At 44.5% G+C, this 138,428-nt stretch overlaps 1 protein-coding gene across 1 annotated transcript; it reads left to right on the forward strand.

Moving 5' to 3' along the window:
• The first annotated feature begins 29,032 nt into the window (after positions 1 to 29,032).
• ENPP3 (ectonucleotide pyrophosphatase/phosphodiesterase 3) lies at positions 29,033 to 112,418 on the forward strand. The gene is made up of 25 exons (XM_060239457.1): positions 29,033 to 29,102; positions 32,980 to 33,058; positions 36,941 to 37,060; positions 41,428 to 41,553; positions 43,009 to 43,069; positions 48,668 to 48,765; positions 50,533 to 50,612; positions 52,729 to 52,848; positions 58,660 to 58,769; positions 67,498 to 67,563; positions 69,728 to 69,800; positions 70,638 to 70,746; positions 70,877 to 71,005; positions 76,920 to 76,951; positions 78,223 to 78,350; positions 84,629 to 84,695; positions 85,113 to 85,200; positions 86,107 to 86,276; positions 86,368 to 86,419; positions 89,016 to 89,170; positions 105,253 to 105,391; positions 106,135 to 106,212; positions 107,089 to 107,221; positions 110,107 to 110,263; positions 112,202 to 112,418. Exons 1-25 carry the CDS (start codon positions 29,064 to 29,066, stop codon positions 112,376 to 112,378), a joined length of 2,586 nt encoding a protein of 861 aa, XP_060095440.1. The 5' UTR covers positions 29,033 to 29,063; the 3' UTR covers positions 112,379 to 112,418.
• Positions 112,419 to 138,428: the final 26,010 nt, after the last annotated feature.

The raw sequence follows: 138,428 nt of genomic DNA on the forward strand, positions 1-138,428 counted from the left end.
GGAGTAAGCCTCCAGTATGAATACCACCACCCTGCCCCCCCGCCCGCTAATCCGCGACTGGTGAAAGACTGAGTAACCTGGGGGAGTCATCTGGGAGAGTGCTGTCGTCTCCCCCTCTTGAACCCAGGTCTCGGTCACGCAAGCCAGGTCAGCGTCCTGCCGAAGCAGGAAGTCCCTAATGGTCTCGATCTTATTATTTATAGACCTGGCGTTGCATAACACCAGTGTCGGACGCGGGCAATTTCTCTTGGTCCCACTACTTGTCACCGTTGGGATGGGAAATAGACTGGAAGGGGGCCGAGCACTGTTTTGTCTCCGCCTCCTTCTCTCATATCTCCGTCCATTCCCACCGTCATATCTTCCCCTCCCCAGGAACACTGGAATCCCCTGGCCGGACATCTAAAACCTATTCTCCGATGGTTATATTAGAATGGTCGTATTCAACTGACTAATTTGTATACATACACAACATAGGTCCCCAGCTCACCCTCGTCCTCGGTTCCCAATTATCTAGTTCACCATAATCTTTCCAAATTGATTAGTAAATAATTCCTACTTAGCACTATAATAAAATCTAATTCCTAACTAATTTAATGTGCTAACGTGAATAAATAATCTATTTAGTTAATTCTATATGCATTTAAATACATAAATACATAATAATAAAATCCAATTTCTAATCAATTTAAAATCTAATTCAATATTAATAATAATTCTAGTTGGTGATCAATAGTCAATTAGGAAACGAGGATAAAATTAGGGAGGTGAGGTAGGGTTTAGTTCTTAAAGTGCTGTTGGTTGGTATGAAAGTTTAAAATCGAATGTCCAAGTTTCAGGCGTCTTCGGTGCTTCGTGGCGGCCTTAAAGTGCAGGTGCTGTTTTCTAATGTGGAGACAGTTTTTAGGTGCAGTTCTTAATATAGTTCTTAGAAGCATGGGTGAGAGAGCTTCTCGGCTGATAGCCCTGCCACGGGTGGGGGGGGTGGGGGGGAGGGGAGGATATGGGAGCGGGGGGGGAGGGTGAGAGGGGAGCAAGGAGGAAGAACCAGAAGAAAAAAGGGGGGGGTGAAAACAGAGACTGGGGTGTCCGCCGGGACTTACGTCCCGGGGGCAATCCACTCCTCTGCTCACTCACACCCCCTCAGCTCCGTCTCCCTCCGCAGCTACCCCACTCACTCAACTCACCCCTCTCCCTCTTCGTTGTATCAGTCCACGCCCCAGTCCTTTCGCAAAGAGCTGCTCCAGCCACTTGCCTATGGCCGCACCCGATCCTTCCCAGTCTCGGCGTCGGCCTGGCGGTGGCGATGTTTCTCGGCAGCTCCAGGCAGTGGCAACGGTCCGTGGTGGCAACGCTCCTCCACGGCACTCAGCAGACGCCCCGCCGCGACTCTAGTCGGCTCCATGCTCCACTCTCTCCGCGTCCCCGCGCTCTCCTCCCCGACACCGGCTCGATCCCTCCCGGCCTCCGCCAGACGCCAGCCCGCAGCTGCGTCCCGGCCCTGTCTCGGCAGCTCGATGGACCCCTGCAGCCCGCCGCTCACGCCTCTGTCACCCCATTGATTGCCAGGGTTGATTCGGCTGATCTGGCTGGCTAGGCAGGTGTCCCCTTCCTCCCTCACCGCTCCATGTGCATCTCTCCCGAAGCTGCACGCTCAGTGGAACAGGATGACCATCCCAGATAGGAGTGTACTGTTCTTCAGTCAAGGGTATATGATAGCTGCGCTCTCCTGTTAGAACCCCCAATAGTTTAAAAAAGGGAAATCATTAATACTGAAACGGCAAGAAGCATAATTTTACTGAATTATCACCTCTGTTTCTGTCTTTAGCTAATTAAAATGTACTTTGACCCTTCTGTTAAAAATTGAATTGAATTTCAAAAGGAGGGTATCCTGAGGGATTCCCACAATTACAGTTATTCCCGACTTACCGGAGTGCTGTCCAGTTTATTGAAAAGGGCTGTGGCTCAGTGGTAGAGCATCTGTTTGTCATACAGAAGGCCCTTGTTCAGTTCCCAGCATCTCCAGTTGAACCAGGCAGGAGGTGATGTGAAAAATCTCTTCCTGAGACTGTAGAGAGCTGCTGCCAGTTTAAATGGACCATATTGACTTTGATGGACCAGTGGCCTAATTCAGTATAAGGCAGCTTCATGTGCTGATTCCACAGAAAGCTTAAAAATGTTTGTGAGGGTTGTGAGACAAGTGTTAGTCAGATTCATGGATGATAGGTCTATCAGTGGCTATTATCCATAGGGACTAAAGGGAACCTCCATGTACAGAGACAGTAAACCTCTGAATCCCAGTACCTGGAGACAACATCAGTGAAGGATTCAGCTTCTGGACCCTGTTGTTGGGCCTCCAGAGAAACTGGTGAGCCACTGTGTGAGGCAGGATAATGGGCTAACTAGATGGATCACTGGTCTAATCCTGCAGGGCTCTTCTTATGGTCTTATGATACACTAACCCAAAAGTAGCATATCAACCATGTATTGTATCCATCTGATAATTCCCCTGAATTTATAGTTTCAGAAGGAGATTGCTATAACTTCAGATGGACTGCTATATATTAATAATGGATTGCATTTGGCTTGATGAATCACACTGGCTTTCTTTTAGATTTTTTTTTGGGGGGGGAGTTGTATTTTTATGTTCATGTGTGTGTGAGAATATGTGTGCACCTGGAAGTCATGGCAACTTCTGATGACTGACTGGGGGCATGGAGAGGTGGCAAATCTGCCCGTCTTGTTGTTCTGGTATTCCAAGGAGGTCTCTCATCCCAGTACTTGCCAGAGTCGGCCTTACTTTGCTTCCAAGATCTGACAAGATTGGACTTGTTTGGGCTATCCAAGTCAGGACTCACATTGGCCTTCTTGACTGGATGAGAGTTACTAAATTATTATGCATAGCTGAATTGGCCATTGTTATTACAGAGGCCAGTTCTAAACATTGGTCGGTGCTATAACAACACGGCGTATGCAAAGGGGTTCTTACCGGAGGAAGTAAAGATGTTCCCTTAATTGACGTTATATTGCTCATATAAGGAGACAACTTGTGAAAAGGGTAAATTATGAGGGTAAATTTGGTGACATAGAATGGTTCTCATTTCAAATGGTTCTCAAACAAGTGCTTGAGAGAAGTGTACCATGCATAGAATATTGCAAAATGTGGTTTCCCAGCAGTGCTATACCACTGTTACTGAAGAAGGAAATGTTTAGCAGCAGGGCTTTAGAAGAAGCAGAATTACCCACTCCTACTTTCTTGCCTTATGCAGATGTTACTTCTGTATGCAGTGAATGTGTATCAGAAGAAGTAGAACCATATATATTTGTCTTGTCAATGTGAACACTCACCATTAACACCTGCACTGAGCTTGCTTTTTGCAAGGTCTCTGGTTGTATATGATTAACTTGTAGAATTCACTGGTGCAGAATGTAGGGATGGCCACTAGCATGGATGACTAAAAGGGGTTTAGACTAATTCATGGAGAATGGTCCCTCATAGGGTTGTTTGGAGGCCTTTCCCCCCGTTTCGGTATCAACAGAAAACGAGGAGGGATGTCTGCTGGGCACTCCATTATTCTCTATGGAGACTGATTCCCATAGGGCAGGGGTCCCCAACAGGATGCTGAACTAGATGGATCATTGGAGTGTAGATAGAGCATCTATATGCTCAATTAGTATTCATGCATGCTTTTTGCAGACGTTATGCTAAATGTGGGGGGGGGGGGGGGCTGGCCAGGGACAGTGGCCACTTTCCTAGTCCCTCGAAAGTAACATCCACAGATTGTTGTTTGTTGGACAAAGCAAATAGCAGGATCTGATTTATGTCTATTTATAGTTATGACTGAACATAAAATGTTACATGTTTCCATTCTGGCCTTTAAAATCTTGGCTTGTACCTCTGTATTGTTCCTACTGTCTAAACAATATAAATGTGTCTTTAACTTGCAGTACAGAAGTGGTTACTCAACTGGGTTTTCAAGATCATTGTTAATTCTTTCCCCACACCATTTAAAAATATTTTCAACTTGCCCTTGACAAGGAAGTTATATAAATCAACCATGTCAGAACAAACCCCTCCCACTGCATAAAAAATTGTGCTCATTCATTTGGATTGGTATGTTATTAGGTAATAATAGAGGCCGAATAAATACAGAGTAGGTGGATGCAGCATAGGAGAAGACAGAACTTCTACCTTTTTATAGTATAGATTGTGGCTGTATAAAAATTTAAGAAGAAGAAGAAGATATTGGATTTATATCCCACCCTCCACTCCAAAGAGTCTCAGATGGCTCACAATCTCCTTTACCTTCCTCCCCCACAACAGACACCCTGTGAGGTGGGTGGGGCTGGAGAGGGCTCTCACAGCAGCTGCCCTTTCAAGGACAACTTCTGCCAGAGCTATGGCTGACCCAAGGCCATGCTAGCAGGTGCAAGTGGAGGAGTGGGGAATCAAACCCGGTTCTCCCAGATAAGAGTCTGCACACTTAACCACTACACCAAACTGGCTCTCTTTCTTCAACTTCGGTTCTATGAATTGTAAATATGTATTTGCATTTTTTAAAAAATCTCTCCACTTGTGTTATTGTGTTAAGCAAAGAAATAAACTGATTGAGTCTGGTTTCTGGATTAAGTTCAGCTTGATTGAAAGCAGGCTAGTATGAACAAAGCATTTTAAGGAAAGCTTGTTGGCAGGTTTTATTAGTGAGTGCAACTCTTCTGATAGAAGAGGGAGCTTTGACTCTAGAAAACTTATCCCCCACCCTCACTCCCCATCTTGTTGGTCTGTAAGGTACTACTGGGCTGAAATCTAGCTTTTCTAAGTAAAACAGTCAGATTCCTATAGAAAGGTATCACATGCTCCAATTAAGGTTTTGGTTTATGACTTCCAGGGACTCCCACTCTGCATAAGAAAATAAGAGAAGCCATGTTGGATCAGGCCAATGGCCCATCCAATCCAACACTCTGTGTCACACAGTGGCAAAAAAACCAAGTGCCATCAGGAGTTCCATCAGTGGGGCCAGGACACTAAAAGCCCTCCCTCTGTGCCCCTCCCCCAAGCACCAAGAATACAGAGCATCACCATCCCAGACAGAGTTCCAACAATATGCTGTGGCTAATAGCCACTGATGGACCTCTGCTCCATATGCTTATTCAATCTCCTCTTGAAGCTGTCTATGCTTGTAGCTGCCACCACCTCCTGTGGCAGTGAATTCCATGTGATAATCAGCCTTTGGGTGAAGAAGAACTTCCTTTTATCCATTCTAACCCGACTGCTCAGCAATTTCATTGAATGTTCACGAGTTCTCATATTGTGAGAAAGGGAGAAAAGTACTTCTTTCTCTGCCTTCTCTATCTCATGCATAACCTTGTAAACCTCTATCATGTCACCCTTCAATTGACATTTCTCCAAGCTAAAGAGCCCCAAGCGTTTTAACCTTTCTTCATAGGGAAAGTGTTCCAAACCTTTAATCATCCTAGTTGCCCTTTTCTGCACCTTTTCCAATGCTATAATATCTTTTTTGAGGTGCTGTGACCAGAATTGTACACAGTATTCCAAATGAGGCAACACCATCGATTTATACAGGGGTATTATGATACTGGCTGATTTGTTTTCAATTCCCTTCCTAATAATTCCCAGCATAGCGTTGGCCTTTTTTTATTGTAGTCGCACACTGTCTCAACATTTTCAGTGAATTATCTACCACGACCCAAGATCTCTCTCTTGGTCAGTCTCCTCCAGTTCACACCCCATCAACTTGTATTTATAGTTAGGAATTTTGACCCCAATGTGCATTACTTTGCACTTGGCCACGTTGAACCTCATTTGCCATGTTGACGCCCACTCGCCCAGCCTCAACAGATCCCTTTGGAGTGCCTCACAATCCTCTCTGGTTCTCATCACCCTGAACACACTACTGAAACAAACATGTTTACATTTCCCTCCACAGAAGGGAGTCCCTTGACAATGCAGACCTCATTGTGATGGGACCAAGGTCACCAGACAGGCTTCCATGGTTGAGTGAGGGATTTAAACCAGGTCATAGTCCTACACTGTAATCGCTACACTACACCAGCCCTCATCTCCCCTTATTTCTTCTCTCTCTGCTCTCCTCCTCTTTCCCTCTGTAAAAATTTGATGCAAGAGGAGACTTAGTTGCAGTTGATCACAGCTCTTTATTAGTGATTACAGCATTGTAATAGACAGACTAAGACTACTGTCCTGGGTCAGCTGGGCCAACTATATATGCTCCAAAGTTTCTGCACTAAATTGTCATTGAACCAGCAGGGATTGGTGATTGGTCTGGGGAAGCAGAGATTTGGATCCTGCTTTCCATTGTTCGCATGTCCCCAAGCTTAGACCTAAAGGCTCCAATGAGCCAGGCAGGAACTACGGTAACAACCCACATCAAACAGAGTCACACATACACAACACCCTCCCTCTTCTAGCAGCTCTGTGTGCAGGGAGGGGGTGTGGTTTGGAGAAGAGAGAAATCTCTGCCATGCTTTGTTAGGAGGGTGCCAGTTTGGTGTAGTGGTTAAGTGCATGGACTCTTATCTGGGAGGACTGGGTTTGATTCCCCACTCCTCCACTTGCAGCTGCTAGAATGGCCTTGGGTCAGCCATAGCTCTCGCAAGATTTGTCCTTGAAAGGGCAGCTTCTGTGAAAGCTCTCTCAGCCCCACCCACCTCACAGGTGTCTGTTGTGGGAGAATAACGTAAAGGAGATTGTAAGCCGCTCTGCATCTGTGATTCAGAGCAAAGTGCAGGGTATTAATCTGCATTTCTTCTACAATCAGTGCTAAAAGCATATAACAGTGACCAAATGGGACTGGAAATCTTCTGACCCTCCTTAGGATGACTCCCTCCTTTTGGACTGCTTTTCTCACCAGTTATATGTATTACTGCTCCCTGTAGCCCATGTCATAGTCCGATGATGCATGAATGCACATGAAAGCTTACATTCTGAATAAACTTTGTTGGTCTTAGAGGTGCCACTTACTTTTTTCCCCTCAATGGATTAGGGTTGTCAACAGCCTGGAGGAAAAAAATGTCCTATCTATTCCTTTCATATTGGATGTCATTTACCAGGTGATGTCCATGCTTTGAGAAGCGTCAACTGCTCAATTCTACAGGCTAGACCAGAGGTTTTACCAGAATAATAATATATATTATTATTCTTTGCATAAAAACAAAAATAAGGGGAAGGTTGTTTTGTTTTACTGCATCACTTACTTGGGCTTTGTCACAAACTCCTAGTCCAAAGGTGTTCGCACTACAGGGCTGCAGGACAAAAAATTACAAACCCCTGGCAATGTGAACCTCCACACACCAGTCTGATAAGCTGCCACCAGCCCCTTTTACTATGCCAAAAGTCAGAAGCCAGGTGGCAAGCTTCTAACCCCAGAACTAAACAAGAAAAATTGGATGCATGTAGAAATGAATTTCCACAAAACAGTTAACCTGGCAGGCAAGCACATGGCCTAGGAACTGGAATTAGGACTGAAGCTACTTGAACACAATAAGTACACTGTTGTAGATGTGGACCAAAGTGAAGACTATGATGGGTGTTCCTGCCTTAGGCTTCCCAATCTCCAGGTCCCAGTGGGGGATTCCCCAGTTTTACAGGCTTCCCCCCGCCTCCAGCCAGCTGGCCAGCAGGGGAAGCTCCTCCCTCACAGCCACCCTGTACCTTTAGATCTTGTACAGGACCTGCAAACAGGTCCAGTTTTAAAATGTGTGTGTGCTAGGGTTGCCAAGTCCAATTAAAGAAAAATCTGGGGACTTCTGGGGCGGAGCCAGGAGACTTTGAAGGTGGAGCCAGAAGACATTGGGGGTGGAGCCAGGAACAAGGATGTGACAAGCATAATTGAACTCCAAGGGAGTTCTGGCCATCACATTTAAAGGGACAGCACGCCTTTTTAAATGCCTTTCTTCCATAGGAAATAATTAAGGATAGGGGCACCGTCCTTTGGGGCTCATAGAATTGGACCCTCTGGTCCAATCGTTTTGAAACTTGGGGGGTATTTTGGGGAGAGGCACTAGATGCTATACTAAAAATCTGGTGCCTCTACCTCAAAAAATAGCCCCCCCAGAGCCCCCAATACCCACGGATCAATACCCTGTTATTCCTTATGGGAATCGTTCTCCATAGGGAGTAATAGAGCGCCTAGTAGACATTTTCCCTGCAGCCACTGTGGCCGGACCTGCCTGTCCCGCATTGGTCTTGTCGGCCACCAGCGAGCCTGCAGCAGACGTGGACTACTGCACCTTTCTTAAATCTTCGTTCGCAAAGTCAAGCCGAGAGAGAGAGTAGACATTTCCCTCCCCCCCACGCTTTCTAAAGGGGGGGAGGGCCTCCATACCAGGGAATCCCCCCTCCCTGCCCCCTCCCTCTCTCTCACACACACACACACACACACACACAAACACTTACCGTACTTGGTCTTCTTCCAGCAGAATGTGCTTGCTGGGAAAACGAAAGCAAGGCTCCACAGGAAAAGAAAGGGAGGGGTCATTCTCCATGGAAACTGTTACTTTCCCATGAAGCCCTTCCTGTTTCCTGTGCAGCCTTAAAGGGACACATTTTAAAACGGATCAGAAGCTCTACAACATGATGCCTAAAGGTATGTTCTCTCCCCCCCCCCGCCCCCAGATTTTTTGAGAGCGGGGGAGAAGGATGCAATTTCGGGGGTCCCCCGCCAGGGCGGGGGGGTTGGGAAGCCTAGTGTGTGACTTTAAATTGGAGCAGGAAGTACTTCATGGGGAAGGGTTAGCAACAGCAGACCTCGTGAGACTGCAGCCCTTCTGTTTGTTTCGCTTTCTTTTCGGACAAGTGAGTGTGTGTGTAAAAGAGCAGCGTAGCCCCTGTACTTTCCAGACCTCGTTGAGGAGGCACCAGAGACTCCTGCTTTGTTCTACTGCTTCAGACCAACACAGCTGCCCACTTGCACCAGAGACAGTTAAGCGCGTGTGTGAGTGAGAGAGAGAAAACGAGGGGAGGGGAGGGAACTCTATTATTCCCTATGGAGATTTATTTTCATAGGAAATAATGAATTGATCTGCGGGTATCTGGGGCTCTGGGGGGGCTGTTTTTTGAGGTTGAGGCATCAGATTTGCCCTATAGCATCCCAGTACCTCTCCCCAAAATACCCCCCAAGTATCAAAAAGATTGGGCCAGGGGGTCCAATTCTATGAGCCCCAAAAGAAGGTGCTCCTATCCTTCATTATTTCCTATGGAAGGAAGGGATTTAAAAGATGTGTGGCCCCTTTAAATGTGATGGCCAGAACTCCATTGAAGTTCAACTATGCTTGTCACACCCTCGCTCCTGGCTCCACCCCCAAAGTCTCCTGGCTCCAACCCCAAAGTCCCCAGATATTTCTTGAATTGGACTTGGCAACCCTATCCTGCCTGGCTCATTGGAGTTGTAAGGACTGAGCTTGGGGACTCAGTAACAATAGGCAGCAGGATCCAAATACCTGTTGCTCTGCTCCAATCACGTGCCCCCTGCTGGTTCGAATGATCCAATGGGATGCTAGCGCAGGAATCTTGAAATATATATAAGTTGGCCCCATTGGCCCATTTACCCAGTCTTAGAGTGCAGCGCTATACTATGCTGTACTGAAATAAAGAGCTATGATCACTACCACCTTGCCTCTTCCTTGTGTTGAACCCACTATATTATAGTGGCGATGAAGATGGGTTCCAGATGAGCGAAGCCCAGAGCCAAACAGCACCGCCCAGAGCACTGAGCCCCAGTGCCACTGCCTTACTCAATCGCTTTGTGACCAACCTCTGAGATGAAAAGATGCAACATAAGCTGGCAAGTCACAAGGTCCTCACACTAACAAAGGCACTCAGTGAGGCCTCTGCTTATGAGAGATCGCTAAAGGAGCAACCTGCATCCGGGGTGCACCAGGCGGCTACTGCATCTGCATCCGAGGACTCCAATGGTGATGATGCCCCGTGCCACCTGGCCCTACCATGGCTGCCGCTCCCAGACTGCACGGATACATACTGGAATTCAACCCAGCTTATCCAGGCACATGGAATACCTGGGCAAAGCAACTGAACTATTTCATCAGGTACCATAAGATCACCGACTAAGACCAGCAGAAGTCTCTCTTGCTCAGCATCTGACATCATTGCCACTCCCCTCCCCCCCGGACTTTGCCAAGGCCTCCTGAGACTTGGGAGGCCTCGGAAGAGTCCAGGGGTGTGTGTGTGCTCAGAGCCAGCTCTGAGCATGCTCGCGCTTCCATGCCCACCCCAGACTTTGCCAAGGGCTCCCAAGGTTCAGAAGGCCTTGGAAGAATCCAGGGGGGCAAGAATCCAGGGGGGAAGAATCCAGTCACGATGCCATGCCCACCCCGGACTTTGCCGAGAGCCTTTGGTAAAGGAGCCTTCGGGAGCCTTTGGTAAAGTCTGGGGTGGGTGTGGCAGTGCGAGTATGCTCAGAGCCAGCTCTGAGTGCCCTCCCTGGACTCTTCCAAGGCTCGGGAGGCCTCGGCAAAGTCTGGGGGGCGTGGCAGTGACATCATTGTGCTGTACTGAAATAAAGAGCAAGAGCTACCACCCCGCCTGTTCCTTGCATTGAACCCACTATATTATATACACAAATATAATTGAAATAGATTTATTGGGAGTGTGCAAAAATATTTCGAAAGAGAATAAGCAGTGGAGAATAAAAACCAATAAAGCTAATTATAAGCAAGAGGCTATTCATGCCTTGCTGGTTGATAATTGAAAAAGCTAACACTTAAGACCAAAGGATCCAAACTGTGGTTTGGGCCTATATACCTGGCCCTTGGCCAGAGGCCTCTGACTTGGAAGCCCTGGCTGCCACTCCTGCAGCTGCAGGTCCACGGTGGTGCTTTCCTGGGCCACCACAGCCTTTCACACTCTCCTTCCCTGCACTTGAAATCACAGGGAAAGGCAGTGGAACAGCCACCAACCTCTTGTGCTATTTAAAGGGCCTGTTGATCAGCTGATCGGTGGCCTCTTTAAATAGGCGCAGGAGGCCGGCACGCTATTTCAATTGTGGAGAAGGAGGCAGCTGCAGCGGCAGCTGCTCCCAAGCAGTCGCTCTTTTGGTCACTCTCCTTTATGCTGCCCCCTCTCCCATGATTGAAGTTGCGTGGGAGAGGCAGTGGAGTATCCACCAGCCTCCCATGCTATTTAAAGGGCTGGCGATCAGCTGTTCGGCAGGCCCTTTAAATAGCACGAGAGGCCGGTGGCTGCTCCACCACCCTTCCCGCGTGATATTATGAATCATAGAGGGGGGGGCAGCAGAAGGGAGAGGGGCCAAAAGAGTGGCCGCTTGAGAGCCAAGGTTGCTGCTGCCGCCTCATGCCCTCTTCCACTTGGGGCCACCCTGAAACATTGAGGCCCCTCTGAAATTTTTAATCCTGGCTATGGCCTTGCCATAAACCAATCAAAACCTTGGCCCACGATGTCAGTGCTGGTGCTACCTATCACTAAGCATGTGACCTGCGGATGAAATGGGGAAAGCTATCTATAGGCTAGTCCACCATTTCCCACAGGTGCAAATCATGATGTCTAATTAAATGGAATGTGGCTAATTAGTTGCCATGGTGTCATGGTTTCAACCTTGGCGATAGAAGCTTGACTCCCCATACCTGGCTGTCATCTGTCAGCTTTTCTGACTCATCCCAGCAACAGGTATTTTCCCACTTAAACTTTTCAACTCAGTTTGCGGCCAGGAGGCAAACCAAGCCTGAACCAATGCGTGAAAGAACAAGGAACTAAGCAAGAGTTTCAGTGAATTTTCTTAGTATTTGTTTTATTTTATATTACTTCAGAAAGTCTTTTAAGACCTAATTTTTCATGTTTTAACGTTGAGTTTTCATGAACCTTCCAGAGTGTTGTTGGAATTGTGATCTAAAAATAATTTTGAGCATTTTTGTTTATGACCTTATTGTTCCTTGGCTTTCATGAGATGAAACATACTCATTTGAACTGCTTGCCATCACAGAATTTTCCTATGATCTGGCATTCCCCAGTGTAGCTTGGAATCTGCCCTCCCCCAGGGTGGAGTGGGGGGTGGTGGTGGAGACAGCACTTTTTAGACCACTGCAAGAACTGTAATTTCAAAAATTCACAGCAAGTTTTAAGCATGTTGACTTCATTGTTGTCCTAGTACTTCTTTCATGCCCATCCCTCGAGGACTCTGATCCCATTTATATATCGTAAGAGCCAACAGATGATCACTCAGTATGTGCTGAGGTGCAGCAGAACTGGAACAGAGCAAAAATTCTAAGGAAAGCAAAGGTTTATAATTACAGAAATAATGGAAATGTTATCTGCTGGAAAAACAAACAAGCCAAAGCATCAAAATGGAGCTGGTGAATTTACAGAGGAAATTAAAAAAAGTACTCTTCAGAAGTATAAGATACTCTGTGCAGTAAGTATTGTTTTCTTTTTTTAAAAAAAAGTTTTAATTGTAACTACATTGCAGTATCTGTTTCATTGCATTTAACAACATAGGCAATTAAGTCCTTTTAGCATCTAGAAATTTTCTGGCAGAGATCAAAATGTATTTAGAATACTGCTTAAACAAAGCTATGCCTATTTTTAATGTTCTTGTCTCATATATTGCTGAAGAGAAGACAGAAAACCTGAAACTTCAAAGGCTAAAAAAATGCAGAAATCTCATTAGCTCGAAGCAATATATATACTTCTGCTTGTAGATAGCACAGCATACCTCGCTTGTGTTTTAAAACAACATGGACTTATATTACTAGCAGGCCTCATTTTGGGCAGGAGCTCACAGAACCTCTAAATTTTATTGTTCTTTCTTGCCCTCCCTCCAAATACTTGCTTCTGGGCTCCATTGTTCAAACCCCCTGTGAGAACTTTGCTGAACTCTATGATTTGACAATCTTTCTAATATTTTCCCCCACAAGAAATGGGAAAATAACCAAAACATATAAAGCAGACAGATGGGAATCTTCATCATGCCACTGTGGCCACATAGGAGAAAAAAATTTAAAAAGTATAATGGGAGTCAGTTTTTATTATGACAATTGTAATTCAAGAAGCATTTTAAGGTAGATGCTGAGCTGATATAATTTGGTACCCCTTCTGGTGACGCCAGGGTATGTGGCACATGCAACTGAGTTATATAAATGGGTTGTACTAATGAGCTTTAGAACCTCTGTTTCTACTAAATGACCCCTGATTACTAACATGTGCTATTTCCATTTATAACCCTTGTAACATAGTGACTCAGCGTGGGTTTGTCAGTGGATGAGTTGCTCTCCTCTAAGGTTTGCATTCCAGCTTAAACAGAATATGTAGGACCAGAAGAATAGAAACTAAAAAGAAAGTCAGCAGTGCTTAATGTTCAAATTGCTGTACATAGTAGCCACTGTATGTTATATGCAGTTAACACAATTAATTTCTAAGATTTCAAATTTATTCTAAGCATTTGGGTGGAGGGTTTAAAGCAGAGAGAAGGAATTACAGAATAAATATTGAGTTGTAACTACAGTAATTAATTATGACTGCAAAAAGAGATATTAAAATTTATACATTCAATAGTAGATGCAGGCCCAGTGCTAGAGCCTCAGATGCCCCAGGTCAGCACCTGTCCCACACCCTCCCCACTTGCACTTGCCCTGCTGCTGCATCTCTGCCTGTGGGGAGGGCAAGTGTGGTGGCATGACAGGGGAGGGCAAGTCGCAGCTGTGAAGTGCGCTCTCAGAGGCACTCTCAGAGGCTTCTTAGGGCAGTCTCAGAGCACCTCTGAGAGCACACTGTGCAGGCACAGCCTGCCCACAGCCCCCACTCAGCCTTCTCAGGCAGACCCGAGAAGGCTGAGTGAGGGCTGTACGTGAGCCGCACCTTGCTCTCACTTGCTCACCCACAGCCCCTGCTTAGCCTTCTTGGGCTTTGCAAGGGAAGGCGGGCTAGGAGGAGCTACACCGATGCCATGCCTACAAGGTGAGAGCAGCCAGGCGGGGCACATTCTCCTCTGAGCCTGGCTTCCCTTTCAAGGGAAGGCAGGCTCAGAGGAGAGCACACACCAACACACCATCTTACCCCTCTCAGCTTCCTGGGTCTGTGACCCAGGAAGCTGAGAGCAACAGGGTGGGAAATGGGGCATCCAATGGTAACCCGTAAGTGGGGCTACCTCACCTACTCCCGCGCACCAGCCATGATTAGAGGAATGGGTAATCCTATCAAATGTAGACGGTTAGCAAATCATATAAAAGATTCAAGCCTGACGTTATAATGCTTCAGGAGATGATTCATAGTATAAGAAATCATGTATTATTAAAGCATTGATACTTTGGGCAACACTATTCAGCACCAGGAAATAGTAAATCAAGGGGGGTAGCAATTATCTTTTCAACGGCTTGCTCATTTCAGAAAAGTAACCTAGTAAGAGATCCACTAGGCCACTACATCTTGTTAAACAGCAATATGCAAATAAAACATTTACATTTTCCTCTATCTACATACCTAATAAGAAGCAACTTAAATTTTTAAGAAATACTTTCAAGAAATTAGATACATTTAAAGAGAAGGAAGTTGTATAGCCAGTTTGGTGTAGTGGTTAAGTGTGCGGACTTTTATTTGGGAGATCCGGGTTTGATTCCCCACTCCTCCACTTACACCTGCTAGCATGGCCTTGGGTCAGCCATAGCTCTGGCAGAGGTTGTCTTTGAAAGGGCAGCTGCTGTGAGAGACCTCTCCAGCCCCACCCACCTCACAGGGTGTCTGTTGTTGGGGAGGAAGATAAAGGAGATTGTGAGCCGCTCTGAGACTCTTCGGAGTGGAGGGTGGGATATAAATCCAATATCTTCTTCTTCTTATAGGGGGAGAACTAAATTGGACAAATAGACTATCTGGACAAACGTGAAAAGGAAAACAGGGGAAAATAAACTGGTAAAATTCTACAAGAATTTAATCTTGTAGATGCCTGGAGAGTAGATAACCCACAGAAAATGGATTTCACACATTATTCACACAGACATAATTCATACTCCAGAATAGATTTTATTTTCACATCATCGAGTTTAATGCAAAATATCGTTAAAACAGAAATAGACGTTATTCCATCACTCTCCAGTTTGGTTAGATTTGAATATCCTTGGAGAGTAGCCAACTACATATATAGAGAGAGATTTAACACTATCCTACTAACCAAACCAGAATCTAAAGAAAGAATGCAAGAGGGCATTTGGAATTATTTCAAAGAAAATATAAGTGAAGGTACACTATTGTACATTGACTGGGATGCATTAAAACCAGTAATAAGGGGGATATGTATTCAAAAAATGGCTAGATTAAAGAAGTTCAATTCCAAAAAATTAAAACTGTAGGCAGAAATAGGAGCATTAGAAGCAAAACATAAAAAAAACATTAAAAAAAACTGGATCAAAAAAGATCTACAAGAACTTGATAAATGAAAGGAAGGAACTAGATGTCTTATACGACAGTGTGGGCAGACAGAATTATAAGGGAAGGAGACGGAGACAAAACAGTGCTCGGTCTCCTTCCAGTCTGCGTCCCATCCCGACAGTGACAGGTAATGGGGCCAAGAGGAATAGCCCAACTCCATCATTGGTGTTATGTAATGCCAGGTCCATAAATAACAAGACCTCGATCCTTAGGAAGTTCCTGCTCAAGCAGGATATGGACCTGGCTTACGTGACCAAGACCTGGGTGCAAGATGAGGAGACGGTGGCTGTCTCCCAGATGTCTCACCCGGGTTACTTGATCTTTCACCAATCACGGAATAGCGGGCAGGGGGGAGGGGTGGCGCTATTCATACGGGAGGATTGCTCCTTCCGGGCTTTCCCGGCCCCAACGATTGATGGTATTGAATGTGCCGGACTGGCGTGGGACGTTGGGGAGGGGTTGGCGATCTGGCTGGTGTACTGTCCACCTAATGCACTGGCTAGCGCCTTACCATCCATGATGGAGGCCGTGGTAGGCTGGGCGTTGGAATACCCAGGGCTGATGGTCCTGGGTGATTTCAATGTCCACGCCGATGACACGGCCTCCAATCTGGCGATGGGCCTAGTGTCCTCCATGATGATTTGTTACAACTCCCACACACCAGGCTGGTCACATGTTAGATTTGATCTTTGCATCCGGGATTTTGGTGGACAATATGGCTGCAGAAGCGGTGGCATGGTCGGATCACTTTGCCTCAAGGCCCGTGTGAAGGCTGTCAAGCATGCGGGTTCAATGACGAGTCGAAGTTGATACAAATACTACGTTTATTGATAGATCGATACTTTGGCTAGAGCCATTGCTTGAGAAGAATGAAACCGATACACTGATACACTTTAAGGCACACTTCAAAGGGATTCCAAAGGGAGGGAGAAGCAGGGGAGCGTTCACACATAGAATATCAAAACTACATACATTCCCAAGGCGTTATCAGGCAATGCCCAGGGCCTTGCAATGCCCAAATGGCTCATCCTCTCGGAGGAGAATTCATGGGAAGGTGCTGATTGCTTTGTTCCCTCTAATTAAGCAGTCATAAAGCAGGAGGAAAGCCAGGAAAAAATAATAAACTAACAACATTTGGTTCTCTGGGATCTTTCCCAGAGCTACTTCTAGTCAGGCCCTAAACCCATCAGTTATTGATCAGAATTAAACATGCTTGACATATTGCAACTCCACAAATTCAACCCCGCGGTCTTTGAGGAAACTTTCTGTGAAATTTATTGACCAGATCTGGAGCTAGCACATCTTTTTGAGCTACCCATTCATTTTTGCTAGTAGGGAAATTTTTCCATTTGATCAAATAATACAATGTCCCATGTTTCATTTTGGAGTCTAAAATCTCCTGTACTTCATGGTGACTCTGATTCCCAATCTGGATAGGATGCAAAGCTGTCGATCGAGGGTGCCAAAGAGAGGCACCAGGGTCTCTTCGCAGCAGACTGCAATGAAAGACAGGATGCACTTTACTAAACATTTTTGTTGGTTCCAATTCTACAGTCACCTTGTTGATTACCCGTTTGATTTTAAAAGGGCCTAGGAACCGATAAGCCAATTTTTTGGAAGGTAGATTCAAAGGAAGGTTTTTTGTTGACACAAATACTGAGTCCCCCACCTTGAAGTCCCATGCGGGCACATGCAACTTGTCGTACTGCTTTTTGTACGCTTCCTTTGCGGACTCCAGGTTTTCTTGTATCCCCTTCCACCTATCACTCAGTTTTCCCCACCATTGCTCGAATGAGCTGGGTTCCTTTATTTGTTCCCCCCTGGTAGTAACGAGGCGGGTTTTCCTTCGTACCCATTGGTGATTTGAAATGGGGAGGTTTTGGTGGAGCTATGCACACTATTGTTGTAACCATACTTGGTGAAGGGGAGCAAGTCCACCAAATTTGATTGCTGATGATTTATGTAGCATCGTAAGTATTGTTCTAACAAGGCATTCACGCGTTCCATCTGCCCGTCGGTCTGAGGGTGGTACGCGGAACTTAGTCCTTGTTCTATCCCTAACAGTTTGCAAAACTCCCGCCAGAAGTTGGCAACGAATTGTGGCCCCCTGTCGCTAATCACCTTATCAGGAAGCGAGTGGAGTTTCACAATATGATGGAAAAATAGATAGGCCAGCTTTTTTGCTGTTGGTAATTGCGCACATGAGATGAAGTGTGCTTGTTTGGAAAAAGTGTCCACTACTACTAGAATCACTGTCTTGCCTTGTGACGGTGGCAGTTAGACAATTCCATTGATACTACTGACCAGGGCCATGTAGCCGTTTCTAGAGGTTTTAACAGTCCAGGCGGCTTCCCTCCCCTCCTTTTTGCCATTAAGCAGATGGGGCAGGAGGCGACAAACTCAGACACATCTTTTTTTAGGGACGGCCACCAGAACTACTGATTAGATGGAGTGTCTTCACGTACCCAAAATATCCAGCCAATTTGTTAGAGTGGCAAAATTGTAAGACCTCCGCCCTTATGGTTTTGGGGACGTACAACTTCTCCCCCCAATACCACAATCCATTCTCCTTTTTCTGAATTTCCCCCGGACGGTCCTCTCCCTCCTTTTCTGTTTCTAAAGCCATACGTTCTTTTCCCCACCCCTCCTGATTGCGTTTGGTTTTAGACCGGGTTGTCACTACAGCAGCTACTTGGGAGGGGGGAACCAGAGAGTCTACGACCTCCCTTTTTTGGCTGTTGTGCTGTGGCAAGCGAGAGAGAGCGTCAGCCAAGAAATTCTTGGTTCCCGGAATGTGCTTCAGCACAAAGTCAAACTTGGAGAAAAACCCCGCCCACCTAATTTGCTTTTTGCTCAGTTTTCTTCTTCCCATGAGCGCTTCGAGATTCTTGTGGTCCGTCCAGATCTCGAATGGGATTTTAGCCCCTTTCAACTATGACCGCCAGGTTTTCAAAGCATATGTTACCGCAAACGCCTCCTTATCCCACACTGACCAGTTTTTGCTCTGTTGAGAATTTTTTAGAAATATATGCGCAAGGTCTCAGCCTCCCCTCCTCGTCTTTCTGCATGAGAATGGCTCCTACGGCCACATCAGAGGCATCGCATTGCACAACGAAGGGCCGCAACTCATTGGGGTGGCTCAAAACCGGCTCGCGAGGTTTTCCGGTAATGGCACGGTGCTAACAGACGTATTTGTCGGAGCTCTGCAGCGTCTGTGCTGGTCTTTTGGGGGGGGGGGGGGTTCTTCAGCTGGTAAGAACTTGGTGGTGCCCCTGTTGGAGGGGCACTCGTGCGGAGGAGTGCTGGGTGCTCTGTGCCGGTTTTTCTGAGCATAGAGCCCGTTCAATATACTACTTCAAGCCCGGATAGACCAGACGCCTTAATGGCGAATTAGCTGTGACCACCGGAGAAGGGAAGTAGGCGAAGCGGCATTTGGAGGACAGAATAAATGGTAAAGAAGGGGAAAAAATATATCTGACTCTAAAACTGGAGACATAAACAAAGGAAAGAACTTACTAAGTGAGTTGTTTTGCCCCTACTTTTGAGTGGAGTCCGAAGCTTGCAGAATTCTATGCAACTGTATTTTATGAATGCATTGAGTCAGGTGCAGGCAAATCTGACAGAACAATTAGATGGAGTAAATAAGAAATTAGATGGCCTGCAAAAACAACTGACGGAAGTAAAGGAAGAGATTCATGGCTTGACACAATCTACAAAATATGTGGAAGAAAAGTTGGAAGTGGTGAATGAAAAGTCTGAGGAGATTGAAAAAGTTCAAAAATACGAAGGGGACAGATTAGTGAGAATAGAAACGGCGCAGGTAGCGCATATTTCAGGAATGCAGAATATTCCAGAGGATAGGTATGACGATATAAAGGAGGTGATAGTAGAGATCTTGACACCAGTTCTTGGTATGAAGAAAAAGGAACTGGAGAAAGATATAGAAAATGCTATAGAGCTTGCCTTATTTATTTCAAGGAACACCTCCTGCTGAGAGAGGTTTATATAAGGTGTATTAGGAGGAAAATGAAAGAATTGGTCTGCCAGACGATGAGAGACAAATCATTAAAGTTATATCATTGGCATATTACACCAATAAAACTAAAGAAAGTGTATTCTGAAATTGCTGGTTGCTTTGTTGCAGGGAAACAAATTGATACCATGCAATTCATAAACAAAGTAAGATGATTTGAAATGCCAATGTTTTTTTTCTTCTTTTTTGGACCACAGTGTAGAAGAAAGAAAGTTTTTTTCCCATTAGTTCTAGACTTAGCTGAGCTAGATACTTTGATGGAGATATTAAGAGAAGAAATTAACAAATAGACAAACAGATAGAAGGAAAATGGAATTTATTGTATGAAATTGTATTCCGAATTTGCTGGGTTTTTGTTTTGTTATTGTTGTTGTTGCAGGGAATTAAATTGATACTATGTAATTTATAAACAAAGTAAGATGACTTGAAATGCCAAATGTTCTTTTGGATCATAATGCAGAAGAAAGAAAGTATTTTTGGTTGGTTCTAGACTGAGCTGAGGTAGATAGTCTGATGGAGATATTAAGAGAAGAAATTAACAAATAGACAAATAGATAGAAGGGAAATGGAACTACCTATGAATGGTTATGGGGGAAAGATAATAAGAATATAGTGTAAAAAGGGGTTAATTGTAGAATGTATGATTTGTGTTAGGTTAGAACAAAGGATTTGTATTCTAATGATATAAGTATATAATGCATCCCGCGGTCTACATCCCTAAGTTTATGTTTTGTGTGTGTATATATATATATATATATATATATATATATATATATATATATATATATATATATATATAGTTGTTGTTGTTGTTGTTGTTAAATGTAATAAAAAGTTAAAACCACCCCCCCCCCCCCCCCGGCTCGCTAGTAAATAGTCGCTTGAGTCTGTCGAACGCCTCTTGGCATTTCAGTGTCCAATTTAGGCAGGCTCCCAGTTTTTTCACCTTGGGGCCCTTCCCCCTTGTTTTTAACAACTCTGTGAGGGGGAGCATGATTTGGGCAAACCCCGCAATGAAGTTTTTGTAGAAATTTGCAAACCCGAGGAAAGATTGTAGTTGTCTACGTGTCCTCGGGGCAGCCCAATTCACTACCTCTTGTATCTTTGCCGGGTCTATGGCCAACCCCTGTGCAGACACCTGAAACCCTAGGTAATCTAATTTGGTTTTGTGGAACTCACACTTGGACGGTTTGGCATATAACTTATGCTTCAATAAGGTACTCAACACCTCCCTCACCAATTTTACAGGAGACTTTTCATCCTGAGAATATATAATGATGTCATCCAGGTACACCACCACCCCTTTAAACAAAAACTTCCATAACACATCATTGATAAAATTCATGAACACCCCCGATGCTCCCTGCAGTCCAAATGGCATTACCAAATACTCAAATTGTCCCATAGGGGTATTGAAAGCTGTCTTCCACTCATTCCCCTCCTTAATGCGTACTCTAAAGTACGCATCCCTCAAGTCCAGTTTGGTAAAAAACTTTCCTTAGGACACTGCTTAGTAAGTCCTTGATGAGGGGGATAAGATAGGCGTTTGAGGTAGAAATCCCATTAATCCCTCGAAAGTCCATGTAAAGCCGGAGTGTGCCATCCTTCTTCTTCCTAAATAAAACAGAGGCGGCATGAGGGGCCATCGCCGGTCTGATAAATCCCCGTTTCAGGTTCCTGTCTAGGAACTTCTGCAGTTCCACTTTCTCTGCCCACCCCATGGAGTACAGTTTAGCCTTAGGCAGTGACTGCCCTGGTATCAGTTCGATGGCGCAGTCGGTGTTCTGGTGGGGGGGTAGTTCATCTGCCCCCTGTTCACTAAACACCCCCATTAAGTCCTGGTAGGCCTTAGGGACAGCTGGGATCTCCTCCATAGTTAAACAGACTCTCTCATTCGTAGGAGGAGGTCGCGGCCCCCAGTCCGGACTCCAAAGATTCGTCTTGCACAGGGGATCAACAAATTTTATGGTTTTATCCCCCCACTGGATGCTTGGCTCGTGCTTCGCCAACCACCACACCCCGAGGACCACATCATAGGAACACGAGGGGGCGATTACAAAAGTCTCTTTGTCCCAATGCTTTTCGATCCCCACGGGCACCAACTGAGTCTCTAGTACACAGGGCTCCCCCCGCATAACTGACCCATCCATTTGCTCAAATTGGATGGGGAAGGGAGGGGCCGTGGTGGCCAACCCTAATGCGTCCACTAGTTTTGGGGTGATTAAGTCCCGGTTGCACCCTGAATCGATCAGTGCCTTCACCAGCACAAATCTTTTGAGTTTACTGTTCAATAGTTTCACTGGTACAAAATACAACGACCCCGTTACTCTCACCCTGAGCAGTGCCGGTTCCTCTGTGACCTGCTGGTTGGCACCCTTTAGAGCAGGTTGTCCTTGTTTCCTGATGGCTCGTCCAGCCACATCAGCTCACCCAGCTCGTCCACGATGAGGGCCTCATCATCCTGCTCCGCCGCGGCCGCAGTGCTGCCTTTCACCGCTTCCTTAGGATGGCTCAGTGTCTTCTTCGGCACCAGTGTGCCCGGCTTGGATGCACTCGGAGGTGCTCGGGGTGGGTTGGGGCAATTGCTGGCCAGATGGTTGGTGTCCCCGCACCGGAAACATTTGCAGGACCTTGCAGCCTTTCCACCGCCGCCTCCCCCTTGGGTTTTCTTCACCTCCAGCTTACTCCCCGCCTTCAGGTCTCAGCTCACCTTGCCGCTTTGGTGTTGCCGTTGCAGGGCCACCCGCTTCATGTTGGTTTCGACCTCACCCGTCAATTGGATCCAGCCCACCAACGTAGCGGGTCTGGCCTGGGTGAGGGCCTGGTCCAGGATGCCCGCATTCAACCCTCTGGTGAAATGCTCGATTTTCATCAGCTCACTCCACCCTCTCACTTTTGCTGCATTGGCCCGGAACTCCCCAGCATACTCTCGAATCGACTTGGACCCTTGTTGCATGTCGCGCAAGGCGGCCAATGCCCTGGTCTCCTGAAGGGGATCTTTGTACTGAGCCATCAAAGCCTGGAGGAATGTAGCAACATAGTCCAGTTCTGGACTCATGGCTTCATACAGGCTCACATACCATCTTTTGGCGGCCCCCTTCAGTTTCAACCCCAGGTAGTCCATTCTGCTGAATTCATTGGGGAATGTGTTCCCCCAGTAGTGCATGTAGCTGTTAGCCTGAATTGTGAAATATTCCACCTCCTCCGGGTCCCCGTCGAAAGTGGCGTCCAGCTCATGCCCTCAGCCTACCTCTCGAGGCACCGCTGGCCTAGGTGCCGGTCCCGCAGGTGGTGGAGCGGTTGGTGCCCCCGGTACTGCCGGCTGCTTGCCTGGAGGGGGTGGTTGAGCCCTCCGGGGCCCAGGTTAGTCCAAGGACTCGGTTGATTTGCCTGCTGAACTCCCCCGCCATTTGAGTGGTCATCGCCTGCATTTCGTCCCGCAGTCCCTTGGCGATGTCTACCTCTTTGCAGACCATTGCATGGAACTCGTGGGCCACCTCATCTTGCTCCTCTTTCGGGGTCGGGATGAGCGTCTGGTAGAGGGACAACCACAATGGTGTCGATCTCCTCCGGCTTCACCGGTCCCAGATTGTCACCCCCTTCGTTGGCCATCTTCACCCAACGCATGTGTCTGGCTAAGATGGCCTCTCTCCGCACCGGGGCCTCGTCCATTGTGGTGGTGGAGGTCCGCGGCTGCCACTGCTGGGGTGTGACCAGGAGCTGTTGGATCTGGAGATGTGAGCCTGGTCCTCTCCGGGCGTCCAGCACATGCCGCGGTACGGGCACCCTGTCTTCAGGTTCGTGAAGCTTACTGCCTCCTGGAATCTTTTCAGCCATTTAGTTATAAAGTTGCCAGGGCGATTAAGCTTCAAAAAGGATTCTTCTCAAAATGTCAAGCATGTGAGTTCAATGATGAGTTGAAGTTGATACAAAGACTACGTTTATTGATAGACCGATACTTTGGCTAGAGCCATTGCTTGAGAAGAATGAAACCGATACATTGATACACAACTTTTTAGGCACACTTCAAAGGGATTCCAAAGGGAGGGGGAATCAGGGGAGCGTTCACACATAGAATATCAAAACTACATACATTCCCAGGGCGTTATCAGGCATTCGGCCTTGCAATGCCCAGATGGCTCATCCTCCCGGAGGAGAATTCATGGGAAGGTGCTGATTGCTTTGTTCCCTCTAATTAAGCAGTCATAAAGCAGGAGGAAAGCCAGGAAAGAATAATAAACTAACAACATTTGGTTCTCTGGGATCTTTCCAGGTCTGCTTCTAGTCAGGCCCTAAACCCATCAGTTATTGATCAGAATTAGCCATGCTTGACAAAGGCGCCGCCCCAACCCTGTATGGGTGGAGAGCCTATTTTGGCTCGCCCGCAGAGTCTGATGGACCCTGAGCAATTCAAAATGGCCTTGCGGGATCCCAGGCCCCGAGGCAATTCCTTTAATGACCTGGTTGAGGTTTGACATGGCCAGCTATCCAGGGCCATCAATGAGATCACACCCCGATGTCCTCTGCGCCCTCGTGTGAGGCTGGCTCCATGGTACGCCTTGGAGCTACGGCAGCTGAAACAAGGGCTCAGATGACTAGAGAGGCAGTGGCAGCATACTTGTGACGAAGCGACGAGAACATCCTACAGAACGTTTATGAGGTCTTATGAGATGTCAGTCAAAGCCACAAAGAAGGACTACTTTGCGGCTAGGATTGCGTCTGCAAATTCGCGCCCAGCACAATTATTTAGTATAATTAGGAACCTTACAACACTGCCTCAAGGCAGACCAAATGTGAGAGAATTAGAGATAGGCTGTGAGGCTTTTGCAAAAATTTTTGCAGATAAAATTATGTCGCTCCACCAGGACTTTCCCGCCACATTGGATACAGTACAAGATCTTGAGGCTCTGTGCCTGTCTTCTGTTTCACTTCTGGATCACTTTGACACACTTAGCCTGGGGGAAGTTTATGGAATTCTCTCTACTGTACATCCAACAACTTGTGATTTGGACCCATGCCCCTCTTGGCTGATTAAATCTTGCCAGAGGAGCTTACATGTCCTTTACGGGACATTGTAAATAGATCCCTCTCAGAGGGGTGATTTTCAGCACCTCTGAAAGAGGCTGTGGTTCGCCCTCTCTTGAAAAAGAATACAGCAGACTCGGCCGAATTGGCAAATTATCGACCGGTCTCAAATTTACCATTCTTAGGTAAAATTATCGAGAGGGCAGTAGCGCTACAGTTGCAGGGTTTTCTGGATGACGCTTCCATCTTAGAACCTTACCAGTCCGGCTTCTGCCTGGGCCATGGGACGGAGACAGTGCTGGTCGCCTTGGTGGATGATCTCCAGCGGCATCTGGATCGAGGCGGCGTAGCGGTGCTGATGTTGTTAGACCTTTCAGCTGCGTTTGACACGGTCGACCATTGGTTACTGACCCATCAGCTCGCCGACACAGGGATTGGGTTGGCCTTACAGTGGCTTTCCTCCTTCCTTGATGGATGGGGACAAAGGGTGGCAATTGGGGGAGAGCTGTCCCAGAGGCACTCACTAGATTGTGGGGTGCCGCAGAGAGCAGTTCTCTTTCTGATGTTATTTAACATCTACATGCGCCCCCTTGCCCAGATTGCCTGAAGGTATGGGCTAGGGTGTCATCAATATGCGGATGACACCCAGCTCTATCTACTAATGGACAGCCGGCCTGACTGCATCCCAAAAAACCTGGACCTGGCGCTGCAAGCTGTGGCAGGATGGCTCAGGCTGAGTGGGTTGAAGCTGAATCCAACGAAGACGGAGGTCCTTTGCTTGGGTCGTGGCACTCTGGGAAGAGAAATTCCTCTCCCAGTTTTTGACGGTGTGTCACTGAAAGCGGCGTACCGGGTCAAGAGCTTGGGGGTTCTACTGGAGCCTTCATTGTCAATGGAGGCCCAGATAGCGGCCGCTGCCAAGTCCGCATTTTTTCATCTTAGACGGATGAGGCAATTGGCCCCTTTCCTCGAGCACCAGGCCCTAGCAACAGTGATCCATGCAACTGTCACCTCAAGACTGGATTACTGTAATGCCCTCTACATGGGGCTGCCTTTGTGCCAAACCCGGAAGCTGCAGCTGGTGCAGAACGCACTGGCTAGGCTGTTGTTAGGGCTCCTGAAGTGGGAGCACATACAGCCAAGGCTGCACGGGCTGCACTGGCTGCCGGTTGCATACCGGGTTCGGTACAAAGTGCTGGTTATTACCTTTAAAGCCCTATAAGGTCAGGGGCCTGCCTACCTGAGGGACCGTCTCTCCCCATATGAACCTCAGAGACCACTGAGGTCAGGGGGAAAGAGCCAGCTGAATATCCCTGGGCTGAGGGAGGCCAAATTGAAGAACACAAGGGAACGGGCCTTCTCTATCGCAGCTCCACACCTGTGGAATCAACTTCCAGATGAAGTGCAGGCCCTGCGAAATCTTGAGCAATTCCGCAGGGCCTGCAAGACTACTCTTTTTAAGATGGCCTTCGCTGAATGCTGAGCTAATGATAGATTCACTGCTATTGTATTTCGCCATCAATTTATTAAAAACCTGTAATTTAGCACCATAACTGTTAATTTTAATTTTAATTGGAATGTTGATTTAAATGATGGTTTTATAATGTAGTATTTACTGAATTATATGATTTTATTGTATTTTATTGAACTAATATGTTGTGAGCCGCCCTGAGCCTGCTTTGGCAGGGAGGGTGGGATATAAATAAAAATTATTATTATTATATAACTAAAAACCTATTATACAGAAATATAAAATAAAACAGAAACAGAATTTGGTAATAAGAGTTCCAAGTATTAGCAAGTAATTTGAGAAAACTCAATAAAAGAAATAGAAGATCAATGATGAATGTAACAATAAAAATACATAATACAGAACAAATAGCTGAGCAGTTATATTCTTCAGAAAATCTATAAAAAAATGATGAATGGCTACACAAATTGAATATCCCCAAATTGAAGAGTGAGCATAACAATATTAAGCCAGTGGAAAACAAAGAAATAGACAAGGTCATTAAAAATTTAAAAAAATGGAAAATTTCCAGGCATAGATGATTATGACCCAGAATTTTATAAACAATTCAAAGCCCTATTACTCCCATTTATGACAAAATTATTTAATCAAATAATGAAAGACAAACAAGCACCACATTCATGGGAAAACGCAAGGATTACACTGATCTTAAAAATGATAAACAGATAAACCAACTTGATTCTTACTGACTGATAGCATTATTGAATCAAGATGCAAAAGTCTTCACTGCAGTCCTTGCATCCAGATTGAGTGTTATAATTAAGGACTATGTCTCTCCAGACCAACTGGGGTTTTTACCTCAAAGGCAAATAATGGATCCAATATGTAGAATCTTGAATGCCATCCACATTAACAAAAAAAGAGAGATGCCATTAACCATTGAAAAAAGAGATGCCATTGAATCTCATGATGCACAAAAGGCTTCTGATCACTTGGAATGGGGTTTTATTATTGGACTTTTAAGAAAATTAAATATTGGGCAATATTTTAGGAATGCAATACAATCAGCATATCAAAAGTCTAAAGCTAGAGTGTGAGTAAATGGCTTCGATTCTGCTAGCTTCCCCCGACTAGAGGAATTAAACAGGGCTGCCCTTCTTTATCCATTCATTAGAACCTCTGGCAATTGCAATAAGGGCCAATAAGCATATCAAAGGATTAGGAATCAATGGATTAGTACATACAAGTAGTATGTTTGCAGATGATGTAGCAGTGTTAACTGTACATCCTAAATAAGCATTACTTGAACTAATGAGAGAGATTTGTGATTATGCAGCAATTACAGGATTATGTGCCAATTATAAAGAGTCTGGAATATGATATATAAATATTAATCCAAAAACATGATATGAAATCCAAAAGGAGTTTTGGTTCCCCATATTTAATAAATAATTTAAATATCTGGGAGTCATCATCCCCAAGAATTTAAATAAACTACAGCAGTTAAATTTATATCCGGCTATTCTACAAAAAAGAAAAGATATTAAAACATGGTTCCAGATACATTTGATACTTATGGGCAAAATTAGCACCATAAAAATGATGGTGCTCCCGAAATTAAATAACTTCTTTCAAACACTTCCCATTTCTATCATACCAAAGGATCTGACTAGCTGGCAAAAAAAAAAAAAATCATTAATTTTATATACCAAGGTAAAACACCAAGATTTATGAGGGCTGTAAGATATAAGAGGATGGATCAAGGAGGATGCGGAGAACCTAATATAAGTAAATACTATGAGGCAAATCAGTTGAGAGCTTTGGCATCATATTTAAATGGATCTCCTGATAAGTCTTGGGTGAGCATGGAGGAAGATGGGACATCTGAAATTAACTGAGAAAATTGTCTTTGGCAGAAAAAAAGTAAGAGATATAAAATGGGTGGAGAACCCCTTTCTGCACACTTTATATTTTATATGGACTAATATATTATATGGACTAATATATTTTATTTTATTTAAGTAATATACACCGTCAGGGGTCATGAAAAGGGGGGAGGGAGAAGAAAAAAAATGTAATGTATTTGTACTAACTTTTTAATAATAGATGATAAATATTATTACAATATATTGCAGAATAATAAAAATTGGTTTAAATAAAAAGAGACACTAGTACCACAACCATTACCATTACCATCTCAAGAGGCACCGCCAGCTGCAGCAATGGAGAGGACGAGAACAAGACGACCACCTGTTTGGATGAAGGATTATGTTATGACTTGACAAAGGGGGAGATGTGGTGTATGTCCCTTTAAGAGGGTTATATATACCGTAAGTTAAGATAGGAAGTAGAGAGTGAACTTTGTATCTGTAGGACGTGGTTTTATGTTGTGTGCGTTGACTGACTTGGAGATAATAAAACAAACTTGAAGACTGACGTAGAGGCTTTATTTAAGAGACATAACACTGCTTTGATGGACTCAGCACAAAAGAGCCCTGCCTCCTGCACTCCTGAGTTTTATCAGGTCAGGCCAGGTCAGAGAAGCTTTTCTTGAACTCTCCACAGTTTCCTTCCTGAAGTCTGTCTAGTATTTGACACCTCCAAATCTCTGCCTGAAAGGGGGGTGGGGGGTGGCTTGACCATCTCCTTGTCTAGATTTATTAGCATTTGTATGAAGGTGGACTGAGGTAAGTCTGGAAAGCAACTGAACTGACTCCCCCCCACCATTTCTCTGCCTAGAAGGGGGGGGGGGGACTTTTAAAATTCAGAGTGAAGGTTTTGCTTATTTTAAACTTCCAAAGGGAAAAAAATGTATTTCTTCACAGGGTATAACTCTGGGATTGCACTGTAAATTTTTGTACACATTATCAAACTGATAACTAATAGCTGTATGTTACTCTAGTACTTCGGTCTCTATACTTGTTCCCACACTGCATCCAACACCTACTCTAAACTTCAAAGCCATCTTTCAGTGCCAGCCTAGTAGGTGTAGATATCAGCAACAACTCCTCCCAAGAAATGAAGTACATATCCCATTTTGAGGGTTTTGAGCCACATTGCAGCATAACATTTTCTGCCACAGCACGAAGTTAAGCAGTCAGTCTGTGCCCATGGCTGGTGTGTCTAGAAATCAAGCCATATTTGCCCAGGTGAGTATATGGCAATTATAGGCATAGTCTATAAAGGCAGCATCATTTTGTGTACTTTTAGTAAAGCTATGTGTTGTTCAGGTACAAGATATAATAATAATAATAATAATAATAATAATAATAATAATAATAATAATAATAATAATAATAATAATAATAATAATAATAATAATAATAATTAAACAACTTTTATTTATATCCCGCCCTCCCCACCAGGGCAGGCTCAGGGGGGCTCACAGGACATGGTGCATACCATGATTACAATAAAATATAAGTAATACAATAAAATACAGTTAAAATGCAGTTAGATAAATAAATTAAATTAAAACCAATATAAATTGAAGGTGCTACGGTACAATTCATATATATCAAGACAGCTAGATGTCATTTTCAGGATTCCACCTTAAAAGCCAGTTGAAAGAGGACAGTTTTACAAGCCCTGCAGAACTGATTGAAGTCCCGCAGGGCTCGCACCTCCTCTGGTAGCTGATTCCACCAATGGGGAGCCATTATTGAGAAGGCCTGCTCCCTCGTTGTTTTCAGTCTGGCCTCGCTTGGTCTAGGGATTTTTAGAAGAACTTGTAATCCTTTATATTAGAGGCTAGCATGAAGAACAAGTTGACTATACTTGTAGTCCTTTATATTAGAGGCTAGCATGAAGAACAAGTTGGAAGCTTGGTGTGCTGAATGAATTCATTGTCCATTGATTCTTGAATTATGTTTTCATAATGATATTTGCTTTGAGAGTTTAAATAAATAAATAAATACCTCTATTGCAAATGCCCAGCTGAAGGCAAATTTATTTATTTTGGTATTTTTATATGTGCCTGTGTGTGTGAACCTGGAAATCATGATGACCTCTGGTGACAGACCCCTACTGGGGACCTGGAAGATATTCAGGGAGGTGGCTGAATAAAGCCTGACCCCCCACCTCCCATCTGCTGGTATTCCAAAGTACTTAAGACAAATTTATTGAGGTTTAATTCTGTAATGATACAACTGATAGATACTTGGCTTTTCTATACAGTATAGGGGGTCAAATATGACCGGGAAAACTGGAACTAGCAAACTTTGTTTCTGTGGGCATAAAATCCCATGTTTATATAGGGCCATGTTGCTGAGAGCATATATTGAATTTGAAGATAGTTTCATGTTTATTATTTATTATTTTCAAACATAGGGAAATCCAGGTACAAAGAAGTGTGGGGGGGGAGGTAAGTAGGGTTAAAAAAGGTTACATTCCAATCTTATTTCTCCATTAACGTATTATCTTTCACATAGATAATATTACTCCTTTAACAGTCTCTATTATATATTAAAGTTAACATAATCTTCATACACTAATTTAAAGTACAATTTCTCTATCCATCTTTAGATAGATGATAGATAGATAGATAGATAGATAGATAGATAGATAGATAGATAGATAGATAGATAGATAGATAAATTTATTGTCATTGTTCTCAAAAAAGAAAATGAGAGCAACAAAATGAGGTGCTCTTCCACAAACATACCAACACATCAACACCCACAAAAGGACATATACATAGAACATTTAAATGCATCTAAAAACACACTTATCTATCACTCTTTCATTGTATAGTTTTTGACCCATTTATAAAATGGCTGCCACACTTCTTTTAAGTCTTGTTTACTCTCTTCCCTCAGCAAAACCGTCAAAATGTCCATTTCTGCTGTGGTTCCACCTTCTTCCAGTTTTTAGCATATTGTATTCTAGCTGCAGTTAACATGTATACATATTAATTTTTCTTTCCTTAACCTCTGGCATTATGTTCAGTAAAAAACACTCTGGCTTAAATGGGATTGTTCTAGCGCATACATTTTGAATCATCTTAAAAATCATTGCCCAATATTTTTTTGCTTTTACGCGAGACCACCAAATTTGAAGATAGTTTCATAGGGTAGCTGTTTTGGTCTACAGTGGAATAGCTAGATTTGAGTCCAGTAGCATCTTAGAGATTAATATGGTTGCCAGACCTCCCCCCCAGTGGAGGTGGGGTTTCCCTGTTTCCCTGTCCCCGTGGCTGCTGATCAGCTGGCCAGCAGGGGGACCTACCTGGACTACTTGGAGAAAGACAAAGGCCTAGGCCTTGTTGCTGGCATTGCACGGGAAGCAGTATCATCATGCCATCAACATCCAGGAAATGCTTTGATATTTGGCAAAAACTCTGGTAGGTCAGTTTTACTAGAGTGTCATTTGGACATCACAACATGATGTCACTTCCTGTGTGATGCCAGTAGGCTTTCCAAATCCCCCACCTGGGCGGGGACCCCCGATTTGGAGCCTTCTTCCCCCGCTCGCCAAAAATCCGGAAAGCGGGCGGCGGAGGGGGAATGGCGACCCTTCCCACCCAGCCCCGATCCCAGCAGCTTCTCCTCGCCCCTTCCCTTCCCACCGATCCCCGATGCTTCTCCTCGTCCCTTCCCACCCCGGATCGCAGCAGCTTCTCCTTGCCCTTCCCTTCCCAGCCAGCCCTGATCGCAGCAGCCATTCTTCCATTTTCCCAGGCTGCTTCCCGCCCCCAGTCAGCTGGCTGGTGGGGGAGGGAAGCCCCGCCCCACCTGCAAAGGACCATGTGCCTTTGCACCTCCAGAGGCTTGATTGAAAGGCTTCAATTTGGGATGGTGTGTCTGTGTTGCTGTGAAGAAGCTGACAGCAACTCGTGAGTAGAGAGGCCAATCCCCTGCATCAGATTTGCCAGAAACGGGGGTGGGGGGGAGGGAAACGTCTTCATTATTCCCTATGTGGAGATCGATTCTCATAGGGTATAATGGGGAATTGATCTGGAGGTTTTGGGGGCTTTGGGGGAGCTGTTTTTTGAGGTAGAGGCACCAAATTTTCAATATAGTATCTAGTGCCTCTCCCCAAAGTACCCCCCCCAAGTTTCAAAACGATTGGACCAGGGGGTCCAATTCTATGAGCCCCAAAAGAAGGTGCCCCTATCCATTATTTCCTATGGAAGGAAGACATTTTAAAAGGTGTGCTGTCCCTTTAAAAGTGATGGCCAGAACTCTCTTGGAGTTCAATTATGCTTGTCACACCCATGTTCCTGGCTCCGCCCCCAATGTCTCCTGGCCCCACCCCCAAAGTCTCCTGGCTCCACCCCCAAAGTCCCCAGATATTTCTTGAATTGGACTTGGCAACCCTAGATGCCAGTGACAAGGTCTGGGCCTTTCTTCTTTTCCAGATAAGTTCCCTGCCCCCCAATCTCCTGCTGGTTGCCAGGAGGGACCTGGCAACCCCAGAGACCTAGAAGAATTCCAGGGCCTAAGCTTTCGAGAGTCAAAGCTCCTTAGCACTTTGTTTCTCAAAAAGCTTATACCCTGAAATTGGTCTCTAAGGTGCTACTGGACTCAAATTTGAACTTTACCTACTTCCACACTGACTTCTTTGCCCATTATTATTTATGTATTTATCCAGATTGAAAAAGAGTTAAGTTGTAAGATCTTAGTTACCTAGTTGCTCTTTACTGCCTCCCAACTGGTCTGCATCTGACTACATCCTTTAACCCTCTGGTTTGGATCTTACCATATTGTTCCATTAGCTGGAGGTGCCTTACAGTAGAGGAATATGCATGGGAGAAACATGCAGATGTGGATAGAACAAGATGGTACAGTCCAAACTAAAGAAAATTTCAATGCGATCATTAAAAAAATAACCTCAAAATGTCTGGATTTGGGGAGAGACCATAGTTCACAAGCAGAGCTTTAGTTTTGGATTAAGAAGGTCCCAGGTTCAATCGCCTCCCATCATCAGTTGGAGAGAATATAGTGCTTCCATGCTGATTATGCCATTTGTTGACAGTGAATACACAATAGATTACTTTTGCCTTACTATATTTGGCTTTTTCAACAGGTTCTTTTAGCTTCTTTGGTGATTGTATCTCTTGGACTGGGTTTGGGACTTGGACTGAGGAAATCAGCACAACCTCGAGGTATATTTATAATAGCCCAGTTTTACATAATGTTTTCAAAATTCTTAAATTTTACTAAGAAGGTAGATCTGTATATGGGCTGCATCATTTTAGACTGCAGTTGGGACTGCAGTTCAGTGGCACCTCAGTGATATCTGAGTTTAAAAGCCTTATTCTCTTTCATATGAAATGGCTCCTGAAGAAGACATGATCCCTCCAGAGCTTTTGAAGCAATTTTCTAATTGGTGGGCCCTTGTACTGGCAGAGGTGTTAACCCAGATAAACTCTGGACTCCTTCCTGCTGGCCAGAAACAAAGCATTGTTGTGCCAATATATAAAAGGGTAATGAATTGGATATTCATAACTATCACCCTTATCAGCTTGCTGGATATAGCCTCTGAACATTATAGCAAAATTTTACTGAGAAAACTGGAAGACTGGGAAGCTGACAAACAAGTCATCTTCCCAGAACAAGTTGGTTTTAGAAAGGACCAAATTACCATTAACTAGTGCCTGCTGCTGCACTGTCTAGCCACAGATTGTAATAGACAGGGGTTGTTTTGTAGAAAAATAGGTGGTGGAGCTCATTAGCATAACTCATTAGCATATGCCCCCCCTCACCAGTCAAAAACAACCCAACACAAGAAAGGAGAGCCCCAGGCAAGTGAGGCCTGCTTGGGCTGGCTAGAGATCCAGCCATCTCAAGCAGGCCTTGTTCACCTGGGGCTCTCCTTGGCTACCCCACCTCCACAGTCAAAAGGCCAGGAAGACATCTGCCACCCAAAATCACATAAGAAGTGGAGAAAGGATGGTGCGGGCTTCTCCAGGGGTTAATGAGGGCTGTTGGAGTTTGGCAAAGCTTCTGGTGGCTGGCTGGCTGCCTGCTCTCCTAATCCAGAGATTGTTATGCAGGTGCCCCTACTATTCAATGGACAAGGTATATGGGGAGGTGGAGGGGGAACCCTCAGAAAGGTTCAGGAGCTGTGCTCCTGTGAACACCTATATGCAGCCTTTGTTGATCTTGTGGTTGCTTTTGCTTCAGTCGATAGAGAAAGGCTGTGGTCTAAGCTGGTAAGTACAAATACTGACAAGCTCCTTCTACATCTAATAAGGGAACTCCATAGTAACATATCATCTAAAAATATGGTAGGTATCTCAAGTTCTCTGACAGATGGTATCTAAGTAGTCAGAGGTATGAAACAGGGTTGCATTCTTGCCTCTCTCCCTTTACATTAATGACATCACTAAGAGGCTTTCAGGCTCTGACCTCTTTCCTCCTCACCTTGGCTCACTGAAGATTCCAGTCCTCCCTTATGCTGACAATATGGTTTTGTTGTCCATAACTTGCTGTCAGGCGTACCTGCCATAATCCATACTGGTTATTATGTCAACGTCTGTTGAAAGAAGAGATGTGCTGTTTGGGGTGGGGTGGGATGGGGAACTTCTGTACTTTCACTTCTGCTGCTAACTTGGTGTATCCCACGCTTGCTGTGCTATTGTGTTACTAAGACAACCAGCATCTAGGCTTTTCCAAAGATACCTTCCTAACTGGAGTGATCTTGGACTGAACTGATGAGAGTGGTGGGAATACAGTTGGACATCTTAGAGGCAGGAGGAATGGGCCCCAGAATTTATCTGGACAGAATTTGCCCTACATCTACCTCACTGTAACCATTACTACTAATTCCTGGAAATGCTGGTCATGTATAGATTAGTGCTGGCATTTCAGTACTAATAAACTTTATCATCAGAAAAGTTTGTTTGACTGATACCTGGCTGATCCTGACATTCACATCGGCTTAAGAAGGTCACTGTGCAGGCTTAGTGACTTTTGTAAAGAAGAGCTCTGAATAACCTATTCAAAGACCAAGGTAATAGTCTTTGAAAAATGGACGATAGATGGGACCCCAGTTGATCAATGCCAAATCTTTAGATATCTGGGTATCACTTTTACTGACACACTCTCCTAAAAGGCACACATAGAAATTATAAAATCAACATCCCTCTGGTTGTGGGTGGCAATTCTCAAATGTTACCATTTCAGAAAGACTCGCACTTAAACCTCTTTCAGAGTAAGATAATTGCCCAACATCTGTATGGTATAGTAGTTTAGGGATGGAATGATGCCCTGATTGCAAACTTTGAGAGAATTCAAAACCTCTTTCTGAAAAGTTTATTAGCACTACCTTCAAATACCCAAACTGTGTTGCTGAGAGCCAAATTAGGCCTTCCTTCTCCTTGGGCACATGCATATAAAGCCCTTTTAAATTACTGGCACAAACTGAAGAGGGCCCAAGTAGATAATCTTTCAAATATTAGCCTACCTATTTCCCCTTCTTCCTTGCTTCACACACAGTGGAAATAGTCACCTACCTATGGGTCAGTGCTCAGAGGCTGACTTAGGTCCCAGTGCTAAGCATGCTTACTTGAGAGTAAGCCTGCATTAAGTTCCTCCTTGACCCCCGGGAGCTGCACAATATGTATGAAAGAGCTGTGTGTGGTTCCCAATTTGCAGTTTGACCATCCCTGCTATAAATCAAGTAAATTAAATAAAATTAAATAAAGTGAGAGGACTTGTTTGGATGGAAGGATATTTCCTAGTGTAAGTTCCCATCTACAATCTGAAGTGCTATAACCCATAGACTGGTTTTCTACTTCAGTGAGAACTTGGTTACAAATGAACCCATGAAAAGGAGATTACATGTGTCTTTCAGGTTCGAGCCCATGTAAATGAGCAACCAAACATTCAATAAATACTTCAAATAAGTTGGTTTTGATTTTTCTGCTTTTTCCATTTATAAAAAGAGGGCAGTTATTGGCAGTATTGCAAAAATAACACAACAATAGGTTATGACAGCTAAATGGAACCTCTGTGCTTCTGAAGGTCAGATTCTGGGAACAAACACTTCTTGTTTATGAACATTTAGAAGCACCTGGAATATTGGAGTAGGTTAACTTTTGATCTGTTTCAGCCAGGCAGGTTATGAAGATCAAGTATGTATGACGATTTTCTGGTGAACTGAAGTCAACCCCATTGCTGCCTATATATGGGAATACTGAAGCCCACTAAAATAATTTCATTGTGAATATTGTTTGGCACAAATACATAATTTACAAAGAAGAATATATTTTATTTGTTTAACTTACTGTGGATTCCATGTCCTAAATGAATATGAATGTGAAGTCAGACAAAAGTGAATAGTTTTTGACTCATTTTTCACTTAGTTGAGAAGTGTCAAGTACAATTTGCAATTAATGGAAATATATGACCCAACTTATTAATTCAGTTGTGGCTAGTTATAAATTCTGAAATATGGCAGAGGCAGTGGGTGCCCACAGTTCAGAATTGTATGATCCTATTCAGTGAATTTCAATTGCCCAAAGTAGGTTGGATCTTACTAGTCTGTTCTGCTGACACCATGTTCCACAGATAAAGCCTCCTCCACAGCCAGAAAGCCTTTTGTGTTGGCAGAAAGTTTCTTGTGCCAGAGCCCAGAGGAACATGCCAGCACCAGCTTAAGTGATTTAGAGAAGCCTACACGAGTTAACCATAAAATGTTATGTTTTAAACACATTCTGCAAAAGGCTCCCATTAGTTAATGTGTAGATGAAAGGTAAGGAAGCAATCCTTCAGGTATTGCATAGAAGCCAGTGTCATATGTATATTTTCTGAGGTGGTGTATGTGAGTCACACACATTTGGAACTCATACATCTCACTGCATGGAAGGTGTGCATAGAAGCAATCAACCTGACATCTTTTGTGACTGTCCCTATGAATTTATAACTCACTTTCATAACCACTGAGTATAACCAGCATTAGGGGGTGGGAATATGTGCTTAGGCATTACTCTCTATCTGCTCACATTTAGGTCACTATTAATTATTTTGGGTTCTCTTTTCAGTCAGCTGCAGAAATAGTTGTAATGAAACAGGTGAAAAGATGACTGGTTGCAGGTGTGATGGCAAATGCACAGAACATCAAGCCTGCTGCTTGGATTATGAAATTCTCTGTGTTGAACCAAGTAGGTCTTTCCTTCCTGCATAAATTATTTTTATTGTTGACTGAACCACAGTGCTCAGGGTGGGTGGGAACTGGACCTCCTGTCAGTGGTATCATTACTTGGAACCAGGGAACTAGAGATGGGCATGAACCAGGAAAATGGTGGTTCATTTTGGTTCATGGTTTGTTTGGTTGCCTGATTCATTGGTTCATGTTGATTCATCCCCCCCCCCCCGCCCTGATTTCCTGAACTGATTCATGGTTTGTTTGATTTGGGAAAGGGTAGAATGGCCCCCAAGTGTGCAAGAGATGCCAGACTTGAGGCAAACTTTTCAGCGGACTCTACTCTACCTGCTGTCCAAGTCGGGTGAGAATTGGATTTTGGGGGCTGAGTTACAGCCCCCCCCCAAAGCAAGTGCCCCTTGGTGGTTTGTTAGTTTGGGAGGTGGTAGAATGCCCCCCACAATGGGCTACAGATGCCAAACTGGCAGCAAACTCTTCCACAGACTCTCCCTTACCTGCTCACCAAGTTTAGTGAAAATTGGCTTTTGGGGGGCTAACAGCGCCCCCTAGCACAGTTGGCTTTGGTAAACTGATAGAAATCAAACATTAAAACAAAAGCTTGCGATTTAATTATAAGGGTGATGCAGCCCAGTCAAGGAAAATGTTTCCTGGAATGGCTCAGCCTCAGCAAGTTGGTTTTGAAAGTCAAAGCATAAAACAGCCACACTAGCTCGAGTACAATAACAACTCCCAGCAGAATTACTAAATTTTGAAAAGAGGAGAAAGGAAGGCAAACATATGAACTTCCGTAACTCAGGTCCCTGAAAACCACAGAGGTACAAGGAAGTCAGTTTGTTCTCTGGATTAAAAGAAGTCAAAGCCCACAAAAATAACAAATTAAGATTTGAAATAAAATTGTAGAAGTACGGCAAGAAATAGAGAGGTCTCCCTAAAGCCAGTAGGGCACAAACAAATGAGTTCTGTGAATAAGCAAACCCTTGTAAGGGCCAGAACAATAATTTTGGTTGCCATAAGAATACTGTCAAAAACAATCTCTCCACAATGAGTAATACTAATCCTGGCATTAATATTTTTTTTGTGTAAACCAATTTTGCAATATATTGAAAAGTATTCATCAAAATTCTGGCATTAATATTGACAAGTTGGCATCACAACCTTTATATACATACATCCACCATATTTTATATACTCACCTTCCATCTTGCCTGGATTCTGCTCCTCCCTTCCAGTGCTGAGATCATACATTTCCCTAGGGTTATTGAAAGTAGCCATGTGTTCATCCATGCTTAGGACCACATGCTGTGGAAGTGCCTTCCTTTCCCCTTTGTAATTAGCATTTATATAGGATTTTAAATACTCCAAGCCCCCAGTCACCAAAGGTTGTCATGACTTCCAGGCACACACACACACACACACAAATATAAAAATACCAAACAGAAAAGAAAAGAAAAAATGCTACTCATAAAATCAAGATGGTTTGCCCCACTGGTCTGTGGTTTATAGCACAAATATTTTAAGTGAAAGCCATCACTTTAACTTCTGGATCTTATGAAGAATACAAACATGGGGCTTGATCCAGACTTGCATCAGAGTCCCAACAGCACAAAGAAGAATTAAAATAGTTACCCCAAATATTTTAAGTGAAAGCTGCCGCTAACTTCTGGGTCTTGTGATGCAGACAAGCATGGGGCTTGATCCAGACTTCCAACAGAAGTGATCTCACTCCCTTCTCCCCCTACAGTCCGCTGAAGTTCACAAAGTACTTCTCCTAGGGAATGATATGGTGGGTCTGTAGTGGAAGGGAGAATTGGTAGAAATTCCCAGTTTAGCTGGGAGAAACTGGAGGACATGGCTTGATGCACCATCATCATGCTGGCATGAAGTGACATCTTTAGATGCCATAGCATTTACAAAACCCATAGAGTTTTGTAAATGTTAGAAACCATAGAGTTTTTATAAATGCTAGAGTGTCCACTAGGTCATTTACAGTTTTTACCAGAAGTGACATCAACGTGCTGCTGCATGCTTTATTACCCACGTCTCCTCCTGCTAGCACTTCAGGTACTGGCAGGCAATCAGCCAGGATACTGGGAAGGATCCCTCTGTAGTGGGAGGCCTAGCATCCCTATCCAACCCACTTTACAGTTAGCCTTTCAAGGTAAAGCTCTGCACAGCTACACATTTCCTTGTTCTCTGAGATTTTTCTTTTCCAGACTGTAACTGTTTCTACTTTATAGCGGGAAGCCTGGCATCTCTATCCAACCTACTCTACAGTTCAGCCTTTCCAGCTTATCTATAGTTAAAGCTCTGCACAGCTACAGATTTCCATGTTCTCTGAGATTTTTCTTTTCCAAATTGCAATTGTTTCTACTGTATGTCTGATGTTCCTTCTAATAGATATTCCTTGGCTTGTATCTTAGGCTTCTACTAGAGCTGCATTGCAGTCTGCAGTCTGCACAGTGTGTTTCCCCGTGTTAGGAGTTTTTACTCATGCAAGGTTAGCATCTTTCAATGATCCAGAAAGTGCCAAACCTCAGAGGAAGGTGCTGTGCAGCAGAGGACTGCCTCCACCATGGATAAAGAGCGGAGCAAATGAAATATTAGGATATTAATGCTGTCATTCATTGATCTGTATCCAGCTTCTTATTACAAATTTCCATAGGGCTAACCCCATTCTTAGTGTTCCCCTGTCAAACTGCAGAGGAACAGGATTTGGACTAATGACAAAGCTAGGAGGGAGTCTAATCTACAGGAAGGTATGAAATGCTAGGCTATAACACATATACTGCTCTCAGTCACAGAAACGGCAGCTTTCACTGACTACTATTATGGGTGGGAAACGTAAATAAATTTGTAAATGTCTTTTCCTTAAATCAATGACTTTTAAATTTAATAAGTGAATAACAACAACACAAAGTTTATTTAGTAAATAAATTATTCCCAGTTTCTAAGCAATGCTATTTTAGGATACTGATCATAATCTAGGACTGCCAGGGTCTGGGTGGTGGTTCCCCCACCCAGGAGGTTCCCAACCCGCCAGCCCACATTGCGCTGGCAGGGGGAACCTCTGCCTACATTGCTGATGCAATGATGTCACCCGGAAGTGATGTCATCAAAATGGTGGCGCACGTGCGGGGCCGCTCTAGGCGTTTCTGGGAAAACTCTATGGTTTTCCCAGATGCTCTAGCCATTTGGGAGGGAAAATTCTATGGTACAATACGTACCATAGAGTTTTTACCTCCCAAAAGGCTAGAGCATTCGGAAAAAACATAGAGTTTCCCCCAGAAACACCTAGAGCGGCCCCGCACGACGACGCCATTTTAATGACATCACTTTTGGGTGACATTATTGCATCGCATCTGTGCAAACGTCCCCCGCTATGAGAAACAGCGGACTTGGCAACCCTATCATAATCAGTAGCTAGACATGAAAATCTGCTCTGTGCAGATTTGTTGAAAAGCTATAGCCATCACTATTAACCTCCCATCCCCCCCACCCACCCCCAAAAAACTGCAAAGGATACTAAAGGAAGATACAATGATACAACACACTGATGATACAATTATAACTACTGAAGTATAAATCAAACATGCACCCCCCCCCCCCTTTTAGAAAGAAAGCAAAATACCCAAAGTTGCCAACTCTAGGTTGGGAAATTCCTGAATATTTCAGCCTGGGGAGGTGAGAGACCCCAGTGACATATAATGTCATAGAGGATACCAGGGGTCGTTTTGTAGAAAAGAAGGTGCAGGAGCTCAGTAGCATATCTCATTTGCATATGCCCCGGGATCTGTGTGCAGTGGGGAGAGAACTCCCCACTGCATGCAGACCCTGGCTGGAGGTTCAGGAGCTGTGCTGCTGTGAGCTCCTGCTGAATTCAAGCCCTGGAGTATACCCTCCAAACCAGCCATTTTATCTAGGGAAATTCACCTCTGTATTCTGGTGGTCAGCTGTAATTCTGGGAGATCTTCAGGTCCCACCAGGAAACTGGCAACTCTAAACAGACCATTCAGTTGCTGCCACCTGTGAGGACATTAGTGTCAAACAAGAACACACCTGCACATTTAATGTATAGAAAAATACCCATGCCAACTAGCTCCTGGGGAAATATTTGAAGGGGAATATATGCTTCTTCATGGGAATAATTCTGTATCCCATGAACCTTCAGTTTCCTATCAGGAATTCTTTACATGTATCTTTTGGTAGAAAAGCCCAGCAGGAACTCATTTGCATATTAGGCCGCACCGCCTGACACCGAGCCAGCCAAAACTGAGTTCCTGTGCATTCCTGCTCAAATAAAGCCCTGCATGTATCATTGCAGAAAGTGTTAATACATGGTTATTAAAACCAATTCCTTTTCTGTAGCTTGGAGCTGGTCTTGCACTAAATCACGCTGTGGTGAGACGCGAATGGCCGGAACCTTTTGCTCTTGTTCTGAGGATTGCTTGGAGAAGAAGGATTGCTGCACAAATTACAAAAGCACTTGCAAAGGTGAAGGGAAATGTTCCAAAGCATGTTTATATAGTTTTAACTGTCTTTCCAGAAACACTTCACTTTCAATTTTTGTTTGAATGCAAAGTTGCACTGAAGGTTGAGAGGTGTTAGGCGAGGCTACCTTATTGTCTGAGTGGGGTGGAGAAACATTCATAAGTAGGTCTCTTTAACTGATCTACTACTTTTGCCTCTTGTTTTGAATGCATTTTAAAAAATTGACTATCGACAATAGACATTGGTGTAGTTTAAAAGTTCTTTCAGACAGCTGGTTGATCTGTTATCTGCTGAGTTTCCTGTTCTGCGCAAACCTGCCAATGCTTTGCTCTTCAGTTATGAATTTTTATACATTTTCATACATTTCCACAACCAGAGTGGTTGGCAACAAATGTAAAGCTACCCCACCCTGCAATTTCAGAGTTAGTTTTCCTAGCAGATTTTCTAAATTTTAGTTTTTCCCAAGCCAGCATCCAAAGCAGCCATTTTCTCAAGGGGAACTAGGGTTGCCTGCCTCCAGGTGGGAACTGGAGATCACCTAGGGTTGCCAAGTCCCTCCGCTGCTGTGGCGGGGGATTTGTTTCTCGTGCACACAAATCACGTTTGGTGCGATGATGTCACCCCAAAGTGATGTCATCACACTGGGGACGCCACACCAGGGACACTCTGGGACCCATGATAAAACTCTATGGTACCATGGAGTTTTACCACGATTCCTAGAGCGTAACACAAGAAATGCTCTAGGATTCGTGGTAAAATGAGACCTAGAGCATCACTGGTGTGACGACGCCACTTCCAGGTCATTGCACTGGGCACAACACACGCTGACGAGTCTCTTCAGGGGCAGGGATTCCCCCAGCAGCCTGCTCCCTGCCCGCGGGTTGGGGCCCTCCAGGGCAGGAGATCCCTGACACCAGCAGGAGCCTGGCAGCCCTAAGATCACCAGGAATTACAACTAATCTCCTGACTACAGAGATCAATTTTTCAGAGAAAATGACTTCTTTGGAGGGTGGACTCTATGGCATTATACCCTGCTGAAATCACTTCCCTCCCCAAACCTTGCTGTCCCAAGGCCTCATCCCCAAATCTCCAGGAATTTCCCAATATGAAGCTAGCAACCCTAATGGGAACTTATCTCTGTAGCTGGGAGATCTCCACACCTCATCAGGAGATTAGCAACCCCAGAAGGAGAGAAAGAAGCAGGAAAAGGGAAGAGGCTCTGTGGGCTTTCAGAAAAGGGAAGAGAGAAACTAGTAGGGAGAGGGAAATTAGATGCCTCCTGTAAGTTCTTGCGGGTTCCCACTTGTTTTATTTATTTTAGAACTCAGTGATAGATTAGCACACCTTAAGGCGTTATTAGGAGGGTGATGCTGGCCCTCATAACAATTGAAGGAGAGGCTTAGAAATGGATCTTTAAAAAAACTATTTAAATTTGTATCTTCTTATATGGCTTTTCAGGAGAAACCCCATGGGTGAAGGATTCATGTGTCTCATTTAGCGGTTCTGAATGCCCAGCAGGGTAAGATTATATTGTGTGCAATTATTGAAAAGTAAATCTTTATAGTTTTGTTATATAAATATGCACAAAGGTAATGTTCTCGTTATTCAAGCTGACATCAACAGTTTAAAAGACCATAAATGAGATACAGGATCAGGCTACAGTTCAAGTCCATGAAATACAGTAACTTCTGACAGAAAGTTTAGCACTGTTTTTTAATGATATTTTCACTGCTACCTTTCATCCTCAGAGCAATTGCATTTACTCCACTATCACAATAGTTTATTTTCATGTAGACCTGGAATAAGAAGAGCCAGGCCTTCAGCAGGAGCTCACAGAAGCACAGTTCCTGAACCTTTCTGATGCCCTCCTTCCTACCTACCTTGTCCATTAAATAGTAGGTGCAGCTGCATAACAATCCCTGGATGAGCTCCACCACCTATTTTTCTACAAAATGGCCCCTGAGAAGTACCAACACTTTCTGTTGGGCAATACAGAGGCCAACTTTATTTATTTGTTGGCATTAATCAAAGGGGATCTGTGGTGCCTAAAGGCCAAAACCTCATTCAAAACCCAGACAAAGTGTGAGACATTGGTGGGATGCAGAAGAGTCAAGTCTCCTCTTTGTTTGTGCATCCCTGGATTTAAGTGAGACCATTCTGACTCTGAGCCATGAGCTATCACATACATATGACTCAGGCTCCTCCTTGCCAAGCATTTATGATGCTGGGGCGAGGGAATGCCACATCCTGTCTCCCTAGCCACAGGATCTATGGGTTGAGGATAATGACACCACTCAGGGTTAACCCTTCACCATCCGAATGATGCCTCAGGGTGCTCACCTAAGCTCAACTTGACCCATACTGCTACTGCCTCAAGGAAGGGGACCAGCTCACTGAGGGAAAGTTTAGCATGGTTTCTTAATGGTGCTTTTAGTTACCTTTCATCCTCAGACCAATTGCATCTACTCCACTATCACAATAACTTATTTTGATAATCAGGTAATTATTCTTAATGTAATTTTCCCATGTTAGTAAGTTTTTTCCCTTTCTTGCATGGCATCCCAAGGATACTTTTTCTCTTCCTGAATTCTGAATTGTCTAAAGTTGAAAGAGCAAAGCAATCCTAAACAAATGTATCCCCTTCTGAGTCCACTGAAATCAATGAGCTTCTTCCACCAGTCGCGGATTAGCGGGCGGGGGGGCGGGGTGGCGATTTTCATACGGGAGGCTTACTCCTTCCGGGCCCTCCCGGCCCCAAAGATTGACGGTATTGAGTGTGTCGGCCTTGCGTGGGAAGTCGGGGAGAGGTTGGCGATCTGGCTGGTGTACCATCCGCCTAACGCACCGGCCAGCGCCTTACCATCCCTGATGGAGGCGGTGTCCGGCTGGGCGTTGGAGTACCCGGGGCTCGTAGTCCTGGGCGACTTCAATGTCCATGCCGATGACGCGGCTTCCATTCGGGCGATGGACCTAGTGTCTTCCATGGCGACACTGGGACTCTCCCAATTTGTCACGACTCCCACGCACCAGGCTGGGCACACATTAGATCTGATCTTTGCGGCCGGGATTAAAGTGAACGAAATCGCAACGGAGGCGATACCATGGTCGGATCACTTGGCCCTCAAGGCCCGTATGGAGACGCTACCTCAACCCTGTAAGGGCGGAGAGCCTATTTTGGCTCGCCCGCGGAGCCTGATGGACCCGGAACGGTTCCAAATGGCTCTTCGGGATCCTTGGCCCCCTTGCGATTCCCTTGATGCCCTGGTTGATGCCTGGCAAGACCGGCTATCTGGGGCAATCAACGAGATCGCACCCCGACGTCCTCTGCGCCCTCGTTCAAGGCTGGCTCCCTGGTATACCTCGGAGCTACGCCGGTTGAAACAAGGACTCCGACGACTAGAGAGGCAGTGGCGGCGCACTCGTGGCGAAGCGGCGAGAACATCCTACAGAACGTTTATGAGGTCGTATGAGATGGCAGTCAAGGCCGCGAAGAAGAAGTACTTCGCGGCCAAGATTGCGTCTGCAAACTCGCGCCCGGCGCAATTGTTTAAAATAATTGGACATTTAACTACGCTGCCCCAGGGCAGACCAAACGCTAGTGAATCAGAAATAGGCTGTGAGGCTTTTGCGAGATTTTTTGCAGACAAAATCACGTCACTCCGCCAAGACCTGCCCATCACCTTAGACACAGTACATGAGCCCGAGGCCCCACGCCTGTCTTCTGATTTAACTCTGGATCATTTCGACCCGCTCAGCCTGGAGGAAGTTGACGGAATCCTCTCCTCTGCGCGCCCTACAACTTGTGATCTGGACCCATGCCCCTCCTGGCTAATTAAATCCTGCCTGAGGGAGCTAGATTGTCCTCTACGGGACATCATAAATAGATCCCTCTTGGAGGGGCGTTTTCCATCATCTCTGAAAGAGGCTTTGGTCCGACCCCTCTTGAAAAAAAGTACAGCAGACCCGGCCGAATTGGCAAACTACCGACCGGTCTCCAATTTACCATTTTTAGGTAAAATAATAGAGAGGGCAGTGGCGTTGCAGTTGCAGAGCTTTCTGGATGACGCTTCCATCCTAGACCCTTGCCAGTCCGGCTTTCGCCCGGGCTATGGGACGGAGACAGTACTGGTTGCCCTGGTAGATGATCTCCAACGGCATCTGGATCGGGGTGGTGTGGCGGTGCTGATGCTGCTAGATCTGTCGGCCGCGTTCGACACGGTCGACCATCGGCTACTGACCTGCCGCCTCGCCGACATAGGGGTGAGGGGGTCTGCCTTACAGTGGCTCTCCTCCTTCCTCGAGGATCGGGGACAAAGGGTGGCTATTGGGGGCGAGCGGTCCCGGAGGCACACACTGGACTGTGGAGTGCCCCAGGGGGCAGTTCTCTCACCAATGTTATTCAATATCTACATGCGCCCTCTTGCCCAGATTGCCAGGGGATACGGACTTGGGTGCCATCAATACGCAGATGACACCCAACTCTATCTGCTGATGGACGGCCGGCCTGACTGCGTCCCTGAGAATTTAGACCGGGCCTTGCAGGATATGGCAACTTGGTTGAGGAGGAGCGGGCTGAAATTGAATCCAGCGAAGACAGAAGTCCTTTGTCTGGGTCGGGGCGCTCGGGAAGGGGAAATACCTCTTCCGGTCTTCGACGGGGTGCCGCTGAAAGCGGCGCACCGGGTTAGGAGTCTGGGAGTTTTACTGGAGCCTTCATTATCAATGGAGGCCCAGATTGCAGCCACCGCCAAGTCAGCCTTTTTCCATCTAAGGCGGGCAAGGCAGTTGGCTCCCTTCCTAGAGCGCCAAGATCTGGCAACGGTACTTCATGCAACGGTCACCTCGAGACTGGATTACTGTAATGCCCTCTACATGGGGCTGCCTCTGTACCGAACCCGGAAGCTGCAGCTGGTGCAGAATGCGGCGGCTAGGCTGTTGCTGGGGCTTCCTAAATGGGAGCACATACAGCCTGGACTGCGCGAGCTGCACTGGCTGCCAGTTACATACCGGGTTCGTTACAAAGTGCTGGTCATTACCTTTAAAGCCCTATATGGTCGAGGACCTGTCTACCTTAGGGACCGTCTCTCCCCATATGAACCCCAGAGAGCACTGAGGTCAGCTGGAAAAAACTTGTTGACTACTCCCGGACCGAGAGAGGTGAAGCTGCAATGTACCCGTAACCGGGCCTTCTCCTCTGTAGCCCCGAGCCTATGGAACCAACTTCCAGAGGAAATGCGGGCCCTGCGGGACCTTGAACAATTCCGCAGGGCCTGCAAGACCTTCCTCTTCCGACTAGCTTTCGCTGACGAAGGAAGAAATTGTTAATGATAACCGCCATCCTAAAGAACAGTATTAGCACTTTTATTAACTTAATTAACTAATTTTAAACCTAATCAGAATTTTAATGCTTAAATGTAATTTTGTGTTTTTTGCTTTTTGTATAATTGAAATTTGTATGATGTTGTTAGCCGCCCTGAGCCTGCCTCGGCGGGGAGGGCAGGATACAAATAAAATTATCTATCTATCTATCTATCTTAGAAGGGGAGGCTTGGAAATAAACTCAATTTATATCTATGGAATTACTTCTAAGCTAAAGGTGTAGAAGAGTATGCTTTTGCCATGGTGTGAAAAAGCAAGTAGGGCAGAACAGAACACTCATTTCAACAGACACATAAATAGAGCAAAAAGGGAGAATCAACTCTCATAAAGAGAAGTGAAAACAAGGTTTGAATTTTGAATATATACCTTTAGCTATTTCCTTGATTATATAAATGCATTGTTTCCTTGAACTAGAGGTCAGAATCCAATGGTCACATTTTAAATTGATATCTTTTTTGTGCGACCAGCTTTGAAATGTGTTAATGAGTTACGAGACGATACTGTAGAAAGAGATTCATCATCAGCTATATGAAAGAACTGAATTAGTCAGGAAAGTGCATACCTTTATGAATAACAATAATTTATGACACGAATACTGATAACGTCATGTGTAGTTAAATCTACTGACTCGTGTGTGTGTGTGTGTAAGAGGGAGAGAGAGGACTACACAGAATCTTTGCAGCAAATTTACCATCCAATTTAAATGATGTGGAGGAAGCACTTACTTGGATAAGAGGTATTGGCTTATTTTACCAGCTTTAATCATGAAGTCCAGGGGCAGTGCATCAAACTACGACCACTTCCAAGTGGGAATGCAAGAGAAAAGGGTTGTTCCTTTGCCAGAACTTTAGGGCATGTTTAGTCAAATTCAGGATTGAACTGTCAATAGTTATCAGATACAACAGGAAACTGACTTCTAGGTTTGCACTGAGTTTTAATAATAAGCATCCATAAGGTAATTTGAAAGCCTGATGTTCTAAGCATGTTGATCCTAAATAAATATTTAGGAAATGCACAGTGTTTGTCCTGCACTAGTTCTCTACAGATAAGACTTTCACACTGTGCTATCTCAATAAGGAGTGTTGCTACCTCATGCAAGAAGGTATACCTTAGTAACAGTGAGGCAGGTAACTTTGGAGTATGGGTCATCAAGACTCTGGTTCTGTGTTCCCATCATTCATTTCAGTGACATTTTAAGAAAGCCCTGCCTGAGCTTAAATTAAAGGAACTTTAAACTTTAACTACCAGTCCCTGGTAGATTATGCATTCTTTGTGGATGCTATGTTCTGAGACAGTTCTGATTCACTTTTGGTTACTGCATTATCACCCAGTGGTCTTCCGCATTATCATACCGCTGAATGGATCACAGAAACAGAGCTGAACGACAGGTTGGAACTATCACTGCTGTGGTTGTATTGCTGCAATGCACAGAATGCAGCCGGAATGGAGTCAGGTCAGAATCTCATCAGCAGTTTTCCTGCTCCTTGAGACGTGTCCTACACACTAAGGAAGTTCCTTTCTCCTTATAAGCTGAAGTAGTAGCAACAAGAAATATGATGTGTCCCTGACAGTCAGCTTTCCTAGTTCATTTCCCCCTGACTGCAAATTAAAATGGGTCAAGGGGTGTTCACATTCATTTTAAGAATTTCTAATCTAGGTTTTTACAAGGCTGAGCTATGAATTAAAGTAGAAAATTTCCTGACTTGTAACAGGTTGATTCTATTGTGTTTCTTTTCAGTTTTGATCTGCCACCCCTTATTCTTTTTTCAATGGATGGATTCAGGGCAGAATACTTGGAAACATGGAGTACTTTACTTCCAAATATTGGAAAACTCAGTAAGTGAGCCCAACCTCATACCTCTAAAGAAGGACACATACTCAAAGGCAGTACTATTAGTCCCCTTCTTTACCATCTTCTCCAAATGACCCCACCATTTTTAAACAACTTGTGAGGCTTGAAAGTCACCTACAATCCTTGGGTATCTCTTACATTAATGAGATAAAGTTCAAATTGGCTTAGTACTTGGCAACATGGGTTAATTTTGGAATACATTCTGATTGTTTATTAATGGACAGGTACAGACTTTTTGTGTGTGTGAATACACAAATACATGCACACACCAGCATGGTATATAGTGGTTAGAATGCTGGGCTAGGAGCTGGAAGATCCAGGTTTGAATCAGCACTCTGCTGTGAAAGCTTGCTTAATTACTTTGGGCCAATCATACACTCATAGTGTAACCTACTTTACAGCAGGGTTGCCAAGTCCTCTCTGGCCACCAGTGGAGGATGGAGGAGGTTAGGTTGCCATATCCAGAATGAGAAACTCCTGAAAATTTGGGAATGGAGTCTGGGGAGGGCAGGGACCTCAGTGGGGTACAATGCCATAGTGTCTACCCTCCAAAACATCCATTTTATCTCGGGGACCTGATTTCTGGAGGCTGGAAGGGTTGTTATGAGGATGAAATGGAGAAGGGGAGAATGTTGCAAGCTACTTTGGGTTCCCATTGGGGAGAAAAGTGGGGTATAAGTGAGAGCCAGTTTGGTGTAGTGATTAAGTACGTAGACTCTTATCTGGGAGAACTGGGTTTGATTCCCCACTCCTCCACTTGCACCTGCTGGAATGGCCTTGGGTTAGCCATAGCTATTGCAGAGGTTGTCCATGAAAGGGCAGCTGCTGTGAGAACCCTCTCAACCCCACCCACCTCAAAGGGTGCTGGGGGAGAAGATAAAGGAGATTGTAAACCGCTCTGAGTCTCTGATTCAGAGAGAAGGGCGGGGTATAAAGCTGCAATTCTTCTTCAATTCTTTAATTCTATAAAAGGAAGTAAATACAAACATAAGCTACAAATGCTTTTTTCTTTTAACAATCCCAAAAATAAGGTCAGCCTAATGACACAAAGTCATAGTTACAGCATCCTGATTTAGTAGTATATGTAACAACTGTGTTTATGTACAAGAATGACAAGAAATTCTAGGTTAAGGTTTCTAAAACAAAATGAGAGACTGATAAATCATGAAACACAGCCCTATAACAAGAACTTTATACACAGGCCATTTGGCAATACTTGTTACTGCTGGTTGCCTTTTTGGACAATTCTGTCTCTTCCCATCCTTTTGAGCTGGGATAGACACAATGCCTCATAGTCTGAAAAATACTATGTAGAAGAGTTGGGCTCCAGATATCCTCTTCTGGCTCAAGGCTGGCTTTCTTTAATCTGACCTGATAGCTGGGAAGGAACTTCAGCCTCAGCACTCCCTCCATGGCTGCTGTTGAAAGGCAGCGTAGATCACTCTCAGTCAGTCCTCACAGGCTTTGAGGGTGGAGCAAGTTTGAGGCAGAGACTGATGATCATTTCAGACATTACCAGATTATCCTGTCTGCTTTTTTCCCCACCAATGAGGAGCATTTTCTGTGCCCCTCACCTTCATCTCAGTCTGCCTGCTTTTGAGCCCAGCATATCTGCATGCTAGCTAGTCAGTTTCTTAATAAAAGAATGGATCTGTGGACAGTATTCACAAATAATCTTTTAAAAAGTGATATGCATGTTTCATTCTTTATCTGGTTGTACTTGTATAATTGCCAAACATTTTCTGTTGCAGAACAATGTGGGACACATTCAAAATACATGAGAGCTGTTTATCCAACCAAAACCTTCACCAACCACTATACAATAGTTACTGTAAGTAGCTTCCTCCTCTTATCACTATATTAATTATTACTACTGTTGGTGTTATTTGAAATGTGATGTGCTTTATATCTCCCTACATTTAGGCCTGATCTGCAGACTTCCCAGGAATGCCTCAATCTCCATGTGTTCAAATGAGCTTGCAGATCCTTTTGTGTATATATATGTGTGGGGCTCCCCCCCCCGCCCTAATATAAAAGTTCCATCTGCTTGTGCATATCAGTACCATTTGCTGAAACAAATTAATTTTTAATTTAATTTAATTTGTGATTTATACCCTGCCCTATCCTGCAAGGCTGGCTCAGGGTGGCTTACAATATTAAAACATTGCAATAACAATAAATAAATCATATCCAATTAAACACAACAAATTTAAAATATCTCATAAACATAATACATAAAACAGAGAATCATAACTTCAGCAATAGTCCAGCCAAAGGCCATAGTTCAGCGGTTGGTACAACTTCCGCTGGTTAACACCACTTAGCACAGCTTCATGTCATTGACACTACTTAAGGTTGTAACGCAGACCCTTGACCCAACTCAAGCACATGGATAGTAAAGTGCTGGGGGAAGGTTTCAGAGAACACCCAATAGATTAAAAGCCTGATGGAAGAGCTCCATCTTACAAGCCCTGTGAAACTTAGGTAAATCCTGCAGGGCCCAGATCTCCAATGGGAGCTCATTCCACCAGGTAGGGCCCCGGATTTAAAAGGCCCTGGCCCTCGTTGAGGCCAGCCGGGTATCCTTAGGACTAGGGATCACAAGAAGATGTTGTGTAGATGATCTCAAAGTCGGGGGGGGGGGGCTCATATGGGGAGAGGAGGTCCCAAAGATATGCAGGCCCCAGGGTGTATAGAGTGTTCTTGAGTGCAGGTGGGAAGCGGTATCGGTATCTTTATAAAAGCTTCTCTGCAGTATAAATTTCACAGATCAGGACATCATTGCAACCTGCAAACAGTTTTGCAGAGGGTGGGTTGATATAGCTGGACTTCTCCATAGCAGCTCCCCTACTGTGGAACCAACTCCCGGAGGAGGTACGGGCCCTGCGATGTTTAGACCAATTCCGCAGGGCCTGCAAGACCCATCTCTTTAAAATAGCCTTCACTTAATACCGAGCCAAGAAAGTCCTGCTGGATATGTTTTACATTTTAGTCACTGAATTTTATGGAAGATCTTAACTATAGCACCATAATGTTAATCTTAATGCAAGTTTTAATGATTTTAAGGATGATTTTATAATTGAAATTGTAATTATTGTATATGGTTTTACTGTACATTGTATTTACGTGTTGTGAGCCGCCCTGAGCCTGCTTTGTGGGGAGGGCACGATATAAATAAAAAGTATTATTGTTATTATTACTAACAACACAACAACATATCAATGTGTAGAAGCCTTAAAAAGTGTTCAGATAAGGTAGGTTGCCTTTCCAAATGCAGCTACTAAATTTTTACTGAATGTTAGTGATCTTTACATATTTGCATTGCATTAAGAGAAAGAGACTCTACCCTATTATTTTCTGTAACTTTGCTGGGACTGGAGTCTCAGAAATGGTCTCAGAAAGAGGAATTACTATTTATGACACTTACCTTCATACTATAGGTTTTGTAGTGCTTTGATTACTTAAAAAAACTGCAAAACAGAGGTAACAGCAGGACACACACAATATGTGTGTACACCATGAATAATGCCTCATTTAAACTACTTTCCACTATCACATAAGCTACTGTGCCTGCCTGAACTTAAATTTTATGATCCTAAGCACATGTTCCAGGAGTAAGTCCTATTGAACACAATAGGACAGACTCTTGCTTGAAAGGGTTTAAGATCACACCTCTTTTGTCAAAATTACAGTGGAGAATTAAGCTATTTACATGTTAGGATAACAATCATACCCCAGTGAATTGAAGATAAGGATGAAATAAAAGGAAACTGGAAATGAATGGAGGGAAAGCTTTTGGGAAATCTTCACAACTGTTCTGCATCACTAATATCTGTATAATGCAATCTATTGTACCACTGAATATTAGACATCTAGTTTATTTATAGCAAAGCATGTGTTTACTTTAAATGCAGAATAACTGATTTTGTTGTTGTTTTTCCCCTCAGGGACTGTACCCAGAATCCCATGGCATCATTGACAACAATATGTATGATGTTAATTTAAATCAGAACTTCTCACTTTCTGGAGAGTCCAAGTCAAATCCTGCCTGGTGGAGTGGACAGCCTGTATGAGTTCTTTAATATCTGTGGTACTATTTGTATCTTGTTAAAGGACAGGCTTGTAAGCCTTTCTTGCTTCTTCTGGTTGGCACCTAGGAGCTTGGAAAAACTCTGTGGCCATCCTGAATCTCCACTTAGTTCCACTATTTCTTACCTTCACTCCCTGCCCCAAAGAAACAAATGTAACCCCTGCTGGCACCAACTCAAAGAGCATCTCTAGTCTAAACAGTTTTATGTCTAGTGCTCTGTTCCTGCATTGCTGTTTAAAGATTATGCCTAATTGCTGCACCTCCTGCTATTCTCCTACAAGCAAGCATATACAGTAGGTGATGGATGGATTATCTATTACAAATTTTGAGCTATTGTGCTCCAGGGATGGTGAGCTTCCTCACTCACACTCCAAGTTTCCACATTTCAGACAGGAAGACCAAACCGGCATGGTGTTTTTCCAGAGACCAGGCTTATAAGAAATTTATAAATTAATAGAAATAATACACATGTTCTGTTCAAGCACTGGTGCTGAGTGAGAGAACAAAGAAAAGGTAAAAACATGCAGTCTTTTCCTCTATACTCTAACCTAAACAATGTTTAATTAGTACAGGCTAGCTATTTGAAATTGAAGTAGTGTAAAGTTCATAATTTCCTTAGTCTCATGGTTGGGACCAATACTCCCTCTAAGCTGTGGGATCTTGTGAGCACAAATTCTACTTCATAAGCTACTAGCATTAAAGTTGTGAGCTACTGCATAAATTAGTCTACTCTGGGGCCCTTTCTCCTGAGCTAAGAAAAAAGTGTGTGAGCCAGAGGCTAAAAAACTGTGAGCTAGCTCACACTAACTCGGCTTAGAGGTTGGGACTTGTCTGCCGCATGGACAAGATGGAGTCCCTAGTAGGAGTGTGCATTAAAAAATCAGTATTTCTTGATATTCCGAAATCCCAATATTGGAACATAGCCATAGGGTGTAATGGAGAAGGGATTTAAACTTTAAATGTTTACGTAGCCTGGTGCAGCGAATAGCCTGTATGAGTCCTTTAATGTCTTTAGTACTATATATAGCTTGTTAAAAGACAGCGTTGCAGTAACAGCACAACTCAGCAAATGAACTGAACAAGCATTGAACAGTTAAATCTCTTCTGAGTTCATTCTGGGAGCTGTGTGGTGGCAGTGTGACTCCCCAAGTGAACGCAGAAGGGATTTAAACTTTAAATGGTTGCTCAGTTCATTTGCAGAATTGTACCACCAGTGGCAGCATGACTCCCTGAGTGAACTCAGAAGGTATTTAAAGACACGAGGGTCTCTTTAAATGCCTTCTAAAGGTAAAGGTAAGGGTAGTCCCCTGTGCAAGCACCCAGTCGTTTCCAACTCAAGGGGTGATGTCACATCACAATGTTTTTTGGGTTGGTTTGCCATTGTCTTCTCCAGTCAGCTACACTTTACCCTCAGAAAAGTGGGTTCTCATTTTATCAACCTTGGAAGGATGGAAGGCTGAGTCAACCTTGAGCCAGCTACCTGAACCCAGCTTCTGCTGGGATTGAACTCAGGAGGTGAGCAGAGCTTAAACTGCAGTACTGCAGTTTACCACTCTGCACCATGGGGCTCCTTAAATGCCTCCTAGCCACACTCAAATAAAAGCTCATTAATATTGCATTTATTCAGGTGGGGCTATTTTGGTAGCTGAGTACAGATCCAAAAAGGTATTTTCCAAGTTTTTATTTGGCTTGGTAAACACTGAGTGCATCCTTCCCCCCTTTGTCCATAGGTAAAAGCTTAGTACTGCATGGCATGTAGCTCCCTGGTCAGAAGACATAGAGAGAGCTTCTTCCTTTAGGACAAGAAGAGAATTGAAACAATCTGGACAAAGTGGCTGTGGGCAATATGATCTCCCCTGCCCTGGCCAGGTGCTTGGTAGTCCTACTTTCTCTCCACCATGGCTCAGATGGAGCCTCCTCCAAAAGTGCATGGCTAAGTAAGACAGGGGAGAAGTTTAGAGGTCAGTGTGGGCAAGGGAATCTGAATCCCCCTATATGTACTGTTATTAGCAAAAAAAATTGTTTTATGAGTTCCCTTTCTAGAAGAAAAAAAACCAAATTTGGTTGCTACCATCAGTCTGTTTCTGACTACAGCAAGGTACATTTAGCCACTGAGAGGCACATGAACAACAGAGACACGTAACAATAAATGAAAGGGGCAGACTAGCCCCTTTTTCTTGGTGGGCCACTGACATGGGAGGCCAGTGGCACCTAGAAGCCAAGTCCAGTAGCTCTGCCAATGCCACAGGGGCCCCTCAACTTAGGCCTGGCCAGTGGCACAATTGGTCCTATGGCACTCGAGGCACTGGCTTGTAGTGTTGCAAGGGCTATTCATCTGGACTTGATTGTATCATTTTACCTTCCCAGTCTGTACCTATACAAATCATGGATGTTGCACATCTGTATCAAAGTGGGAACAGTTTAAGTAGAAATAACTGAATTTCAGCAGTAGTATCTTTAAAGGCCCACAAATGTTTTAAGCACACCCCTCATATTCAAGATATTGTTATAAAAAATGTGGAAGAGAAGCAGATTATTTATTTATTTATTTTGTACATTTATAGTCCGCCCTTTCCCATAAGGGTTCAGGGTGGATTCCAACATGCTAAAACAGTAAAATCAACAATAAAACATCAGAATAGTTAAAACAATTAAGCTGATAAATTAAAATTAATTATTTAAGATGGCATGGATGGTTTGAGCACATGGGGCGTAATTATCATGGGCAGCCTTAAGTTACCCTAAGATGTCAACAGTATTGACCCTATTTGAAATGGCAGTCATTGCCAGGAGGCCAGTTAGATGGTATAATAGGAGAATGAGGATGTCTGCTTGCCTCAACCATAGACCTGGCAGAACAGCTCCATTTTGCAGGCCCTCTGGAATGGTAACAAATCCAAAAGGGCCCGAATCTCTATAGGGAACTGATTCCACCAGGTTGGGGTCAGGGCCAAAAAAGCCCTGTCCCTAGTTGAGGCAAGCCGGATGTCCTTTGGGCCAGGGATGGCCAGAAAATGTTGGTCGGCTGATCATAATGGTCTTCGGGGCTCATATAGAGAGAGACGGTCCCGCAGGTAGGCCGGTCCCAGGCTGTGCAAAGCTTTAAACATCAATACTAAAACCTTGAAGCAGATCTGGGTACTCAATTGGTAGCCAGAGCAGACTGCGCAGCATCAGCTGACTGCTTGCCCGTACAGACAATTCAGTTAGCAATCGTGCTGCTGCATTCTGCACCAGCTGGAGTTTCTGGATCAGTCTCAAGGGCAAGCCTGTGTAGAGTGAATTACAGTAGTCCAACCTGGAAGTGACTGTTGCATGGATCACTATAGCTAAGTCCTGAGGAGCCAGATAGGGTGCTAGTTGTTTGACCTGCCGAAGATGGTGAAAAGCAGATCATGCAGCAGCTGTGACCTGGGCCTCCATAGAAAGGGTGGGATCCAGTACCACACCCAGACTCCTCACCTTCTGAGCTGGCACAAGAGGTGCGCCATCCAGAGTGGGGAGCCGGATGCCCAATCTTGGCCGCCTGTGACTCAGGTACAGGACCTCCATCTTAGTTGGATTAAGCTTCAGCCAGCTCAGCTGTAGCCAACCGGCCACTGCTTCCAGTGCCCTGGTCAGATGGTCCGAGGCAGAGTCTGACTGGCCGTCCATCATCAGATAGAGCTGGGTGTCATCTGCATATTGGTGACAATCCAGCCCAAAACCTCTGGCAATCTGGGCAAGGGGGTGCATGTAGATGTTAACCATCATTGGCGAGAGAATAGCTCCCTGCGGTACACCACATTCTAGTGGATAATGCAGGGAGGTCTGCTTGCCAATCATCACCCTTTGTCCCCGACCATGGAGGAAGGAGGAAAACCACTGTAAGGCTATCCTCTGAACTCCAATGTCGGCAAGGCGGTGGGTCATTAGACCATAATCGACTGTATCAAATGCTGCTGAAAGATCTAAAAGCAATAGCAGTGCTGATCCTCCTTGATCCAGATGCCTTCTAAGGTCATCTGTGAGGGCAACCAGAGCAGTCTCCGTCCCATGACCAGGACGGAAGCCAGATTGGAATGAGTCAAGGATGGATGCATCCTCCAGGAAAGCTTGGAACTGCTCAGCCACAGCTTTCTCAATTATCTTGCTCAGAAACTGTAAGTTCAAAACTAGTCGATAATTGGCAAGGACCATCGGGTCCAAAGATGGCTTCTTCAAAAGCAGCCGAACCACTGCCTCCTTAAGCTTGGCTGGAAATACCCCTGATGACAAGGATAGGTTGACAGTCTCAGCCAGGGGATCCTGAATGTCATATCCACCTGCTTTGATAAATCAAGATGGACATGGGTCCAGAGGGCAAGTGGCAGGCTTCACTGCAGCCAAGATCCTGTCCACATCCTCCTGAGAGAGACAGCTGAAGTGGTCCAACGCAGGACCTATAGACGGACAACAGGCTTCCAGTTCCTGCACTGTATCAATTGTGACTGGAAGATTATGGCGGAGAGTCGAGATTTTATCTGCAAAATAAGATTGCAAAAGTCGCAAAAGCCTCACAGCCGATGTCCAATTCCCTTACCTTTTGGTTGCCTATTGGCACTGTAGTCAATGATCGAATTGTTCTAAACAACTGAGCTGGGCACGATTTTGCAGATGCAATGGAGGCTGCATAGAACTCTCAGCAGACTTCACTGCCTTCTCATAGACCTTCATAAGCGTTCTATAAGAACCTCTAGATTCCTCGTCATAAGATCTCCACCATACTCGTTCCAGCTGTCTAAGCTGCTGCTTCATCCTCTGCAGCTCCAGGGTATACCATGGAGAGGCGCAAGATGGTGGCATGGTGAGAGGAGCACCAGCAATGAAGCTCCTACTAATTTTAACACTTAGCAGCTATTATTTGAGCTACTACTTAAGCCTCTTGATATGGACTCTTTGTCATCTCTCGCAGAGTGCTAGTACAGCTGTTTGCCAGCTACGGGGTGTAATTCTCAGCAAGCTACGACCTCTTAAAAGATTACTGCGGATTACTTGCCCTGTTGGTGATCTTGTCCACAAATACAGACATTTTGGCAAAACATCATTGAAAAAACAGATATTATGCTTTCAATAAAGATTCCTAATATTCCAGAGACTGTATTACTGAATCACTGGAATACAAAGAATATAGATAGACACAAAAAGGAAATGGTTGTTTTATTGTTTTCAATTGCACAAACTTTGATAGCCAAAAGATGGAAAGAAACACACATAGTTGGTACAATAAAAGTTGATACAATAAAATCTGGGAACATTTTATTTACAGTAAAATTGCTTTTGGGTGTTCCTACTCTACATCTTTATCAATTTATGAGAAGAAGATTATGATTCCTTGGTTCTCAGTAATTACTTTTTTAATGCAACAGGAGATAATACCAAGCAATATTATGTATCAATCACTGATTTACTTTTAAGATGTATATAGTTCTTTACTTATTTAGATATCTTCTAGAATACAGAATTTAAGTTAAGCTAATTTACTATACTGTTTATATGAAAATAACAATAATCAACCTCTACTGTTTTTTTATTTTTTGTTTGTTTTTCAACATGCATGTAAAAAAGTTTATAGCATCCAAAAGATTTACATTGCAATGTTTAGCCTAATAATGACTGTTGTGTTGTATTGGAAAGCTCAATAAAAATTATAAATTGAAAAAGATATTTTAAGCATGTTTTTAAAGACTCACAAATATTCTAAGCATATCCAGAATATTTCAGAATATGTGTTTAATTCAAATATTTAAAGTCTGTCCTTTTCTTGCAGATTTGGCATACAGCCATGAACCAAGGTTTGAAAGCTGGGACCTTCTTTTGGCCTGGATCTGACGTAAAAATCAATGGGCTCTTCCCTAATTTATACATGTTGTACAACAAGTAAGTTGAAGGTTACTAATTGTTTGAGAGTCTGTAAAAAGGCATTCTCTCCCCCCCCCCCCATATTTAATTGTAAATCAAAATATGGTACCAATTTGTAGTGAGATATAAAACTTTAAAAAGTCTCAATCAATCCAATCTATTGTTAACACATTGATTAAAACTGCAATAACAAAACTTATACAATATTGCAGTTAATTAAACCTATCCCTTGCAAGGATAAATAAAACAAGTCACATAGGGTGCAATCAGACAAGCACTTTGATCCATTGTTGTTGCTCCTACCAAATTGATTTGAAGTGCTCTGTCAGACAGCAACATCTGGTTCCTATCCTGCAGCCATCTCAGCCTGTCATTCTCACCCCTGACTTTCCTGATATTGCAGAATGTCCAGTCTTTATGGATCCTACTGGTTTCACAGCACTTCTGCAGATGTCTAATCGCTTTCTTGTGGGGTGAGGCCTTTTGGAAAGTCAGATTGCTCACTTCCTGTTTTGCCCCCCCATCCCCAAGTTACTGATGTGTGCATAAGCATGTGCTGCAAAACTATACTTGTACATTTTTGTAATGTACTGGGAGACGAGACGTGGTAAAGGCATTGGTCTTTAATCGCTGATACATTACAGAACTGGGGAACACGCGGCCGGGTCCGCTAATATATACATGCACCCCGGATCAACCCCCCTGCTGGCCAGCCCAATCCTGGCCAGTTAAACTTCCCGCGCTTGGTCTTGATTGGCGGTGACTTTTCCCGCGCTGCGCCAGGTAACCCGAGGACGTCCCGGCTTGCGCGGCGCGGGTGCAGAGTCCGATACTCAACACTCCTCCCCCCTTAGTTTAAACCACATAGTCCCGGAGGTACGCCGGTGCTCTCCGTTCCCGTGTCGATCTCCTCGGGGTCGCTCTTGGTGCGGAGGCTGGTTCCGTTGTGGGCGATGCTGCTTCTGGCTGCGGGATGTTGGGGTCTGTTTCAGGCTCCGGCTCTGGTTCGGTGTCTCTGGGGGCGTCATAAGTGGGTAGTTCCTGTATTGGCGAGCGCCCTTCCGGACCTTCGGTTGCCCGCGGATCCCTATTCCCTACCTCCTCTGTTTCTTCGGGTAGGGTGCGGCGGCGCAGCTGATCTATGTGCCGCCTTAGTACCTGGCCCCCCTCGGTGGTCACCTCGTATGACCTGGAACCTGTCACCCTAAGGACTCTCCCCGCGACCCACTCGGGACCGCTTGCGAAGTTCTTCGCGTATACCGGGTCACCCGGAAAGAACCCCCCGCACCGCCTCCCGGACCTCTGGGGACCCGCGGACCTCGGGGGCCCGGTCGGGGTGCAGCCTGTCTAGGCGTGTTGTCAGTTTCCTCCCCATAAGCAGTTCTGCGGGGCTGGATCCCGTTATAGGGTTTGGGGTGATCCTGTTGTGGAACAGGAAGGCTGAGAGGCGGTGGTCCCAATCCCCTTGTACTATTCTCCCCAGTGCTTCCTTGGTGGTCCGCACCATCCGCTCTGCCTGGCCGTTGGTGGCCGGATGGAAGGGTGCGGATCTTATGTGTCGTATGAGGTACCTCTCCGTGAACTCCCGGAATTCCCGGGAGGTGAATGCAGTACCGTTATCCGTCACCAGGGTGTCTGGGATCCCGTGCGTGCATAGGACCCTCCTGAGTGCCCGGACGGCTGCTGCTGTGGAGGTTGAGGCTACTGGAATCACCTCCAGCCATTTTGTGTAGGCATCCACAAGTATAAAAAAGATTTGGCCCTGATACGGGCCTGCAAAATCTAAGTGGAGGCGGGACCATGGTCGCCTGTTAGACTCCCATCTGTGGACCGGGGCTGATGGGGGATCGGGCCGGGATTCTTGGCAGGGTTGGCACCTCCTCACCCACCCCTCTATCTCCTCATCCATGCCCGGCCACCACACATAACTACGGGCCAGGGCTTTCATCCTCACGATGCCCGGGTGGGTCTCGTGGAGGTCTTCCAGCACCTGCTTGCGCAAGGGGGGGGGAACCACCACCCGACTGCCCCAAAGCACACACCCCTTGTGGGTTGATAGCTCGTCCTTCCTGGACGCGAATGGCCTGAACGCGTCTTCGACTTTGCCTGATGGCCACCCCCTCCCCACCCAGTCCCTGACCCGTGCCAGGATGCGGTCCCTCCCTGTTGCCCGAGCCACCTCCGCCGCGTGCAGGGGGCGCTCGGGGAGCGATTCAATGAGCATTACCCCATGTGCAGGGGCGGGATCCGGTTCTGTCATGGGGAGCGGCAGGCGGCTGAGGGCATCGGCGTGTCCCATGGCTTTACCCGGGCGGTGGACCAGTTCATACGTGTAGGAGTTCAGGAACTGGTTCCACCTCAGGACCCTCTGGGATAGGATTTGGGGGGTCTGACGGTCTGGAGCTAGGAGGCCCAGGAGCGGCTTGTGGTCCGTGGCGATGGTGAAACGCCTACCGTAGAGGTAGTCGTTGAACTTGTGCACCCCCGCCACGATCGCCAAGGCCTCCTTGTCAATTTGAGCGTAGTTCCGCTCCGCTGGAGATAGAGTCCGTGAATAGTACGCGACTGGCACTTCCCTCCCGTCCGGGAGTTGGTGCCCCAAAACCGCTCCTACTCCGTAGGGGGAGGCGTCGCAAGCTAGGATCAGGGGTAGGTTTTCGTCGTAGTGGTGAAGTACCGCGTTAGAGACCAAGAGGTCCTTCACTGCTTGGAACGCCGCGGCTTGGCGTTGGCCCCAGACCCACGGGGCCTGTTTATCCAGCAAACGGTGCAACGGTTCCGCTACGGCGGCTTTGTGCGGTAGGAACGTATGATAAAAGTTCAACAATCCTAAAAAACTCTGTAGTTCAGCCTTGCATTTGGGCGCAGGAGCCTGGACTATGGCCCTGGTCTTGTCCGCCGTCGGGTGTATCCCCGCCGCGTCCACGGCGAACCCCAGGAACTCCACTCGCGGGACCCCTAACAAACATTTCTCCTTTTTGACTCTCAGCCCCGCCGCTTGGAACCGCCTGAGGACCTCGCGCAGGCGGCAGCAGAACTCTCCTTCATTGGGGGCGGCGATTAAAACGTCGTCAAAGAAGGGTTGAACTCCGGGGATCCCTTTAAGGAGAGAGTCCATTATGCTCTGGAATATCCCCGGAGCCACACTGACCCCGAACTGCAGCCGTTTAACCCTGAACGCGCCCCTGTGGGTCACGATCGTCTGCGCCTCCGCTGTCTTAGCGTCGACCGGCAGTTGCTGGTATGCTTGTGCTAAGTCCAGCTTCCCAAAAACCTTCGCCCCGGCTAGCGCCGCTAGGACGTGGCTGACCACCGGGACTGGGTAGGGGTTGTCTTGTAGCGCCTTATTGATCGTGCACTTGTAGTCAGCGCAGATCCTCACCTCCCCATTGGGTTTGACGGGCGTTACTATGGGGGTTTCCCATTCCGCGTATGTTACCGGTTCTAGGACGCCCTGGGCCGTTAGGCGGTCCAGTTCTGCCTCTATTTTCGGCTTAAGGGCGAACGGGACGCGCCTCGCTTTAAGCCTTATGGGCCTGACCATTGGGTCAATCGGTAGGGTGATGGGCGGACCCTTATAGCTCCCCAAAGACCCATCAAAGACCTCGGGGAACTCTCGGCAGACCCCGTCGAAATTGCTTGCCTGCAAGTGGTCCACCCCCACCAGCTGGATCCCCAGGGGATTGAACCAAGCCAACCCTAGAAGTGTGGTCAGTTGGCGCTTGACCACTAGGATGTCCAGGGGCCCTCTGAAACCCCTTCTTTCCACATGCACCCGGGCCCACCCCACGATGTGTACTGGGTTCTTCTGAAAGTCCCTCAGTACGAAGTCCGCTGGCCTCGTTTGAAGGCGGCGGTGGGGGCATAGTTTCTTGAGGGTTTCCTCCGAAATGATGGAGATGGAGGAACCCGAGTCCACTTCCATGGTGCAGGGGGCGCCCTCGATTAGGACCGACATTTTGACCTTGTCTGGGGCCGATAGGGGCAAGTTCAATACCTGCAGAGTGGTGGATGCCGTCGTGTGGGTGTCCAGGGAGTCGTGATGCGCTGATGGTTGTCGGCGGCTGTTCTTGGCCCGGCAAGCCTGAGCGATGTGGCCCGTCTTTCCGCAGCTGCGGCAGTCCAGGTTGCGGTACGGGCAGTCCCGGCGCTCGTGGGGGTCGCCGCAGCTGGCGCACCTGGGACCGGTGGTGGCGGTGGCCCTCTCCGTCGCTCGCTGTCTAGTGGGGGCCCTTGTGTCCGTTCTTTGGGGCCGCCGGAGTTGAAACGCTTCTTCCTCTGTTCGGTCTTCTGGCTCCGTTTCCCCTTGGTGGACTGCTTCACCTCGTGGCTGGCCGAACGCCTTGGTGGCCCTCTCGAAGGCCGTTGCCTCGTTGAAGGCTTGTTGTAGCGTTAGCTCCTCCTTCGCGAAGAGCTTCTGCTGCAATCGCTCGTCGCGGAGGCCCCAGACGAAACGGTCCCGCAGGGCTTCGTCCCTTTTGTCAAAGTTGCAATTTCCGGCGATCTGCCGAAGGGCCGCCAGGTAGACCGCCGCTGTCTCCCCCGACTTTTGGTCCCTCTTGTGGAAGAGGAATCGGCGGGCGACGATGGACGGTTGGGGTGAAAAGTGGCCCGTGAGGAGCCTCACGACTTCCCGGTAGGTCCTCTCCGTCAGCTTAGCTGGAGCGGAGAGACCTCGTGCGATCTCGAAGGTCTCTTCGCCACAGACGCTCAGCAGGACGTCTCTCTTTCTCTCGTCATCGTCGATCAGGTTCGCCCGCAGGTAGCACTCGACCCTTTCGGTGTAGGTCTCCCATCTCTCGGGGTGCTCCGGGTTGAATTCCGCAAGATGGCCCGTCGTTACGCTCGAGTTCGCCATGGTGGCGGCGGGCTGCCCGATCCTGCGGTCTCTCGCCTTCCTCGTCTCCGGCCGGACCTATCTAGATCCCATCCTCGTCGCCAGTGTAATGTACTGGGAGACGAGACGTGGTAAAGGCATTGGTCTTTAATCGCTGATACATTACAGAACTGGGGAACACGCGGCCGGGTCCGCTAATATATACATGCACCCCGGATCAACCCCCCTGCTGGCCAGCCCAATCCTGGCCAGTTAAACTTCCCGCGCTTGGTCTTGATTGGCGGTGACTTTTCCCGCGCTGCGCCAGGTAACCCGAGGACGTCCCGGCTTGCGCGGCGCGGGTGCAGAGTCCGATACTCAACAATTTTGTTGCCCCTCCCCCATCCATTCCATTCACCCCTCTCTTCCCCTGCTGAACCAGAGGGAGTCCCTCCCTTCTGGAGCTGTCACTTCACCCATCCCTTCCCTGGCTGGGTGTATGAGGCAGTTGACAATGCATATTCGCACCCCCTCTTTCTCCACCACCCCCCGTCACTCACACAAGAATGTCTCAAAAGCCTATTCTCTCCTCTCAGCTTTGAAACATTTGAAATGTTGATGTTATCAAAACCAGAGTTTCAAAAACACTTCTCCCACACTGAACTACATATCCTAGCAGCCTCCTTCAGCAAACCCATTGGTCACCAAATGCTGCCATTCTGCCAGAAATTTGAAATACTGCTTTCCATAAGCACTTATGCACACGGTCCAAAGATAAATGATAAAAAATGCCCACTACCCCACCTTGTGGCTGCTGTGTCTGATCAATCAACCATGGGGTGAAAGCGCATTGAAGTGGGTTAAGGGAGGATGTCTGATCAAAAACCCCTGTCACAAAAACAACAACAACCTGCATCAATTAGAAGCAGGGCCACACTGGATCAAGCTGCATGTCTGATCACAGCTATAGTGACATAAGGAGTAAATAATTTCCTCATCACAATTCCCTGTTCTCAGTTTTCCAAGTCACACATTTCCTGCTCCAGGCTCATTCATCATTCTTGTTAATTTATATAAAATATAAAAAAAATAGAAACCTGATGGTAAAACAACTTCATTCTGCTAGATAAAACCCTTCATTCTCCTACCAAAATCAATGAATCATTCAGATTAAGCAGAAGTTCAGTGTTAGCTTATCTACATAAGGAGTCCCAAGGAGTCTAAATTGTAATAAACTAATTGTAATAAACAATAACTGCCCCTTACAATGCTTATTATTCCAGGAACTTGCAGGAAACTTATAGGTTAAAATAAATACTAAATAGATAAGTAAAATAACAAAGAACGCTATTTAATTGTGGTGCAATCTGGTTCTTATAGCATTTCAGCAGCTGCTTATCTTAACACAGTTGGCCAAGTTAATATTTTAGTTGACACACCTTTCTAGGCTCATTCAGCTGAATCCACAGATTCTCCCAAAGCCATTGAAACAATCACACAAAACAAGATAGGAAAAAATCCAGCAATCCATGCTTCTCATCCCATAATATGTATGGCCAAATACAATTGAAATTCTCTGATGAGTACATTTTAATGTTGTAGAAATCCATCTGGACAAGCTTTAAACTAATGGTCCCCTTGAATGAAAGTTTTATTTTAGTACCAAAAAGTGCTTCCCCAGTATTTGCAGCTACTTGTGGTTAGATGTTCCACATGGTATGTTTAACAAGTGTGTTGCATCATTGCAGTCTCAGCAGACACCACAATTTCTAATGGCAAACTACACAGTCAGGGTCTGAAATTTATCTTGCTCAACAATGGAGAATGTAATTGTGCCCGTTCATGGCCAAAAATGTACCAAATAAACACAGAGTATTCACTTGGTATTGACTGACATTTAGGGTTACCAAGTCCCCCGGAGCCTCCGATGGGGGACTGTATTCATGTGTGCTCTTGCAAGTGACGTCATCACACTGGTGATGTCGCACACTGGCCGCTCTAGGAGCTTCTGGGAAAACTCTGGTTTTTCCTGGATGCTCTAGCAATTTGGGAGGGAAAACTCTGTTACCATAGAGTTTTCCCTCCCAAATTGCTAGAGCATCTGGAAAAACCATAGAGTTTTCCCAGAAGCTCCTAGAGGCTGGCGCATGATGTCACTGGCGCAGTGATGTCATCATGCCGGCGATGGCGGGGGAGGATCCCCCCCACTGGCCCAATGTGGGCCAGTGGGCTGGGAACCTCCCGTGTGGGGAAACCCCTGCCTGGCCCAGGAACTTGGCAGCCCTACTGCTATTTCCTACCTTTGAAGAGTCTTATTTACTCTTAAAGGCTTAAAAGACATTTATAAAGTGCAGTTGTTTTTATTAGGGATGGATACAAATTGGGAAAATGTAGCTTGGTTTGGTTCATGGTATGCCCTGTTTTTGTACCATGAACTGTCATGAACTTTTAGCCACAAAATGAACTGATTCAGTTTGTGGGGTTCGTGATGTGATATAACAGCCCCCTGGCATGCTACAGACACCAGACTCTGGCTGACTCTCTTCTACCTGCCCTTCAAGTTTAGTGAGAATTGGATTTATGGGGTCTGAGTTATGCCCCCGCCCTCAAAAAAAAGTAGGTGCTCCCAGGAAAGTGTTTTCTGGGGAAATGACAGTCGCAGGTTCAGGAGGTTCAGGAGTGTATAGAACAGCTCCTGTGCAAGCTTGAGGCATCAAAATGGTAAAGGACCTCCCCCAAATGCTCCTCTATATGTCCTCCAAGTTCTCCCCCGGTATTTCTTTGAAGTTTGGTAAACATTTAGATTGAGTAGAATAGTCTGGAAATATAATAATAATAATAATAATAATAATAATAATAATAATAATAATAATAATAATAATAATAATAATAATCTTTTATTGTATCCCGCCCTCCCCGCCGAAGCAGGCTCAGGGTGGCTAACAAGACATGGTATCCCATGATTTACATAAAACAATTTTAAAATACAGTTGATACATACATTTAAAAACGGTTACATAAAAGTTAAAACTACAATAAATTAAGGTGCTATGTTCAGTGGATATATAGCCATTCATGAATGGCCATGAACTGCTTGAAAGTTTATGGAAAGTTCATGCCAGTTGACCAGCCATGAACTTCAGCCTCTGAACCACAAACTGCCCAAAATTCATCATGAACTTTAGTTTGTGAGCCAGTTTGAGTCCATCCCTAGTTTTTATCACATGAGTAAATTGCCAAGAGACTTCACATCACCTAAATCTCTTGCTTGACAAACTGCAGGTTTCAGCTTTGAAAATAAGAACATAAACCCAGCGAGTTGAAAATATCAACATTAATTTAAAGCAAGTCGTAATTTAAAACTATAAAAAGGATGCTGTGCTATTTTAAGATGGCAAGAATAATTTCTACAATATAGGCAGAATTAACAGATGAGCACTACGAAATATGTAAGGTTGAAGGGTCATTTCTAAGCCATCAGAAGGTTCACAAGTGGGGCTAGAAGCCCTTCCACTTTGCCCCCCCCCCCGCAAAGCACCAAGAATACAGAGCATCACTGCCCCAGACAGTTCCAACAGTATGCTGTGGCTAATAGCCACTGATGGACCTCTGCTCCATATTTTTATCCAATCTCCTCTTGAAGCTGGCTGTTTTTGTAACCGCCACCACTTCCTGTGGCAGTGAATTCCACATGTTAATCACCCTTTGGTTCAGATGTTGATTTGATTATGCTAATTGCTGTAAATAAAACCTATTTTAAACTGTGTACTTTTTGGATCTTCTCTCTGCTATACAAGAACAATATCATAACCATCTCCTTTGAGACATAAAGGTGGAATTAATTAGTTACCAAAATTATGAGGTTTGCTATGCTTTAAATAAAATATATCAAATCTCTTCCTAATGTGTAAATATTATTATTCCTTGTAGAGCAATTCCATATGGGTCAAGAATAACAAAACTGCTGGAATGGCTTGATCTTCCCAAAGCTGGCAGGTAACCAATGAAGCTAAAGAGGACCAAAACTGTTTTTCTGTTGTTATAAAAAGTTTAACTCAATGTTTTCCTTAGTATATCAGCAGCAGGTGCAGAAGAGAGCAACAAGGATGATCAAAGGCCTGGAGGAAGAACCCTATGAGGAAAGGCTGAGGGCCTTGGGAATGTTCAGTCTGGAGAAGAGCAGATTGAGGGGGGACATGATTGCTCTCTTTAAATATTTGAAAAGCTGTCATTTAGAGGAGGGCAAGGAGCTGTTCCACTTGGCAGCCGAGGATAGGACCTGAAGCAATGGGCTCAAATTACAAGCAGAAAGGTACTGGCTGGATATTAGGGGGGGGGGGGAATTGACAGTCAGAGTAGTTCAGAGGTAGAACCAGCTGCCTAGGACGGTGGTGAGCTCCCCTTCATTCGCAGTCTTCAAAATGCGGCTGGATAATTATTTGTCAGAGATGCTTTAGGCTGATCCTGCATGGAGCAGGGGGTTAGACTGTGTCAGGGGTGGCCAAACTGTGGCTCTGGAGCCACATGTGGCTCTTTCACATATATTTGTGAGGCTCTCAAAGCCCCACCGCCCTATTGGCCAGCTTGGAGAAGGTATCCCTTTTCCCCTTCGTGCCTTGTGGCTCTCAAACATCTGACATTCATGTCTTGTGGCTCTCAAATGTCTGACGTTTATTCTGTGTGGCTCTTACATTAAGCAAGTTTGGCCACCCCTGGACTAGATGGTCTGTATGGCCCCTTCCAACTCTGTGATTTTATGAAGACCGAATCATGTCATGAACTTTCTCCACTGACTTCATTCTCCTGTAACTATGAACTTTCCCTCATTATTCAACCCTACACCTTGCTTTAAATTCTCTCTCTCCCTCCCTCCCCCTCTCCTACACACACACACACTGCCTCAGGACTTTTTTGTAGGGGAAAAAAACCCAGGAACTCATTTGCATATTAGGCCACACCCCCTGATGCCAAACCAGCTAGAACTGCATTCCTGTGCATTCCTGCTCAAAAAAGTCCCGCTCTGCCTTCACAACTGAGATTTCCCTTTCTGCACTACCAAAACCCCAGCTCATATTGGGACGAAGGGCTCTAAGACTCCATTTTGAGCCAAATTTCATATTGGACTTCCACAACCATGTGCATGATGTACAGGTCAGGGTTAAAGAGGATCAAGATCAGGGAGACCCAAGCTCAGATCCTCACTTTCCATTAAACTTATGGGCAGCCATATGGGTCAGTCATTTTCTCACAGTCTAATATACCTCACAAGGTGATTATAATAATAATAATAAATTTTATTTCTACCCCGCCCTCCCCGCAAAGCGGCTCAGGGCGGCTAACAGTAAGTAATATATTAACATAAATAGTAAAACATTAGATTAGCAATTAAAATTACACATATAAAAACCCGTTAATTCAGTTAAAATACTGAATTAACGGGTTTTTATTACGATATTTATGATGATAAAATGGAAGAAAGGAGAGTGATGTATACTGTCTTAGTATCCTTGATGGAAAGGTGGGATAAGAATACCCTCCATTAATAAAATGATATAAATGGGTTAGATCTCAGTCACTGCTAGATGGTACCTGTAGATATCAAACACTGAGTTCAGACATGCTGTGTCAATGGCACCTGGTTTTTTTGGCCACTGTATGATACAGATGGGACCAAAAATGGACTGGATGGGCCATTGGCCTGATCCAACATGTCTTCTCTTATGTTCTTAATGAAAGTTATATTGCATGCTAACAGAGCAGAGGTGGTATATACAGTTAGCTTGCAAGCCGGCTTGAGCCTTAAGGGAAAAGATGGGGTCTAAAAATATGTATACACACATGCATATGTTTCCCTTGTTTCTATATATTTCCATATTTTTTCATAAACTCACATATAAGAATTAAAAGCTGTCATTTAACCACTTGCAAATTTAATATTTTTATTTCTGTATTTGCACAAATAATTAATAAAATGGTTATTTTTTTCCTAATCTCAGGACAACAATGGAAGCTAAACAAAGTTCAACAGTGGTAATTTGATGGTAGCCCATAAAGAACTCAATGAGCCTGTGCGATTGCTGTCCAGGGGCACTATTTGGGAAAGAATGGACAACATTTCCCCTTAAAACAGTCACAATAATTCTTTTCTTTTAAACTCTAGGCCAGATTTCTATACATTGTACATTGAGGAACCTGACACATCTGGACACTCATCTGGACCACTTAGTGGTGCAGTAAGATTTTGTTTTAATTATGCCTTCAGCTCAATTTTAGTAGGTATCTGTATGATGACCTGGGTGGCTCAGGATAGCCTGATCTTGTCAGGGTCAGCTCTGGTTAGTGCTTGGATTGGAGACCACCAAGAAAGTCCAGGGTTGCTACACAGAGGCAGGCAATGACAAAGTACCTCTTTCCCCCTCTTGCCTTGAAAACGCTATGCGGTTGCCATACGTTGCTGCAATTTGATGGCAGTTTACAAATAAATATGGATACACATATGATACTGCACAACCCTGTTCTGTGCAGTGCAAATCATGACAGTTGTGCTAGCTGATAAGATGAAAGGACATAAAATTTCAGAGACAGCATATTGTTATTTCTCTAAAAATGAGATGCTAGCTGATGGTTAGACATCTGGGATCCCTTTCAACAACTGATGGCTATTAATTTATTGCTTGGGGGATGGATTCTAGTTGGAAAGAGTGGGCTGGTGCAGACATAACCCTTTCCTGCAAAGAATCAGAGTATTGGCCATGAGAGAGTATTGTAATAATTATAATGAGGAATATAAATATAACTCTGTATGCAATACATGAGAGTTTTCATCAATACTATTGATTCATCTGCAGAGTAGAATGGGAATTCCGTTCAAAAATGCATTTTAAAAAGCCTGTCTTTTAAAAGTTATTGTCATCCTGTCTTATTCCATTATGTATCAATAGCTTTGACTGTAAGGCAATAATGTAAGGGATAGATATTTTAAATAAATACATTGACTAAAGATAGTGAGAGACTTGGTTGTGGGCTTGAAGAATGAAAAAAGTGCTAACACCTTTCCTTCTTCTTTTTAGACAATTAAAGCATTGCAATTAGCCGATCAAGCTTTGGGAATGTTAATGGAAGGCCTGAAACAAAGAAATCTGCACAACTGTGTCAATATAATTGTTCTGGCGGATCATGGTAAAAATGTTTGTTCTTTTGTATCTCTGCAGATCAGGTTTTCTGTGCTAATTTACCGTCCGTAAACTGCTTTTTTACCTTATAAATTTAGTATGTTATACTACATAATATTTTCCTGTGTTTTTTGTAGGAATGGATAAAACTTTCTGCAACAAATTGGAATATATGACAGACTATTTTGATAAAATTGATTTTTTTATGTATGAAGGGCCAGCACCACGTATCCGAACAAACAATATTCCAGCGGACTTCTACACATGTAAGTTTGGATCACTGTGGTCCATCCAGAAGGAGCATGTATAATAAATAGATCCCTGTGGACATTCAGATTCATTCACATAAGTCTCACATGGACAGGCATGCCCATTCATTTTACTGGAAAGGAAATACACATTGTATGTCTCTTCCATTGAAAGTAATAGCATAGCCCTTAGGGCTGAGTCTGGACTAAAGGTATGGTGAAGCTCCCACACCTGGATCCAGTTACTGGATCAAACATTTTCAGTGAGTCCATTCTTGTTCTTGCTACCTGATGCCTTGGCAATTTTGTGAACTAAGAAGATGATGATATTGGATTTATATCCCACCCTATACTTTGAATCTCAGAGTCTCAGAGTGTACAATCTCCTCTACCTCCCCCCCCCCCCAACAGACACCATGTGAGGTAGGTAGGGTTGAGAGAGCTTTTACAGCCACTGCCCTTTCAAGGACAACTCCTGTGAAAGCTATTCCTGACTCAAGGCCATTCCAGCAGGTGCAAGTGGGGGAGTGGGGAATCAAACCCAGTTCTGCCAGATAAGAGTCCGTGCACTTAAGCACTACATCAAACTGACTCTAGATCAGAGGTTCCCAAACTTATTTGGCCTAAAGCCCCCTTTTCAGAAAAAAAATTACTCAGCGCCTCCCTGGAAATCTACCTTCAAGAAGTGGACTAAAAGATGCAGTGACATATTTGCACAAAGAGTAAACAAAGATGATGTAAAGAAGACACTTTGAAGCTTGAAATTCTAAAATTATTTTATAAAATCAACCATAGTAACATTTGCATACACAGAGAATTTTTGAAATTTCTTTATAATTATTATCCCACCCGCCCTGCAAGTGGGCTCAGGGCAGGTAACAGCAATTGAAATATAGTATACAATGCATCACTTCCATCATACAGAACAATGCAACAAAACCTATGAAGATAAAATATGCAGGTAACAGTAAACAGGAAAAGCAACAGGCAGTCTAAGTTCAATTCACCAATTAGTTCTGGCTTGCAAAATGTTGTGGTCAGTTAAATTTTCTCAGTCTTGCTCATCCACTTCTCTTTTAAATAGATTCAGTTCCAACAAACTGGCAGCCCTGCATTCTCCAATTTGAAAAGATATACACACATAAAATTAAGATAACATAAGAACATAATGTAAGAGAAGCCATGTTGGATCAGGCCAATGCCCCATCCAGTCGAACACTCTGTGTCACACAGTGGCCAACCCCCCCCCCAAGTGCCATCAGAAGGTTCACAAGTGGGTCTAGAAGCCCTTCCACTTTGCCCCCCCCCCACCCCCAAGCACCAAGAATACAGAGCATCACTGCCCCAGACAGTTCTAACAATATACTGTGGCTAATAGCCACTGATGGACCTCTGCTCCATATTTTTATCCAATCCCCTCTTGAAGCTGGCTATGCTTGTAGCCGCCACCACCTCTTGTGGCAGTGAATTCCACATGTTAATCACCCTTTGGGTGAAAAAGTACTTCCTTTTATCCGTTCTAACCCGACTGCTCAACAATTTCATTGAATGCCCACGAGTATTTGTATTGTGAGAAAGGGAGAAAAGTACTTCTTTCTCTACTTTCTCCATCCCATGCATAATCTTGTAAAATTCTATTATGTCACCATGCAGTTGACGTTTCTCAAAGCTAAAGAGCCCCAAGCGTTTTAACCTTTCTTCATAGGGAAAGTGTTCCAAACCTTTAATCATTCTAGTTGCCTTTTCTGGACTTTTTCCAGTGCTATAATATCCTTTTTGAGGTGTGGTGACCAAAATTATACACAGTTTTCCAAATGAGACCACACCATCAGTTTATACAGGGGCATTATGATACTGGCTGATTTGTTTTCAATTCCCTTCCTAATAATTCCCAGCATGGTGTTGGCCTTTTTTATTGCAATCGCACACTTTCTTGACATTTTCAGTGAATTATTTACCACGACCCCAAGATCTCTCTCTTGGTCAATCTCTGCCAGTTCACAACCCATCAACTTGTATTTGTAGCTGGGATTTTTGGCCCCAATGTGCATTACTTTGCACTTGGCCATGATGAACCTCATTTGCCACGTTGATGCCCACTTGCCCAGCCTCAAAGATCCCTTTGGAGTGCCTCACAATCCTCTCTGATTCTCACCACCCTGAACAATTTAGTGTCATCTGCAAACTTGGCCACTTCATTGCTTACTCCCAACTCCAAATCATTAAGGAACAAGTTAAAGAGTATGGGACGCAGTACTGAGCCCTGTGGCACCCCACTGCTTACTGTCCTCCACTGCGAAGACTGCCCAATTATACTCACTCTCTGCTTCCTATTAATTAGCCAGTTTTTGATCCACAAGAGGTCCTGTCCTTTTACTCCATGACTCTTGAGCTTACTAAGTAGCCTTTGATGAGGAACTTTATCAAAAGCTTTCCGGAAGTCAAGGTGAACAACATCTATTGGGTCCCCTTTGTCCACATGTTTGTTCACTCCCTCAAAGAACTGTAATCGGTTGGTGAGGCAAGATCTTTCCCTACAGAACCCATGCTGAGTCTTCTTCAATAACTTGTGTTCATCAATGTGCCTACTCATTCTGTCCTTGATAATGGTTTCTACCAACTTTCCTAGTATTGAAGTCAGACTAACTGCCTGTAGTTTCCCAGATCTCCTCTGGAACCCTTTTTAATGATGGGGTTGACATTTGCTACCTTCCAGTCCTCAGGAACGGAGGCAGATTTCAATGAAAGATTACATATATTTGTCAGGAGATCCAGAAGTTCAACTTTGAGTTCTTTCAGAACCCTTGGATGTATACCATCTGGACCTGGTGACTTATTAGTTTTTAATTCATCAATCAGTTGTAGGACCTCCTCTCTTGTCACCTCAATCTGACTCAGGTCTTTAAATACCCCTTCCCAAATTAGTGGTTCTGGAGCAGGTAAACACTTCTCATCTTCCACAGTGAAGATGGATGCAAAAAATGCATTCAGCTTCTCAGCCATTTCCCTATCTTCCTTCAGTAATCGTTTTACCCCTTGGTCACCCACTGCCTCCCTGGCTGGTTTCTTGCTTCTAATATATTTGAAGAAATTTGGTCTTTATGTTTTTTGCAATATTCTCCTCACAGTCCCTTTTTGCCTGTCTGATCACAGTCTTGCATTTGATTTGCCACAGCCTGTGTTTCCTTTTATTAATCTCACTTGGACTAGCTTTCCACCACTTAAAGGAATCCTTCTTACCTTTTACAGCTTCCATTACTTTGTTTGTTAACCATGCAGTCCTTTTCTTATACCTGTTTGTGCCTTTCCTAACTTGTGGTATATATTTTATCTGAGCTTCTAGGATTGTAGTTTTAAATAGCCTCCAAGCTTCCCCAAGAGTTTTGACTGTATTAGCTTTCCTTTCAGTTTCTCTTCACATGCCTCCTCATCTCAGAGAATTTACCCCTTTTAAAGTTAAACATGGTTGTGCTGGTCTTTTGGGGCAACTCCCTATTTATGCAAATGGTGAAATCAATGATGTTATAGTCACTGCTCCCAAGCGGTGCGATCACTTTTACATCTCTCACCAAGTCTTGGGCATTACTTAGGTCCAAATCCAGGATCGCCCCACCCCTGGTAGGTTCTGTGACCATCTGCTCCATAGCACAGTTGTTGAGAGCATCTAGAAACTCAATCTCTTTCAACCAGAACACATATTGACCCAATCAATCTACAGGTAGTTAAAATCTCCTATTATGACACAGTTTTTACGTTTAGCCACTATCTTTAAGCCTTCCATCATATTATAGTCGTCCTCTATCTTTTGTTTTGGTGGGCGATAACAAACTCCCATAGTTAAATTTCCTTTTGGGCCCTCTATTTCGACCCAAAGCATTTCTAGAAGGGAATCAAATTCTCTGACCTCATTCTTACTGGACTGTATACCCTCTCTGACATACAGAGCCACCCCACCTCCAACCCTTCCCTCCCTATCCTTCCAATGTAACTTATATCCAGGAATCACCATGTCCCACTGATTCTCCTCATTCCACCAAGTTTCTGAAATTCCCACAATGTCTATGTTTTCCCCCAACACTAAACATTCCAACTCACCAATTTTACTTGCATCTGCTGGAATGGCCTTGGGTTAGCCATAGCTCTGGCAGAGGTTTTCCTTGAAAGGGCAGCTGCTGTGAGAGCCCTCTCAGCCCCACCCACCTCACAGGGTATCTGTTGTAGGGGGAGAAGATATAGGAGATTGTAAGCCGCTCTGAGTCTCTGATTCAGAGAGGAGGACGGGGTATAAATCTGCAATTCTTCTTCTTCTTCGTCTGTTCACGTCTGTTTTTTTAATTCTGTCTTGTAAATAAACTGCATCCTTATATTTTAAGTGGAAGGAGTTCTGGTTACTAGTCTAATTGGGTGAATTTGCACTAAGTAGCAAATAAAAAGGAACCCTTTATTTTTGTTAAGGGGAATTTTTCTCTAAATTAGAAATTCTGGATACCTCCCAGAAACACCACCCTCTCTTCTCTTCTCTTCTCTTCTCTTCTCTTCTCTTCTCTTCTCTTCTCTTCTCTTCTCTTCTCTTCTCTTCTCTTCTCTTCTCTTCTCTTCTCTTCTCTTCTCTTCTCCCTTAATGCTTCCACCACCCCTTATTTTTATTCACCAACCCCCAATTGCACCCAAGGTTACGACCGCCTCCCTGGATTGTTCCAGCGCCGCCCAGGGGGCAATATCACCCACTTTGGGAAACACTGCTCTAGATGCTGCAGTCTTAATGTTTCCACCAATCTGAATGGTTAAAGGGAAATCAGCCCTGTTATTTCAAGTCTTGTGTCACAGTCCTCTGTTCAGATTTCAGAAATATTTAATTTGCAGTGCCATCCTAAGCAGAGCTGATATCAGATGATAGGTTGCAATTAACTTCTGGCCTGTTAAAATACCAATGTAATTCAGTCTGTGTTCCATATTCTTGTCACACTTTTGCAATGTTACATGTGGCCTGAGACTCAAGAGGCTCTATCCCATGCATAATTTTGTAAGCCTCTATCATGTCACCCCTCAGTCATTGTTTCTCCAAGCTAAGGAATCCTAACCTCTTTAACCTTTCTTCATAGGGAAGGTGTTCCATCCCCTTAACCATTTTAGTTGTCCTTTCCAATGCTATAACTTTTTTGAGGTGCAATGGCCAGAACTGTACATAGTATTCCAAATGAGGCTGCATGACAGATTTATACAGAACTATTTTTGTAGGAAAAGTCCAGCAGGAATTCATTTGCATATTAGGTCACACCCCCTGATGCCAAGCCAGCCAGAACTGTGTTCCTGTGCATTCCTGCTCAAAAAAAGCCCTGGATTTATACAAAGGCATTATGATATTGGCTGATTTGTTTTCCGTCCCCTTCATGATAATCCCCAGCATAACATTTGCCTTTTTTAAAATTGCAGTAGCATACCAAATTGACATCTTCAGTGAGTTTTTGCTTCCTGTTGTCAAATTCAGTTGTCAAATCCATTTTAAACACTGTTGTATGAAAGCAGATTTGCTCAACCATATGATAGTGATTGTATGGAACTATAGTGCTCCTGCTAAGCAAGACTTTTTAAAAACCAGAACGCACAGGAATGCAGGCAGGTCCGGCTGGTTTGGCATCAGGGTGTGTGGCGTAATATCCAAATGAGTTCCTTTTGGGCATTTTCTACAAAAAAAACCCTGCTAAGGATAAGATAAGATTGGATCATAATGACATGGCACAGTAGATATGAACAGATTTTGCTCAGTGGGATTGGTGGTGCAGTTTGGAGTTGATATTTTTGCTTAGCAGACTGTGCAAATGGATTTCCTAACTCTATATATGTGTGCATATGCATACACACATACATGTTTGTGTGGGATTGGAGTACCGTATTATCTAGAATCTAATTTATTTTATTTTTTTCAAAACAGTTGATTCTGAAGGAATTGTTAAAAATCTTACAGTAAGTAAACATTTTTAAAAATCTCTTTTATATTTCAGCTGTGTTGAAGTATTCGTGCAAAGTATATTTCTAAATATGTATCTCTGTAGAATATTGGGTCTCTGTGAGTTTGTAACATACGATACAATTGGTAATACTTAATGGATAAAATTGGTAATACTAATCAAGCGATAGATTTCTGAGTAGAATTCAGTAGCATTTCACCACTGAAGATACCACCACAAGAGGAACATGGATATTGATTTACCAGGTGAATCCTATTGTAATGTAGCTTCAAGTGCCTTTAGACATTACAGCAGCCATGTGGGAGCTGCTTAGTCACCAGTGTGTCCTATTCTGCTGTCATGACATTAAAAGACCCAGCAATATGTGGACAGGGCCAATCTCATGGGTCAGACTTGGAGGATCTACTAGGAAAAAGCTTTTCTTGGAATGGGATAACAAACTTGAGCCAGAGTATGTTCCAAAAATCATTAAATTGAGGGAAAACCAGGAGGACCTAGCCCTATGCAAGTAATAGCTGCCAAAGAATATTCTGATTATGAAGTAAAAAAGTGCTATTGAACAATTTACCACTAGAGGTCTTCCTAACCCCTGGAGAAGGAAACAATGGGTACCTTACATTGTCCTTTATTTAAACCAAACTTTAACTGTTTTTTGTTTAGATTTAACCATCCAAGTAGTTATATGAATGTCACTTAAACTACTGTAATTTAAATTGTTTTGAATAGTAAGTTATATTAATGGAAATGTTAGGAGAGTAATTTTCTGCAGTAAATTCAACATTTGTGTTTTGACTGGAATACTGATATCCATCAAGACCTGAAATAATTGTAAAAGTGACAGATTTTTCAGGTTACATAAACTGCAAATTCAGCTTTCTAAATCTAAACTATTGGATCTCCATTTTGGTATTAACTTTTTATTTGCTACCCTGTGCTTGTTGTCTATTGCCCAAGATTCTCAAAGATCACAATGTTTTGAATAGCCTGATTTCTCCCCCCCCCCCTTTTCATTTTTTTTCTACATTCAGCTGATCTTAGTATTTTGACCTATCTGATGTATGTCATTTTAGTATTTTTTTTCATTCCTTGGTAATCTCCCACAAGGAAAGATCTCTTCCTGGTTCCTTTGCAGGATGTTCGTGCCTGTTTTATGAACTATTATCTGAGGGAACTGGTATGTCACAGGGCTATAAGGCCCTCACGGGATTTCACTGGTTGACATTTGTTGACATCTGAAAATCTCACAATTTATCTTTTACCTTTCAGTGTAAAAAACCAGATCAACACTTCAAGGCCTATTTGACTCCAAACTTACCCAAAAGATTTCATTATGTTAAAAATATTCGCATCGATAAAGTACACCTTATGGTGGATCGACAGTGGATGGCTGTGAGGTATAGCACCAATGGTGAACTTATATTTATAATCCAGTCTGACCCTACCAAGAAGCAGTTTTGGGAGTACCATTAGATGACAGGAAACTGCCAATCATGTATTTATTTCTTTATAATATGTGATTTATACTCTGTTGTATCCCAAATGCTCTTAACAATTTATATAAATATTGACAATTTCACATTAACTCCCCCTTCCCCAGTCCTTCCCAGCATTGCTAGGATTGGAGCTGAAAAGGAGAAAGTACAGCTTCCCAGCATCCCTTCTTTCTCTGCCTGATGCCTGTGTTCAGACTGCCGCCCCCATAAACCCTGCAGACACAGAGCAATTGCCCTTGGTTGTCAAGTTGCTGTAATTTTTCCAGAATATCAAAGAGTTCTGTCAAGAAGGGGAGTCATTCTCTGGCTATCTGATGCTGATCTTCCCATGGTGGTTTGCCCATGGGAGAGACTGGACATCAACATGTATTGGGTCCAAATTGCTTACTTACAGCTTTATATGTTTGCTTTCCTTCACAGTCTTATTTGTTTGTTTGTTTATTATATAAAACTTATAATTTAGTTTAGTTTCAAACATGCTATTTTTCAGCCAGTTAAAATGATTAGTGTCTTATTGAGATATGGTGTGTATTTATGTGCAGGCTAGATTGTATTGAAAGTGATCATTTTTGAAGTTTCCTGTTTTGCAGACATAAACTTTGTAGTCCTGGACTAATTCATTACTAGGGTTGTGGATTGATTGATGTCCAATGGAAACAAACTCTTTCAGTGGACCGGGTTCAATCCATCTTCACTAATTCAGTTAACCAACACAGATATGCACAGACATGTCTGTTCATTAGATATTCTCTTCCTGCCTCTGCAGTGACAAATGAGAGAGTACTGGAGTTCTGTGTTGGGAAGCTACATAGGCAGTCCCAACCCTGCTCATTCAGTTCCAGCTAGAAGCTTTCTAGAAGCTTTCATCTCTTTGTCTCCTTCTTTCCTTCTATCTCTTCCCCTTTCTCTAGTGCTGCTGTCGCTCTGGCTTTGAAAGCTGCCAACCTGCCTGCTCTTTCTGCTGCCTGCCTCTCACATTCTTCAGACTGTCATTCAAAAACAGAGAGATTCCCAACAATGCAGGAGACTCCTAATCATTGTTGCTTGCTCCCATTGATAAAACATTAATGACACATCTGGTAAAAGAATGGCTGGCCAGCAGCTGTATTAATGAGTTACTTGAAAATTCCCTTTTAAAAGCCCAAGAGGTTGAGTATGGATGATTATACAGAGATGGCGCCTCTTACTCTTGTCTCATTTCCAAATAAAAGGGTGTATTTGATCATGTAATATTTCCAGAAATGAGATGAAATCATAAGGCTATCCAGAAGCATGATCATGTTTTTCCCCCTTCTCCCACACAGGTGGAATGACATATTATTTTTCAACTAAAAAAAATTGTGTGCAAGATTGAAGGTCAGCCTCAGTTTAAAGGGAGTTTTGTCAGAACTTATTGTCAATTCTAATGCACATAAGGGTATCCTCTGTGCTTCCCCAATATCTCCTTATGCTCACAATCTCCTGGCACTATGCCACAGGATGGCTTTTTGCCAACTTAAAAATAAAAGTAGAATCAACACTGGCAAAATCCAATGGACAACATTTTTAAAATAACTAGCAACAAATCCTTTGTAGACATGGAGGTGCCTGTGGCAGGTGTGAGGGGATACCAAGGAAAAATGTCACTGAGCTTCAAAACTTGGCACCAGTGAGCTTCAAAACTTGGCACCTTCCTGCTAGAGTTGCCTCCTGTTATGATGGGAGATCTCCATCAGTAACCCTTGTAAGAGGAAAAAAAACCCTGAGTCACTCTAGAAGTCACTGGAGACTCTATAGGGTTGAGAGCCAATTTGGTGTGGTGGTTAAGTGCATGGACTATAGGGTTCCCATAGAGTTTCTAGTTACTCCAACATTGATGTCATGTCACTTCTGGTTTTTCCAGGAAGTGACATAATGGTACATGCAGCAACAGTGCCCTCATGACCCTGCTCCTCAAGTTCATATGGTGGGAAAACCTGTTGTGTCTACAGTCTTTCAGAAAAGATCATATCAAAGCAGGTTTGGAAAACATTGCAGAAAACAAGAGAAAAACTGGAAGGTGTATGATTACAAAATGATGTCAGATTGATCCTGAACAAAGCAGTGTTGGGAGACAAAGTGAAACAACACACCAGTGTGAAAGGAGCATAGAATTACCCTGTATGCTCTTAACACTGTGACTGTCTACTAGTGTAAGATGCTGGATGTGGAACATGGCTTTAAAAAATACTCATGGTTCAGTGAAAGGAAATGCAAGACAGAGAAGGGAAATTAAAATAATTGGTTGGATAGGGTTGCCAAGTCCAATTCCAGAAATATCTGGGGACTTTGGGGGTGGAGCCAGGAGACTTTGGGGGTGGAGCCAGGAGACACTGGGGTGGAGCTAGGAGCAAGGGTGTGACAAGCACAATTGAACTCCAAAGGGAGTTCTGTCCATCACAATTAAAGGGACCTCACAACTTTTTAAATGCCTTCCTTCCCTCCACCCTCCCCTTCTCTGATTTCTTTCCCCCCAGCAAGCTGGGGACACATTTTACTGACCTCAGAAGGATGGAAGGCTGACTCAATCTGGAACCGGCTACCTGAACCAGCTTCCGCTGGGATCGAACTCAGGTTGTGAGCAGCGGGCTCCAGCTGCAGTACTGCAGCTTTACTTTGTGGTCCCCTTTAAATGTGATGGCCAGAACTCTTGTGCTTGCCACACCCTTGCTCCTGGCTCCACCCTCAAAGTTCCCAGATATTTCTTGAGTGGGACCTGGTGTGGGAGGGGGAAGCTTTGTGTTTCTTTACTGCTGCTGAATTCAGCAAGGAGGGGCAGACCTGTGGAATGGGGCAGAGAGAGAGGGAGAACCAAGAGTACCTTTTGAGGAAGGAGAGGGAGGCTAAGGAGATTGGGGGAGCAGCGGAGATGCCTGGGCTCATGCAGAATGGAAAGGGAGCTCAGAATTCAAAGTCTGGCACAACAGCCTTTCTGCAGCCCAGGGAGGGAGTGGATGCGCCTGCCAAGTGCATGCGGGGGGGGGGGCTCTTCTCCGCTTCACCGTAGCTGCTCCTCCGAGATGGGCTCAGGCTGAGCCCATCTCAGAGGAGCAGCTAAGATGAAGCGGAGAAAAGGTGGCAGCAGCGCAGCGGCGTCGCCCACTCCGCTCCGCCTCTGAGGTGAAATCAGAGAAGGGGAGGGTGGAGGCAGGCCAGGAGCGTGGCGAGCCGCGAGTCCGGGTCCTAAAAGGACCCAGATTCGCGGCTCGCCACGCTCCTGGCCTGCCTCCACCCTCCCCTTCTCTGATTTCACCTCAGAGGTGGAGCGGAGCAGGCGATGCTGCTGCGCTGCCGCCGCCTCTTCTCCGGTTCACCTTAGCTGCTCCTCCAAGATGGGGCAGCTCGCCACGCTCCTTGGCGCTGTTTCCCCCCCCCCCGCTTCCGTTTTTTTGGGGAGCGGGGGAAGAGGCTGGAAATCCTGGGGTCCCCCACCAGGGCGGGAGGGTTGGGAAGCCTAGTGTTGGATTTTTCATAGAATAAAGAAGCCTGATTTCAGTGACTGAGAAATAGCTATATGACTGAGTCATATACAGTATGCTGTGGTGAAGGTGCTGCCTAAACTATCCACAACAAAGATACTGCTTAGACAATTTTGCATAGTGCAGCAAAGGTGTTGCCTGGCCATGTATGAAAAGTGCTGCCTGACTCAGCCCCACCTGACTGAGTTATATGCTCAAAACACATTGTCCAAACTGGCTACACTGTATTCAAGAAGTGCTAGTTGGGCAAGCAATAAGGGACAATTTGGGATCTCTTTGATCCCTATGCCAAAGTGGTATAGCTGGGTTTTTTTCTTCCAGAGGGTTAAAATCAGACTCCACTCCCACTTTCAATGTGATACGGCCTTCTTATTCATGACTAAAGACACAAATTTGCTGCCAGTGCCTGTTGCCTAAGCCTACAATAGAAACAAAAGTGAAGAAAAATATTGTCTATTCTAGTGTATACTCATAATTCATTTTATTTAGGAATATCAAGTAACTTTCCATTAAGAATTGGCAGGTGTGAAAAAATCCAGCAAATGTTAGTGAAACTAGTCTAAATAGTGAAACTATCCAAAATAGTTGAAGAAACAGAAAATATTTCCAATAAATCATGGCCCTCATTTGGCAGCTACATTTATTCCATCTGTGTTTTCCAAATGCCAAACCAGTGAATAATCTAAATGCACACTTTCAGAAAAATGTAGCCATTGCTAGTGAAAATATTATGAAGTTCCTTTGAAATATTCAAGATAAGAACAAGAGGGCTTTTTAAAAAAAATCAGTTCTAAATTAAGCAAGTAAACTCTCCTTTCAACAACTATATTACTTAAGAGCCCCTTTTACATCACTGTTTTAAACCAGTATTAAAGTGGGATTTCCAGAAGCAAACTTGTAAAGTCCAAACATCAAATGTAGATTCTTAAATATCTGTATGTATCAATAACAATGGTCACTCTTAATACAATTTTCATAGGATGACTTTGGGTCAAACTCTAAGCCTAACCTATTTTACAGGGTTGTGCAGATAAAATGGAGAACAAAACTAAGCTGCTTTGGGTCTCTCTTGTTGGCAGACACTGAACTGATTAAAAGCAAAAATAGTTTTTTTTTTAAAGGAAAACAAATTAGATAGGGAAAAGAGATAAATCTAGGTGCTTCACTTGCTGACAGAGAGTTCTAAACTGTTCTAGAAGAAAAGCCTAAGAGTAATATTCTGCAGACAGACAAGGAAAAAAACCCTTTAGAACAAAGGTACTTCCCCTTTCAGTTCTTGTTCAGCTAGAGCTTGCTGCCCTCTGTAGGAACTTTCTTCTTCATACACAAAGACCTTGTATTCTGGCACCTCTTAGAGTGAAAGGCAGAGTACAAATGAAGTAAGTAAATAAATAAACACTTAATTTCCTTGTTTTACAATAACAGTTAGCTAATAAAATTACCATAAGTGTTAAACTTATTGATGGTTATATTTTTGAAGTTATAATAAATGAATTCTTTAGAAAACATTTGTCTATGAATTGCTAATCTTTGACCAATTCATTTGTGGTTAGATGCCCCATCCTAGATCACCTTCCCATGTCCTCAGATGAGTTTTACAGTATTAAAGCAACAGTCTCAAGAGGATGCAAGACACTGAGAAGGGATCTGTCAAAATTCATATCCCATTTAAAATAGGAAAAAGAAAACCAGTGGCTGAGAAGGCATTTCTTTGTGGGGAAATAGCACTTTCTTTCTCATAGATCCATGAAAAGGCCAAAAAAAGACAAAAGACATGTTTGATTCAGACCCTGCTTAGATAAATGGGAAATATCACCGACTTCTTTGGGGTTCCGTGTTATAACCTCCTTTTAGCAATAATATAACTATAACAGGTTCCGTGTTATAACCTCCTTTTAGCAATAATAAAACAAATCCTTTGTGACACTTGTCAAACGAATCAAGTATCTTAAAACTGAATGGAAATTTTACCTCTTCTGATCAACTGATCTGAGAACACATTCTTGACACAGGACTACTTAGTCATTCTTCAGTGGTCCAGTGAGGTCCTAGCCAAAGTAAAAATGTCTGAGTGCTATAGAAATATAAAATTCATTCAGTGGAAGAAAGTTGTACAGGAGTTTGCAATTTATGGAAGGACAAGAAACTTTAATTAGATCTAGTTCACATAAAGTCAAAGCAGATCTGAAGTTGGACTGAGCCATATGTTCTCCTGTTTTAATATCTGGGTTGAACATAGGAGTTTTGTCCCCCCCCCCAAACTCCCCCCCCCTTTAAGATAGTATTTTTAAAAAATCAGTTTCTTGACAATAGTTTCCCATCAACAAATACTTTAATGCTATCTTTTTTCCCTGGCTAAGGCTTCTTTTTGTTCCCTAGAATGGTCCCAGCAAATCTAAGCTCATTTGATAAATGCAATTATATCAGGATATACAATTAGATTTGACTATGAGCTGACATAGTACCTATGAGCAAATGAAAGCCATTCATGGTGAGGGCAATGCTTCCTGACAGCTGAATCATTTCATCCCCTCTTGAGAGAATCAACAACAAAATGCCTAAAAAGCAAAATGTTCTTTTTGATGCTGATGAAAATTCTACTAAAATAGCAACCTCTGTGGCTCAGGTCTAATTTGCAGCAATAAATATTCTTGTGCTGAGTTATATATATGTCTATTTTAGGACAAGAAGTTATAAATTTTGTGGTGGTGGTAACCATGGCTATGACAATGAATTCAAAAGTATGGAGGTAAGAAGGTTCTTCCAGAAAATTTTATATTAACATCTTAAATTTTATGTATGTATATAAGCAAGTATTTGTTGTGCTCTGTGGCATAGTTTTACTCTGATGAATGCCTACCTGTTGTACTGTTCATATTATACTGGCCAGGTTTTTCATATGCATAACTGAAATCACGGAATGAGTATGTTGTGAAAAGTCTTAGCAAAACAAAACAGTTAAGACCTGTTTTTAATAAGATCGTATACACACAAAATATGCTTAACCAGATTGTTGCAGGTTGTTAGTTTCCCCCCTCAAACTTAAGTTCATGTCTCTAACTTCTAGTACTTGCCGTGAGTTAAAAATTTGCTGTACTGGTTTTCTTTTAAAGTAAAATCTTAAATTAAAGCCCCTGAATTACACCATTTTGTTATAACTATCTAGGCCATCTTTGTAGCACATGGGCCAGGATTTAAAGAAAAAACTGAGGTGCAGCCTTTTGAAAACATTGAGGTTTACAACTTAATGTGTGGTAAGTATTGCTTAGTTCTTCTGTGTTCTGTATCAAGTATTTTCAATTTTTTGCAACATTGAAAGCAAATCCAGTGAGCAGAAACATGACATTCGGTTTCCATAAACATGTTGTGCAATCTAAGGACATTATCCAAAGTAGTGGCATTCTGCAAGGATGTGTAATAGAATACACAAAGCTTTAATCTACGTTTCCTTCTATAGTATGGTGGAAACTCTGTCTAGAAGGACAGTAGCTCTGCATTTGCATCCCTCACAGGACCACTGGAGGCAGATTCACTGCTCTGCCTATTGGACAGGGAAATATTTATGGGAATTTTACTGCGCTGAATCTGGAGGGCTCCTGGCACATGCAGTAGCAGTCACAAGAGCAAAGCAGAATGTCCTCCCTTCTGGTCTCCCAGACTAATAGATTGGATCAAGTAGGCACAAAGATCACTCCCCTTTCCCACATTTTTCTCCCCACAGCAGTCTTTTCCAACCCTGGGAAAATGTATTCCCAAGGCTGTGGGATTCGCATTTACTAATAACCATGCAGGTTGTGTAGTGCAGTGAAGCAGGGGAAGAGGATGAAATCATCTCCTCCTCCTTCTGTCAGTGGAGTTGTGCTGACAGTGAGGTCACTCTTTTTGCCTCTTCTGCCCACTGTCAAGTTCTTACCCAGCACCAAATGAATTTGACCATAAATAAACGTATGGGTTCTTAGGCAGAATAAGAGTAGCAGTATCTAGAAAAGATGCTAATGTCGGAAATGATAGCCAGAAATGGTAATGCCTCTTTATTAATAGCCAACTTTATATGGCCTGGGGGGGCTGAGCCCGGGCTCTAATCTTGGAGAGAGCCTGAAATAAATAAATCTTGGATGTTTAGTGTGCAATGAGAAAAAATTACTTTTTCTTCTTAACAGATCTTCTTAAAATTAAACCAGCACCTAACAATGGAACACACGGCAGCTTAAACCACCTTTTGAAGTCTCCTTTCTACCATCCAGCACTGGCAATAGAGCAATCGCCTCCTTCCACCTGCTTCTTCAACTCTTCTTCACCTTCAAATACCTCAGGATGCGTCTGTGACTCAGTAAGTCCTGACAAATTCAGAGGGGGTTTTTTTGCTTTATATTTGAACTCTTCTCTTTGTGTCTAATAATTATCTTGTGTCCCTCCCCCAGTTAACAAATTTGGAAGCAGTGAATCAAAGATTAAATCTCAGCAGTGAAGCAAGTGAGTACACACACACACGCACGCATCTCATGGTTGACCACAATGAATATTAGTTTTTCATTGAGATCCACCATGACATGAAATGCTACTATGTCTAAACTTACATCTTAGACTAAATTTGGACCTTAACCTGAATGCATTTTTTGTGGGGAGTGGAGAGGAAATTCCATGGAATTTATGTGTATTGTTTATCTGTCCACTTGTAGCACAGCCAGAGGGCTCCATCCAGCATATGTTAGGGCTCTATTATGACCTCAGATATGGAGGCACAGAAGAAGGTGGGTTCTAAAAATGGAAAGGAGAATATGTAAGAGAAGTAACAGACAGAGAAGTGGCTGGCCAAGGACAGATGCCTCTAACTTTGCTTACTATGGCGGATACAGTAGATAGTATGCTTCCCTTATGAAGCTTAGCTTCATTCCCCACATGGCTTCCTCATCAAGCCTTTTCCCTGCCCCACTCCTAGCAGGGGTGAAGAAGAGAGCGTGGTTATTGCAGGCACAGTATGGACAACACTGAGTTGGGTAAGTTCTTAGGTAGGAGAACAGCATCATACATTCTTGTTTACTTTCTGTCTGGATCTAAAACACTGGTATTCATAAGATGAGTAATGGCTCATAAAAAGGCCATGGCTGGACATAAAGAAGATTTGAACCAGTGCATCACTATAGTTTTCTGGGGTTTGCCTTGAGAATTTATTAAAAGATCTAGGGGGAGAAGGAAGAGACAGAGAAGGAGGAAGAATAATGGCATACATCATAAAAAGCAAAAAGTGGAGTTCAAGTTGCAGATGCTTCTCAATGGTGAAGACTATTGTTCTAAAACACCATGAGGTACCTACTTATTTCAGATTAGGGTGGAAATAAATGGAAATTAAAAGCATCTTCCCTGTTTTACATTTATGTTTCACCATGCATCTGCTGAATAGTTTCTGTTAAACCCATCACTGGAATAGTCCTATGAATGCCTAAACACCAAGTCATGGTGGAGGGGGGCATTGCCTAATGTAAGCAGTAAGAATGCAGCTTGACCTAGCTAATTGGCTGCTCACCCTCTAACTATATGTATGAACTGGTAACTTCCATTTCACTGTATCTGAAGAAGTGTGCATGCACATGAAATGCTTCCAGGATCTCGATAGGAGACATTTTAAGTTCCTTTAATTCATTGTCATAGGGTTGTCAGGCAAGGCTTGCAGTCAGCAGGAGACTGGGGGATGGTGTAAGGCAGTTGCAAAACCATAGAATTTCTGGTGATTCCTAGAGAGGACTGAGGTCACTTCCAGATTTCCCCTGGAAGTGACACCTAGCTGTTGGCCTGATGGCCATTTTTAAAAAAGCAAATTCTACTGCCACTCCAGGCAGTGGGAGTAAATGAGAGGTAGGGGCAGGGTCCGGCAAACTACTGATATCTTGTAGAATACTATGCTGTTCAAAAATTGGACTGTTACCCAAATAATTATTTTGATGCAGCCCATCTATGCTGGGTTGTTTAGAACAGGGCCCTCCAACATGGTATTCATGCCCCCAACATGGACACCTTTCCTGGTGCCCACCACAGGTTTTTAGTGTTTGGGGACACCTAGTTTAGGTGTTTATTCAGCTCAGTCTGTCGTCAAAGCAGCATAGTTTCCTGCACAAACCATGCCAGATAGGTAGGAAAATGTTTTGTCCTAGGCCTGGTCTACACACGCAGCAGAATTAGGGTTATCAGCCTCTGGGCAGGGTCTGGAATTCTCCTGGAATCACAACTGAATTTCAGTCTACAGGCATCAATTCCACTAGAGGAAATGGCTCCTTCAGACACAGTGGCCTCTATATGGCATCACTTCCCCAAAGAGCTCCCTCCCTCCCTAAACTCTGCCCTCTCCAGACACCACTCTGAATGGAATGTCCCAGGCTGGAATGAGCAACCCCAAGCAGAACAAGGTGGCAGAATGGTCTGAAACCACTGAAGGTAGAGGAGTTGTATTTCAAAGTACCCTCCCTGTATTAAAAAAAACACCAAGGCTTTTTTTGAGCAGGAACACACAGGTGTCATGGAACACTTGCATGGTGTCAGGGGGTATGGCCTAATATGGAACACTTGCATGGTGTCAGGGGGTATGGCCTAATATGTCAATGAGTTCCTGCTGGGCTTTTTCTACAAAAAAAGCCCTATGTGAAACAATGGTGATGTCAAAGGTGTTGCCTAATATGCAAATGAGTTCCTGCTGGGGTTTCCCCACAAAAAAAGTCCTAAAAAAAAGTACCTCAAAGAATCTGGCCTAGTTCTTCAGTCCTGAACTAGTTTTCTGCTTAATGTAGTGAAATTGTGAACTTTGTAATTCCTTATTTTTAATCTGGTTTTGGTGCAGTCCATTCTGCCACATCATTACTATGACATTCTGCTGTATGTGTAGAACAGCAAACAATGGTTTTCTCTCCCCCCCTCCATGTCCTCAATGTTCTGAAAAGCTAAGAGCCTAAATAAACATATATAAGAATTTTGTAAACAATTGCATTGCATCATTCTTGTGTGTTCATCTTCCACCTCTGCGCATTTTTTAAAATTATTTTACAAATGTGAAGCTCAGTAATTTTGGTTTATGTTCTAGAACAAAAGACTGAGGCTTATAATTTGCCTTATGGTAGACCCTATGTTCTACAGAAGCAGAGTACCTATTGCCTCCTTCACCATAATAAATATATAAGTGGATACAGCCACAACATCTGGATGCCACTATGGAGTTCATATACTGTTGAAAGACCAGTAAGTTTTCAGATCTGTTTATCTTTTGTAGTATAATGGCAGGCTGTACAGGAAAAGGTCAGGGATTGTTAGCAAACCTAGTTATTATAGTAGCAATAGGCAATATCAGTGTTGTTTAACATCAAATATATAGCGAGCATTCTGAGAACTTTTCCAAGACTGATGCTTATGAAAGATATATCCAAAACAGCAGAAGCAGTATTTGTAAATTGTGGCCTGTGTTCCCTCTAAGCTGCAGAGTCTTGTGAGCAAAAATTCTACTTTGTGAACTACTGGAATTAAAGTTGTAAGCTACTGCATAAATTGTTGTGCTTGGGGTCATCCTTCCTGAGCTAAAATAAAAATGTGTGAGCTGGAGGCTAAAAAACTGTGAGCTAGCTCATGCTAATTCAGTTTAGAGGGAATACTGATTGTGGCTAAACAAATTGTGGCCAACTAATGTATACACTGACAAATACACTTCTCTTCCAAATTTTGCAATCCAAGGCAGACATGAGAAACAGGATGTAAGTTCGTCATGGGCTGCCACAAAAGGCTGCTACGGTGTGTTGGTATGAGTCAGTCACAAATTCTGCAGGCCTTTTTCAAAGCCAAAGCTGAAGACAGTGTATGAAAACTTGAATATATAAATCATATAGGTTTGTGCTGTTTATTTGTAACATTCCATTTTGGCAGTCAAAAGGAAAAATTGGTTTATGGTCCCAAAGAAGGGGGGCCAGGTCTCCCACTATAGGAGACCTCCTGTCCTGGTCCCCTATTTTCAATGCAGGATCTCTCTTCCAGTGTCATCATGTCTACATAATGCTTTAGGATTCACTCAAAACTCAAATCCAGCACCACTTTCTCATCAAAGTACTATTTCTTGGGTGTTTTCCATTTCTCTCTCTCAGAACTGTAGTGTCAGAACTTAAATAATAGTGGAAATATACAATTGCCCAAATAGACCAATGTAAACTCCAGTGCAGCAGGCATGACTCTATTTTAAAACATTCACTGTGCATTATAGTTACTACCAGGACTCTGGCAGCATACAAGTATTCTAAATAGGTAATAAATAACTAATATGCTACCAACAGAAATGTAAGTGCCCTTCCATGTATAAAACAACTGATTTCTTGTTTATGCTGACTTAAACTGTCCTAGCTAACCTAGTGAAAATGTTCCCCTCTTCCGTTGGGGTAGAAATCATATAACCACATAGGGAGCTTTGTTATGAGAGTTATATTTGTGCAGTTATATTTGTTATGAGAACCACAGCAAAACAGAATATATAAATGTTCTGCATCTGCCATAAGAGTCGCATTATGTCTGTGGAAACCTTTGTATTATAAATGTGCTGCATTCTGCCACAAGAGTTGACTTATGTCTGTGGAAACCTTTGATTGTTCAGGAATGCCAGCCTCCAGGCATCCACATTTTACAAATATCCTCAGAATTACAACTGATCTCTAGATAACAGAGATCAGTTCTGCTGGTGTGGAGGGTGGGCTCAGGACCTGCTGTGGATGGGGGATGGAGGTGAACTTACTGAGAATGCAGAGGAGTACCAAAAATAATTGCCACATGTCCGTGTTACCTGGAAGTGACATCAGGGGGCAACACTCTGGTTTTTGGGCAAAACTCTGTGGTAAAATTAGCTTCTACCATAGAATTTTGCCCAAAAACCAGAGCAATGTCTCCAATGTACCTATGTCACATACACATGTCATGTTTAATCTCTACGTTCTTCCCTGTTTTTTTTTGGGGGGGGGGGCGTGGAATTCCCCCTGACAGCTGGCTGGTAGTGGAGAGATAGAACCCATAAGCAGGGGACCCTCATACTGGGGTAGTTTGGGATCCCTATACCCCACTGAGGTCTCTGTCTTCCTCAGGCTCTACCTCCAAATTTCCAGGAGTTTCCTAGTTTGGAGCTGGCAACCCTACCATAATTTGAAGCAGAATAAACCGTAAAATACCAACAACATCTGTCACTTTATGAGGGATGCACAAGTTTATTTTCCTTTTCCCTTTGTTAGAATCTAGTCCCACTTTGTCAGAATCAGTCCAAGCCAAATTCCAGGGTCAGAGTCAAAGTTCCATCCAAAAGTCCATTACCAAGAGAGCAGAGTCCAGTTCAAAGTGTTATACAGGAGGAAAGGTCCAACATTCCAAGCTCATCCATGAGTGCAGGGAGGAAGATTTCAGCATCAAGAGCCAATCCAAAAGTTCAGAGCTGTTGGTGACTTCCACCTCAAGCAGTCTCCCTTGACTGGTTTTATAGGCCTTTGATGGAAGGTCTTACTTGCAGCTAGATTCTTGGGAGTAACTCTGCAGTTACACATCATCAGCAACCAGCAGGCATCAGGCCAGGAGACATGTGCTTTGTCTTCTTTCTTGAAGCTCCATTCTAAGCCTTTGTCTCTGGTGCTCAAAAGGTGTGGGTGAAACTCGAGGACTGGTAATGACCACCTGGGTTTCTTCTGTTGGAAGGGGGCTGGAAGGTGCTGTGGCTCTGCATCAGCTGTCAGCTGTGAACTCTGACAAGCCTGCAGCTGATCTTCCTGCTTGCTGGTTCTGCTGATTCAGAGCTGATTTCCTGAGGCTCTTCTTTTCCTGAGGATTCCTTAGTGTTACTGAGGCCTGGCAGATCTATAACACCTTTGTCCTGTTTCAAATTAAATTTGGTGTAAATAGGATTTTGAAATGTTTATGTAGCTCAGACATAGGAACAGTTCTGTCATTATGAGTTATCCTCCTCACTCTTCCAGAAAGGAATGTGTAAGATGAAGTAGGATACAAAATGGGCATTGATTATTTCATTTTGACTTAGAGAGACAATACCATTTTTAGCAAGCCTTTATACATGTGGGGAACTCTAGGGAGAAAACAAATCTGAGATCTTCTGAATACAAAACCAAAGATTTTACCATCTCCACATTCAGTGGAAGTCATACACAATAATCATAAGGTGAGAATATTCATAAGATTATTCTCAAGACCCTTTTAAAAATAGTTACTTAGACATTTTCAAAAGATGTACTGGGATCCAAATATGTAACATGTGACCAAAGAAGACAATCTGTAGAGTTACTTCTTTTTTTTTAGTTTGTTTGCTGCAATAGTATGCTGAAGACAGATACTTTTAAGACCATACAGTGGATTGTATGATTTGTCTTAGGAATTGTGGCGAGAAGAAAAGCAAGTGAAATCCCAGGGGCATGCAAAGGTTTTTTTGTACGCATTTCTCTTTTACATGTTTCCATTATATACAAACAAATCTGGTGCTCTGTTTATGCTGCTGGAGTTTCAGTACTGAGATGCTTGGTATGTATTGTGATCTGTTAATACTATAAAAGGCTAGATAGCTCTTGTAGATAGCTCCAGTTTCTAAAACAATGGTTTTCAGCTGTGTTTCAAGATAAACTGGATTCTACTATTGACCTTTCCGTGCAAGATGCAGCTGCAGTTGAAGGATAAGCTGTTCAGGGGTGGCAGCCATGCCCCAGCACTCACCTGCTTCACAGCAGATATCAGTAGAGGTCAGCCTTGCCCAGGCACTGCTGAGTCTTGGCAGTCCAAGCATTGGCAATTTGTGTAAAGCATAATGTATTGTTTGTCCCTAAGAACCAAAGTCAAAGCAGAGAAAAACAATGGTGCTGTGGGGATGTTTAAAAATTTCTATTCCACACATTCTTATGAATTTCACATGCTGCTTTGTAAGGATCTGTAAAGCAACCTGGGAGAGGCAACCTTGGTCATGGCACCAAAACTCTAGAACTCCGTCCCCAATGGAGATTCTTCTTGGTGGAAACAGCTTTAGAGAAAGTTGCTTTACATATCCCCTGACAAAGCAGCATGAGAAATGCATAAGGATCTTTGTGTGGGATAAAAAGTTTAAAAATTCTCACTGCACTATCGTTGTTCTTCTCTCCTTTGACCCTGTATTGGAACAGCCAATTCTTTTTCATGTCTATAATATAGTGGGTTCAACGCAAGAAGGAGACGCGGTTGTAGTGAACATAGCTCTCTTTATTCAGTACAGCATAGTAACAGCTGAACTCTAAGACTGGTGCATTGGGCCAACTATATACAGTTCAAGGTTCCTGTGCTAGGACCCCATTGGATCATTTAAATCAGTAGGGGGCCTGCCATTGGAGCAAGGCAGCATGGAATTGGATCCTACTGCCATGTTCCAGAGTCCCCAAGCTCAGTCCTAAAAGCTCCATTGAGCGAGGCAGGAATGCAGGTAATAGTATCATTAGTCCACATACACAACATCCCTCCCCCCACCCCCAATCCGCAAGCCCTAACAAACAGTCCTGGAGGTAGGCTGGCTTGTGGTGCTCCCGTATGGACTGTCTGGGTGCCGAAGTGGGCAGAGGAGCAGTTGCGACTTCTGGCATGGTGAGCGAAGGGGGCAGCAATGCTGGAGTCTCAGCTGGCATCACGGCCTCCTTGGTTGCCACTGACTCAGCCTGGGGCACTGGTGCCAAGTACTTGGGTTTGGCCAGCTCGGTTGGTTGAGATGGCAGAGCATCTGGCTGGTCCACAGGGCTGTCATTGTCAACCTCATTCTCTGGGACTGCGCAGGACCCCAGTTGGTCAATGTGCCACCAGAGGGTGAACCCACCTTCTGAGGTCACCTTGTAGGAGACTGACCCTAGAACCTTTGCCACCATGGCTGGAATCCAGGCTGGGCTGCCCTCAAAGTTCTTAGCATAGACTGGGTCCCCCAGAGCAAATTTGCAGGGAGCCCAGAGCACGTCCAGAAGCTCTTGCAGGTCAAGGGCTTGGTCCAGGTTCAACTGGTTCAAGAGGATGGACAGCTGCCAGCCCATTAGGAGTTCCACCTGGCTGTGGCGAGTGGCAGTGAAGAGAATTGCATGCTGGTCCAAGAGAAACTCCACAAGACGGGCCTCCCAGTCCCCATGGATGATGCAGCGGAGCAATTCCTTGGTTGTCTGCATCATCCGTTCCACCTGGCCATTTGTGGCTGGGTGGAAGAGCGTGGACCTGATGTGCCTTATCAGGTTCCGAATGCAAAAGTCCTGGAACTCACCCAATGTAAAAGCAGTCCCATTGTCAGAAATGAGAGTGTCCGGCAGGCTGTGAGTAGCAAAAACCAGGTGGAGGACTCTGATGGCGATTCAGGAGGAAGTAGATGCCACAGGGACTACTTCCAGCCACTTCAAATGTGAGTCCATGATGAGGAAAAATGTCTGTCTCTGAAAGGGCCCTGCAAAGTCAAAATGCAGGCAGGACCATGGGTTGTGGATGGACTCCCAATGTTGTATTGGAGAATGGGGTGGTGCCAGTCAGGTCTCCTGGCAGGGTTGGCACTGGGTGACCCAGGACTCGATCGTGTCATTGATCCTGGGCCACCAAACATAGCTGCAGGAAAGTGCCTTCATCTGCACTTAGGGTGGCCATAATGTCTGAAGGCCAGCCAGGGACACCTTTGGGGGGGGGAAGGTAGGGGTGCGCGCGCGCAAAATGCGTGCGCCGCCGGAAACAGGAAGTGACGTCACTTCCGGTGACGTCACTTCCAGTGATGTCATGCCACCGCCGGAAACAGGAAGTGACATCACTTCCTGTGACATCACTTCCCCCTGCGCCACCTGCCGGAGGCAGGAAGTGACATCACTTCCTGTGACATCATTTCCCCCAAATGACATCATTTCCCCCAAATGCCACTGCCGGAAACAGGAAGTGACTTCACAGCACTTCCTGTGACGTCCCCAAAAATCCCCCAAATATCACCGCCGGAAACACCAAGATTATTTATAGAGAGGGAAACGGGGAAATAAAGTTAAATAAAACTCTTTTTTTACTTTTTTCAAAGTGAGAAGACTAGAGAGAACGGGTTCCACGCTGAGAAGCCAGTCAGATTCCAGTGAGATTCCAGTGAGACTGCGCTGCATAATGCAGCCTATTTATTTTGTCCTGTTTCCTCTGTTGGCTCTATCTGCGCCACCTTCATCACTTTCGGGGTGTGGATCCCCCAGTGGGGTGGTCTCCCGACTCCCTCTGCCGGCTGTTTCTGATAGCCCTGCGCCCCCTCTTTCATTTGATATGTGTCCCGTGCGGGTGCCACTCTCCCGCCGGGAGATGCCGCAAAATGAGCCCCCTTGAGGCTTATGGCGGCAGGGCTCGGGGGAAGCGAGCTAGACTGCTGTTCTTTTGAGGGGTTATAGAGTGTTTCGAGCCCGTCCCTGTGGCATCGGTCCCATCATTGTGGGACCCAGGGGGCCGGCGCAGCGGCACGCCGAAGCAGCCTGTCACTAATAACACAGGTCGAGATGCAGGACAGGAACCCGGAAGTGACTGACAGGCTGCTCCCGGGAGCACATAATCAAAGAATGGCTGGACCCCAGGAATTCCTTTTAAAAGAGAGTCCACTAAGTTCTGGAAAATTCCAGGGCCACGCTGACCTCAAATTGGAGGCTCTTGACCCAGAAAGCGCCCTGGTGTGTAACAATTGCTTGCGCATCAGCTGTTGCCTCATCCACGGGTAGCTGCTGATATGCCCGGGCCAGGTCCATCTTTCCAAATATTTTTGCCACTGCCAGTAAAGCCATAACATGGTTGACCACAGGGACTCAGTAGGCGTGGTCCTGCAGCGCTTTATTTATAGAACATTTGTAGTCTGCGCAGATGTGGACACTTCCATTGGGCTTCACTAGTGTAACGATGAGAGTTTCCTTTGCATTGGTGACTGGTTCTAAAAACCCCAGGCTACAGGGCAGCCAACTGCTCTTCAATCCTGGGTTTTAAAGTGAAGGGGATGTGTCATGCCTTAAGCCTTATAGGCTGCATGGTGGGGTTGAGCTGCAGGGACACAGAGGGCCTGGTGTAGGTCTCCAGAGTTCCATCTAAAACTAATGGGAACTCCTCACAGATATTTTGGAAATCTTGGCCGATGTGGGTTCTGTATTCAAGTTACGCAGATCCCTAGAGGATCGAACCACGCCTGGCCTAGCAGACTAGAGAGGGACCTGGCAACAACTAGCAGTGGAAGCATGCCTTTGAACTGGCCATACTTGACCCGGAAAAACCCCATGCCGTTTATGGCGACTTCCCATTTTTGAAAGTCCCACATTATTACTGGGGAGGGATATAGGTGAGGTCCCCCTTTGGGGCACAGTTGTTTGAGGGTTTGGGCCAAGATCACCAAGAAGGTGGCCCCTAAATCTATCTCCATCTTGCATGGAGCACCCTCTGTGACCACAATGCTCTTTAGTTTGTCTGGAGAGGGCTTGGACAACTGGCATACCTGGGTCGATGATGCATTGTGGGAGTGCAGCTCCTCAACTCTGGTGGCCACATGGCGTCAGCCATGTTGCTGCTGTGTTGTGCCCCCTGATGTGGAGCGGGTCATTTTGGACTGGCAGACCCATGCCAGGTGGCCCAACTTCCTGCACTGGCAGCAGGTAGCATCCCTAAACTTGCACGATAGATGCTTGTGATCTTCCCCGCACTAGGCACAGGACCAGGAGGTCAATGTCTCTGGTGCACATGGAGGTAGGCGCATGGGACCGCATGGTGCAGCTTGAGAGTGTCGTCACCATCCAAGTCCTTGGATGCCAATGTGGAGAGCTGGTGAGCGCAGACCTCGGAACAGCGGTTTTTGTCCTTACCCACCTTTTTGGCTGCAGTGGTGATCTTGAGAGCCTTTTCAAGCATCAGGTCATCCACCTCAGCGATTTTCCAGATGGCCTTCTCATCATGGAGGCTGTGGGTGAACTTTTCAAGCAGGGCCTCTTCCTGCTGCGCCACAAACTTCGTTTTCACCCCGAGTTCACGCAAGTAGGTGAGGTAGTCGGCAGCTGACTCATTTGGTTGCTAATGCCTGAAGAGGAATTGAAGCTGTCAGGTCATACGAGTTGGCTGAGGAGTGAAGTGGCTGGTCAGTGCTGTGATGATCTGCTTGAAGGAGGATGATTTAAGCATTGCTGGCACGACCAGGCTCTCAGCTAGCCTCAAAGTGGTGATGCCACAGGTACTCAGCAAAATGGCCTTTTTCATCTCCTGTTTCTCATCCTGGTTTCCGATCTCCTGGGCCACGAGATAATATTTGAGTTGTTTGACCCCCAATTCCCATAGCTCGGGATGGGCTGCGTCAAACTCGGGCAGCATTGCTGTAGCTGTAGCCATGTCATCTGGTGTGGCGATGCAATGTGCAGGGCTGGCAGCTTGGGAGCAGCGATGCGTGGTACTGGGTTCCGGGGCTTGCTCAGCAGGATCCCATCCTTGTCGCCACTATAATATAGTGGGTTCAATGCATGAAGGAGATGAGGTTGTAATGAACATAGCTCTCTTTATTCAGTACAGCATAGTAATGGCTGAACTCTAAGACTGGTGCATTGGGCCAACAGGGCCAACTATATACAGTTCGAGGTTCCCACGCTAGGACGCCATTGGATCATTTAAACCAGTAGGGGGCCCACTATTGGAGCAGGGTAGCAGGGAATTGGATCCTACTGCCCATTGTTCCTGAGTTCCCAAGCTCAGTGCTAAAGGCTCCAATGAGCCACACAGGAACATAGGTAATAGTATCATTAGTCCACATACACAACAATATTTTAGTGATGAAGGACAAGTGCCCTTTTACTTTTGTCCAGAGGTTAAAGTACCTTGAGAAGCATAGGAAAAACAAACTTGGGAAGAAGCAAGTAGGATCTTTCCCAATTCTACCCCTATAGTTAGCCTCAAAACTAGAATATATATATATATATATATATATATATATATATATATATATATATATATATGCCTATTTCTTTTTATCTGATACCATTTAAAGTATGGGAGAGCATAATTTCATTGAGGAGGAGGTTTTTGACATCAGTAAGTGGGTGGACAGAACAGCAGTGCCAAAGCATAAAGAATTCATTGTCACAAATTAGGAAAACATGCAGTAAGTTTAAAAACAGCAAAACTCATGGAAGAGTTGAGGAGTCACAGAAAGTCAGACATCATTTTGTATGACAAAGCAATCTAGAGGAAAATACTAAAACAAAATAGATGATGCTTCCTGGTAGGGAAAGCTCTAACTAACATCTAACTATCACCCCTTCCATATCAATCAATGAGTAATAAAGGATTTTTAAAGGAAAGCTCTGGTTGTCAGATTGGGACAAGTGCTTTGTGCCAGGATTTATGAGTTTATTATAGCCTGTGATGAAGAATGACACACTAGACTCTAACTTGCCAGGCATTTCTCTGGCATACTTTTGTCAAAGGGGAATTATGTGTCACGCTTAAAAGTGGCTCACAATTCCACAGCCTCTGCTGCTTTGCAGCTGCAGTTCCTCACTCCTAAATTGATTTTCCTTCTGAGGTTCTGGCTGCACACTTGCAAGAGTAAACAATTCAGTGAAATGCAGAAGACAAATCCCCATAAGTAGAAGTGGAAAAGTGGTTGAGAGGTAAAGGTTGAAGACTTTTCTCTCCCATCTCTGCTCCAGATCCCCTTCCCAGTATGGTTTATGTGAGGTTTGCCTTCCTCTAGGGTTGCCAGTCTCCAGGGGGAATCTGGAAATCTTCCAGAATTACAGCACATCTCCAGATGACTGAAATCAGTTCCCCTGGAGAAAATGGCTGCTTTGGAGAGGGGAGCCTATGGCATTATGTCCTGCTGAGGTTGCTCTCCCCCCACCCCGAACCCTGCCCTCCTCATGCTCTACCCTCCAAATTTCCAGGAATTTCTTAATCTAGAGTCAGCAACTCTAGGTGGTATCCCTTTCTGCTTTTGTTATTTCCTTCTTAAGACAGGATAAAAGCTATCAACTCCTTCAAGGAAAGGTCACATTCTTTGCTCGGTGATGAATTCATATCAATTTTTCATAGTATTTTGTCTGTTAAATATCTGGTAGCTGCTTCTAGGCTGTTGCTGTTACATACCCTAGAGACAAAAGAAAGACAAAGGGGGCAGAGGAGTAAGAACAGAATTTATAGGACTAGAGATGTACACTTAGTGTGTTCTGTAAATTCAGTTGCTTTGCCAGTTAGATTAAGTACAATGAAAGTGGATCAAAGAAGTCAGTGCAAGCCTAAGAAACTTCTCACAGTAGGATCATTTAATTCAGGCCAATTCCCAGCTAGCCCTGATGCAGTTTTCTCATACTGTTTCTGCCAGATTTTACACACGCTGCCTCAGGGCCACAACTTGCCCACCTCTTTCCCAAGTTCTCTCCAAGGCTGTAGGATTCTCTGAAAACTTAATTTTGAAGCCGCAAAGAAAACTCGGGGAAGAGGTAGGGCAAGTCGCAGCTCTGTGGCAGTGTGTGCAAAATCGGGCAGAAGCACCACAAGGAGAAGGAGTGCGAAAGTGCAGTGGGGAATTCGCCACAGGCTAGTGGGGAATTCGCCACAGTCTCTCCCTTGGCTTTTAAGGGAGGCTGTAATACCAACTTGTTCAAGAAAGCTTTTGGCCTGTAAGCTTTGATGATCAGTCCTTGTTTTACAAGGCAATTAACACTTTGATTGTATCGTTTTTCCTTACCTTTAAACGTATTTTATTAGTATTGTGTGTGTTTAAATTGTGTGATAATAAAGTAATGTGATCTGCCAAAATATAAATCAAATACGCAATATAAATATTTTAAATCAATAAATAGATGGAATAAGCCCAACATAGCTGTTTGAGAGTATGAAGAGTTTTAAAGGTGAGAAGCTAGGAATAAATACCATTAGTTCTGATAGTAGGCAGTGCTGGGTGCCAGAAACTGCTCTCTGCCTTTAAAAAGAGCAATAGCCTCCAGATAAAATGCAATCTTTTCTTTGTTTAGATACTGATTTTCAGGTTCCATGACAGCTTTGCTGACCTGAGCAAGGTCTTCTGCAAGTGTCAAAATGCAAATAGGCAAAATCAACAACTGCCTGTACATGTGCCTTCTCAGTTGTGGTTCCACAGTTGCCAGATCCCTCTGTGCATCTGGTGGGAAATATGGAGTGGGCTTAATGAGAACAGGGAGTCTTACCTGATGTTTCAGCAATGTGCCCATGTAACTTTCAACAGAAGTACTGTAGGCACATCAGGGTGATGCTCTGAGTTTTGGGCAAAAACTCTATGGTAGAATTAGCTTATACCCTAGATAGAGTTTTTGCCCCAAAACCAGAGCATTGCCCTGACACGCCTGCATCATTTCCGGGTCACACTGAAGTCACATAGGCACATTGCTAAAATGTTGAGTGTTCCTCCCTTTTGGGGAAGGGTAAGTCCTCCCCACCTGCCAGCTGTTTGGCAGCAGAGAGGTGGGGTCTGGGAACAGGGAAATCCTGACATTCCTATGTGGCCTCCTTGTGAAATGGCCTACCTAGGAGGTCAGGAAGGCTCCCATGTTCCTGCTTTCCACAAACTATGAAAAACTGAGGTATTGAAAAGGGATTTTCTGTGCAGACAATGGAGTTTCACTGTACGAAATGATTCACAAAGTTACTTAAATAAATTATTAGGTGCTCTGGTGTATGCTACTGTTTAGCTTGCTGAAACTAGGATCCTATTATAGAATTCTATATTGCTTTATTCTTTGCTTCAATTCTGTTGGTTCTATAACCTTCTGTAACTCGCCCGAGACCCTGGAAGCTACAAGGGGTTCTTCCCGGGGGACCCAGTCTATGCAAAAAACTTTTCTAATGGACCTGAATGGGTACTGGCCTTGGTGCTGCAGGTTACTGGGTCCCGCTCATATGAGGTATCAATGGAAGAAGGCCAACTCCTCTATCGGCACATAGATCAGTTGCATCACCAGACCTTGCTAGACGAACAGGGAGAGCCCGAGGTACCAGGGAGTGGGGAGGGCGTTGGGTCACCACCGGCTGCTGCAACGCTAACACTGGTTTTGCTAACCTTGGAACTGAACAGAGACTCTGGCCTGTTTTCCCCAGCAAGGAACTTCCCCAGAGGGAACTCTGTTTCCTCAGCAAATGCCAGACGTCCCCCTTCTGCCTTAGCTTCTCAGCGGGGAACCAGCAGCACCTAGTGTGATTCCAGGAGACCCCGTTCCCCAGGTCAAACCTCGGCGGTCCCAAAGGGAACAGCGGCCACCAGCATACCTTAAAGATTATGTGAATTGAACTAGGGGGGGAGGAGTGTTGTGTCTTGCATTTTGGTCCCTGAAATTACAACATAGTGTGACTACGCGCATTGAGGTGAGCCGTGGGAAACTGTGGGTCACCTGACTGTAGGGACTGAGGTTGACCGCCAATTAAGATCTGTGATGGGAACTTCAACCTGACAGGATTGGACTGAGCCAGGAAGGGGGTTGTTCCAGGTGAAAGCATATAAGTGGGGACCCGACCCCGCCACGTTGTTTTTGTAATGTGCTCTTCAATAAAGTATGTTTGCTGTTGAACATCTCTGGACCCAGTACATTACAGTAATATTATATGGAGGGAAGTGCTGCACAGTAAAACTGCTTCATGTTTCCTTTGTGCATGATGTGTGATCCAAGCCCCAGTTTACACTAAACAAACACTGTTTTTTTTTAGCACTCCTCAATCTCATCCTGCTACTTTTCTGCTCTATACCAACCCTGTACCACAATTGCTTTTCACCATCATCAGGAAATATATATATATATATATATATATATATATATATATATATATATATATATATATATCTCATATAATTGTGTGTTTATGTGTAATCACCCTCTTCCATATACTTGTAATTTGAAGATACGGCAATTCTCTAGGTTTATCTGAATTTTCTGATTTTACTCTGAATAGAAGCAGGATGGGGGGGGGGGGGGGGGAGAGAGTTTTTATATTCAGCCACCCAATACCAGAGGATCCCTGTTATACAATATTTCTGTATAAATATTGTCCTTATACATCTCCTTTGTGTACACAGGAGGTAACTGAGGGGTTGTGACCATTACTAGGGAGAGCAGGTTTGCAGTGCTTCTGACCATTCTGAGATTACTTGTGCAGGAGTAAGTTCACACAGCCAGCTATTACAGAAGAAAGTCCATAGATCTTTTCCCTAAATTTAAGACTCACAGCTGATTTTGGAAACTGACTTCATTGATAAAGATTGCATCTGAAAATACTTTGAATAATATTAACTGTTGAATTTGATTAATGCTGGGTTATTGATGTACACAGCTCATCACATGAACATGAACATATGAAGCTGCCTTATACTGAATCAGACCCTCGGTCCATCAAAGTCAGTATTGTCTTCTCAGACTGGCAGCGGCTCTCCAGGGTCTCAAGCTGAGGTTTTTCACACCTATTTGCCTGGACCCTTTTTTGGAGATGCCAGGGATTGAACCTGGGACCTTCTGCTTCCCAAGCAGATGCTCTACCACTGAGCCACCATCCCTCCCCGATATTACAATCATTCATACCTTATATATACACGTGTCTGGTGTAAAAATAAGGTCCATTAGATGAGCTTTTGACATTGGTCTTATACATTCTGTGCTGTAACAAAATCAAATGGTGGGATTTTTGAACGGAACAAACTTGTCATCGCTAGGATCTTTACAGGATTGTTCCTTTTTGTGGTTTATTTATATATATTATTTTCTTCCTCTTATCACTTTAAAAAACAACAACAGTAGCCCAGGAAGTGGCTGGGACATTTCCTGCCAAAGCTCAGGTACTGCTTCCAAATGTTGTACTTAAAGTCTCACAAAATGAAAATAAACTATGCCTCTTGACACATTGATTACTGATTCCCTTTAAAAGCAAGTTCTTCTTAAGCAAGACATTGACTGTGTGCTTCCTCTGGCCTACAGCACTTAACCAAAATGTTATGAGAGACACTGATCTGTTCCTGTTCTGTTGACTTGCCTCTGCCTGCCATCTTTTGCCACGAGGGCAGAGCAATGGACATAGCATGCAGTGCTGGCAATAGGGGTTCTGCCACCACAGGCAAGTATCCCTGCCCTGCCACCTGCTCGGCATGCCAAAAGTCAAAGGTGGAGGTGTGGCACCTGTACTGCTTGGAGCCTTGTTTCCCTGAAGGAAGGGAAGGAAGGCTCAGAGTGGCATGCGTGTCACCACTGCACTGCTGCTTTTGCCTGTCTGTCCACAGGCCCGGGCAGGTGAAAGCAAAGCAGCAGCACCTGTGCCACTCAGAGCCTTCCTCCTCTTGCAAGGGAAGGCAGGCTCAGAGCAGGGCAAACTTTGGGAACAGCCAGCACATTGAGGAAATATGCCAATATGCCAGGAACATATAGTTTTACCTCCTTCTGTTTGCTTCTTTTTCTCTTTTTAAAGTGAGTGGTTCACTTTGTTTTTTTTTCAGTACCTGTATGCTTATCTTATCAATTATATCGCCAACACTGGGGCTGTGAACAGACATGCAGCTTGATCCAGTTTGGCCCCATTTCTAACTTAACCTGCTTCAATGTGCTTTCACCCCATCCTTGATTGATCAAACAGGGAGTGGGGCAGTGGGCTCCCCCCATTTGTCTTCTGAGCATGTGCACAAGCATTTATGGGAAGTAGCACTTCAAACTCCTGGCAAAATGGTGGCAGCTTGTGGCCAATGGGATTGCTGGAGGAGGCTGCTGGGATATGTAGTCGACAACTGAAACTTTAAAAACTCATAGTCATAATTACTAATATAATAAGGAATCACTTAATACACGTCTTTGTCAAATTCAATTTGTGTAAATATTATTGTCTCAATAATAAAATATACAAAAAGGCATAACATTAATACAGCTTAAAATTTCCAAAACAACAATTTTCTATCTTGAAGGAATTAATGCACCACAATACTGAAGTGCAGTTACTTAGTTTTTAAGACTGAAGAACGTTCTAATGCATATACAGTTCAGTTGGGACCATGGTCTAGATTTCAGTCTTTCATACAGAGAGGCAATTGTCAGATCACCACCTTAATTTGTTTAAGGTCTTTTAAAAAAAATTTAAATTAAAAACCTAACAAATTCACTCCAAAGGAATGAAGCTTTGTGACTGACACAGTTTTCTTCCAGTCATTACAATCCATGGCCATACTCATATTTACACAAGTACTGTCCAATCAGTGCTGTGCAATTTTGTTGTCAACTTGACCCAATAAACAGCTTCTTGCAAAGCTTGATCCATGGTCTGATACAGCTGTCACAAATGCAGTGAGTGCATTTCCACAGGAAGCACACCATTAAAATGGTGCGTGTCTTAACTCTCTTTCAGAATACTATGATTCAAACTATTAGAAACTGTATATTAGCACAGCTGCATTGGTATGGATGGGATGTGATTAGCGGAAATTCATTCATGGCAATGCCCAACAGTGTTTTGTGGAGGGTACTGAAATCACTATCTGGAGAGTGCTGCTAAAGGGGACCCAAGGCAGATAGAAGGGGACTGTCACTGTTCTTAGATAACACTATGTAGCTCAAAAAGGGAGCCTTGACTCTCAAAAGCTCAGGCCCTCCCAATCTTGTTGGTCCTTAAGGTGCTATTGGACTAGCTCTTGTACTGCAGACCAACACAACTAGCATGTGGACAGAGGCTAACACTGCTGACCTATGATATCATCAGTTCATCCTGGACTCTGTTAGACCATCTCCAGCTTTGTTTCCCTGTCTTCACCATGGCCAAGCTAAGCTTCTTGTACTGGAAACTGTCTTCACTCACTGGCCTTCACTCAGAAGCAGTGGTGACAAAAAAAATGTGCTTTTCATTCATCTACTTTTTAGTCATATGCTCATTTGTCTTCAGGGAAAAATATGTATTCATATTTTGTGATGAGCCATTTCAATTAATCCCTTGTGCAAGTCACATTGCTTAACTTATCTATTGCAGCCAGAAATGTTCTTGTTGGAAAACTCTAGAAGCTAACATGCTACATTTTTGGTACAAAGTGCTATAATTTTGCTACTACATGGTGCCTAAATTCCTTCTAGTCCCCCAACCATGCATTATCAGCATGCTGACGGACCAAGGATAAACAGTCTGGAGAAAAACGTCAGTTTCTATTTCTAGCACTGTCATGATTCATTATAAAAATAGGAAAAGAAAGAATCAATGAAAACTGTGTTAGGAAGTCACAAACCATACAAGGCATTAGGTTAGCCACAGCCGTGGGTGTAATACTCCCTCTCTCTCTCTTTTTCCACCCTTTCCTCTTCTAGCTGGAAGATGCACCTCCTCTTCCTTCCACGGCTACAGACTGTCTGCGGCCAGATGTTAGAATCCCTGCTGCTCAGAGCCAAAACTGCTCCAACTACCAGCCAGACCTGAACATCACCCACGGTTTCCTCTATCCTCCTAGTTAGTAAAGCTCTTTATATAGAATGAGCCATAACGTTTTAATCAGTTGGATGTGGCTGCTTGTTTAAATATATATACAGCGCCAAAACGACCCACTAGGGATAAGTGCGGCATTTGAGGCAGGGGGAAAGAGGACTTCAGTGGTATTTCATGATAGAAAAAAAGAATAGCTTTGCTGTAATCATTGCTTTCTGCAGAATCCTTGTATTGTATCTAAATGTTTTTATTTAGCAGATTTAGTTTTATACTAAATAAGAAAATATGGAGGGGCTGAACAGAAAATCACTGACTGTTCTGGCTAACAGTTTTTAGCAAAGTTGATAAATATTCTTTCTAGGGATGCCACCCCCCCCCCCCCTGAAACACTGGTGTTCCCAACTGGTGCTCAGATTAGCAGCAGGAGAAAATGGGGGGAGGGTATCATTGCTGCATCAACACCACTTCCAGCTAAAACTTGGAAGTGACATCACTACCACTCTAGGATTTTGCCAATTTCTATGGTTTTACTATAGAGGTTGGCAAAATACAGGAGAGGTGATAACATCCATTCTGGATTTTTGTCAGAAGTGATATCTCCCAAGGCTTCCAGACATGCTTGGCAACCCAACTTTCTTCAGAGGTTCAGTTTGAATTAGTGTATTTAATTTACAAATAAACCCTTATGCAAATCTGTGTTCAACTTAAAGCTATATGTAATTTATCTTTTCACTTTGTATATACCATTAATTTGTACATTTTTGTAGACTTGAATTCAACTGATGCTGAACAATATGATGCTTTACTTACAAGTAACGTTGTCCCCATGTACAAAGAATTCAAAAGTAAGTTTTGATAAAATTGATCTAAATGCATAAAATGCAGTTGACATTCTTGCCTCAGGGTCAAGTCCTAAGTGGCCAAGGGAAAGAAAAGATGCTTCTAATGAATTCGTGGATGGGCCTTTCAGGAAGTTTTTTTTATTCAGATGATACAGTGGTAACTTGAACAAGGTGGCCTTAGATGAGTACATTGTATTTCTGTCACTTGCAGAGCTTTCCTTAGCCAGAAAAATGAATGAGAAGTCCTTGTGTCCAAGCTGGCTGGGTGATCATTAATAGGACACACTCAGGTATTCCTTATCAATCTTCTCTACCTTGGTAAAGCAGTGGAGAAGAACTACTAGCAGCCAAAAAGATTTGAATATTGTTTTGACTCCTTGACCCAAATTTGTGCCATATTATAACCTCTTCAGAGGGGCAATGGTATTTCAACAGCTGGACTGCTGGGCATTTCTGTTTCACAGAAAGCAGCAGCTGTGGCATTGGAATGGGTAGGGGAATCCTTGTTGGTTTATACACAGGGGGGTGTACTTGAGGACAAACTTTAGGAAACATCAGAAGAAGCCATGACTCTGAGCCCCAGGGAATATACTTGTATAGTGAAGTCACAAGACTGGTGAATTTAGGATCTCCATTCCAAATATGAGCACCAAGTGTAATTTCAGCAGATTCAGGATTTATCAGAGGTTATCTAGCCCAGTGCTATATGTTGTTCATCTGTTGGCTTAAATATTAGTGGGGGTGTGATGAAATTACAAAGGTGAGCCAAATGTGAGCATAAGATTTTAGTTATATATTCTCATCACCTGCAGCTGGAACTTTTCTGTATAACACCTTATTATCATTGGGTCTAATTATATCTCATGGTCTTCTTTACAGGAATATGGAATTATTTTCATGAGACACTACTTTCAAAATATGCTAAAGAGAGGAATGGATTAAATGTGGTCAGCGGGCCTATATTTGATTATGATTATGATGGCCACTTTGATTCTCTTGACCAAATTAAACCGTAAGTTTAAAAAGAGCACTTTTAAAGGAAATCCTATGATATGCCTTTCTATTTTTGATTTGCATTTAAATTCTACTCTCTAAGGGTGCAGTCAGATGTACCATTAGTGGCGACACAGCTCCGTCTCGCTGACGGATTAAATGTGTTGGTCCAGACATCCACATCTGGCAATTGAGCGTCATGCAGGGTCATCCTGGCTTGCTGCAGATCAATGCCGCATTAATTTGACAGCGCAGAAAATCCGGCCGTTTTTCAAAAAAGTGGCACAAGATCAGCTTTTTCCTGTTTGGACAGCTCACGTGCAATACTGCCCCTTGGAATGTTTACCGCCCCTCCCACTTTTAAAAAAAAAAGCCCCAGCAGACATGCGCATTGCCAGATCATCTGGGAATCTGAGGTGACGCTTCTGCTTCTCCAATTAACACAGGATCGGGGGGGAACGTTATCCCACTATTCAGAACAGGAAAAAAATCTTTTTTTTTTTCAATGTGGAGGATTTCCAGATATCATTGTCACTGCCAATTTCTAGGAAAGTAATTCCTGGCAGTTCCCTGGTTTGAATTGGCAACGTTAATTCTGGAAACTTTTCCCCCTTTTCCCCCCGCCTCTGAAGCAACATTTGATTTCCCACCTCCAAACAGTTGGGTGCATGTTCAATGGACCCCCCCCTCCCAGAAATCACCATCTGATCACACATGCTCTAAGAAAAGAGTGTGATAGTATTGGATGTCTGATTGCTCAACAACAGAATGAGTCGCATTCTTGGATGCTCATCTGAACGGCCCTGCATCGAATCAATATTCAGCGGTTCAAATTTGAGCGCTACACACCCGCTGTTAATGTGACGTGTGACCGCACCCTAAGACAAGGAAGCTCAGGGTGGTTTACATACAGTTTTCTTTCCTTGTAGTTCAGAGGACTAAAATTGGCTATCTCCATCAATAAAATTGCACCAGTTGCCTTCAGGTTATTCTCTGTGATTTACAAATTCTATACAATATTACACTAAACAATTTTATTTTCACAAACAAATGTAAAATTATATAATTTGTCAAAATAACTTTTATAATATCTATAGAGCATTCATATAATGTACTATATCATATGCATGGGGCAGATAATTAATGTTGATTATACATAGTATATCTATAGAGCATTCATATAATGTACTATATCATATGCATGGGGCAGATAATTAATGTTATCAACACTTCTAAATTGGTAGCTGGAAAATATTGTGTATTGACAATATTATCTAATTACATTGTAATGGAATGTATTTTTCCTTCCTAAAATAGCCACACTGACAAGTTTAAACCAGCCTTGGGAGGAGGGACTGATGCTGAGGACAGGAGATAACCTCTCTTCTTCATGGTCCTAGTCCATACCAGGGCTCCATTTCTGCAGCTTCTTTTAGGACTAAATATCACATTGCACTCCTAGAACTCTATTGTTATGTGTAATCCACCTTGAGTCTCAGTGAGAAAGGTGGACTACAAATAATGTAAATAAATGTAAATAAATAAGTATATAAATAAATTGGCTCTGAGCTAGCTAGTGAATATATAAAGGTACACAAAACAAAGTGATTGTTCATACATTGATCAGCTGATATGAGCAGTTTCACATGCTAAACTTTGACTTGAATAGCATACATTTCCATGTCATAGTCTCAGAAAAAATTACTGTGCTTATTATAGTATCCCCTGCTGGAGTACCCAACAGCCAACCCTTGAGAATCAGTGATAGCTGCAGGCAGAGGCACAGCAGAGTCTGGCACGGCCAGGACCTAGCCCCTCACAAATCACTGGACATAAGACTATCCAGTGCTAGTTACATAATGACTAAGAAATGGAAGCTTAAGGGATTTGAACAGTTTAGCTGTGCACTTGAAGGTTTCTGGCCTTAGTGTTACTGGAGTGCTTGAAGGTTTGCGGCCTTAGTGTTACTGGAGATGCTGTCTTTTGGGCAAGACTCGATGCCACATTTGTCAAAAATGGTTTGGAGAAAGAGAAAGAATTTCTGCCACAGTGTAGGAGGAGGGCTGAGATGACAGGCTGGAACTTCCTCCCAAGTCAAAGGCTTTAATATCCTGTCAGCCACACAAGGTTGTTTACAAGTTTTCACAAAGATGTCAAGATGTGTACAAAATTAGTCATGGCAAGATAATCCAGTTCACTGTTGGAATGAACTAACACAGGTCTTCACTCTGTGCATTGTGGGACTGGACAGCACTTTGCATGAATGTCTGTGACACTGCTCCAATTTAAGTTATAGGAATGCCTGCATCTTTTACATATTTATTTGCAGCACTTTCTGGAAACAAATAGAGAGAAATCTTTCCCTCAGATACATCAGAATTTCACTCTCAAAATTCTTCTGAAACATTACTTCTGGTTAAATGTTACTTCAATTTTACATATGGAAAAATAGAATGAGAATAAAGTATGTTATCCTTGAAGGCATGATCCCTATTAAAATCAAGAATGAGGAGAATATTTCTACAAATCCATACCTGGATAAGAATCCAAGAGAAGCTGTGGTAACTGAATGCCCACTGTGGTTATTTACTAGGTAGAAGAAATCACAGGTATATTAACTCATAATTAGTGAGACATGTATGAGTGAAAAACACATGCATGTCTCCATCCTGTTTTCCTAGTAATACTATAATATGTGAATTGCTGAAATGCCTATTGGCAATTCTATGTTGTTGAATGGAGAATGTACATCTGACTTTGGGCAGCCTGTGAGTCAAATCCATAAATTGCATTATTAGAGAGTTCAAAGACCTCTTATCATCCCTGCATCTGCAAAGAACGTAGCACTAAGAGTGTGAATGCAATTATTTGTTCTGCAAGCCATTAATTTATGTTCTTTTATAGGCCTGCAAACAACACACAGATTCCCATTCCGACCCATTACTTTATTGTGCTGACTAGCTGTATGAATCAATCTGACACTCCACTGAACTGCTCTGGCTCCTTGGATGTCCTCTCTTTTATTCTTCCTCATCGTCCTGACAACAGTGAAAGCTGTGCCGTAAGTATGGCATCACGCACTACTCAGAAAACCTTGAATATTCATTGCCTGCTTTTGCCACTGAATGTGTAATTTCAACAAATGGGGCCATGTAGAGTCCTGTAAGAAAGTAATACATCTAACCTTCATAGGTCTTTCCACTTGGTTGTTGTAGCCCAATATCCTGGCTGTACTCAGAAGCAAATACTTTGTATGAGATGTATATGAAACCAAGAAGGGAGTGCAAATATCTTTTCTATTCATTTTAAAAATGCAACAATTGCACTTGTGCAACTACTGCTAGTGGATGTAAGACTAAAACTGCATCCCTAAGCAAAGTTGTACCTTTCTATGTCCATTGAAGTCAAGGGCCTTAGGAACGCGTAGCTCTGCTTTGGATTGCACTGTAAATGGTTAATCAGGATGTCACTGGTTTGAATCTTGCCTCTGCCATGAAATCAGTAGCTGTTCTTAGGCAAGGTATAATTCCTCAGCCTCAGCTCCCCAGTTCCAGTAAAGGAATAATAATACAGACATGACATACTTCACAGAGTTGCGAGGATTACAGCAAAAAATAATATTTTTGGCATGCATTGAACATTTCAAAATGCTGAATAAAGGCTAAGTTTGTTGGTAGATTTCTCCACTGTTCTTAAGAACATAAGAGAAACCATGTTGGATCAGGGCAATGGCCCTTCCAGCCCAACACTCTTTGTTACACAGGGGCCCTTCAGCTGACATTATATATTTTATGTAAAGTGCTTCCGAGCATCACTTTTACTATTGATTTGCATGTGTGAAAGACAAATGCAGCTTTGAATGCACTTGTATCACTTTGTAACTATGGTCATATAAGAAAATGGATTTATGATAACATTTCAATCTTACTGACCATTTTTTGTCATTTGTGAATGATTGTGTTGTATCGGAAGTACATGTTCATCAACTTCTCCCTCTCCACAGAATTGTACAGATCTGAGAATACCATGTTCACATTTCATCAGTCTAGCCTGAACTGAAGTGTCTTTTTGGACATTGCTATCAGTCTCTGCTCCATTGTCATGTTCCCCTTCCTCATCCATGATAGTGGATGTCTGGGGCATATCCATCCTGGTAGCTAGTGAAAAAAACTTGTCATTGTCACTGGTGTGTCTTTTGCCCTCACCAACAATACATAAAAACTCTGATGAAAATGAGTAGCCTTCCTCCCCAGCCTCATCAGTTTCAATGATGTAAGATGCAGGAAATTTGCATCAGGAAATTTGCAAAGTTCTCCTCTAACCTTAACAACTTTGCCAAAGGCCAATGAAATAAATCCCCAGGAAATAAGTTGTAGTGGGGCAAGTTGGGTAGTGGGGAAAGGGAAGTTATACCCTGTGAATCTGACCTAGTTGCAGGGCAGTGTGAGTCAAGGCAAGTATGTTTTTTTCCTGCGCTACCTGGAGTGGGTGGGACAGCATTTACAGTGACATCCTATGCAGACTTGCACACTTTTATAAGCCAATAGACTTCAACAGAATGGCAAGGGTGTAACTCTGCTTAGGATGGCACTGTTAAAATGGGGCAAACATAACTTGCAATTAGCTGTTACTATTTATTAACGAAATTGATCATCACAAAATGCTTGAAAACACACATATAATTTCAGTTCTGAGAATTGGTAAAGCACCAGACCTATGGTTAACATTAAGTAAGCAGATGCAGTACCTGAGGTACAGACCTTTTCTTACAGTAGTGCTCTGTTTTCTCTGCACTGCTGTTTGCTTACAGTATTTGCCTTCCAGCCCTCGAAGATAGCAAATAGGGTAAACTGCTCATACATCGTGTTTACTGCAAGGAAATCAACTATTAAAAGAGCAAACAAGCTCCAGGAGCAAAGAAAATATTGATTTGATCCATCATCCATCCTACAGAAATAGGGAATTATGTAAGCTTGAACTTTGTTCTTTTTCACTTCAGATGCATGGTCTGCCAGAGATCCTATGGGTTGAAAGAAGAATGCAGGCTCATGTAGGACGTGTTCGTGATGTGGAACTTCTGACAGGTCTGGATTTCTACCATGGGAGCAAACAGTCACTCCCTGATATTCTGCAACTAAAAACATTTCTGCCAACATTTGAAACTCTTATTTACTGAGTATGTGTCACTTGAAAATAAAGGATTATCTAGAGTTTGATTTTGGTGTTATTGATTTTTGCTGTTATCTAGAGTTCAGATTACATCAAACTACTGAAATTAAGCATTCATCAAATAACACATGACAAAGACTGTAAAGTATAGTGTGTAATTTTTTAAAGCAGGAATTACAAATCATGAATCAATATATATAACGAATGTATGTAAATATATGGTTTTGTGCACTGTAATATTTCTTTTTTTTTTTTTTTTAATCCAGGGATCTTTAGATGTTACAGGAGGAATGTGTTGTGAGTTTGATAACTGACATGTAGCTTCATCATTCTAAGCCTATTTGGAAAATCATATGGTGGAATACTCAGTGGGGATTAATCTCAGGAAATTGTTTTTAGGATTGCAGCCACAGTAACTTGGTGGAGTACTAAATTTAGAATTCATTAACAAATTCAGTGCTATTTCCTCCCAGGTTGAAAAAAGACTTGGCATTTCTTAAGAAGTATAGATGTTAAATATCTTTGGAAATCATGGGATTTCCAAGTTGGAAGTTGCTAGTTAACTGGTTTTTGCTGTGAGCTTGTGTAAAATGAACTGATGTCTAACAGGAGTTTTATAGTTCTGTTAGCACCGACAAAGCAGTTTTTATTTGGGCCATCTGCATGGTTAATTTTCAATTCATCTTGATGGAAATTTTTTGTATTTCCTAACTGAAACTGGCCCAGCCATTTAGTCACTTATCAGGGATGAAGCACTTATTGCTTAATATACTTCTCCCACTGTCTGCCAATTATATTGAGTTCTGTTCTAGGAAGGAATTCTTTTTCTGGGAATGTGAATGAATATGGCAAATCCTAGTTTCCAGAAGGGAAATGCTTAGTAACTACTGACTACGGTACCCACTACAAATATGACAGATACTTAAAATATCTTCAGTTCAATGGACAGTTTTTTATTGGTACAGTAGGTTTAGAGAATTCATATTTAATCTTTCCAAAATAGCTTTATATGAATACTAGTGTTACTAAATCTGAAAGCTAACTGTAGCCAGATCATTGGCACGAAGCAATCACAAATACAGCCATATACAGTGAACATATACAGCTAGATATACTGACTAATTTTTTTTCCTAAGAAGATATTGGATTTATATCCTGCCCTCCACTCTGAATCTCAGAGTGGCTCACAATCTCCTTTACCTTCCTCCCCCACAACAGACACCCTGTGAGGTGGGTGGGGCTGAGAGGACTCTCACAGCAGCTGCCCTTTTAAGGACAACCTCTGCCAGAGTTATGGCTGACCCAAGGCCATTCCAGCAGGTGCAAGTGAAGGAGTGAGGAATCAAACCCGGTTCTCCCAGATAAGAGTCCGCACACTTAACCACTACACCAAACCACTACACCTACAGCCAAGTAGGACTTATTGTGTCCATGTCAAGGGTTAGTTACAAAAATATCCCAGGCTAAAGTGTGGCCTGAAGTCAGTATTTGTGACCAGTCTCAATCAGGTCTGGAGATGCAGCATTCAAATTGTCTAAATAAATATGAATTGAGGTCTACCAGCTGGTCATAAAAGCCTCATGTTTTGATCACTGAGGTGCTTTCTGAGAAAGTCATGTAATACAAAAGATTAAGGAAGGGTTAGTTTCTGTGTCTGGTAATGCAGTAAATAAAGGACTTCTTAATAATAATTCTTCTAACATTTAGCCCAACCAGCTCCAATAAATTGCACAGACATTCAACCCCAAAGCAATATTTTTCCAAGATATTTATTTGTATTATTAATGCTTTTCATATTACCCATATACTTTCTTAAAAATATAATATTTTCCTGCTTGTTTTCCCTGATCATCCTGGGAAAGTTTCCTCCCTACTGAATTCAATAAGCCAGTCTAGTCATCATGACTGACTTGAAACATGTCTAGACTTCAGATGGAAAATCTCTACAAATCTCCCTTGACTGTCATAAGATAGTCCTTGTGTCTTGGGAATCTGGAAACTAATATGGGCAGGACAAGAAAAGTATCAGACACAATCTGGAATTGGAAGGGAAATAGGCCAAAAAAAGAAACTAATGTAGACTAGAATGCTGGACTTTGAGAAAGCTGACTGGAAGAAAGTCGATTCCTTTGAAATGTTGCATTGGAGGAGAGTTCTGCAGATTGTGTGGACCTTCATAAAAGACAGATAAGTGGGGTCTAGATCAAATCAAGCCTGAACTCTCCTTAAAATGACTAAACTGAAGCTATGGTATTATGGGAGGATAAGACTTTCTGGAAAAGACAGTAACATTAGGAAAAGTAGAAGGCAGCAGGAAAAGAGGAAGACCCAAAATGAGATAGATTGACTCAGTAAAGGAAGCCATGGCCCTCAGTTTGCAAGACCTGAGCAAGGCTTTTAATGACAAGGTGTTTTGTAGGTAATTAATGTACAGGGTTGCCATAAGCCGGAAGCAATTTGTTGGCACTTAACACATATAAGCATGGAAACTGAGGTCCAAATCTCCACTCAGTCATCCCATCCTTGGGCCAGTTATTCTGTTTCAGTCCAAGCTACCTCACAATGTTGTTATGAAGATAAAATGCAGGGTAGGTTGAGAGCCATGTATGTAGCCCTCAACTGCCTGAAGGAATGTTATCAATAAGCAAAAATGCCTTGTAATTGTTTTATAACCCCGTTATACAAAGTTATAAAGCAATATTAATTTATGTGTTTTTAAGTTTTTTGTTTTAAATTTCAAGGGCATCTTTGAAAAGCCTGGTATTCAGCACATAATGCTGGTGCTTCTTATGGTTTTTATATGGTAATATTGCTCTGAAAATGTTTTATGGTTATATATTTTATCTTAGATTTTGTATGTTAATGTTGTAACCCACCGTGAACCTGCTGTGCAGGGGAGAGAGGGCTAGAAGCTCAATGAAATAGAAGCAGGAGCAGTAATGGGAAAATCAGAAGTCCAGTATCTATGTCCTTGAAGATACATTACCATTAGCAGCTCGACCCAGATTTTACCAATCACATCCCTAAGAAAATGACTGGAATAACTCCTGGTTGTACTTCTATTTTAGGACCTGGGGGAGGGGAGGGGGTCAGCAGGTGCATTGCACCAGGGTCTTGAAAGTTTCCTATAGTCCCAGGATGAAGGCTAGTATTTAGGCCTTATGCTGTTTTATTTGATGGGACATCTTTTGTCTCAGTTTTAATGTCAGCTGTGGGGTACAAAATATTAGCTGACATAGACAATTGCAATAAGGTAGTCCAAGCCAGAAATGCTACGTTGGATGTCGAAGCAGAAGATACTGAAACACTCCTCACAGATCTTACAAAATTTCAAAATGACTGGAATGAAGCCAAAACTGTTGCATCGATCCTTAAGTCAGAAATCAAATTCTCTCATGAATGTGGTGGAGTTACGCACAAGAGGGCAAAGTCTGAATGATAACAGACCTGATGCTAGCTAACTTGCTGGAAATGAATGACACAGATGATTCACCAGAAGAAGCCTACTTCAGAAAATCTGTGTTTTAGTAGTTAACATTCTAGCAGGATTAACTGTCAAGAAAAGCTTTATTTTTTATCAATTCAATATCCTGATCACCTTTATGATGAGTTTTTGATAGATATGCAGCATTTACCTTCAGTATATAAGGCAAATTTTGGAAGTGCACAGTTAAAAACATTGGATCTGTTGAATGTATTAATAGAATACAGACTTGGTGACCTGTTTCCCAATGTTTGTGTCAGTTTATGAATTCTTTTAACAATTCCAACAACAGTAGCTTCTACAGAGAGCTCATTTAGCAAACTCAAGCAGATTAAGAATTTTTAAGTTCTATAGTGTCTCAAGAACTTCTTGTGGATTTGGCCAAACTGAGTACTGAATGAAATATCACCAAAATAGTTAATTTTGATGCTGTCAGCAGAAATTATTCACAAAGAAGCAAGGAAAGCTGATTTTTAAGTAAATACAAAGCCTTTTAAAAAAACAAAAAACAAAACCTTTTTGACCCTATCTTTGAAACCATCATGGATTTTTTTTTTAAAAAAAAGATGGCTTAATGGAGCAGGAAAGGGGCCCTGAATTTTTTTTTGTACCACCTTCATAAAATTCCTCCCAGAGGCCCTGTTCTATTTTACAAAACTCCTAACTATTAAGCTCTAAGAGTGTTTGCATTCTTGAATTTTTATTTAATTATGTGCTGTCAAAGTACATAGCGTTCTACAGAGAAACATGTGCAAAGGAGACAGGTCCTTTCTCTCCACCTTGTGGAGCTTATAGTCTAAATTGGGAGACTTCAAAGAGAGGGGTGTGAGAGGAAAGAAAGGGATCATGCAGTAGTCAAAGGGTTTGTTTATACATTACAAAAGACAGAAATTGTGCTGGGAGGGAGTGCCCCAACATGGCTCACAACTACTTATCAATATGGGAAAGACTTCTGCAAAGTACTCCAATGCTTGGTGTGGCTGCAAGCACTGTGAGGGAGGAGAAGGGGCTTCAGAGTTCCCTTCTGTGACATTGTTGCTAGCAGAAACAATCATGGGAAACTGTTTGCCCCTCCTTTGGACTCCAAATGCCCTTGGGGGGAAGAAGAAAGAGAATTTCCCCACCCGTGTGAGTTGTTTTTTTGTAAATATAATTCTTGTAACTTTGAAACCGGTAAGAATGCACACTTGAAAAAAATCATAATATTTCAGATTTGGATTTCAGAAAGGGTAGGCCTGGTAGGTTATCCATACCAGTATTCCAAATTCTTTGGGTTCCAAAATTTCGAGGTCCATTATTTCCTTTGGGGGATTCTTTCAATGGCTCTGGAGTGGCTGTTTTTTAAGCACATGCCACTAAATTACAGGAAACCTAGTGCTTCTTGTCTGTTAAAGACCTCCCCGCATCAAGTTTCAATAAATCAGATCAATGAGACTGATTCTATAGGCCCCTGAAGCAGGTGTCCCCAGTCATCCTGTTTGTCTCTATTATTTCCTATGGGGAATAAAATGTCAAGCTTTCTCCAGAGCAAAGAAGCTGAAAGCCAAACACACAAGAGCAAGCAACCATTGACCAAAACTTTCCAAATACAAACAGAACCAACAAGCCTAACAGAATCAACATCAAATTCAGGAGATTCCCAAATCAATGTGGCAGGTCCAACAAAACCAATATCAAACCAGAGAATCCAAATCAAACCAAAGTGAGCGAGGCACAGTCACAAGCCAATGGAATCAATGTCAAACCAGAGAATCCAATTTGGAAAAATCTCCCAAGCGAAAGCCTCTTTAAAGGTTTGACTCTTAAGAGTCATGGGGTAAAAGGACAAATCCTATTGTGGATCAAAAAATGGCTAATTAACAGGAAACAGAGAGTGAGTATAAATGGGCAATTTTCGCAGTGGAGGGTGATAAGCAGTGGGGTGCCGCTGTACTGGGCTCAGTACTGGGTCCCATGCTTTTTAACTTGTTCATTAATGATTTGGAGTTGGGAGTAAGCAGGGAAGTGGCTAAGTTTGCAGATGACACTAAATTATTCAGGGTGGTGAGAACCAGAGAGGATTATGAGGCACTCCAAAGGGATCTTTGAGGCTTGGCAAGTGGGCATCAACGTGGCAAATGAGGTTCATCATGGCCAAGTGCAAAGTAATGCACATTGGGGCCAAAAATCCTAACTATAAATACAAGTCGATGGGGTGTGAACTGGCAGAGACTGACCAAGAGAGAGATCTTGGGGTCATGGTAGATAACTCACTGAAAATGTTGAGTCAGTGTGTGACTGCAATAAAAAAGGCTGATGCTATGCTGGGAATTATTAGAAAGGGAATTGAAAACAAATTAGCCAGGTATCATAATGCCCCTGTATAAATCAATGGTGCAGCCTCATTTAGAGTACTGTGTACAGAACTGTGTACAGTTCCGGTCACCACACCTCAAAAAGGATATTATAGCATTGGAAAAAGTCCAGAAAAGAGCAACTAGAATGATTAAAAGGTTGGAACACTTTCTCTATAAAGAAAGGTTAAAATGCTTGGGACTCTTTAGCTTGAAGAAACATTGACTGAGGGGTGACATGATAGAGGTTTACAAGATTATGCATGGGATGGAGAAAGTAGTACTTTTCTTCCTTTCTCACAATACAAGAACTCGCAGACATTCAATGAAATTGCTGAGCAGTAGGGTTAGAAGGATAAAAGGGGATGCTTCTTCACCCAAAGTGTGATTAACACATGGAATTCACTGCCACAAAAGGTGATGGCGGCTACAAGCATAGCCAGCTTCAAGAAGGGATTGGATAAAAATATGGAGCAGAGGTCCATCAGTGGCTATTAGTCACAGCGTATTGTTGGGGCAAGCGATGCTCTGTATTTTTAATGCTTGGGAGGGGCAACAGGCTCCTAGTGTCCTGGCCACACTGATGGACCTGATTGTACCTGGGTTTTTTTGGCCACTGTGTGACACAGAGTGTTGGACTGGATGGGCCATTGGCCTGTTCCAACATGGCTTCTCTTATGTTCTAAAAATTAAATCTTTTAGAAACATAGAAAACAAGTGTAAACCTGCTAAGACTTGTGAGGTTAATTTCCCTGTCAACGATTTCCTCTTTTCCTTCCTTGAAGGCCCCTGTAGTCTCTCCCCCTTTCCTGCCTCCTCTCATTTCCAACTTATTAGCAAGTCTACATTAATCTTCTCCCTATTTTTAGTTTTCCTTGGCGCCCTTCACCCAGGAAAATGATGTCTCAATTATATAGCGCCAGTTGCCTGGGAAGTCCAATTTGGACAGTAGGGAACCTGCAAGGACTTGCAAAGGGCACTTATTTTTACTTGTCCCCCTACTATTTTCTTCTTTCTTCCACCAGGCAATGCCCAAATCCTCAACCTTCTTTGATTCCTTTTCTCTCCACCCACCCACCAACTTTTTTCTGTTCCTTCATCTTCAGCTATATTTTTATTTTATTTTTGTTTATAGCCCATCTTTCTCCACAATGGGGACTCAAAGCACCTTACTTCATTCTCTTCTCCTCTTTTTATTAGCAGAAAAGTCTGGGGAAAGGGCTCTCCCCTGAGCCTGCCCTGGTCCCACCACCAAAGGAGGTAGAGAGAAAGATGCAGTTTGTCTGACCCTGACCCTCCCACCAAAATGGGGAAGAGAAGGAAGGAGGAAGAGGCAGTCTGCCTAACCAATTGGCTGAGTGCTGCTTTCCTCACCTCTGGCAGGTCTCACACAGGCTAGGTGCTCCTTCTTTTGTCTTGTGTGGGTCAGGTGCTGCCTCCCTTGTGTGGGGTTTGGTGGGGCTGAGCTGTGCACCACCCTCTGTCTCACCTTGCATGGGGTTTGCAGTTGACTTGACTGGGTACCACTCTGCCTGCTGCCACCTTGAACATTAGTAAGCAGTCAGACATAGGTGAATCATGCAAGTCATTGGTATAAAATTGCCCAGGGATTCCTGCTAGGCCTAGCTCAGATAAGTCTTCCCTCAAAGGCCAAAACTGCTCTGGAGGGGGCCTCGCTTTCCATCTTTTGCTGACAGAAACCAAGCCTGTTATGGTTGCCTAGCAACAATGATGGAGGACATTGTTGCAGGTATTCCTTTGATCATTTCTGCTAACCTGGGGTGTTTTTCAGGTTGGAAGAAAGATCTGTCTGTTCACAGGTCCAGTCTTCAGATATACATATCCTCAGATTTGGCCAACTTGGCTGGTTATTAGAATATAGACAAGTAGGGACCTGCAACAAAATGTTATGGATTGTACAGTCCTAGAACATAAGAACATAAGAGAAGCCATGTTGGATCAGGCCAACGGCCCATCAAGTCCAACACTCTGTGTCACACAGTGGCAAAAAATTGTATATACACGCATACACTGTGGCTAATAGCCACTGATGGACCTGTGCTCCATATATTTATCTAAACCCTTCTTGAAGGTGGCTATACTTGTGGCCGCCACCACCTCCTGTGGTAGTGAATTCCACATGTTAATCACCCTTTGGGTGAAGAAGTACTTCCTTTTATCCGTTTTAACCTGTCTGCTCAGCAATTTCATCGAATGCCCACGAGTTCTTGAATTGTGAGAAAGGGAGAAAAGTACTTCTTTCTCTACTTTCTCCATCCCATGCATTATCTTGTAAACCTCTATCATGTCACCCCACAGTCGACGTTTCTCCAAGCTAAAGAGTCCCAAGCGTTTCAACCTTTCTTCATAGGGAAAGTGCTCCAGCCCTTTAATCATTCTAGTTGCCCTTCTCTGGACTTTCTCCAATGCTATAATATCCTTTTTGAGGTGCGGCGACCAGAACTGCACACAGTACTCCAAATGAGACCGCACCATCGATTTATACAGGGGCATTATGATACTGGCTGATTTGTTTTCAATTCCCTTCCTAATAATTCCCAGCATGGCGTTGGCCTTTTTTATTGCAAACGCACACTGTCTTGACATTTTCAGTGAGTTATCTACCACGACCCCAAGATCTCTCTCTTGGTCAGTCTCTGCCAGTTCACACCCCATCAACTTGTATTTGTAGCTGGGATTCTTGGCCCCAATGTGCATTACTTTGCACTTGGCCACATTGAACCGCATCTGCCACATTGACGCCCACTCACCCAGCCTCAATAGATCTCTTTGGAGTTCCTCACAATCCTCTCTGGTTCTCACCACCCTGAACAATTTAGTGTCATCCGCAAACTTGGCCACTTCACTGCTCACTCCCAACTCTAAATCATTTATGAACAAGTTAAAGAGCATGGGACCCAGTACCGAGCCCTGCGGCACCCCACTGCTTACCGTCCTCCACTGCAAAGACTGCCCATTTATACTCACTCTCTGCTTCCTATTACTCAGCCAGTTTTTGATCCACAAGAGGACCTGTCTTTTTACTCCATGACTCTCAAGCTTTCTAAGGAGCCTATGATGAGGAACTTTATCAAAAGCTTTCTGGAAGTCAAGGTAAACAACATCTATTGGGTCTCCTTTGTCCACATGTTTGTTCACCCCCTCAAAGAAATGTCCTCCTCAAACCTTCCCATCAGCTGCTGAGTGAGGCGCTGGTGCTGGAGGCAGGGTGTGTGAGAAGCATCTTTGCCTACCCACCTGACTCCAGTGCTGTTGCCTCATTCTAAGGGGAAGTTCTCAGGAGCTGAGGGGAAGTTTGGGGAAAGTAATGGAGCCAGGTGGGTGAGAAGGAGCCTTTTTAACCCACTGATCAGATCCTAGAAGTGTGGGAACAGCATCAGCAACTTCTTCTTCCCTGGCATTTGTGGCTGCCATTCATTCCCTATTGCACCTGTACATTCTTCTCTTTCTGTCCTTCTCCCTGCTGTTTAGGGGGGTGGGGGTGAAGATCCTGACTTGCCTCCTATGCTCACTCACCTACCAATCTGACTGGAAGAAGGGGGAGTGGCACTGGCTCTTTCCTCCTCCACACCTCCCCGCAGCACTGTCATCTCATCCATGGGGGGTGGCTCTCACTGCTCCTCCTAGCCCAGCACCTGTGCTTTCCTGGCTCCTATTCTCTTTGTCTAGAAATTTTACATTGCCTGCTATGGTGGTGGGTGTGCCAGGAACCACACTGGCTGTTTCCTCCTTCACACCTGCCTGCAGCACTGCCATCTCATCCATGGGGGGTGGCTCTCACTGCTCCTCCTAGCCCAGCACCTGTGCTTTCCTGGCTCCTATTCTCTTTGTCTAAAAATTTTACATTGCTTGCTATGGTGGTGGGTGTGCCAGGAACCACACTAGCCTGGGGGGAGGGGAATACAGCAGTGACAGGAGGGGGTGCCAGTTGTGGTTTCTCCTCCCACCCCTATTCATCTTAAGTGCTGTCCACCTACAGCAGCTCCACTGCTCCAACAGTTTTTTTTTTAAATTGTAGACCTGTGGAGGGGGTCCCCCAAGTTTGGAGGGAAATCTTCTTTATGTCATTGTGGCCCCAATCTGTGAATTTGCAGGTTAGGCAATATCTGACTATTAGAACATAAGATGACTAGCAGTTAAAATTCTAAAATGAGCCAAGTAAAGTAAACACAACAGCAGAATCCTTTTAAAGTTTTTCAAAAGCAGAACCAAACCAAACCAAATGAAACACTTTTTAAAGGAACCAGAAAGAAAGAAAAAAGGTCCTGCTCCCTTTCAACTGCACCCCCCAGGTAAAACCAAACAATGTAGAAAAACTGGAATCAATATTTTAAAACAAGGTCTACTGTGGGAAAATCAATCGAGCAGGCACAAAACAAGGTGTGCCCAGGCAGGTGGCGGCAGGCAGTAAAAATCCAAGGCAGAGACCTGAGCAGCAGGTAGCCAGCTGCACTAAAAAAAATAAAAAATCTAGCCCTGGAATGGAAACAAGCTTCCAGCCTATTTTTCATCCTCTTTGTCAATGCTCAGAGAGCCATGGAGAGCTGCAAGAGAATAATCATGACTGGGCAGTTCAAGCACTCCCCTTAACATCTGATCTCATTGCCTGAAAGAGCTGTCTCCCTCCACCCTCCTTCCAGTTGCCTGGGAACCCTGAAAAATTGCAGGAAAACAGTCTAGGTACTTTCAAATTGCAAGCCACAAAAATTCCTGCATATTTCCAGAATTGTGGGTGGGGGGCAGTCACCAGTATTCTGGATATACTGCTCCACATTCCAAATATATCTGAAAAATACCAAGAAAGTATTTTTCAGATGTATATTTGGACCAGAAATATCAGAACATACATCTCAAAATATGAGTTAGATAGAAAATCAAAATCTGTAGTGTCACTCTGGGTCCATTATCTCATCCCAGGTTTTGTGGTTCAGACATTGTTCCTCAAAATGCAAATTAGCTGGAAATGTATAAGTTTTGGAAAATAACTTTGTTTCAATTTCATTTCAGAAAGCACTACTCAGATCAGTTTTAAAATAGTTGTTCAGATGCTCTGAAAATACAACCTTTTCCTATCCATGTTTGTTCAGACTTTGAGTTCAATTACAATTTTCTCCCTAGTAAATGTATGCAGGTTTGCAGCCTCCCCATTGCTTAATTCACAGTATCTTGTGTAGCAACTTCCTGTGCAGTCCTGTAAGCCATTGACTGAGTGTTAAATAGTAAAATAAATTTAGGAGATTTTTTTTTAATACAGGAAGAAAGAGGTCTGGAAATAGCAGAAAATGGGAATAAATAATCTTGTAAAATCCTTTGAAAAAATTCTATATGGCCAACCCACATAAGATGTTAAAATTACCACAGAAAAATGGCAAATGTAACTACAGGTCAGAGCTGGAATAAATCAGAATGCAACAATTTGAAAATCTCTGAGCAGCTACTATATGGTTCTATAAAATCTAATGCCTTGTATTTGCTTTATTAAAAGGTAGTATAGAAGTCTTATAAGAAAATAAAAATAGTCAAGAAGTTTAATACTTAGTGGCTCTTTAGGTAACAAAATAAATGATAATGTTAATTATCTCCTTCTCCCAAAATCTGAAAGACATTTGTAGGCATCATCTGGATTGTACAAAACTAATTAAGGCCTTTTGTTAAAAACAAAAGTTACCAAAGTTTCTCTCCCCCGCCCATGTCTTCCCTGTGTGAATAAACTGCCAAAATGGATGTCTCTCCTGAGGAAGATATTTCTACTGCCATTACTTTACTCCTTCACATCTGGCTGCCTACTGAACTGCCTGTCTCTGCTCATTGCCAGGAGCGCTTCCTCAGGGGCCATAGTGGCTATGTCTTTCCTGTTACTCCCTCCCTCCCTCCTCCCCTTGGCCTGGCTGCTTCTCTTCAGGCCAAGTGGAGCCACACACGATTAACTGGCCCCAGCCTCCTCAGACAATGTGGTGGCTGGTCCAATTCCAGCCTTGGGTCTGTCAGTAAAAGGTGGGAGGGAAGAAGCCCTTTCCAGCCAGTTTGGTGTAGCGGTTAAGTGCTCCAACTCTTATCTGGGAGAACTGGATTTGATCCCCACTTTTCTACATACACCTGTTGATGTGACCTTGGGTCAACCACAAGTTCTCTCAGAGCTGTTCTGCTCAAGAGCAGTTCTGGGGGAATTCTCCCAGCCCCAATGCCGGCTCTAGGGGGCATGGTGCCCCAGACAGGCTCCCTCCCCCAGACATGGTGCCCCCCACCATCCCCTTGCCACCATCCCCCCTGCCAGCCTCCTCCCTTTCCTTCCACTGCACTCCACTGCATGCCCCCCCGCTTACCATGATGAGGCAGGCCCTACCAGCTTTGAAGCAGCTGGCAGGACTGCATTTTGCGAAGAGAAAGCTGATGGAGGCTTCTCTCCTCTCCTTTCCGGAACCGGAAGTGAGGGGGGAGCGAAGCCTCTGCCAGCATTCTCTTCATAAAATGAGATCCTGCCAGCTGCCTCAAAGCCAGTAGGGCCAGCCTCGTCACAGTAAGCAGGAAGGTGCATGGTGGAGTATGGCGGAAGGGAAGGGAGGCATGGAGGACAGGAAGGAAGGGGGCTGGCAGCGGCAGCAGGGGGAGGGGGAGAGGGGCAAACTAGGTGGTTGTTTTGGGCACCGGGAAAGGGGAGCCCAATTTGGCGCGTCCCCAGTGCCCTAGGCAACCGCTTAGTTTGCCTAGTGGATGAGCTGGCCCTGCTCAGCACCACAGTGTGTCTGTTATGAGGAGGGGAAGGGAAAGGAGATTGTAAGCCACTCTGAGACTCCTTTGGGTAGTGAAGGGCAGGGTATACATCCAATCTCCTCCTCTTTTAAGGGAAAACTCATTGGGGCCAGTCCTGACTACAGCTGCCAGTTCCAAGTTGGCGGGAAATTCCTGGAGATTTTGTGGTGGGGTCTATGGAAGCCAAAGTTCGGGGAGGGAAGATACCTCAGCTGAATATAGTTATAGAGAGTCCACCCTCTAAAGCAGATATTTTCTCCTGGAGGAGAGAGATCTGTTGTCTAGAGTTCAGTTGTGATACCAGGAGATCTTAAGGTTCCACCTGGAGGTTGGCTACCTTAGGTGTGTCAGCACCCTCTGGGTGACTAGATGTCACCAGACTGTCATAACTTAACTAGATCTGGCTGCTTGCTCATGTTCAGCAGCAGCCTCCCCCCCCCCCCCATGACAGCCACTGTGAAGGAGAAAAAGAAGAAATTGGATTTATACCCTGCCCTTCACTCTGAATCTCAGAGTCTCAAAGCAGCTTACAATCTTCTTTACCTTCCCCCTCCCACAACAGACACCCTGTGATGTAAGTGGGGCTGAAAGAGCTTTCACAGAAGCTGCCCTTTTAAGGACAACTCTGTGAGCACTATGGCTGACCCAAGGCCATTCCAGCAGTTGCAAGTGGAGAAGTGGGGAATAAAACTCGGTTCACAGATAAGAGTCTGTGAACTTAACCACTACGCCAAATTAGCAGAGGAAGGCCTGCCAGATCCAGGTTCTTGCTGTGGAAGCTGACTGAGTGATTTTGGACCAGTCATAAACTTGCAGCCTAACCTACTTCACAGGGTTGTTGTGCAAATCAAATAGGGAGAGGAGAATGATGTAAATTGCTTTGGCCCACACAGTAGAGACTGCTTGGAAGAGGGGGAGGAAATAGAAAGCTGAAGTCAGAGGGGAAGACAAAGGTAGATTGATGGTTGGCTGGAAAGGAGATAGGGTTGCCAATTCCAGTTGGAAAATTCCTGGAGATTTGAGGGGTGGAGCTTGGTGAGGGTGGATTTGAAGAGGGGTGGGACCTCAGACAGGTACAATGCTATAGATTCCACTCTCCAAACCAGCAATTTCCTCCTGGGAACATTGTTGCCAATCTCCAGATGAGGGTGATAATTCAGAATTTCAACTGCTTTCCAGATAGTAGAGATCAGCTCCTTTGGAGAAAATGGCTGCTTTGAAGGGTGGATTCTGTGTCATTATACCCTGCTGAGGATGTTTCCCTCCTGCTTTGGTCCACACTGCATAGAAAAATGTACTTTTCCTGAGTAGAGGCTGCATGGCCACCTTGAGGCGCATACTCTATGGTATACCATAACACGATCATGCCAGGCCAAAAAACACAGATCACAAAAAAAAACCACACACACACACAGCGGGAAGACACCAAGAGTGGGGAGGAGTGAATGCCTTCACTTGGGTGGGTGGGAAGACAGTGTGGGTGGGGGGACACTTGCTATAACCTCTTTCTAGAGCCCATTGTATTTTCCTTCACAATGGGACTTATTCCTAGTCTTTTATAAACTTGAACAAAACCAATAAATTATGTTACTGTGGCTCTGGTCAGGGATGTTCATGTGTTCTTCTTGGACCAAATTTGGGAGACATACAATAGAAATGTTATTCAACACATACACCTTTGACTATGACCTAATGCTTTACTGCAAGAGGCCTCATTAACATCTTTAAGCCTTGTGCCAATTTACATCTATTATAACCACCACCACCCCTTTTGGTCCTATATAGTTCTAGTAAATGTTTCAATTTGCATCATGAGTCTGTAATTATACAATATGCTTGACCACTGAAGAAGGACTTGGAGGGCCAAAATGTATCCAATTGCATTTTGATGTGTAATGAGGCTAATGTTGGGCCCTTAAAAGCCCTTGAATCTGATCTAGAAACTCCAGCTGGTGCAAAATGCAGCAGTGTGCCTGCTGGCTGTGACACCTATAAGGGCACATATCCAGCCAGTGCTCTGCTAGTTGAGTACTGGATCCATTTCAAGGTGATGGTGTTATCCTTTGAAGCTCTTAATGGCCTGGGACCAGCATATCTAAGGGACCATCTCTCCCCATATACGCCCCCCCCCGGAGAACTTTATGCTCTGCTGAGCAACATCTTCTGGTTGTCCCTGGCCCAAAGGATGTCCACTTTGCCTCAACTAGGGCCAGGGCTTTTACTGTCCTGGCCCCTGCCTGGTGGAACAAGCTCCCATTAGAGATTTAGGCCCTGCAGAGCCTGCTGCAATTCTGCAGGGCCTGTAAAATAGAGCTATTTCACCAGGGTAGGCTTCCCAACCCCCCCCCCCGCTTTGGCGGGAGACTTCTGGGTTCTCAGCTTCATCCCCCGGTCTCCAGAAATCAGGAAGCGGGAGGGGGGGGGGAGAACATACCTGTAGGGTTCATGTTGGTGTAGCAGTTTATAAAATGTCTGTCCTGAGCAGTTTGTAAAATGTCTGCCCCTTTAAGGCTGGGCAGGAAGGAGGAAACAGGAAGGGCTTCGGAGAACGGCCCCTCCCTTTCTTTGCTTTCGTTTTCACAGCAGGCAGAGGGAAGAAGACCAAGTAAGTGCCAGTATTTGTGTGTGTGCGAGAGGGAGGGGGCAGGGAGAGGGGATTCCCTGGTATGGAGGCCCTCCCCCCCTTTAGAAAGCGTGGGGGGGGGGAGGGAAATGTCTACTAGGCACTCTATTATTCCCTATGGAGAACAATTCCCATAGGGAATAATAGGGAATTGATCCGTGGGTATTGAGGGCTCTGGGGGGGCTATTTTTTGAGGTAGAGGCACCAAATTTTTAGTATAGCATCTAGTGCCTCTCCCCAAAATACCCCCCAAGTTTCAAAACGATTGGACCAGAGGGTCCAATTCTATGAGCCCCAAAAGATGGTGCCCCTATCCTTAATTATTTCCTATGGAAGAAAGGCATTTAAAAAGGTGAGCTGTCCCTTTAAATGTGATGGCCAGAACTCGCTTGGAGTTCAATTATGCTTGTCACATCCTTGTTCCTGGCTCCACCCCCAATGTCTCCTGGCTCCACCCCCAAAGTCTCCTGGCTCCGCCCCCAAAGTCCCCAGATTTTTCTTTAATTGGACTTGGCAACCCTACACCAGGGCTTTAGTTGAGATGGTGGACATCACTGAACACTGATATTGCCTCTCTGTCATATCCTGGCGCACTTTGGAATAGTGACTGATTATGATTACTATTAGTTAGTATTCAGCCAGGAACCAGGATTTTGAAATGGTTGCCATCTGAATTTTTAGTCAATTGGTTTGTTTGGTTTTATGTTTGAGTTAGTTGTTTTAGAAATTATGACATTTGTTTTATTCTTGATGTGACCCGCCCTGACCCCATTTGGGAAGGGCAGGACAGAAATGTATGTATGTATGTAAGTAAGTAAATAAATAAAACAATGCTTTTAAATAAATACATGTATTTTTGATAACACTGAAGTTATACATACTGTTTTTAACAAAAGGCCCTTAATTTGGTTTGTGGTAACCTTTTTAGTTCTTGATTCCAATATTTTTGGGGTTAAGTTCCCCCACCTGTCATTGCCTTCTTCATCATCTGGATTGCAACAGCATAAATAGGATGCTCTGACCTATGCATTTTCATCTAAAGGGAAATGATCCTGATAGCCGGAATGGGCAGCTCACTCTGCTTCCAAGTGTCCGGTGCTCTGGACCTTTAAAATGCTGAGAGAAATTATGTAGGTGTTTAAACATGCCCCTTTTATGTTTCCCATAATTAAGTTCCACTTCAGGTCTATTTGGAACAGAGAAAGCTCTCTGTGTTTATCTTGTGTTACAGGACTCGTGACAACTTGCAGCTTTTCCAAATGAAGTGAAGCTTCTCAAAACTTCTTATATTTTATATGTTCCAGTATAGTTTTGGTAAGGTATTTAGAGGTATTGTTTCTGAAGTGTAGTTAACGCTCCTGGTAAATAGCTGGTTGAGAGACTTCTGGAGTCCTGCTCTGTCCAGCAAGTGTGGGCCTGTTTCAGATCAGGAGCATGGGACCTAGGGAGAAAGGACTTAGACCTTCCCATCATGCCATTTTCCTGATACACAATGCCACTAAGAGCTGTTATTTTGCTCAAAGCAGTAAACATAATCTGCTTACATGCGATCAGTATATATAGAGTCTCCAAACAGCAATTCCCAGGGATGTTTTCGGTTAGAAAACCCATGTACAGGAAAATGCCAAGCACCTCTCTCTGTGCACTGATGTCATGGGCCACCCTGGGAAGATGAGCATTCAACTGAGGAGGAGGACATGCTCCTGAGCACCACCTTTTTTTTTTATGCACCCTGAAAGGTGAATTCCTCAATGTTTCCCCAGAAGGACCCGTTGCCAGCACCAGCACTGATCCTGGAGCCAGCAGAGCCCTCAACCCAGGTGGGCCCATCATGGACCTGCGTACTGCCATACCCACCAAGTTCTCCTTCAGGACCATAGAAGCCAAGGAAGTGAAGAGCAGGAATATGCACCTGGCAGCCTGAAGCCTCCCCTCCACTGAGGAAGCAAAGGGAGAGATCAATAAGACACTGCAGAATCTAGCCCCCTCCCACTTGATCAGATAGGGCTGCCAAACCTCTGGTCTAGGTGGGGGTTTCCCTGCCTGGAAGGTTCCCAACCCACTGGCCCACATTGGGCTGGCGGGGGGAACCTCCCCCGACATTGTCATCATGATTACATTACCCAGAAGTGACATCATTGTGCCAGCATCGTTGTGCGGTAGCCACTCTAGGCGTTTCCAGGTAAACTCTGGTTTTCCCAGACACACCATCCCAAATTGCTAGAGTGTCTAGGGAAACCAATAAGAAACGCCTGGGGAAACCAATGGGAACACCTAGAGCAGCTGCGATTGACGTCACCAGCATGATGACATCACTTCTGGGTGATGTCATAGCGTCGTGCACACGCAGAACGTGCGCGTGAAAGTCCCCCACCAGGCAACACTGGAGACTTGGCAACCCTATGATCAGAAGAATTGACTCATTTGTGAGTTGAGCCTAACACTGAACCCCACAACACCTGTAGGGAGACTACCATATAAGCCTGCAGTTAAATAGGAGAGCAAGTAGAAGAAGAGGAGATTGAATTTATATCCTGCCCTTCACTCAGAGTGGTTTACACTCTCCTTTCCCTTCTTCTCCCCACAACAGACACCCTGTGAAATAGGTGGAGCTGAAAGAGCTCTTTCAAGAACTGTGACTGACGCAAGGTCACTCAGCAGGTACATGTGAAGGAGTGGGAAATCAAACCCAGTTCTTCCAGATTAGAGTCCATGCACTTAACTACTGCACCAAACCACTACACCAAAAGTATGAAATCAGTTGGTTTAGGATGTATATTGTCATTCCACTGAAGCTTGGGCTTGTTTTGGACTATACTGCCTGACCTGGACTTGTGATTCTAATAGAGTTGCCAGTTCCAGGTTGGGAAATTCCTAGAGATTTGGGGGTGGAGCCTGGATGTTGGAATTTGTAATGTTCTAAGTTCCAGTCATTATAGGGTTAATACTGTTTACCTGTTTCTCTATTGTCTGCCTGATTCAGGAAGAAGAACTTGGCTCCCTAACAATGAAAAAATAGCCCGGGAAAGATTGTTTGCTTATCTGTGTTAATTGGTCAGTTAATCAGGTGACTTCTTTGTCTAGGCAGGCCAAGGTCAAGAAGAAAGAGGAAGTATCCTCTCTTAGCCATGTGTCTTTCACAGTGTAGGATGTGGTTTCTTAGTGCTTTGTTATTTTCATCCCAGTTTCCTCATCCCTGTAGTAATAAAGTTATGATTTTGCTTTTATACAAAAGACTCTCTAATCTCATTTGATCCAACGATCCTTTGAACTGTTTGAGATATTGAAACTGAATTTCAAACAGATAAATCCTCTAACACTGGGGACGGCAAAGTTTGGGGAGGGACCTCAGCAGGGTAAAATGCTATAGAGTCATAATGCCCCTGTATAAATCGATGGTGCGGTCTCATTTGGAGTACTGAGTGCAGTTCTGGTCGCTGCACCTCAAAAAGGATATTATAGCATTAGAGAAAGTCCAGAAAAGGGCAACTAGAATGATTAAAGGGCTGGAACACTTTCCCTATGAAGAAAGGTTGAAACGCTTGGGACTCTTTAGCTTGGAGAAACGTCGACTGCGGGGTGACATGATAGAGGTTTACAAGATAATTCATGGGATGGAGAAAGTAGAGAAAGAAGTACTTTTCTCCCTTTCTCACAATACAAGAACTCGGGGGCATTTGATGAAATTGCTGAGCAGACAGGTCAAAATGGATAAAAGGAAGTACTTCTTCACCCAAAGGGTGATTAACATGTGGAATTCACTGCCACAGGAGGTGGTAGCGGCCACAAGCATAGCCACCTTCAAGAGGGGGTTAGATATGGAGAAGAGGTCCATCATTGGCTATTAGCCACAGTGTGTGTGTGTGTGTGTGTGTATGGGGGTTAGATATGGGCCACAAGCATAGCCACCTTCAAGAGGGGGTTAAAAATATGGAGCAGAGGTCCATCATTGGCTATTAGCCACAGTGTGTGTGTGTGTATATAAATTTTTGCCACTGTGTGACACAGAGTGTTGGACTGGATGGGCCATTGGCCTGATCTAACATGGCTTCTCTTATGTTCTTATGTCCACCCTTCAAAGCAGCCATTTCCTCCATGAAAACTGATCTTCATGTTTGGAAATCAGTTGTAATTCTGGAAGAACTCCAGTTTCCACGCAGATGTTAGCAACCCTACTTAAAACCTGATTGCTGAACCCTATCTATGAAGGCCTGTTGCTGTGGAACTCTGTTGTTACCTAGAGCTTTGTCTCTTGACTGATAAACAGGGCAATTACAGTCCACATCAAAACTGGGTTTACATGCTCCACCTGGAAAACACAGAGCTCTAGAACATGTCTCTCCAGCTCAAGGGTGGCCAAACTTTGACTCAGGAGCCACATGTAGCTCTTTCAGACATATTGTGTGGCTCTTGAAGCCCCCCACTGCCCCACTGGCTGGCTTGGAGAAGGTATTTGTCTCTTTAAATCACTTCTCTAAGCCAAGCCAGCTGACATCTTGGAGAACACATGTAAAGTTAAAGTTGCTTTCTTTCCACTGCTCCCTCCCCCAATCTCCCTCCCTCCCTCCAACATCTGATGCTCATGTCTTGTGGCTCTCAAGCATCTGGCATTTATTCTGTGTGGCTCTTGCGTTAAGCAAGTTTTGCTACCCCTGCTCTAACTGATCCAAATGGATCCCAAAAGAAAATGTAATGTATGCCTTTCAAATAAGAATCTGTCCACTGATCACTTCCATAGCTTCAACAGTGCTACAGCTTCAAGTGCTCTCAGACATTCATTTGGCCTCTTTTTTATTTAAGCGTCTGGACTGGCAAGATTGCAGAATGCAATGCATCAGAGAGAACAGTCTGGGCCACAGGTCCTTAAGCACCCATCCTGCTAATCAGATCTTGGTGAGTCCCTCATTACAGGCAAGTATTTACCTCACACTTACTAAAATGGAATTATTTCAGTCATCTCATCTTGGCAATAGCTCAACAGGTACTAGGGATGCCAGCCTCCAGGTGTGACCTGGGGATCCCCTGTGTAACGTACTCGAAGCGGAGACGAGAGTAGGGCAACATAGCTTATTAGGAGCACGTTGCAAGAGAGCAAGCACGCGGGCCGGGCCCCGCTTATGTACATTACCCGGTTCAGCCTCCTGTACAGGTCGGGCCAATCCTGGCCTGTCAAACTTCCCGCCGTGGATGTAGTAGGCGGGGATTCCGCGCCCCGCGCTAGAGATGCCTGGGATACCCAGCCGCCTCTGCGCGTGGGCGCGTATTTCAGCCAATACATTACACTCCTCCCCCCCTAGTTAACGAACATAGTCTTTAAGATACGCGGGCGGTCGGCTCTCCCTGGTGGACCGTCTGGGAAGGTCCTGTGGGGGGGGCGCTGCTTCCCTGGCGGGCACGTCTGGGGGTTGTGGTGCCGCCAGAGGCGGTGGGTTTGGTTCCTCGGGCCGGTCGGGCTCGGTGGGCCCCTGCACTTCGGGCGGCGGCCCTGCTGTCGTTGGGGGCGCTTCGTCTGGCCGGCCTCTGGTTGGCTCCGCCTCCTCTATGTCTGCTGGGTCCTCGGGCAGCGTCCGGCGGCGTAGCTGGTCGATGTGCCGCCGTAGGACCTGGCCCCCCTCGGTCGATATGTCGTAGTGGCGGGACCCCGTTACTCGTAACACTCTGCCCGCCACCCATTCGGGTCCCCTCGCGTAGTTCCGGGCATAAACTGGGTCGCCTGCGAAGAACCCCCTTGCCGCGTCCCGGACCTCGGGACTTCCGCTGGGGTCAGCGGTCCTGTCGGGGTGTAGTCGGTCCAGCCGTGTTATGAGTTTGCGCCCCATGAGGAGCTCGGCCGGGCTGACCCCGGTGGCCGGGTTGGGGGTGACCCGGTTGTCGAAAAGGAACGCAGCTAGTCTGTGGTCCCAGTCTCCCTGAACGATGCAGCTTAAGGCTTCCTTGGTTGTGCGGACCATCCGCTCCGCCTGGCCGTTGGTGGCCGGGTGAAAGGGGGCGGAGCGAATGTGTTTAATCAGGTATCTATTGAGGAACCCTTGGAAGTCCGCCGCTGTGAATGCTGTCCCGTTATCCGAGACTATGGTATCCGGAATACCGTGTGTGCACAAGACCCTGCGCAGCGCTTTGATGGCGGCGGCCGCTGAGGTGGACCCTACGGGAATGACCTCCAGCCATTTGGAATAGGCGTCCACAATGATCATGAAGATTTGACCCTGGAAGGGCCCCGCAAAATCGATGTGGAGCCTCGACCAGGGCTTCCGGGTGGACTCCCACCGTGTGGCGGGGGCGCTGGGGGGCGCAGGCCTTGACTCCTGACACGTTTGACACCTGCGCACCCACGTCTCAATCTCCCCGTCCATTCCCGGCCACCAGACGTAGCTCCTGGCTAACGCCTTCATTCGGACTATGCCGGGATGGGTCTCGTGTAGGGATTCCAGGACTCGCTTTTGCAGCGGAGGCGGGACCACCACCCTGCTTCCCCATAATAGGCACCCCTTGTGCGCGGCTAGTTCCTCCCTCCTGGTCGTGTATGGTTTGAATTCTTCCCCCATGTTTCCCTCCGGCCAGCCCCTCATCACCCAGTCGAGCACCCTCGCCAGTGTTTTGTGTTTCTGTGTTGCCTTGGCGACCTCCGCCGCATGGAGGGGCTGCTCCGGGAGGCTCTCTATCATCATGACCTGGTGTGCAGGGGCGGGGTCTGGGCCTACTTCTGGGAGCGGCAAGCGGCTGAGCGCATCCGTGTGGCCCATGGCCTTGCCTGCCCTGTGCACCAGTGTGTACGTGTAGGAGTTGAGGAATTGGTTCCACCTCAACACGCGCTGTGAGAGAATTTGGGGGGTTTGCCGGTCAGGGGCCAACAGGCCTAGGAGAGGCTTGTGGTCGGTGGCAATAGTGAACCTCCGCCCGTACAGATATTCGTGGAACTTGCGGACCCCCGCCACGATTGCCAGTGCCTCTTTGTCTATTTGCGCGTAGTTGCGCTCGGCTGGTGTCAGTGTGCGGGAGTAGTATGCGACCGGTACCTCCCTCCCGTCGGGTAGTTGGTGCCCCAGGACTGCTCCCACCCCGTATGGCGACGCATCGCATGCCAGGATGACGGGGAGGCCCTCGTCAAAATGGTGGAGCACCGCATTAGACACCAACACATCCTTAACTGCCTGAAACGCGGCCGCTTGGCGTTTGCCCCAAACCCAAGGTGCTTTTTTGTCCAGCAGGCGGTGCAGGGGCTCTGCTAGGGCCGCCTTGTGGGGGAGAAATGAATGGTAAAAGTTAAGCACCCCCAAGAAGCTTTGTAGCTCCGCTTTGCAGGTGGGGGCTGGCGCTTGCACAATGGCTCGGGTCTTCTCTTCCGTTGGGTGGATTCCCGCTGCGTCTACGGCGAACCCCAGGAACTCCACCCGTGGGACCCCCAACAGGCATTTCTCCCTCTTGACTTTGAGCCTCGCTGCCTGGAACCGGCGGAGTACCTCTCTTAGGCGGTTGCCGAATACTTCGGGGTCCGGGGCGGCGACTAGCACGTCATCAAAAAACGGCTGGACTCCCGGGATCCCTTTCAGAAGAGCGTCCATTATACTCTGGAAGATCCCGGGAGCGACGCTAACCCCGAATTGGAGCCTCCTCACCCTGAAGGCCCCCCTGTGTGTCACTATCGTTTGGGCTTCCGCCGTCTTAGCATCTACCGGGAGCTGTTGGTAGGCCTGTGCCAGGTCCAGCTTCCCGAAGATCTTGGACCCCGCTAGGGCAGCCAGAACGTGGCTTACCACCGGCACTGGGTAGGGGTTATCCTGCAGTGCCTTGTTTATCGTGCATTTATAGTCTGCACAGATCCGCACCTCCCCGTTTGGCTTGATGGGGGTTACGATGGGGGTCTCCCAGGTGGCATAGTCCACCGGCTCCAGGACTCCCTGGGCTGTGAGGCGGTCTAGTTCGGCCTCTATTTTTGGCTTTAAAGCGAACGGGACCCTCCTCGCCTTGAGCCGAATCGGCCGGACCGTGGGGTCTAGCGGTATGGAGATGGCCGGCCCTTTGTAGCTCCCTAGAGACCCATCGAACACGTCAGGGAACTCTTGGCATATCTCCCCGAACCCCCTGGGTGTTAGGGTTTGCCCCACCCCCTCCACCCGGATCCCCAAGGGTTTGAACCACGCCAGTCCCAGCAGGGTGGCAAGCTGGCGCTTTACCACCAGGATGTCCAGCGGGCCGTAGAAGGACCCCCGCTCGACTTGCACCCGCGCCCACCCCGCGATTTGCACCGGATTCTTCTGAAAGTCCCGGAGTATGAAGTTCGCCGGCCTTATTTGCAGCCGCTGGGGGGGGGCACAGCTTCCTCAGGGTTTCCTCCGCTATAATGGAGATGGAGGAACCAGAGTCCACTTCCATTTGGCAGGGGTTCCCCTCGATGAGGACCGCCATTTTGATTTTATCGGGGGTGGAGAGGGGCAAGTTCAGTACCTGCAGGGACGTGGAGTCCGTGGAATGGAACTCCGCCGACTCGTGATGCGTGGTCGGCCTCCGGCGGTTGGGCTTGGCTCGGCAAGCCCTCGCAATGTGGCCCGTTTTTCCGCAGCTCCGGCAGTCCCAGTTCCGGTATCGGCAGTCCCGCCTGTCGTGGGGGTCGCCGCAGCTGGCGCACTTGGTGGCCGGAACCCTCTCCGTCGGTGGGGGTCGTTCGGCCGCTCGGGGGCGTTGGGCGGCTCTGCTGGGTGGCCCGGCTGGGCGGCGCAGCTGGTGGGCTTCTTCCTCCTCTGGGCAGTCGTGGTCCAGCTCCTCGTGGTGGGCGGCTTCTGTCCGGGCCTTGGGGAAGGTCCTGGAGGTCCTCTCGAACGCCACCGCCTCGCTGAAGGCGCTCTGGAGGGTGAGCTCTTCTTTGGCGAAGAGCTTCTGCTGGAGCCTCTCGTCGCGGAGGCCCCACGTGAATCGGTCGGCCAGGGTGTCTTCCAGCTGGGGGAAGTTGCAGTTCCCGGCGATTTTGCGGAGAGCCGCCAGGTAGTCGGCGGCCGATTCCCCCACGGTCTGGTCTCTTCTGTGGAACAAGAACCGACGGGCCACCCGCGAAGGCTATGGCGAGAAATGGCCGGTGAGGAGCCTGATGATCTCCTCGTAGGACTTCTCCGTGAGGCGGGCGGGAGCCGAGAGACCCTTGGCGATCTCGAACGTGGCTGGCCCGCAGATGCTCAGGAGAACGTCCCTCTTTGAGCCTGCGTCGGTGACCTTGTTGGCCCTTAGGTAGAACTCGACCCGCTCCGCGTAGGACTCCCAGGCCTCGGGATTGGCGGGGTCGAATGTCTCGATGTAGCCGGTGGTTCCGTTCTGTGTGGCCATGGCGGCGGCGGTCAGGCCTCGTGGTTGCCCTAGATCTCCGTGGTAGCCGCTGAGGCTAAGATCCCATCCTCGTCGCCAGTGTAACGTACTCGAAGCGGAGACGAGAGTAGGGCAACATAGCTTATTAGGAGCACGTTGCAAGAGAGCAAGCACGCGGGCCGGGCCCCGCTTATGTACATTACCCGGTTCAGCCTCCTGTACAGGTCGGGCCAATCCTGGCCTGTCAAACTTCCCGCCGTGGATGTAGTAGGCGGGGATTCCGCGCCCCGCGCTAGAGATGCCTGGGATACCCAGCCGCCTCTGCGCGTGGGCGCGTATTTCAGCCAATACATTACACCCTGAAATTACAGTTCATCTCTAGACTACAGGGATAAATTCCCCTGAAGAAAATGGATGCTTTCATGGGGGGATTCTATGACACTGTACCCCACTGAGGACCCTTTCCTCTTCAGGCTCCATTCTCAAGTCTCCAGGAGTTTCCTAACCTGGATCTGGCAACCCTATTCTGCCATCCCCTGCCAATGGCCATAGAGGACCTGGCAACCTTAACAGGCACTTCAAGGAGATTATAGGGTAGAGTTGTCTCAAAGACATATTACCTCTAGGCACATAGCCTCTCATTGCTAATTGGGAATCAAATCACCCTCCTTTTCTCTGCTATTTTCCCAGCATTCATTCTGGAGTAGATGTCCTTGGGATGCTGTTTTTTGCTGCTGATATCTCCATACCTCATGGCTAATCAAATTGTAGCTATCGTTGGCAACTTTTTGATGATTGGACTGTTATGGTGAAAACAGTTCCTTTCCTCCCCCCAAAGATGAGTGATTCCTTTTTTTTTTTAAAGGCAGTAAAATATTGATATCATGGGGGTTATCAATCAAGTAACAATAGGCATAGCAGGTTCCCTGAATTCCCAGTTTTCATTTTTTTTAAAAAAAAGGTCTCTAGCCCCCTCCACTCATGGAGCTATAAGGACATACCTCCTCAAGGAAAGAGGATAGAGGCTTATACTCAGAATAAAACTTTATTGGTCTTAAAGGTTTCACTGGGCTCAAATTGTGTTCTGTTGGTTGAGATCAACACAGCTACCTCACATGAATCTATTTTCAAAGAATATACCAAGTGCTTGAAAAGTCTTAACTGAAAAGTCTTAGCTGTTCTATTTATGTTTTCCATTCACTCTTAAGTCTCCTGTTCCAGGAAGAAGGCAAATATTCTGCAGCTGGTATAAGATACAATCTGACACACATGAACAGTCTCTTGTATTCTTGTTAAAAACTAAAGACGTCATTCAGATCCTAACCAACCCATTCAGTTCTTGCTGACTAAAAGCACAAAATGTCCCAACAATACCACAAGAACATTACTTTGCCTCTGTGCTATTTCACAGCTTTTGATGAGCTTGAAGAAAAGAAGCAGTGACATAGGAAACCCCAGTAATTCCAGATGTTGTTTCGCCACTTCATAAAAGCAAAATGGGTTTTGAATTGGCATTACTCTTTCTTATTTCTTCTTACTTCAATAACATTTG

This window comes from Heteronotia binoei, chromosome 1, assembly GCF_032191835.1.
Source record: "Heteronotia binoei isolate CCM8104 ecotype False Entrance Well chromosome 1, APGP_CSIRO_Hbin_v1, whole genome shotgun sequence".
Classification (NCBI taxonomy): Eukaryota; Metazoa; Chordata; class Lepidosauria; order Squamata; family Gekkonidae; genus Heteronotia; species Heteronotia binoei.

Coding starts and splice junctions, on each gene's coding strand:
- ENPP3 (XM_060239457.1), top strand. CDS start 29,064: ATGGCTGGTGTGTCTAGAAATCAAGCCATATTTGCCCAG. Junction 52,849..58,659: donor CCTGGTGGAGTGGACAGCCT/GTATGAGTTCTT, acceptor CTTTTCTTGCAG/ATTTGGCATACAGCCATGAA. Junction 67,564..69,727: donor GATCTTCCCAAAGCTGGCAG/GTAACCAATGAA, acceptor TTTAAACTCTAG/GCCAGATTTCTATACATTGT.